The 144,179-nt window shown below is 37.7% G+C and overlaps 2 protein-coding genes across 2 annotated transcripts; one reads left to right on the top strand and one right to left on the bottom strand.

Moving 5' to 3' along the window:
• Nucleotides 1-69,725: 69,725 nt before the first annotated feature.
• Nucleotides 69,726-124,694, bottom strand: LOC149200947 (uncharacterized). Its single transcript, XM_089401130.1, has 5 exons — nt 124,545-124,694; nt 124,245-124,452; nt 72,600-73,171; nt 71,127-72,446; nt 69,726-71,042 (listed from the first exon to the last, which is right to left on the bottom strand). The coding sequence occupies exons 1-5, from the start codon at nt 124,692-124,694 to the stop codon at nt 69,726-69,728; spliced, it is 3,567 nt and encodes a 1,188-aa protein (XP_089257256.1).
• Nucleotides 124,695-136,017: 11,323 nt separating this feature from the next.
• Nucleotides 136,018-142,121, top strand: LOC149200946 (uncharacterized). The gene is made up of 3 exons (XM_089401129.1): nt 136,018-136,306; nt 136,403-136,610; nt 138,751-142,121. The coding sequence occupies exons 1-3, from the start codon at nt 136,157-136,159 to the stop codon at nt 142,119-142,121; spliced, it is 3,729 nt and encodes a 1,242-aa protein (XP_089257255.1). The 5' UTR covers nt 136,018-136,156.
• Nucleotides 142,122-144,179: the final 2,058 nt, after the last annotated feature.

The following is a 144,179-nucleotide window of genomic DNA, read 5'->3' as shown; positions in this document are numbered from 1 at the left end:
TCGGAATTGATGCAAGAGGATATCAAAAGGAACACCAGAGATGGTTCCTCATTAAATACTAATGATGAGGAAAATTGTGCCTTAGCAGGTAAGGAAAAGAAGGGGAAAGGGAAGGCATCCCATTCCAAATCAGATTCTTGCCATGGAGGTAAGAAGAAAGACATGTCGAAAGTTAATTGTTTTCATTGTCATGAGTTGGGACATTTTGCTACAAATTGTCCGCTGAAGAAGTCCAAGAAGAAGTCCTCAAGAGGAGCGGCGGCTGAGGCTTTGGCCTCTCAATTCAAAGTGGACTTTACTCTCATTGCATGCATGGTGTCATCAATGATGGGTAGTGTATGCTACCTTGACAGTGGAGCTTCATTCCACATGAATGGTGACAAGGAGTTGTTCAGTGACCTGGAGGAGAAGGATCTCGAGATGGATATCAAGATGGGTGATGACGGGTGGTATAGTGCTATAGGATTGGGCACGGTCACTTTTCGGAGGGAGAATGGTGCTCCTCTCACCTTTAGAGATGTCATGTATGTGCCCGAGTTGAAGAAGAACTTATTATCTATCGCCATGTTGGAGGATAAAGGCTATGATGTGGTATTTAGCAAAGGAAAGACATTCCTTCGACACATAGGCACGGGTCAGGTAAGGAAGATAGGGATTCGAGTTAAGAATTTCTATAAGTTGGAGGTAGAGTATTATGCTTCTTTGAGCATGAAAGTAGACATGGTGCAAAGCCGAGACGTTGGCGAGCTATGGCATGGGAAATTGGGTCACTTGCATCATGGGACTTTGAAAATCATGTAGCAGATCTCTACTGGTCTTCCCAAAGGTACGCTAGAGAAATTTGATACATGTATGGGTGTACTTTGGGAAAATAAACCAAGGCTTCCTTTCACGACAAAGACAATCGAGCAGTGGCGATTCTAGAGCGAGTCCATTCAGATGTGTATGAACCATTCTCGACATCATCCACGACAAAACAACGGTATTATGTTATATTTGTTGATGATTTTTCTCGTAAATTCTGGATCTTTTTCATGTAGAAGAAGGATCAAACTTTCAAAAAGTTCTGTCAATTTAAAGCATTGGTTGAGAAAGAGTCTGGCAAAAAGGTTAAATATCTGAGGAGTGATAATGGTAGTGAGTATGTCTCAAATGAGTTTAAGAACTTTTGTGCAGCAGAAGGGATTAAACGTGAGTTGACGTCATCACATAACCCACAACAGAATGGGGTGGATGAGAGGAAGAACAGAAGCATTGTAGGGGCATCATGAGCGATGTTTCATGATTAGGGCCTACCACTACACTTGTGGGTTGAGGCATGCAAGACAGTTGTTTATTTACATAACAGAAGCCCGCATCAGATACTGGGATGAAGAAAATAGAGGAGGCTTTATCCAGTAAGAGGCCAGATGTTGGTCACTTCAGGATTTTTGGTTCATCGGTATATTTCCATGTGACCAAAGATGCATGGAAGAAGCTTAAGATGACAACAGAGTTAGGGATATTTGTGGGGTACATTGATACACCCCACAACTATCGGGTGTACTTTCCAACCAGTAGGATGACAGTGGTTCGCAAGGATATCAGGTTCGATGAGAACAAGGCCATGCGAGTTTCCCTTGAGAGGGAGATTTAGCTACATGGGGTTGAGGAACTTTTGGTCCCTAAGGTTGAGGAGCCTCAGATTGATGTGGAGCAGCCACATGCAGAGGATCCAAGAATGGAGACATCCACTCAAGCAGAGTCTTCCAAAGATGGGAGAAAGCACACTAGAGAGGCTAACAGGTTATTGCATGATGAACGGGAGAATTTGGGAGCACCCAGATCTCAGCTCGGGAAGAGGAGGTCACCTGAGAGGTACATTGGATACATGGCTCTTATGAGCAGATGTGTTGAGACAAAGAAAACTTCCTTTGACGAGGCATTGAAACAACCAGTTTGGGTTGATGCCATGATGGAGGAGTATGACTCCATAGTTTGTAACAATGTTTGGGATGTTGTCCCAATACTGGAAGACAAGTTAGTGGTGAGCTCCCAATGGCTTTACAAGGTAAAGCAAGCTACAAATGGTAGTGTGGAGAAGCATAAGGCCAGGTTTGTGGCCCATGGATTTTCACAGGTAGAGGGGATTGACTATGAAGATACCTTTGCCCCTGTTGCAAGGTACTCATCAATCAGATCTATATTGGCACTATCAGCACAGATTAGTTGGAAGATACATCAAATGGATGTAAAGACAACATTCCTTCATGGCATGATTGAGGAAGAGGTGTACATAGAGCATCCTGAAGGTTTTGAGAACTTCGATCGTGAGTCGCATGTGTGTCGGCTCAAGAGAGCATTGTATGGGCTGAAGCAATCACCCCTTGCTTGGTACACCAGGATTAATAGCTACTTCATCGGATTGGGCTTCACCAAGAGTGAAGTGGATGCGAACCTGTACCACATAGTGATGGAAGGTAAATTGTTGATCATTATGTTATATGTCGATGATTTGATTATGATAGGTGATGATCAACTGATCAAGTCTTGCAAGGAGGATCTTGCAAGAGAGTTTGAGATGAAGGACATGGGGCTCATGCATTAATTTCCGGGCATGGAAGTATGGCACAGTGATGGGGAATTGTTTGTGTCTCAGAGAAAGTATTCCAACGAGATACTCAGGAGGTTCCACATGGAGAGCAGTAAACTCATGGTGACTCCTCTAACAGGTAACTAGAGGCAAGAGGATGCTACTTCGGGGAAAGTAGTGGAAGCTACTGTTTACAGGTAGCTTGTGGGCTCACTCATGTACTTGGTGAACACACGAACGGATATGTGCAATGCAATTAACCAACTTAGTTAAGTGATGGTTAGGCCTACCAAGCTGTATTGGAAGGCAGAAAAGCATGTGTTGAGATACCTCAAGGGCACTACTCAGTATGGATTGTGGTACAAATGGAAAAAGGGAGCGAATATTCAAGGCTTCACCGATGCAGATTGGGTAGGGAGTCCATCCAATAGGAAGAGCACATCAGGAGGGATCTTTAGTATTGGGTCAGCAGCAGTTTCTTGGTACAGCAAGAAACGGAGATCGGTTGCACTCAGTTCAGAAGAGGCAGAGTACATGGCTACAAGTTAAGCATCATGTGAGGCCATTTGGATGAGGAAGTGTTGTAGCGCCTACAACCACCCTCCAAAATTTTTCCTTCGCCTCGTTTTGGAGCCTCCCTTCCAACCTTCATATCAGCTTGCCTTGCTTTGTCAAGTTCACAAGCTTTAGTGTCTTTCTTACACAAAGGCAGTATGTCAGTCACAGCTTGATCCATTTCCCTCATAGGCTGTTCATCCGGACTTGGTCCAGCTGCAGGTTGAGCAGCTTCCCCTTGAAAATTGTGCATTTTTGGAGGGCAACCAACCTTCCCTCTAGAAATTGTGCAATCCTCGCTAGCAGCCTATTGGGCTCTAGGATTGCGCAATCCTGCCTGCAACCACTCCCAGCAGGATTTGCACAAATTTACCCACCAAGGCTGCTCAGCCTAGAATTTGCGCAAATCTGGGCAGCAGTCAGCTTCTCTGCCCAGAAATTGTGCAAGTCTCTTGGGCAGCCAGCCCAGCTCCCAGCCAGAAATGCACATTTTTCTCCAGCAGTCGAGCAGTCTCTTGCATGTGCAGCTGAGTTGACCGGTTCCCTCTGGGACTGAGAAAAATAGACTTGCATGCATGGGCTGCTTCTCCCAAGGCAGCATGCAAAGGAATCCCTTGTTTCAGGGATCTATGTTTAGCAATTAGAGGTTACATGCAAGGATCAATTCTGAAACCTCCCACCAAGTGTCGCTTCCCCTAGATTCGTGGCATGCACGTCACAACCTCGATGTTATCAAAACTCATCAACCAAATGCTGCAGAGCTCATTCCTCACATCAACATTGCAACTTTGACATCCCACATCACATATAGGAGTAGTCAGCACATTCAACTCAGCGGTTTTGGGGTAAGCCCACTTCCCATGCCTTGTGCTACATTTTTGTCGCTTTTTGTATTTTCTCTTGTGGGAGTATTGTTTGCTTTATTTCTTTGAACGCTTGTTGTCGTTTACATATATACTAGCTTATCCTAGCTTTGTTTCAGTTTTCATTGCTATCTCACTGATGTCGCATGCATGAAATTGTTTTGCACATATGTTCACCCAACTGGCAAACTGCCTCACCCACATGCATGTTAAACTGTTTGTTGAATCTTTCATTCATGTTTTGCATGCATAGTCAATCACTTTTGCTATCACTTAGTGTCACCATGCATTTACTGTCTTAGTTGCTTTAAGTTGCTCGTCGGCGAGTCGAGTCATCCTTGGCCTGGACTCTACCTTCACCAAGGTTGTATTACGCAATATGGGAAAGGAAGGCTCACCTTCCTCTCTAGATTTGTGCATTCCTGCCCAACACTGGCCTCCAAGACTGTTTTGCACATTTCTAGAGGAAAGTGGTTGCTTGGACCAAGAAATTGCACAAATATGTACCTAGGACAGTAGTCCTTCCCAACTAGAATTGTGCATTAGGAACTCCTAGCAGTAAGAAGCAAGATTGGACTGCGAATTGCGCAGTTCCAGTAGTCAACCAGTCTCCCAACAACCCATATTGTACCTCGTGTAATCTTGGCAGTCAGTCTCCCGACCTCCCTACTGAAATTGCACAACCTTCATGATCATGCACCCAGGTATGTTGCAAGTCAGTTCTCATGTTCATTTTCGTTTTTGACTGACAGATTGCTTGCCATGAGTGTTACCATGTCTCTAGGTATCTCAAGTGTTCATCTGCCTCTCAGTAGTACATGTACAATGGTTTCCAATAGAGAAGAGACGAAGACACCATTCAGAGCACACTTGGGGATGCAGTCGATCAAGTGTCTGTGGACTTGCCTACCCACAAAGACATCAAGTTGTTCATAGAAAAGGACATCAAGATATGATAGCAGCAACATCACACTGAGCAGCATCATGAACAACAGCTGAAGACATCATACCAAATACAACGAATGCAAGAGGAGGGTTGTTGACAACACAGAGGCGGAACAAGGTTGCAAGCTCAAGCAGGTCCATTGATTATGAAAGCAAATTTGGGGACTCTGGCTATGAAGTGACGGCGTGACATGAAGATCGTGTGAAGGCAGAAGATGGAACAAAGAAGGAGTTGCATGTGCTAAAGCAGCAACTCGAGAAGAACATGAAGCTGCACAGACAGACGAATGGGTTGCAATAGGAACAGGAACAATAGTGGGCGCAACATGAAATCACGGATGAAACAACGCCCATACAAGTTAAGGATCCATCCCAGCAGCTGACACAGAGCAGACATGGTGAGCAGTGTTGTTGATCACACGCAAGGGATTCAGCAGCATGCATGTCGTTGAGTGCAAGCATGTAATCCAACCCATTCAACACACTCACCAAGGCGAAGACAAGAAACAAGTCCAACTAGGGTTGAACATGTACTTCGGCAAGTTGATGCACATGACCACCAGCACACACTTAAAGATCAGCACAGGCACTATGCATCAGTGTGTTGTCGATTCAACCATACCGAAGAATACCATGCGCATGTTAGCATACAAGTTGGATGAAAGGGCCAAACCAATGCACCAGCTGCAATGGAGGAAAGAGTTCGATTAAGAAAGATGTCACCATGAGGTGCATGCACACCATCACGGACAACCAAGCTTGGCATCAGCTCACCACCTTCACCATCACAAGCATGTCAAAGAGTTGGTCTCATCGCAGTGGACCAAGTGTCATTGATGTCTTGCAAGGCTTGCTCAAGCCATGTTGTCTCACATGAGTACATATGCATTGTAATGTTGAGTCATGTCAAGTGTAAGTCAAGTGTCAATGGTTGGATGTAACAGTCATCGAGTAGGTGAAGAGTCATGAGGGTAGTTGAACTGTCACAAAGGGGAATGTCAAGGGTCACCCCACCCTTTGCTATAAATAGTCCCTCATAACTCATTATAGAGGCTTTTGGTCAGCCAAGCTTCTGATAAGACTATCTTGGATAAAGCTTGGACAGTATTGTAACGTGTCTTGGCTTCTCCACTGCACGGAGCTCGTTCATCTCTTTAGAGGAGCAAGCGGATGTGGTTGTAACGTTCCACTATTGGGGCTAGCAGGTTTACATGGTGTATTGTATGATTGTGACTTACACTTCTTTATATAATAAGAGCCAACACATTTTCATGCATATGTTGTTATTGTAGTTGGACTGCTTTGGTTGCCTTAATGATATTTGTTATTTAACTTATGTACTTGTGTATGAACTGATTTGTATGCAATTATATGAATCTTGTTGTTAATGTGTTGAATATGTTGTTAATGTTTTCATCGTCTGTGTCGATTTCTCTGTCGGACATCAGACAGACCTGTCACATGAACCTTGCTGTAACAATCGTCGCACTCGTCTCGGACTGATCCATGAGTGTTGTACGTGTTATCTTACCTTGTACGATGTGACTGCCGCATCCGAGTGGACTTCTTCATCAGAAGTTGTGCATGTCCTTTTGTGTTGTGTGTTCCTAGCCGAATTGGGACTGATCCCTTTCAACCTAGAACTTACCTTCACCTTCTTCTCCCTTCGAAGTGTTAGAACCTCTCATACACCTTCCTTGAATCACTGCATCAGTCACACCCTTGCTACTGACAGAGTTATCTTACTTGCCTCTGTGTGACATCGTTGTCAAGGAATTACCTTACGACCCACTGCTAGGACTCCTACACCAAATGGTATGAAGTCTAATTGGGACTTCTTACCGGGGAGATCCCCTTGACATGTTGGCGGGTCCAACACCGTCAACATTTCTGGCACTAGAAGGAGGGCCTGATGACAAGTTGTGTCCTCTCATCCAGTTTTGAACCTTTGCATATCTTTCATGGAGTCTTGCACTCTTCTTTCCCTGAGGTGTTTTTCGAATCGTGAATATGTCTCCATCTCAAGGAAGCTTTTCGATCTCTTGTCCACTCACACGTATGATGGTGAAGGTGAAGTGGCCTGGCCTAAGCACTTACATAACTTTCTTTCCATGATTCATGGGGAAAATGAGTTTTCTGATGAACAAGTCGGTTTGTTGTTTGCATACCCACTTTGCGAATCTCCATTTCATTGGGTGCTTAGCCTACCGGATGAAACCATGCACTCATTTGATCACTTTTGTGATCTTATTGAAGACACGTTCTATCATTTTGATCTAGACCATCTTGACCAGAAAATGTTACAGCAATGGTGGGCTCCACATGAATTCGTTATTGATTTATGGTAGCACTTCTGTGACTTGCAATTTCAAGCTCCGAGGAGCCAGATGAAATTTTCTTATCTTTGGAACCGGTTCGAGTACTACCTTAAAAAATATGCCCGTCCCAAGAGAAAATTTGAGATCAAGCCTCGCTCCACATTATTCATTGATGGAGCTACGCAATCTCATGTGGAAGCAGGCACTCCCTCAATTGACTGTCTGCCTTCCTCTTATTCAACAGCTCCACCACTGCCCAGTGATGTTGAGGATCATGCTCACACACCTATTCATCCTTCACACCCTCCCAACATCACTTCATTCAATTTTCGCATAGATTTGGTTGTGAGTCCTTCAAGTCCTCATATGCATTCTTTTCTACGACCTTCATCTTCGCACCCAGGTGTTCCTCTGGATGATGTTGTCGTGTGTTTGTCCATTCTGGACTCTTCACTTGTTGTGAATGAGGAACAACCCACTAACGGAGTTGGTGTTTCACAACCAACATGCGCTATCATTCATGAAGAGTATGAGTGGGAGCTTGAGCATCAACACTCGACGAAGGATGACTCCCATCCGTCTGAGCCCCCTATGTTATTTCCTAGCATCGTTGGTGAACCTGCCATCTATTATTTCGCGTGTGTGTCTTCATCCACGGATGCACCCATTGTTAACCTTTCGCAGGACACAATTTATGTTATCCCATCATCCAAAAACGGAGAGGACCAATCATTCACTGGAAATCCACTTGATCTTTCATTTAATTTTCCTGGAAATGCAGAGGGTGAACATCCTTCCTCCTAATCTACCCCTCTATGTGATTCATCAAACCATGAGGATGCCGACCAACATCCTGAATTTTCTGATCTTGGTTATCGTGATCTCTTCACCTCATCATCTGACCACGATGTTGATTCACTCGTTGTTAATCTGTCTAAGCCACTGGTCTATGAAGATCAATCCGTCAATGAAGTCGAAACCCCACAGACCGTCAAGGCACTTCATCTCAAGTTGATGGTTATGTCAGGCCCTCGCTGTCCTGAGGTTGGTTTTGTTTCTGATCAGGAAATTGTTCAAACATTCAAGGCTCCTCATCACTCATCCGCATGCACTCAAGATCAATCTAACACTCAGATTTTACTTCCTCCACTCGAACTACATGATCCCATTATTCATGCATTGGAGGAGTCTTACCTTGCAAGCACTCATGTGCGATGCAAGTTATATTTGTTTCTTTTGTTTTCTTGCATGTCACAGTCAAGAGTGTTCTTATGCTTCAAAGTTTCACATAGTGTCACACAGCACCATGATAAGTCTGTGGACTGCTCGTCATGCACATGAACTCAATTATGTATTGTGGGCACTTTGAATCATGAAGTGTGGTTGTCTTCAATGTTATGTCTTTCCTACTTGTTGGTTCGCACAACTGGATTGCTCACGGACAAATCCTTCACCAACATGGCTCTACCAATGTGCTTGTGGCTGCATTGGAAGTATTACTTCACGTGATCAGGCCTATGTACTGTTAGTGTAGGAGTAGGAGTGGTTGTTTCTTTCAGTTGTTTGTTGCATGCATGTTTGCTTACGTGCTTTGTTTGCTTGTTTGTTTGTTTGCTTGTTTGTTTACTTGCTTCGCTTTCATTTTTTGCTTCTGCTCTTGCTTTGCTTTGTTGATTGTTAGTCCTTTCGCTTGTTTTGTTCATAGGTTAGTTTTGCATGAAACCATGTATGACTCTTGAACCGAGATGGGTAAAGTACAGAAGGGCTTGTACAGTTATCACTACTTGGTTATCTGTCATCTTACCTCTATATGATGAGCTTGTTACTTTTAGTCCATGATACGCCGAAGGAAAATATGTATTGTTCGAAGTGAACCTTCATGTAAACACAACGCTTGTGCTCTAACTAGTGTCACCTTCTCTAGTCGATTGTTTTTGGGTTAACCCTTGTTAGCCCAGCCAAGTAGAGTAATGTAAGGGGGGAAACCTTAACAGGCACATCAGAGATAGAATAAACTACTTCTCTGTTGGAACAACCTCTTCTGCTCTCAATAAGTCGGGATCCCTCTTCCACCTCTGAAATGAATAAGTGCTATGCACAGTGAAAAATGAAAAATGAATAAGGCGAAAAAAGAGAAAGGCTTCCTGCACTGGGAGGTGATAAAAGTAACTCCACTAGGGTACTGACCAGGATCACTCACAACGGAGCCATGCTTGTGTTCCTATGTGACTCCACCGGGGTACTGTCCAAGCCTGCTGGTAGTGGAGCAACACCAGAGATGAAACTAAGACTCTAACGACTATACAGCTTGTGCACATATATACCCCTCAACCCCAATCGAAACAATGATGTTGCCTTGGCCTAGAATGTGTGTCAATCGACCAAGGGTTTGGCAGATGCAACATCTTGCAATCAAGTTAGTGTGAAACCAAGATGAGCTGAAAACTGAACAATACTTCCGGAGGTGTTAGACTTGCTTTTCACGAACAAGGTCCATTCAGAGAGTTGGAGTTCTACCAGTGTATCGCCAAGTGTTGTAGCGGCTACAACCACCCTCCAAAATTTTTCCTTAGCCTCATTTTGGAGCCTCCCTTCCAACCTTCACAGCAGCTTTCCTTGCTTCGTCATGTTCACAAGCTTCAGTTTCTTTCTTGCACAAAGGTAGCCTGTCAATCATAGCTTGATCCATTTCCCTCATAGGTTGTTCACCCGGACTTGTTCCAGCTGCAAGATGAGTAGCTTCCCCTTGAAAATTGTGCATTTCTAGAGGGCAACCAACCTTCCATCCAGAAATTGTGCAATCCTCTCTGGCAGCCTGCTGGGCTCCAGGATTGCACAATCTTGCTTGCCAATACTCCCAGCAGGATTTGTACAAATTTCCCTGGCAAGGTTGCTCAACCCAGAATTTGCACAAATCTGGGCAGCAGTCAGCTGCTCTACCCAGAAATTGCACAAATATCCTGGGAAACTAGCCCAGCTCCCAGCCAAAAATGTGCATTTTTCTCTAGCAGTCGAGTAGTCTCTTGCATGTGCAACTGAGTTGACTGGTTCCCTCCGGGACTGAGCAAAACAGACTTGCATGCATGGGCTACTTCTCCCAAGGTAACATGCAAAGGCATCCCTTATTTCAGGGATCTATGTTTAGCAGTTGGAGGTTACATGAAAGGAGCAATTCCAAAACCTCCCACCAAGTGTCGCTTCCCCTAGATTTGTGGCATGCACATCACAACCTCGATGTTATCAAAACTCATCAACTGGATGCTGCAGAGCTCATTCCTCACATCAACCTTGTAGCTCTAACATCCCACATCACATCTAGGAGCAGGCGACACATTCAACTCAACGGTTTTGTGGTAAGTCCGCTTCCCATGCCTTATGCTGCATTTCTGTCGCTTTTTGTGTTTTTTCTTGTGGGAGTATTGTTTGCTTGATTTCTTTGAATGCTTGCTGTCATTTACATATATACTAGCTTGTCCTAGCTTTGTTTCAGTTTTCGTTGCTATCTCACTGTTGTCGCATGCATGAAACTATTTTGCACGGACGTTCGCCCAACCGGCGAACTACCTCACCCACATGCATGTTGAACTGTTTGTTGAATCTTTCATTCATGTTTTGCATGCATTGTCAATCACTTCTTCTATCACTTAGTGTCACCATGCATTTACTGTCTTAGTTTCTTTCAGTTGCCCGTCGACAAGTCGGGCCAACCTTGGCCCGGACTCTGCCTTCACCAAGGCTGCATTACGTAATCTGGGGAAGGAATTCTCACCTTCCTCTCCAGATTTGTGCATTCCTGCCTAGCACTAGCCTCCAGGACTATTTTGTGCATTTCTGGAGGAAAGTGGATGCTTGGCCCAAGAAATTGTGCAAATTTTTCCCTAGGCTAGCAGTCATTCCCAGCTGGAATTGCGCATTGTGCAATCCTAGAATTCAGCAACCAGACTGGACTGTGCATTGTGCAATTCCAGCAGTCATTCAGTCTCCCAACATCCTAGACTGTGCCTTGTGCAATCTTGGCAGTCAGTCTCTCGACCTCCCGGCCGAAATTGTGCAACCTTCATGATCATGCACCTAGGTATGTTGCAAGTCAGTTCTCATGTTCATTTTTGTTTTCGACTGACAGATTTCTTGCCATGAGTGTTTCCATGTCTCCAGGTATCCCAGGTTTTCATCTACCTCTCAGTAGTATAGGTACAATGGTTTCTAGGAGAGCAGAAACGAAGACATCGTTCAGAGCACACTTGGGGATGCAGTCGATCAAGTGTCCATGGACTTGCCTACCCACGAAGACATCAAGTTGTTCGTAGACAAGGACATCAAGATATGATAACAGTAGCATCACAACAAGAAGCATCATTAACAACAGCTAAAGACAGCATACCAAATGCAATGAATGCAAGAGGAGGGTTGTTGACAACACGGAGGCGAAACAAGGTTTCAAGCTCAAGCAGGTCCATTGATGATGAAAGCAACTTTGGAGACTCTAGTTATGAAGTGACGGCGCGACATGAAGATCGCGCGAAGTCATAAGATGGAACATAGAAGGATTTGCATGTGTTGAAGTAGCAACTCATGAAGAACATGAAGCTGCACAGAAAGACGAATGGGTTGCAACAGGAATAGGAACAGTAGTGGGTGTAACATGCACTCACAGATGAAACTGCACCTGTACAAGTTAAGGATCCATCCAAGAAGCTGACATAGAGCATACATGGTGATCAGTGTTGTTGATTGCATGCAGGGATTCAGCAGCATGCATGTCATTGAGTGCAAGCATGCAATCCAACCCGGTCAACACACTCACCAAGGCGAAGACAAGAAGCAAGTCCAACTGGAGTTGAACATGTACTTCGACAAGTTGATGCACATGACCACCAACACACACTTGAAGATCAGCACGGACACTATGCATCAGTGTGTTTCCGATTCAACCTGTTCAACTGTACCCAAGAAGACCATGCGCATGTTAACAGACGAGTTGGATGAAGGGGCCGAACTAATTCACCGATTGCAACGGAGGCAAGTGTTTGCTTCAGCAAGATGTCACCATGAGGTGCATGCACACCATCACGAACGACCAAGCTTGGCATTAGCTCACCACCTTCACCATCACAAGCATGTCAAAGAGTTGGTCTCATCACAACAAATCGAGTGCTAGTGATGTCTTGCAAGGCTTGCTCAAGCCATGTTGTCTCACATGAGTACATGTGCATTGTAATGTTGAGTCATGTCAAGTGTAAGTCAAGTGTCAATGGTTGGATGTAACAGTCATAGAGTAGGTGAAGATTCATGAGGGTAGTTGAACTGTCACAAAGGGGAATGTCAAGGGTCACCCCACCCTTTGCTATAAATAGTCCCTCATAACTCATTGTAGAGGCTTTTAGTCATCCAAGCTTCTGATAAGACTATCTTAGATAAAGCTTGGACAATATTGTAATGCACCTTGGCTTCTCCACCGCACGGAGCTAGTTCATCTCTTTGGAGGAGTAGGCGGATGTGGTTGTAACATTCCACTATTGGGGCTAGCAAGTTTACATGGTGTATTGTATGATTGTGACTTACACTTCTTTATATAATAAGAGCTAGCACATTTTCATGCATATGTTGTTATTGTAGTTGGACTGCTTTGGTTGCCTTAATGATATATGTTGTTTAACTTATGTACTTGTGTATGAACTAATTTGTATGCAATTATATGAATCTTGTTGTTAATGTGTTTCATATGTTGTTAATGTGTTTCATATGTTGTTAATGTTGTCACCGTTTGTGTCAACTACTCTATCGAATATCAGACAGACATTTCACATGAACATTGTTATAACAACCATCGCACTCATCTCCGAATGATCCGTGAAAGTTGTAAGTGTTATCTTACCTTGTACGATGTGACTGTCGCATCCGAGTGGACTGCTCCGCCAAAAGCTGTGCATGTCCTTTTGTGTTGTGTGTTCCTAGCCAAGTTGGGACTGATCCCTTTCAACCTGGAACTTACCTTCACCTTCTTCTCCCTTCGAAGTGTTAGAACCTCTCATAAACCTTCCTTGACTCATTGCATCAATCACACCCTTGCTACTGACAGAGTTATCTTACTTGCCTCTATGCGACATCACGGTCAACGCATTACCTTACAACCCACTGTTGGGACTCCTACACTAAACAGTCTGAGGTCTAACTGGGACTTCTTACTGGGGAGATCCCCTTGACATGTTGGCAAGTCCAGAACCGTCAACAAGAAGATTATGGTTGGTTTGTTTGGTTAGCAGATGGATCCAACTGTGATTCATTGCAATAATCAGAGTTGTATCAAACTTCTTAAAACCTAGTTTTTCATGATCGGTCCAAGCATATAGATATATGATATCATCATCTCAAAGATTGTGTATTGAGGCGATTATGTTGTTGGAGTACGTTCCCACAGAAGAGCAAGATGCTGACATTTTGACAAAGGTGTTGTCAAGATGTAAATTTGAGTTTCACAGAGACACGATCAGGGTAGTTGATAATCCCTTTCTTGTTGGGAGGGAGTGTTGAGAAATGGAAACAAGATATTACAGTTTAATTTTTCCTTGAATTAAACTGAGAATTAAAATCAAATTCTATTCTCATAGCAACTTTTAAATAGTTAATTAAGTTTAATTGACTTAATTAGCTTAGTTGGAAGTATTTCTATATTCATGTATATGTTCTCCCTAAATTTTAGGGATCCAAGATGAGTTTATTTGAGTTGTAATTAGATAACTCGGTTTGACTGAGTTATAGACTAATAAACTAGTTCTAATTGTTTTTGGAACTAGCAGAAGATTAATAGTGAGTTGGTGCACTGATGCATCCTAATGTGCTACTCCATCTAACTGAAGATTCCCTCATGAGAAACTCATGCATGTAAATTCAGAGAAAGACCCAGTTGAGACTAGAGTGCAGGGACAATGTACTATCAGTTGTAGAATGATCTAAGTTGTACAAGTCATGCATGCAATTAGAGAAGGACCTAAGTTTGGATTGTGCAATTATGGAGGAAGGATTTCCCAATTAAATATGGGTTGATCCTCATAGGAATTGCACAAGGAAATAGGGGCTTGGTAGGTAGCAGAATTGGCTAAGTGTTGGCTAGAGTGGACTTTTGAGGCAGAGAGTTGATCATACTTGTGCAAGAATTGTTCTAGTGAGAACAAGCTTTTTATTATCACTCATATTTCTAATTAATGCAATAGATAGTCGAGGTTTTAAGTAGTGGCTTTCCCAAAGAAATTATTGTGTTATGTGCCATTGATTATCTTCCTCTTGTTGATTATTGTTTTCATCGATCTATTGGTTTCCACTATTTAAAGAGTAGAGTAGATTATTGTCTTGTGTTTTAATACATTACATGAGCTGTAAATCTATAAGGAAAATCTACAATCTCGCCCAAAACCGATATCGACATCAAAAACCAAACTAAGCTTGGATGCCTCATAATTTCTTCTTCAATACCTTGAGGAATTTTCATGTCTCCACCCTCAGGATTTACCATGTATCCCACCATTACCAATCAAGGGATTCCTAGGCCTTTGGGAATTTTCTTGAGACCACCTCACTTGGATCCCAAATCTTTCGGCAATCCAAAACTCTAACCGAGAAAAGTCCCATCACACAATGGCTATCCAGAAATGGTAAGGCGGGTCTAAAATCCACTATCTAAACCTGGGAAAATCCATTCCTATGACAGCAAAAGAACCAAATACCAACATGTACATACCATGCATGTCAAAACTGGCTAGGAAATCATGCATACAACCTGTTACCTACAAGTATTCATGTTGAAGTTTCTTGATCCAACTTTTCCTTGTTTGATCCTTGATTCCTTTTCTTTCCTTGTCCTTCCTTTCCTTGCTTGCTTTCCTTCTCCTCTTGGTGCTCTTATCCTCTCTGAGACTAATTCCAAAATTAAACTAACAAAAGGTTGTGAACTGATCCTCGGAATCCTTTTTATCATCAATTCTTCTAGTTTCTTTATTTTTCCATTATTTTCCTTCAATTTCCTCCTCACATTCAACCTGTGACCTTTCACCTTCCTTTTCTCCTAATTTCCATTATTTTCATAAATAAAATGCCAAGTCATTGCCACTTTTCAGTTCAATGCCTTTCCTAATGTCTCATCCAATTCCCTCTTAGCCATAAACACAACAAGTGATGGCCACTAGGATATTTTTCCCAACATTCAGCTTGGAATACGTGTCCCATGACCTTGGTATTCTTTTGCCTTTACTAATTTCATCACATTAATTTTTAACCCGAAGTTGTTACAAACCCATCCCCCTTAATGGAACATTGTCCTTGGTGTTCTATGACACCTACAACTAGCAAAACCATTGAAAAGCAAAAAATACTACCCATGGAGCTTTATAACTTAGCTCGTTGTAGTATTTACAATGAATAGCCTACTGAAAACATGACAATCATACCATTTACTGCAACTTTATAACACAACTCATTACGGTATTTACAATAACAACTACATATACTCATGCACATTTTCTTCAACCAGTGAATAACCATATTGTTTATGGAGCTTTATAAATCTAGCTCGATACAGTATTTATAATAATATACACATATATACATATGCACATTTTCTCAACCAGCAAATAAAATGATACGTTTCCCATATCAACAACAAGGGAATCCAGAGGCTCACACCTCCACCCTCAAATGTAATACCAGGATTCACCTCCTTCCTAGGAAGTCCAGAATCCATTTCCAAAGTCAAACCTGCATCTAATGTACAGTGTTGCAATCCTTGTGCTACCTGTTCTCTCAGTGAATAGTTAGCGACTCATTATTCCAGGGCACACTCCGAATGTGCATATGATTCCATCTGGAAATGCTAATGACAAAAACAAATCAATCCCCCGCCTTCCCTTCTCTTCTACACATTCCCTCCGAAATCTGGTCACCCCCTTCCATGTAGTCACTTACCTTCCAAGTTCCCTGACATCCCCTTTCCTGGGAGATCCATCCCTTGGCAAGGTTTCCTCGCGTCGGAAGGTCCAAAAACTAAGGCATATACCTACCTCAAAACCATCATATTGGTCATAACATGCTTATGGCAATCAATGGACACTATTGGGTACCAATGTCCCACAGTGGTCCTGTTGTTGGATGCTTTACCAGCATGCTTCTATCTGTTCCCATTCCTTTCGTTGTTGCTGCTAATTCTTGCAGTTATTTTCAACCACCCAAATTAGGCACTTCCATGATTTCATATACCAAGCACATAATTTCCATTAGACTAAAAATGAATTGAAATAAATTCAAATCATACCTCATTGGTGGCTTGTTAATAAGGTACATTTACAATTGTGTTTACTTCTTGTCACAAGTCAAACTAGCTCTCTGATAAAATCATCATGTATAAACATATCACATCCGGTTAGCTCAAAATGCAACCATCATAATCAAAATCATATATCACATGTAACCATCATAAAACAGATTTCATAAATCACGTGTATTATTAAAAACTAAAATAAAATATCGATACTTATATTTTAATGATTCTTTTCTTTTGCCTTTGTTCTTTATCCTTTCCATACACACACTGAATTACTTGCCAAACCTGGCAAGCACCCAGTGCATTCTCTTCTCGTTAAGAAACAAGGGAAATCGGAGACTAAACCACCTCAACCCTTAATATCAACAACAAGGGCATCCAGAGACTAAACCGCCTCAACCTGTAATAGAAACAAGGGTATCCTGAGGCTAAATCGTCTCAACCCTCAACAACAAGGGCATATAGAGACTAAACCACCTCAACCTTCAATATCAACAACAAGGGCATCCAGAGACTAAACCGCCTCAAACCTCAATAGCAAAATAAGGGCCCATACAATCCCATACTTGCCTATCCTATCACATTGTACAACACATACACATACATAGTGTACAACACAACACATACACCTACACCTGGTGTACAACACAACACATACATCTACACCTAGTGTACAACACCACACATACACGTACACCTTCTATACAACACGACACATACACCTACACCTGATGTACAACACAAAACATACACCTACGTCCGGTGTGCAACACAATAGATATACATACACATTGTATAATACCATGAATACACATGTCACGATACAAAGACTACACAATACCTGTAACACCATACCAAATATTCACAACACAACATGTACGACATGTACACAATACCAAAAGTACATAGTGCCACCTACACAACGTGTACACAACACCCCTTGCACAATGTATACACAATACCCAATGTACGCAGCACCACCTACACAACATGTACACAACACCACATGCACACAGCGCCACATGTACAACATGTACATAACACCACATACACACAATACCACATGTACAACATGCACACGACACCATATGTACATAGCACCACATATCCAACATGCCCACAACACTGCATATACAAAACATACACATCACCAAATGTACATAGCACTGTTATACGACACGTACATAGCACCATATGTACATAGCACCGCATACACAACATATACACAACACTATATGTACACAGTACCATATATGCAACACTGTATGTACACGGTATCGCATATGCAACATGCACACAACACTATATATGCAACATGGACACAACATCGTAGGTACATCACGTACAACAGATACACAAGAATAGTATTGCACATCCAAAAACCACGTTGTCTCTACCAAGAAACCTTAATTCTGGTGTCTTGTCCATGCTTGTCCCAGCATGCCACATATTACAATGCTTTCATTTTGTTGATGTATCCTTCAACGTTACATGTCCATAACATAAACATAGGCATAGTACAAGCACATAATACCAAATCATATCCACATGATATTGACCTCGTAAATTTGTTAGGGATACTCTTCCCACTTGATTCCTCATAAACCATAGACCTCTCCATTCCATTCACATGCATAAGAAATCATTCCTCCACGAGAATGATCCCCAACAACCCTATCAGATAATGACATACATATATAGACATCAACATAATCATAATCAAAACATAATTACTAGATATCATAAGATCAAGGTTAAGAGAACTCCCTTTATCTGTGCACAACATGCACAACATTGAGAACAACAATTCCCAATATAGCCAAGGCATCTGACACCTCAAATCCATTTACTTTGTCTTTCTTGTTACCTTTCTCATGATTTTTCTGCCACTGTACATTTACCCCAATGGACCCAACTAGTCCAATTGGCTATCATATTCTTGCCTTCAACTACCCTTATACATGCACCATACTTCATTTGAGTCTTACATTACCTGTTAGGTTTCATTCAACTCCCCCTAAGATCCATTAACATTCCTCTTTCCCAAACTAATTCCAAAGATCCTCAAAACATGAAAGGTAAGAACCAAAAACAAGCAAAAAGAAAACCATGAAACACCAATAGAAACAAGACACCACAAACAAAGTGGCAAGGCCTTACACCAGATGCAATCAAAACCCATAAATCAAGCCCAAAAGAATCACAAAATACCAAAGGCACAAAACTCCCAACAAACACCATGACTCAACCCCATGGGTTCCCAATGCCTCCAAGGGAAATTCAACCTGAGCCTTCTTCAAAATTTCATGGTAGTCTCTTTTTCCGTGCAATCCCTACATCATATTATCATAAACACATAATTGTCAGTGTATAAATAAATTTAACAATACACTGGTTAGCTTACCTTGTTGTGTCAAGAATGTTGCCTTGCAACTGAACACATCCAAATCATCTCTCAAGGGACTCTAATCCTTTGACGAATCTAGCCATAGCTCAAAACTAGCTAATATACCTGTCAAATACATGTTTATGAATATAGAACATATCTACATAATGTCAGATGAAATCAAGGTTAAGAAGACTTCTTATATGCAAAGCACTCATTCATTTGGAATTTTGGTTCACAAACATAGCCAAAGGAATTATCACCCAATTCCCTTCTTTTAACCTTTACCTTGCCACATTTGAGTCTTACTATATGCTATCACATCACCCAATTGTTAGTTATATAAACAAATCAACTGCTACCTTGTCATGCTAATATCAACCATGTTTCCCTGCAACTATTCACACATGTCAATCACATGTTCCAAGACCAATACATATTATCTATTAATTTGAAATCATCCTTTATCAAAAAAAACTAATATCCATGTCATAATCAACAGTCAACTCAGAGTCACAAATCATAATACTACAACTAACATACACTTGCACTCAAGTGTGTATCAGTTGTCTTAGTGCATATATGTGATAGTACAACCATCTTAAAACAAGATCATTTCTACATGCAATATTACAGACACATACTCATATCATGCAATTAATCAAACATTCAAGCAACATATAGATGACATAATAGACACCAAACTCTCAAACTCCAAATAGACGACATAATCAAACATTCAAACACCAAATAACTGACATAAGAAAACTCATAATTTAATGTATCTCAGGGGAGGCTATCTTGTTTGCACAATCAATCTATATTAGCACGATATAAATTCAATACACATCAACTCAAACATAACTAAAGTCATGAAATCCATAACAATAACTAGCTAACATGTTCGCATCATAAACTCATAAACAATTGTCATTCATGCATAACAATCACATATGCATAGTCAGTCTAAATTAGTATGACACAATATCACAATATATTAACTCATACATGAATGTCATAATCATAATCATCTACATATGTCAATCCAAATTAGCAAAAAACATAATAACATCAAGACCTTAGCTGCGATGACCATAATCACCAGGCATACGACCACAATGCATATAACAACAGGTTACTATCATTCATGACTATCTGACACATGTGAGTATGACTACACTGATCAACCAATATTTATCATACATGTAACCATAAAAAAAATAGAATGACAAGCATATAAGTAACCCTAATTCTTATAAAAACCATTAACCACCTACCTGCATACCAAACATATAAACCTATATGATGATTTTCTTTTACCCCGAGATCCAATGTTGCAACCTTGCTTTGATGATATGCATATCTTTCTCCATCTCATCCAACACATTAGCATCATAAAAACCAATAACATCATGATGACACAAAATACACAAAATGAGCTCAAAATGCATGTCTGACCTACTATACATGCACAACTATAACCATAACAATGCATGCATAACAACATGCATATAGCCCATCCAATCCAAGTATTTGAACCATGATCTGGTACCACCCTGTAACCGCCTCCTTCCACATTTATCCACCTTCACCGGTTTACCCGAGGTAGACGTAAGCTGAGAGTCACTACAATAAGATGCAACCTCCTATATGACATTAAGGAAATGGAGTCGACAACATGAGACCCTATTGAATTCCCTCATGTGCTACAGGACCTCTAGGAGAAACCCAACCCCTCCAAGTGTCCAACCCCTGAGATGACTCTCTTTTCACTAACCTAGAGCCCCATTCACTCCCTTTCCAAGCCCTCCAAGCGATTAAGAGCCTCCAGTCTCTCCCATGATCCTGCTAGAGTGCAACTGTAGCATTTTTCTGCCAGCGTTATGCCAACAACTGCAATATTTAAGGTTATTTTCCAGGGCTATGACCCAGTGACTGCCCAGAACTCCATGAAACTTCCAAAACTCATAAAAGACATGAAGATAATTATTTTGATAATAAGATTTATCAAGGACTTGACTGGTCCTTCCCCAACCGGAACTGAAATTTCATCAAACACTTGGTAAACATTCAACCTACAGGTCATGAATGCAAGTTTGAACATAAGGAGCTGAAAACTTATTTGAGGTTTAACAAGAAGGATCATTGCCTTCTCACATTAGTTTTCATAACATCAATTAGGTCTTGCGTTCATTATTCATTCAGTTACAAGTAAAAACATGGAAAGATCCATGACTAAGAACTGTCAAATAACCATGCTTGTAACCAAACAAATAACAATGAGAGAATAGTCATTAAAGCCACATAATAACAAGTACATTTACTCATCAAAAGCAAGAGGAACTTATCTCTTATTAAACATAGGAAAAATCCAACCATGTTCGGGACTTCCACGTACCACCCAACCATAGATTGGTTGAACCAAATATTCATTTCATCCAATCACCCCCGTGTCATATTCCAAGCATGAATGTGGGATCTCATGGGATAAACATTCAAGGGAATCTAAAGGTTAAACCATCTCCACCCTCACCATACGGTGATCTCACCTAAACCAGTACCGAGATCACAAAACCAAATCAAGCTTGGATGCCTTAGAATTTCTTCTCCAATACATTGAGGAATTTTGTTGTCTCCACCCTCAGGATTTATCGTGTATCCTGCCATTACCAGTTAAGTGATTCCTAGGCCTTTGAAACTTTTCCTGAAACCACCTCACTCGGATCCAAAATCTTCCAACAATCCAAAATTCAAACCGAGAAAAGTCACATCACACCATGGCTATCCGGAAATGGCAAGGAAAGGCTAAAATCCACTGTCGAAACCCGCCAAAATCCATGCCAATGACAACAAAAGAACCAAATACCAACATGCACATACCATGCATGTCAAAACCAACTAGGAAATCATACATGCAACCTGTTACCTGCAAGTATTCCTATTGAAGCTGCTTGATCCAACTTTTCCTTTCTTGATCATTTCCTTCCTTTGTTTTCCTTGTCCTTCCTTTGCTTTCTTACTTTCCTTCTCCTCTTGGTGCTCTTCTCATGTCTGAGACTAATTCCAAAAATGAGTTGACAAAAGGCTATGAATTGATCCTCAGAATCTTTTTTATCATTGATGTCTCTAGTTTCTTCAATTTTCCATTGTTTTCCTTCAATTCCCTCATCACATGCAACTTGTGACCTTTCACCTTTCTTTTCTCCTAATTTCCATTATTTTCATAAATAAAATGTCAAATAATTGCCACTTTGCCTTTCAATGTCTTTTCTAATGCCTTTGCCAAATTCCTCTTAGCCATAAACATAACAATTGATGCCCAGTAGGATATTTTGCCCAACAATAAGCTTGGAATACATGTCCCATGAAAAATAGGGGAATTTTGAGGTCTAAAATGGGTCCCCTAAGGAAATTATAAAATAATAGTGGAAATAATAAAATAAGATTAAATTACAGCATCAAATTTTAGAGGGAAAAAAGAAAAAACTATTTTTTCAACTCGTATTTCAACTTATCTCCCTATGGGTTAGCTCAAATTTTGAGCGAAAACACTCATTGGATGCAAAATTTGATTCCTCATCCAAGCAATACCCATGTTGCATACTTTCAATGGACCCTACTACACAAAAAAGGAGAAATACATGAAAACGTGATTGCAATCATGTTTTTTCATATATTTCCCATTTTTCGTGTAGCGGGGTCCATCTAAAGTATGTAACATGGGTAGTCATTGGATGAGGAATTAAATTTTACATCCAAAAAGTAATCTCGCTCAAAATTTGAGTAAAACCTTAGGGAGATAAGTTCAAAATACAGTTGAAAAAGTAGTTTTATTATTTTATTGTTTTTTAATCTTTTTACTTTTTTACTCCAAAAATGGTGAATCGTCCCCCATGGTTGATATCAACATCTTGAATCATATTGGTTCTTATAAAGTTTATTTTGGTTGTACATTTTACTTAGGAGGCCCATTTTAGACCTCAAATTTCTCCTAATGCTTGGTCTTATTTTGCCTTTATTAACTTTATTACAATAATTTTTACCCCGAGGTTGTTACAGAGATGTCCAAAAGAACTCCATTTATACCTGGATGTATATATGCAGACAACCATGGTACTTGAGTACCATATGATGTTTAGAATCCTTGATACCCAACTTTGTGCGTAGGGTATGGAAAATATTCATGAACTTTGGCACATCTTGGTCCATTTCCTGCTGAAGTGTGGTCCATGTTATGTACTTATCTGCATAGCTCCCAACAAGGTAATATTGTTCCTTGACAGTATCTCGGAAAGAATTCCAAGAGTGTGTGACTAAAAATAGTGAGGGTTCTTCCTCATCCCTCCACTCAGAGTAAGTTTCCCACAAGTCCTTGACATGGGGGTGGTTTCTAGGGCATCTGCATCTACCTGTCCATCAAATATAGGAATTTTAAATTTAACTTGTACCTTAAAGAGGGTGGCTCCTCCGAAGTGACTATTGGATGAAGATGCTTCGTCCACTGATACCCAATGAAGGATCTAAGAAAAATTATCCATCATCTCGTTCCTTTATCGCTCAAGGGCCTCTTCAAGCAACATTTTGAAAGGATATCCTACTCCCTCATCTTTCTTTTCTTCCACCATGGGAGGTCATCGAGGTCAGCGAGGCTAGTCTTGCAAGGTTTCAACCAGTTCAAGTCCCAACACCTTATACTCGTACCTCTTTGGGGACATGCACAAAAAAACAGAGAAAGAGAAAACCGGTATGATACCATTGATCCTAATTTATGAAGGAATGAAATGAAATAAAAATTTAAACAAGAACACAAAGGTACAAAAAAATAAAACTTCAATTAATAAATAGCAAGTGTTGAAAACTGCTTATATACATAAGAGAAACAAACTAGCTCGGGCAATGTTAGCTTATCTCTGAGAAGAGATGTGTCAGCTACATGACTTCCGAACTAAGTTATAATTAGGCTCTCAGGCCTTTTTATCATCAAGAAACAATGAAAAACCCTAACATCCAAAAACCTAACCCTGGAAATGACGCACCAAAAGCTTGTGGGCCCTACTGGGGTTAGTTGGAATGTCAACTTCCCTAGGTCGTAACTTTGGCATACGATCTCCATTTGACGCGCATGATAGCCCATTAAAAAATTCTATCTGAGGAAAACAAATTTCTACTACAAACCTTTGGCGTGGATTATAGTTTTTTTTATTTCCCCTAAAAACATCGTTTAGGGCCTCAAAATGGCTTCAGAAGTTCAGAATTCAAAAAACTACCAAAAATAGAAAACGGTTGAAATAGGAAAATGTGCTTGAAATTAGGAAACTGAAAGGAAATAATGTTGGGGGTCCAAGTGGAATAGGCGGGTGGAAAACAATATCCACCTGGATCAATTGTTCTCTGATAGCCTTGAATAGCAACATTGAATCATTCTCGACCCAAGACAATGATGGATTTACTATAGGTGAATGCAACTGCCACAACCCTAAATTAACCATTTTGCAACAGAAGTCCCAAAAGAAGAAAGGGGTGGAAACGAAGGGGCCAAACTTGAATTTATATGGGTCATTAGCATCATTAGATTCCTTGGAACTGCATGCTTCTGAACAACCACCAGATATAGAAATAAAGGACCCATTGGTCCCCCCTCTTACTCAGATCCACGTCCTTCCCCATCTGTTGTTCTATCTACTCTACCTGCTACCCCGATTTCCTCAACCCAATCTCCCCCTAAAACCTCCAATCAGCAACCTATCACCCCAATATTCATCCACAATGTGACAAAAAGGATGGATCCACTCCTAGACCAATTAGAGGATATAGACTTAGACTCTTTGATTTTACTAAAAATAACAAAGGAATGGAAAGGTGAGGACTTCTTTACTACTCCATAAACTGTCGTGGATATTCCACTAGACAGTTCATCATAACAAATCTAACAAAATTATATTTAAAATCTGGAATTCTACACTATTACAATTTTCTTAGATTTCTAGATCTGTAGATTTTACTGTTAATAGTGCATGCATGCAAATGCAAATTTACAGAAAATAGAGGATGGAAAAATGACATATCACACACATTCGACACAAGAGATGCTCTTGGAAATCCTTTTGGGAGAGAAACCAAGTTGGAAGGTGAGGTCACTCCACTCTCTTTATCTAAATAGAAATATGGCTATAAGTACAAAGAAGTATGACTTGTGGCCTGTGGGATGCTACAGTACAAAAATCATCTCTATGTACTCTACCTCCTATCCCTGTTGTCTATTTTTTCTCAGCTATGGAACAAAATGTGCTCGAAAGAATGGGATCCATTTTTCTCCTAGTGGCCCAGTTATAACACAACCCAATAGCCTAATAGTGGTTAAGTTTGACAACCTCAACTCTTAACCAGAGTTACAATATAGACTCTTCTAGAGTATTCTACATCATAATAATGTGTCTATCCAATTTTCCATGAATAATGGGGGATGGCATTGCATCCTCTCGAAATATGGTGGTGAAAAAAGAAAGGTCAACTTCTAGGTGGCATAGCTTTTACATACAGACTCTAATTGACGTGATTCTTGCGCCGTTGGATAGGTCTCTATGTGTAGAATAGAAAAAAAATGTGTCACACTAAAGCAATGAATTTTTACCCCCAAAAAAAATCATTTGATGCCTCAAAATTCTCCTAGAAGGTTTAGACCCTATTTTGTTAAACTAGGTCCCACTAGTAAAAACATTCCCATGACTTGATTCCTCCACTTTTTCCACTCTGAAAGCATTGAGATGGATGAAAAAGAATATAATGATCCAATGTGGATCATTTACCCTCCCAAACCATTTATCCTTCCTACTGGGAAAATCTTATATGAGGTACATGTATGTAGTCGCCAAGTCAAATATGGGAGCAACAGGAAGTGGACCATTGGTGGTCCAAATACACTTTCTACAATATTCAACGAAGTTGCATAGGGAGGAAAGGAAGTGAGGTCACAAGAGTAACTTACAAATGCTGGACAAGATAAGATGCACTTTGGACAATTTAGAGTGAGTTAGGGTTATCTAGGGGGCATTTTGAGGATCCAACACATCTCAGCCATGAAAATAGTCTCATGGAACATGAGGGCCTCAAAAGTAAAAGAAAACATAGGCTCCTAAAAAAAATGCTTCACAAAGCACCTATCAATAATGATAATTCAAGAAACAAAAATATTAGGTGAGGTTCTTTCTCAAGTAATTAGAAAATGGGGGAGGAATTTCCAAGTAGTAGTGATTGATGCCCAGGAATACTCAAGTGGAATGGCTATTATCTAGAATAATTAGTAAATTAGGGTTACCAATATGTTTTCTTCTTTCCACATTATGAAAATTCAATTTCAAGTAAATATCTATGGGGACTATTGTCATGTATCCAATATCTATGGCCCAATAGCCCAAATGACAAACCATAGTTTCTCAATTCTATTGTCAACACAAAAAAATTATTGTCTCCCTCTCCATGGATTATCAAAGGAGATTTTAATATTATCAAGTCACTCGAAGAGAAGAAATGAAGAATTAAGAGTTTGTTTGGAGAGGTAGCACTATTCCAAGACATAATCGATTCATCACGCCTAGTTTAAGTAGACACCAAAAAATATATATACACCTAGAACAATACAAAAGGTGGTCAACGACAAGTGGCCTCAAAACTGGATCAATTTTTAGTATTAAAAAATATTCTTAGTTGGGAATTGTTCATAGCAGCCTCAATTCTCCCCAATCATGGGTCATATCATTGGGCCATCTGCTTAAATATTGATTTGAAAAAAAAAAAACCATGAAACCATTCCTTTATAATTAATAAGTTATGAAGTCAACACCCAAAATTCCATTCTAAAATTCAACAGTGGTGGAATGAGTTAGAGGTTATAGAAGGTTTGATGATATTTAGGCTACATAAAAAGCTCAAAAACATTAAATGGAAACTGAAAGAGTGGAACAAGGGACACTTTGGAAACATCCTAGAGGAGAAAAGAAAACTAGAGAAATATATGGAAGACATCTAGTAGGAGGAAATTCTATTTGGGAGATCTGAGAGCTTAATCAAAGCGGAGGAAAAGACTTTACAAGAGTTGGAGGAGAGAAGGAAGTAAGAAGTGATTATGTGGAAGATAAATCCCACATATAGTGGCTCAAAGAAGTTAAAAATAATAAATCCTTATTTCACATGTCCATGCTCTAACATAAACACCACAACATGATTTCTTTGCTAAAGGACTCTAAAGGAAGGAAATTGGAGACCCGCTAGGAGATTTCACAAGAATTGGCCTAGTACTTCTTCCATATCATTCTATCTAAGCCCATTTTCAATAGAACAAGGGTCATCCAACACATAACTAGGTATATTCCATAGATTATCACAACATAATAGAATGAAGCTCTGCTTAGGAATATGCCTTATGAAAAGGTGGAATCTATCATCAAGGCAATGCCTCAAAACAAATATCCAAGGCCAACTCGATTCACTATTGAATTTTCCAATAATGCTAGTCAATCATTGGGGAGAAGGTATGGAAATATATTGAGGAATATAGATAGACTTGATCTATTCTCAGATATTTAGATACCAAATTCCAAATATTGGTCCCCAAGAAGGAAAAGGTGGAAACAATGTAAACTTTGAAACGAGAACTATAAACTCAAAATGGGAACTCTGGCCAAAAAACCCCGAAAAAACATCAAAAACGATGCTAAAAATGAAAAGTGTGTATACTAAAACGATGGTTTTTTTTTAGGGTCAATTTTGAACATGTTTTAAAAATGGCAGTGAAAACGAAATTTTCGTGCAAAAAACACACTGAAAATGAAAAAGTGTTGATACTGGAACGATGGTTTTTTTTTAGGGTCAATTTTCAACATTTTTAAAAAATACTAGTAAAACCGAATTTTTATGTGCAAAAAAACAGCTATTTATGAGGAAAAAAACACTAATGTTTTTGGTAGAATAACATTTTTCTTTCCTAAGTATAAATTCAACATGTTTTCAAATTTGAGGGTGTGAGGGCGGGAGATACGCAGCGACCAAGTTGACCATAGCGAGCAGGTTTCGATTCTAATGAAGGGTGGCAAGGGAGGGAGCTCAGTTCCCTCCTACAAAGACGCAGTGGCCAGCAGAAATACTTCACCGGCTGAAACTAGTAAAGGCGATATGAACAATAGTAACAAGGGCATTGAAAAAGACACAGATGGGACCAGAGCAAAAGAAAATAGCAGCACAAAGGACAAAGAGGAAGAAGACAAAAGTCTGGGCTCAAGAGACAAAACTCAGAAAGGACCTTGCAAACCAAAAGCAGAAATCACTCCTCGAGTAATATTAAATGATCCTACTCTGCAGGAGCACAGGGAACACATGGGAACCTACGCCATTATCTGTAAATTTATGGGACTATGGCCCACAGAAAAGGCTTTACAGACGTGGATCAAGTATCATTGGAAGCCCAAAGGAAGCATTGACTTACATCTAGGGTCAAAAGGATTCTTCACTGTTGTGTTCTCAAACATAGAAGATAAAGATAGAATATTTGAAGGAGGTCCCTATTTTTTTGCTGCAGCAGGTCTCTATATGAGACCTTGGAAGATGAACTTCGTCCTAGAGAGGGAGACTTTCTCGTTGGTTCCTGTGTGGGTAAGGCTCTACTCTATACCTTTTGACTACTGGAAAACTGAATTGTTCGCTGCCATTGGCAATAAACTAGGATGCTTTGTCAAAGCCTCTAAAGCCACAAGAAGAGGAAAATACACCTCCTTTGCCAGGATATGTGTGGAAATGGACCTATCAGGAGCACTTCCGGATGAAGTCATCCCAGAAGTTCACGACAAGGAGTGGGTGCAGACGGTAGACTACGAACATATCCCCTTCAGGTGCCGAAGATGCCATGAACATGGGCATTTACTAAGAGACTGCCCTCTAAGCAAAGAAGATAACAAAGAAAAACCGAATACAATGAAGGACACTGAAAGCTTCCAGAAAGTTGCTAGCAGAGGAAGGGGAGGAAAAAAGGGGCCAAAGCAACAACACATTGAGGGGCGAAAGGGTAGTCAGAATAAGCTTCAAGTGCTAGAAGAGCCCGAAGAAATCACAAGAGAGATTCAACATTTGAAGGAAGATGCTATGGAGAAAGGAAAAAAAGAGGACACAAATCTTTCTCCAAATATTGACTCTCAAAAAGAAGCCATGAGAAGTGAAACAAAAATGGAAACTGACCAGGAAATGACCCAAAGTGAAACAGATCTAGAAGATCATGAACTACAAGAAATCCTTGACATGGAAAACTTGGATCTGGAAGGATTCCTGAGTCAAGGAACCAAAGGAGGAATAGAATCTCTACCTCAAGAAGAATGCAACAGGATTCACCAGCTGTTTTTATGGAAGACTCCGGAACGAGGACTGGAGATAGGCACAAACATCCACACACAAGAGCACAGAGGGGTGAAAACAATGAAATTAAATCCAGGATTAGCCACCAGAAATCCAAGCAAGAAGAGAGGCAAAAAAAAGCAACATGAGCTCCTGATGGAGTGTGGAAAGCTAATGATAGATTCGGGTAAGATGAAAGATCTAACCAGTTACTCCTTTACAAATCTTTAATTATGAAGTTCATATCACGGAATATCAGAGGTATAGGTAGTAAAAGAAAACAGAGAATGCTAAGTAATAGAATGAAACTAGCAATGTCGGACATAATCTTCATTCAAGAAACAAAATGCTTCATTCAGAAACTAAAACAAATCCATAACAAATGGCTCAGCAACTTTGAGTTTTTAGAAGTCAAAGCAAAGAACACAACGGGAGGTATTCTCACTCTTTGGAACCCCCAAAAAGTCAGCATTGTAGATGTGGAGGTGACAAGAAACTACTTATCAGCTATCATTCAACCTACGAGAATGTCTAAGACCTTCCTGGTTACGAATGTATACGGTCCTCAGAAAATTGATGAGAAACTTAGATTTCTGAACTCCTTGACAGATCTCAAAAGTAGACATGAGCAAATCCCTTGGATCATTGGAGGAGAATTTAATATGATTAAATCTCTCTCGGAAAAAAAAAGGAGGCACCAGAATCCTCAATAGAGACTCAGTAGAATTCCATTCTTTTACAGAAGACATGAAATTGGTTGACTCTGAAATGCATAACGGTCTTTTTACTTGGAACAACAAAAGAGGAGGCAATGCTCAGGTTGCCTCCAAATTGAATAGATTTTTGATCTCCGAGAAGTTGATGCTCACAAATACAGAAATATCTTCAAGTATTCTCCCATTTGGAGGCTCTGATCACTGGCCGATTCAATTATAAATCAAGGGAATTGATGCTCCCAGAAACAGACCCTTCAGATTTGAGAATATTTGGCTCTCTCACCCAGACTTCATCAGCAACATTGAAAAATGGTGGTCCGAAGATCTTCAGGTTCAGGGCTCCAAAATGTTCCTCCTCCATAAAAGACTTAAGCACATAGAAATCAAACTCAAAGAATGGAACAAGAAGGATTTTGGTAACATTTTTTTAAACAAAAAATCAGTAGAGTTCCAACTGCGGGAACTTCACCAAGCAATGATCATAGATGGTTTTGATAAAACCAAAAGTGAGCAAGCTGAAAAACTCAACCTAGATTGGGAGAATTTATGCAAACAGGAGGAAATCTTTTGGACACAAAAGTCAAGAGTGCAATGGCTCAAATAAGGCGAGTGAAACACTAGTTTTTTCCACCGTTCCACCATTGCCAATAGAACGCACAATAGAATCTCCTCAATTTTGAATGTAGATGGAGAGCTTCAGACCTCTCACAAGAATATTGAAGGTGTGTTGGTTCATTATTTCAGAGGCATCACAAATGAAGATAATCCAGATAGAGATAAACACATTAAGGAAACTATCAAGAATATTCCCAGAATGGTGTCAAAAGAAGATAACTTTAACCTGAACAAACCAGTTACTGAAGCAGAGGTCAGTATGGTAATCAAAGACATGCAGAATGGCAAAGCTCTAGGTCCAGATGGTTTCAATGTTGATTTTTTTAAAGCTTGCTGGAATGTGGCCAAATAGGACATCTTGGATGTGGTAAAGGACTCCAGAAGAAGTAAATCCATTTTGAAAGTCCTCAACAACTCCTTCATCTCCCTGATCCCCAAACAGAACTCTGCCCTGACTCCTAATAAGTTCAGACCCATTGCTTTATGTAATGTTGTTTATAAAATTATTTCCAAAATCTTGGCCAACAGACTCAAACCTCTTCTTACTTCTTTGATTTCTGGGGAACAGTCTAGTTATGTTGAAGGTGGGCAAATCCTGGATAATATTATTCAGGCCCATGAGGTTGTTCACTCTCTCACTAGCAAAAGGCAGGCTGGTATGATCATACAACTAGACATTGCGAAAGCGTATGACAAGGTTAACTGGACTTACATCAAAAAGGTCCTTTCTGCTTTTGGTTTTGATCATAACTGGATCAGATGGGTTATGGCTTTGGTTACTTCACCTAGATTTTCAATTCTGGTGAACGGCTCGCCCTCAAGGTCTTCACTCCTTCCAGAGGCCTCAGGCAGGGTGACCCTCTCTCTCCCTTCCTCTTTATACTCATGATGGAAGGACTGGGCCGAACCATTAAAAAAGCCAAAGTCTTAGGGAAGATCAAGGGTCTCCATTTAACGGAGAACGGCCAAGCCTTGACTCATCAGCAATTTGTGGATGACACCATGCTGCAGGGCATCCCCACAGTCAAGAAAGCGATAGCATACAAGAAAATCTTAAATGACTTTGCCTCGGCTTCAGGTATGGAAGTCAATCTATCCAAATCAAAAAAAAAAATCTTAAACACTAACATTGCTATTCAAAGGAACATTTCTAGAATTATGGGCTTCCAAAGGGAGGTCCTCCCTTCTAAATATTTGGGTATCCCCCTGATGGATAAACCAATGCACAAAAGTATCTAGGAACCGATGCTCAACAAGATGCAAGACAAGATCAAAAAATGGACTTATAGAGCATTGAACCTTGCTAGCAGATTGATTTTAACAAAGGCAGTTCTTCAATCTATCCCTGTTTTCTTCTTATTAGCCCTGCCAGCTCCCAAAGGGGTCTTACAATAATTCAGGAACATTCAGAGAGACTTTCTATGGGGCAAGGAGGAAACCAGAAAGAAATGGGCCCTTGTGTCTTGGGATAAAATTTGCAAACCCAAAAGTCATGGAGGCCTTGGCTTAGATGATCCGGAGATTCTAAGTAAGGTTTTAGGAGCTAAACTATGGTGGAGATGGGTTAAGGAACCAGGCGCACAATGGGCTAATACTTGGAAAGAGAAATATGCAAGCTCCTAGCAAACGAGTGAGCTCATCAGAATGTTCGAGAACATAAAAGGCTCTCACATCTGGAATAAAGCTTGGGAAAACAGAGGCCTGGTACAAAACAACAGCTTCTGGGAAATCAGAGCAGGAGATCAGGCTCTCTTCTGGGAAGATAAATGGCAACAAGAACTGATGTTGTTAAGGGAGGACTTTCTGGGCATCAAGCAAGAAACTGATCTCCAAGGGCTAATAAAAGTTAGGGATTTCTGGAATCTTCCTCAGGACACTGAGAAATGGAGAAGCTGGAGGGAAATAAAATGCAGAGCGGACAGCCCCATAAAAGCAAAAACAGAAGAACTTATGAAAATATTGGAACAAAGGAAGATCTTGGTTACTGATGGGCAGGATCAGCTAATATGGGGTCAAAACCAAGAAGGAATCTTTAATATTAAGGAATCTAAAAGAATTTCTCTTAACCTAGAGCCCTGCGTTTTGGCTAGGTCTTGGCAAAAGCTTTGGAGTCACCAAGGATGGATGAAGATCAAACTATTTATGTGGTTAGTTCATCACAAGAAAATACTAACTTGGGATAACATTCAGAAGAGGGGGGTGATGGGGCCTGCTAGATGCCAATTATGTGAGGCTCAAGAGGAGACTATGGAGCATATTCTCAATAGCTCCACCTACACCTCCTGGTTGTGGGATTCTTTCAAAAGAATTTTTCAGCAGACAGACAGAGACAAAGGTATCATTATTAACACCCTGAACGGGTGGAGAAAAGACATTACAAAGGATGAGATCCTTAATTTGGCCTGGACCCTTACACCAAGCTTCATTATCTGGAACGCTTGGAAAGAAAGGAATAAAAGAATTTTCAACAATGAAAAAACTACCCCTCTTTGCCTGATGGAATTGATCTTAAAGCAGATAAAGGAGACTGTTTCCACCACCCTGCACAGTCATTCCTCAAACCCTCCCATGGCACTTGAATTGAGAACTCTTAAGCAGCTGGGTTTGCATGAGATCATCCTCAATGGTTTGAAGAAAAAAGAAAAAAATTTGGAAAGGGAAAAGGAGTTCTGGCATCCTCCAACTAAAGGTTATCTAAAATGCAACATTGATGGGGCTTCAAAAAACAACCCGGGGACTGCTGGCTATGGAGGTGTGTTAAGAGATGAAGATGGCAAAATTATTTTTACTTTCCACTGTCATTTAGGCCAAGCTACCAATAACATGGCTGAATTAATGGCTTTGGAACAATTTCTAGAGCTTCTTAAACTCAATCACAACTCAAATGTTCTCATCGAAGCAAACTCCAAGATTTCTATAAATGCAATCAAGAAACTCAACTATGGTACAGCTCCTGACAGAGTCTCAAAACAATGGAGACTAATACAAGTGTACCAGAGAATCCATAAACATCTCCAAAGTCTTCGAACGGTTAGCTTCAATCATGTTCGGCGGAAAGCCAACAAACTTGCAGATCTTCTGGCCAACCTAGGAGTGACTAATCCGAATTGCAGAATAGAAATGAAATGGCAGGAGATGCTTACAAGCAGGCTAAAAGCTCTCTGTGAGGCTCAAGCCGCAGAGGACAAAGAAATTTTTGATTGTTGGGCTCGAGGGACAGGCCAAAATTAAAGCTCTTTTTGCCTTTTTTTCTCTTTTCGGCAGTCTACCTCTTGATATTTGGCTTTCTTTGCTTTGGTGATAACTTCCTTTGGGGTTTGGGACCTTTTCTCCTTCGTTCCTGGAGAGGCAACACAAGGTTTCCTCTGCAGTTTCAGAATGGTTTGGCGGCCAGATTCATTGTCGGGTTCAACAGGTGGAAAGGCGGGTTGGCTCCCCCAATGATTTTCCCGCGCTTATTTTCTTTTGATGCGGAAAACCAGGCTAGTAGCGGTTTTCCTTTGATCGCAAGGCTCCTGAACGGTAAGTGGTTTTGGCTCATTGAGAGCGATTCCACTCAACTCTTTACACGTGGTAGGGGGGTGGTCTTAATACCACCCTTGATCGTGCCTTAATGACGTCGCATCTTCGCTCTCCAATATCTCTCCACGTCGTCCTTTTCTGGCAGGGGCAATCGACGATCAAATCTCATCGGGCTAGTTGGTGGGGTCGCGCGTTTGTTTATTCTTTATGAGTTTTGTACGGGAGGTGTTGTGGACTTTGACCTTGGGTCTCCTTGTTGTCGTGGGTACAGTGTGTTCATCTGTTTGGCCTTGAGTTGGTTTAGTGGGTCACTTCTTTGTTTGTTCATTCTCGTTGGTTTAGTGGGTCACACCTTTGCTTGTTCGTTCTCGTTGGTTTGTTAGACCCACAAATCGGTAGGCCTTTTGTAATTATTGTAACTATACTTTTGGTTTTTTGAAATAGAAGGAAAGTCTCTTGCTTCAGCAAAAAAAAAAAAAAAATTCAACATGTTTTCAACCATAACATTCTAGATACAAAAAAAATTGGAATTTTTTCAACCATAAAATTAAAACAACGTGACATTATGAACAAATTAATTATCATAACTAAGACATATAATCCAACAACATAAAAATGACTCATAACTTCTGATTTAACACCATATGGAAATCAAAATTTTTATTTCAAGATACGGTGCAAACATCAGTTATATAAATTGTCTTAAAAAATTATTCAAAATCACTCATATTTTCTTGCATACCATCAGAATTCACATCTTCAAACAGTTGACTAGATGCTTACGAAGATGTTCCATATTCTTATCTTTTATCAACTAGTGCCCCATCTGAGTCCATATGCATGCCCACCATTTCAGGTTTCAAAATTCTTCTAAATCTACGACTGGTTTCAGTAGACTCCCATCTCAACATTGTTCCTTCTGGTAACAACCTTTTCAGAATATCTATCGTCTTGAAGCGAAGAGTTCCTCTCTTTGTTAAATTGAAGTCATAAACAAGTATGTCAACATCCTCCAATTTTAAGAGGTCTTTGTGGCAGCGATTTATATTTGTACCCTTTCTTTTCCTCTTTCCGTCATTTTTTTTGTCAACTACCATCTCTAGTTTATGCAAACCATTGGATGGGTGTGTATTTGTGGCATACCAATGTACTTCAACACTTGTAACATCCTCCTTTTCTGTAAAGACCTTTATAACCTTAGCAACCCAGAATGGATAGCCATTGGGATCTCCATTTGCTAGCACTGCGATCATGCAACCCTCCTTAATATCCTGTACTGAATCCCTGTAAAGGTCTTCCATGGCTTCACGTTGTGCACGAGATCTTCTGAAACCATTATACATCTCCTTTACCTTTGCCCGTGAAGAATTAATAATACCTTGAGATTGTTGTTGTTCAACAATGTTTATTTCCTCATGTTCATTTGACACATTTTGTGGCCAAATAAATGGATTTTTCAAAGGTATATCTTCATTTGTTTGTTGTTGAAATGATATCACTTTGATTATTGAAAAATGACTCCCACTAAAATAAATCAGCAATGTCAAAGTACTCATGTATATCTAATACATTTTTTAATTTCTTCTAGGCAATCAGAATAATTTATATCTCTATTATGTCTGCGTGCATTATGAACTTCACCAACTGATTGTAATAACAATATTTTTGATGCAAATATTGGATGATCTGGAATGAACTTCAAAAATTCCAAACCTGATGACAGTGCCCATTCTGCAATAGTTGAATACTTCTTGCCCCATATTAGTGTTTTCCCATCAATTTTTTTGATACGAAATTGATATTGGAAGCTAATTTCATTAAGCTTTTCAATGCATTTCTCCTCACCGTGTAATCCCAAAATAAACCTTCGCATGTCAACAATTTCTTCCAACACATCAAAAGTAGGCTCTTGCATGTATGATTTCTTAATACATTCAATTAGTGATGGCAAGCTCCCAACTTCCTTCCTCCTCAATGTGACTAAAAAACGACTAAACATCTGATCAATATGGTCATGAGTGTGCCCAAAAAGAAGGAAACCAACCTTTACCTTACGAAAAAATTCAACAAGCATGTTTAGATATCCAAAAACAACCTGATTTTTGTTTTCACATCAAGTGTTGTCCAATTGTAGATACAAAACTTCAGGAAGATTACCAGACCAATGAGAAAGCACGAATTATGGTTATTGTCAGATTTGCATCATTATGAATATTTGGAGCTACGAAGTACACCCTTGGCAAAATTTTCCCATTAAAGACCATACAACCGACCAAGTGATACTGAATAAAATTTTCCTCCTATAAATTTTTGGGTGTGCAAACAAAATGTGGTAAACGTGTTTTCTTCTAGTCCATACCATCAATTATCAAACCCAAATATTTATTCAGACTATCATAACACTTCTTTCGATGCTTGTACAACTTTTTCCTTTCACTTGTTTATTGTTCGCGATGCTCCTAAAGTTCTTTGACAATTGAATCAACACAACATAAAAGAACGCCATTAAGAAATGTGTTTTCATAGTTAATGACTATACAATTTTAAAAGTTAAAATTATGAATGCTTACCTCTTTCTGGCCCTTCACATTTGTCCCTTTTTTATTTAAGAGAAGCACATGTACTACAAATCCCCATCCTTGTCTTCTTAGGAATATGGACATTGTTGAATTATTTCTTCCATACTTTCACAAAATATTGATATGTAATAAATTGACCATGTCCCTCAGCACCTTCTACATATTATTTGTATAAGTTGTAGATTTCTTGTCTTGAAAAATTATCTGGAATATGTATTGTCTCTCTATTTGGCATACACTCTCCATGCGTTGAAAAGAAATCTTTCATCCATGACATTGCAGTATTTGATAATGGCCCAAACTGTTGTTTATGACGTACTTATGTATAAAATGTGGGATATTTTTCCAAATTTTCTTGGATTCTCAAGAGACGAAAATTCCCCATTGAATGAAATATTTTGAAATCCTTTCTACAGATAAATAAAGACCCAATATGATAATCATAACCTGACAATGTAGATTGCATGCACCCAACTAAATATGAATTTTGCATGCTTTTATTCATTGATAAATATCTCTTCCTTTTCTCTAATGCAAATTTGAAATCCATATGTTTCAAGCAATATTTTTGACAACATTCACTTGAAATGAGAGCATTGATAGAACTTCTTCTCATCAGATATTCCGCTCTACCCCTTGTATAACTAGAACATCTTGCATTGATATGAAAAGGTCTGCTCCTACTCCTCGATACAATATTTCTTGGCAACATCTCCATCATTGGATCATCATTTGTATAAGCATTTTCATCATCATTATGAGGAATGTTATCCACACTATGATCAACTGTGCTTTTCAAATACTGACTTGGAGGATATTCTTCATCTTCCCCTTCTTCAATGCTACTGTCATAATCCTTAGAATTGGGACTAAATGGAAAATTTGACTCGATGTTTATTGGATATTCTTCCTCATGTGCATTGTCAGTGTTGCTCTCATAGTCCATAGAATTAGGACTACGTCGAAAATGTGACTATTTACTTACTAAAAAAGCTACATCCTGTCCTTTGTCACTGCTACTCTTATAGTCCTTAGGATTAGGACTAAGTGCTTCATCCTATCCTTCATCACTACTGTTCTCATAGTCCATAGGATTAGGACTAAGAGAACACCGTGACACTCCATTCTTTTGAAATTTTTTATCATGGTCTTCATCACTACTACTCTCATAGTCCACAGGATTAGGACTAAGTGGACACCATGACACTCCATTCTTTTTAAATTCGTCATCATGCTCTTCATCACTGCTGCTCTCATAGTCCATAGGATTAGGACTAAGTAGACACCGTGACACTCCATTCTTTTGAAATTCGTCATCATGATCTTCATCACTGCTGCTCTCATAGTCCATAGGATTAGGACTAAGAGGACACCGTGACACTCCATTTTTTTAAAAAATTTCATCATGCTCTTCATCAATGTTGCTCTCATAGTCCTTAGGATTAGGACTAAGTGGACACCATGACACTCCATTCTTTTGAAATTCGTCATCATGCTTTTCATCACTGCTACTCTCATAGTCCATAGGATTAGGACTAATTTGACACCGTGACACTCCATTCTTTTGAAATTTGTCATCATTCTCTTCATCACTGCTGCTCTCATAGTCCATAGGATTAGGACTAAGAGGACACTGTGATACTCCATTCTTTTGAAATTTTTCATCATGCTCTTCATCACTGTTGTTGTCATAGTCCTTAGGATTAGGACTAAGTGGACACCGTGACACTCCATTCTTTTGAAATTTGTCATCATGATCTTCATCACTGTTGCTCTCATAGTCCATAAGATTAGGACTAAGTGGACACCATGACACTCCATTCTTTTGAAATTTTTCATCATGCTCTTCATCACTGTTGCTCTCGTAGTCCTTAGGATTAGGACTAAGTGGACACCATGACACTCCATTCTTTTGAAATTCGTCATCATGCTCTTCATCACTGCTTCTCTCATAATCCATAGGATTGGGACTAAGTGGACACCGTGACACTCCATTCTTTTGAAATTCGTCATCATGCTCTTCATCATTGCTGCTCTCATAGTCCATAGGATTAGGACTAAGTGGACATCGTGACACTCCATTCTTTTGAAATTCTTCATCATGCGCCTCATCATTGTTGCTCTCATAATCCTTAGGATTACGACTAAGTGCAAACCGTGACTCCTTATTTATTTGAAATTCTTCATCCCCTCTTTCATCAGTGCTACTCTCATAGTCCTTAGGATTAGGATTAAGTGGAAGAATTGAGTTTCTATTCATAGTGGAAGAATCTCCGTTATATTCATCAATATGAATAGAGTTGTTACGCAACGAAGATATTGATGCTTCACAAAGTGAAACTTCACTATCAAAAGAATCCATTCATTTCAAATAGAAGAGGTTGAATGATACAAATGCAAACTCTCTTAAAGATATTATATAGCTTAGAGAATGAAATTTTCCCTCCAAAAAATTTCTCTCGAAAAATTTTCGTCAAAATATTTCCTTCCAAAAATTTCATTTCATGTATTTCCCTTCATTATTTTATTCTACAATTTATTGAAAAATTTTAACTAATTTTTTTTATGAAATAAATCTTTAAATTTAAAATTGTAAACTAAAATTTTTACCTAAATTATTTTAATAGTTAAACTATATAATATTTACTAAACACTGAGATGCGGGTGTTAACAGCGACATTTAAATGATAAGACGGACCGCCGGCGGGTTGAGTAGCCATCTGGCTTACTGCTTCGTCCTGAGAGCCCATCGTAGATGGATTAAAAACACCTTGTAGGCGACATTTATTGACTCCGAAAGCTATGACGAGCTAACCCCCTTCAATACCATGGCCCCTGCAAACCGTTTTGTTACTCCTCCCCTTCTCCATGGCATTTGTTCTCCACAAGCGGCTGAACCGTGTATCAAAACTGCTACAGGTAGTTGCTGCCTGATTCTCCCTTGGCAGAATTTTGGTAATGGTTTCCATTATACACACTCCCATCATTGTCTCCTTGATTGTGGTTCACCCACCCCTGCTCACGCTCTTCGTCGCCTTTCTTCCAACTCCTTCGTTGTCAATCTTGCTCACATCTATGCCATGGCTCGCCTCAGGCACCGCATGCGTAGTAGGCGTGGAGGATCGCGTGGTAGTTTTCACCACCTGCAAGTTTCTACCAGTGCCACCTCTGATTCCTCGAACTCTACTACTGAATTTCCCAACCCGCTCATTAACGCCACTCACAGATACCCGAATACCAGAAGCGGTAGAGGTTGGAGGGGCAATGCTATCCACACTGAGGATTTCCCACTCCCTCCTCCTTCTGCCCCCCACAACACTCAATTTCGCTTCTGTAGTTCCTTAAACAGGCCTAAAATCATAGCCACCATCACAATTTCCTTCGAGGAAGAGTCTGTGATGCAAGCTCCTCTGTCCAGTAGTGGGAACAAGCAGAACAGGGCAGAGCCTAGTAGTCATGGGATTAGCAACAGGCAACATTGAAGGTGAAAGCAGCAATGTTATGCATGGCAAAGCCAAAGCTGAGGACACTGGTAAGCGACAGATGGATGCAGAAGGCAATGTGGATGCTACACCTGCTCAAGGTCGAGGCACGTCTGAAGAGGATGATGATTGGTATCAGTTTGTCTGCCGGATTGAGGAAGAGCCAGCTCCGGAGGAACCACCAGCCTAACACGTGGCCTCATGCAAAGGTCTCCGGCTCCCAGGTGGATTCGTCTCGCTGTTTTGTGGTTTTTTGGTTTCATGCAAAGGTCTCCGGCTTCCAGGTGGATATGTTTCTACATGTCGTGGTTTTATGGTCTGGCTGTGCTATGTTTCTACGCCAAGTGTCTTGAATGCTCTGGTTAACTCTCCACTAGGTGGAATGTCACTGTGTTTCTTGGTTATGTCCATGTCTTTCTGGTTCAAGCTTTTCATTCCTCTTTGTTCATTTTAGAAAACCAAGGTCTACTTTGAAACAATTGTTTTGGTTCAATGGTTGGTTTCCCCCATAACAGGGGCAATCTTTAAAGCTTCTTGGACTGGTTTCCCCTCTGTTGGGGCATTCTATTACAAACAACTTCATTTTGTGATGATGACTGATGCTTAACATCTCTGAAATCAAGTCTCTCTGTAATTTTTTTGTATAATATTAATAGATCAATATTACTTAGAAAAAAAACAAAAAATAACAATAATATTTACTAAACAATTGAAGGTTTTTTTTTTTTTTTTTTTTTTTTTTAATACCTTCTAAAACACATTAATCCTACATTAACCGTGTCGTAAAACAATTCCATAATATTCACTTTATCATAGTTTCCTATATCGACATAACAAAATTAACATGTTAAATTTTTTTAAAAACAAATTAATCCCACATTAACCGTACGATAAAACATTTCCGTAATTTCACCTATATAATAAATTTCATTATCACTATTACTCACATCACATCAAGGTTTTCCGAGGTTCATTTAAAAACTTGGAGCGAATTTGTGGAGTAGCTACATTTCTATCAACAACATATTCAACAGAGGATTCTCGCATTTGAAAAGTTAGTTAATTTTTTTGCTTTGCAAATTTTAAAATTAAATAAGTTTAATGAAGTTTAATTTTTTTTTTAAATTAAAAATTTTTGTGAACCAAATTTACCCACTATGTTTGTAGTGGGCATGGTGGGCCCGGTAATTCTCACGGCGGTCAAATGGGCCCGTAGGTTAGGGGCGGTGGGGATGGCTACCCGGCCCCCCGCCCCACCCTAGTAGCCTGACGGCCCGTAGGGTGGCGGGGCGATTCCTCGGAATCAGGCAGAGGTGCTGCCGCCAGCCCCCCGCCCCACCCCGCGGGCCATCGAGCCGCCGGGGTGGGGCGGGGGGCTGGCAGCAGCCCCTCCACCCCACCCTGCGAGCCGCCAGGGTGGGCTAGGAGGCTGGACCCAACGGCCGGCTTGGTTGGCTGACCGATTTTCAAGGTGTGGTGGCAGGGCGATGTATTTTTTAATTTTATTTTTTTTAATTTTATTTTTTTTAATTGTTATGGTTTATAAAATTAATTACCATTTATCATTTTCGTTGTTAATTTAAGTTCTTCTGTTTTTGTGATTTACTAATTTATATGTGTTTTTTTCAGAAAAATGGTATCAAAGAAGATTTATGTGAATCTTTCTGGACCAAAGACTCTTAAAGGTGGATCTTCAAAAAACATTGGTGAACGAACCCCACCTGAGTTGATGGCTACAAATCTTTCAAGTGCCTCAAATGATAAAAACATGATTTCATACTGGAAGAAATCAAAAGAAGTGAAACTTCCATCAAATGTCTGGTATGTCAAAGAAAGAGACCCAAAATGTGCAGATATATCTATATGTTGATATACCTAATGATAATGGAATTTATGAGGTGATGGGAAAAGTCATAGACATGTGTTCGGTACCGGACAGTGAAGTTGTTTACATACTTACAAAACCTCCCAAGACACATGAAAGGATTAAATACCAGTTATCATATTCATTGTATGACACGAGAGAGGTATCTACAAAGTTGTGTAAACAAATCGTAAATGAGATGATACAAAATATCGTAAGTATTGTTATTTATATTTGTGTTTTGCGTTCTTGTAATTGTCTCACTATATTTTTATAACTTTGTTTTTATTGACATATGATATTTTGTTTGGCAGAATTTTGTTGAAAGTTGTTCAATTAGGTTGGGAGGCATTCATTTCATAGAGCATGATATTATGAAAGTTGTCAGCAGTTTCTACTCAAATTCTACTCGGAAGAAAATATGGCAAACAAGCAAAATGTAGTAATTCATCATACTACCAAACTACATCCAATGGATCAAAAAAAAAACCTTTAATGGATAAATCTAGCAAGGGTAGACAAGTTACTTTTGAAGACGGGAGGAGTTGAAACTGGCAGTGAAGAATATGTTGTCGTTACTAAGGATAACATTGGAACTTAGAAGAGCCATAAAATACCAAAAGTAACAATGCCCAAGAATAAATCTGTTACAGTTAATGATGAGAATGTTATGAAGAAGAAAAATGAAGTTGAACATTTTGAAGTAGTCATTACCAACAGTCAAGAACCTAGTGAAACTTCAAAAGAAAGCAGAGAAATCATTACAACAACAGCTGATTTAGAGGATGGCATTATCAAAACAAAACAAAATGCCATTCGACGAAACTTGACAAAGAGAAACTTAATTGAGGATGGTCATACATTTCAGCTTAATGTCAGACAAATCTATAAGGCAAGTGAAGGACAATATTAATATCAAATCAGAAATTCATACCATCTGCATGTTCACAACTTGAAAACATTGATGAGGTACAATCCATATGCTCATGTGGTTAATTATGTGCTTCTTGTTGATCCAGTTCAAGTTCCCAACACAGAAGCATTTGATAAGTCAAAATGTTTTGAATACAATTATTATGTGCTTGGGGGAAATCATTTTGTAGAAGCTCAAAGACAATTGATGGAAGAATATCCCAATAACCCACGTTTTGAAACAATGAAATGTATCATTTATGTTGGTTTATTAGATACAGAAGCAAAGTTAGTGGCATGGGATCATCATTCAGATAATGAATATATGATGTCTATGACTTTCATGCAAAGGGTTAGATTTATTCATAGTGAATTTGAAGAAAAATGTGGTGGGGATAGGATAAATGTTACTATAGATTTCCGAAAAGAATGTTGTATGGAAATAGGCTATCAAATTGAAGAGAAAATCAATTCAAAAGAAGGCAAATTTAGTGATTTATTTAGAGGTGTTGATAACATTTTCCAGTTGGCATTTAGAACTAGAGAGATATGAGAGTTTATTAATGAGATTTTTAGCATGTGGGAGAACATTGGCATTAAAAACCAGAAAGTCAAAAAGTCAAAGCCATTGATATGTAGCAACAGTAAATCAGATCCTGAAATGAAGCAGCTTCTAGAAGATATGACTATCACACCTTGGAGAGCATTACAAGGAGTGAAGGATGAAAAACTTGTCAAAACAATATTATCTCGTGTGAGATCAGGGGAATTATCATTGGAGGAAATGTCTGAGGAATTTCAAAAATAGTTTGTTGAATTATTTTTATTTATTTCTAGATTATAATTTTCTTTTAAATATAACATATTGTTCTTGATAGTATTTGTTATACATATCATTATATTAACTTTTTTTACTTTATCTATGCAGTCACAAAGTTTACATGAAAATTCAAAAACAAATGGTTAAACTGTTGAATGAAGATAGTTGGGATGATGTTGTACGCAACTATCGAGATTCAAGTTCTACATCAACATTAAAAAAAATTATCTTGCATTTAAAAAAGTATGTTGATTTATACAATCATTTTTATTCATTTGTATATTATTTTTAATTTATAAGTTACACATATATTTGTTTATTTTATAAAAGATGAAGAAGGATGAAAAATGGAGCACCAGATAGTTTCATAACCTTTATTGAAAAAATAAAGATCGAAATACTGAAGAAACAATGTCTTAAGAATGTTGAACTTGATCCAACTCTTACTCATTTCATTTGGAATGGGCTTGACACTATTCAATATCAAGTAATACAATGCAACTATGAAGACATTTTTAAACTCATACCTAGAAGGGACTATGCCTTAGTTATTGCAAATATTCCCCATGGTTTCAATATTCCAAACATTGACTATGATAGTGACCCTTATACTTATCAAGCTCTTAGTAAAGTGGTTGTGGGATTTCTAGAAGTCACGTCATCACCATTATGGAAATTTGTGACATTTCATTCAGACACACAATTGGCAATGTTATTGTTAAGCTTAAAGGAGAAAACAAATTCAAGGATGCAGCTTACATGGTAAGACATTGAAAATGTATATTTGATTAATGTTAAAAATTCATTTATGTACAAGTTAATTGAACTTTTACTATTTCATATTACAAGAAAAAATCAAATCTTCTTAACCATGAAGATCAACCATTTATACATGATTGTGAGTTCATCCATATTGATAGCTGGGAAAAAGATGATAGCTATATGTCTATTATTTTTAATCGGGTAGATGGAAAGAGTCATAGCCAAACACTGACTTATGATACTGTTGTGAGAAAACTAACATATGAAGACAAAGAAGCAAAATGAGAGATAGTTAACATTTATCAAAAACCACAGTTATTGATTAACTATCTTATATACATATGTTCAAATGAAGGAGATTGGGTTCTGAATTTATTTTCTGGCTCGGGTAAGTTTTATTATATGGAATTGAATTTCAATATGTTATTTCTTAATTTATATGTCATTTTACTAGTTTACTTCATTATTTATTTTTTGTTTGATAATTAAGTACAACACTAGCATGTTGCCTTAAAAAAGGAAGAAATTGCATTTCCATTGAAAAAGATCCAATACAGTGCAATTTTATTCAGCAAAGAATTAATGCTCTTCAATTTCTTCCAGATGCAATGCAAGAAATTGGGTTGAAGAAATGGGACTTTAGTAAATCATGTGTGGCAAAAAAGGGAAAGGAACTCCAACCACCATTACACGGAATGATTGGAAAGGCATACATTAGGAGATTCGCAAAATTCAAAGATCCATTAGAAGAGGAAAATGAGCAAAATGAAGAAAAAAATATTGTCGAAGAAGACAATGATGAAACTCTAGAGGATGAAGAGTTTGGATTAAGTGACATTGTTGATTAAATTTAACTTATGCTTGGAAATCAAGCTCATTTTTTGTAATTGTTAATTAGTTATACTTGTAATGTTTTGACTTTGACATTTTATGAGAAGAATAAGCACTCAATTAAGGTTGTTATGCATTCAATATTTGTATTATGTGATTTTCGCATTAATTTCTATGTTAATCATTATTTTTTGAAAAAAACAATGATTATTATTATTTTTTTGACATGAAATTCATTAAAAAACTATTATTTAACCATTTTTAGTTAAAATATTCCTATAAAAATTGTGATTTTGACATGTCATCTCTAACAAAAAATTACAAAAATTATCAAAACGTGTAGTTTTTTAGTTATATTTATGTTAAAAATGGTTATTTTTATGTCAATTGTTAAAAATTATTGTTTTTTAAATACAATTATTTCATGTGGATTGAAAAATTAATTAACGATGTATAAATATGTAGAATATCGAAAACTCAAAATATCGACCTTCTTCTTTAAATATGCAAGACAATAAAAACCTCACTACAAAAAAAAAAAAAAAAAAAAAAAACAAGAAAATATGAAAAAGAAGACCACTTCAGAAATTATTAAATTTAGAAAATAATTATTTACATTTCACACATTAGAAAATTTAAAGTCAAAAAATAGGTCTTTAAAAAAGGGGCTTGATGTAGAATTACCACTTTTTTAAATCAGCATGAAAATTACTACCATTCTAAAACGTAATGTACATAAAAAAAATTAAAGTGCCAAAAACTATGCTCTAAAGCAAACATGTGTGTTCTACATCACCCCTTTTCAAAATCGGGTCACTTTTTTGCTATCTCTACGAAACGGGTAACAGTATCAGTGCTTGTTTCAAAGTTTACATTGTTTGGAGGACCCCAATTGATATATACCCATTTCCCTGTGCAATGCAATTTATAAAGTAATCATAAAGATTATGGCCAATAGACTCAAGCCATTCCTTCCCAAAGTCATCTCTCCATAGCATACATGTATTGTAAAGGGGATACAAGTTATGGATGGAATCATAGTGGCACATGAACTATTCATTCTCTAAAACTCACAAAGAAGCCCAAAATGATGATCAAGTTGGATCTATCTAAAGCTTATGATAAGTTGAACTCGAAATATCTATGTAACATCCTTCATGCCTATGGTTTTGGAGAGGAATGGATCAAATGGATTTTCAATCTTATCTCCACAACTTCTTTTTTGATATATGTTATCACCATTCCTATTGATTTTGGTAGTTGAGGGTTTTAAGCATTCCTTTAAGGTAGCAACATTGGAAAACAAGTTAATTAGACTTCGACTCTATGAGGAAGATTTCTCTTTAATCCACCAATAGTTCGTAGATGATACTATGGGTATGGGAATACCTAAATTGGTTAATTAGGCTTCGACTCTATGGGGGAATATTTCTCTTTAATCCACCAATAGTTCGTAATGATTCTATGGGTATGGGAATAGCTATAGTGTAGGAATCTTGGGTGTTTAACCATATTTTATATTGATTTATTGCAAACTCAGGTATGAAGATAAATATAAACGAGTCTTGGGTTTTCTTTTTTTATATGCCTATGATTTTCTACCAAAAGGTGGCACAAGTATTGGGGATCCAAACCAGTAATATTCCTTCAAAATATCTAGGATCCCCCTTGGTGAAAATCTCTCTCAAATGGAGCTTGTGGGAGGAACTTCTTACAAAATTTCATAAGAAATTGGCGAGTTGGACCTTTCATTCTTTGAATATTGTTGGACAATTATTATTTTCTCAAGGCGGTCCTTCAAGCTCTTCTCGTATATCTGTGCTCAGAAATGATGGCACCAACATATATCCTCCGGAAATTTCAAGGAATTTAGAGATATTTTTTATGGAGAGGATCAAGGGCCTTTAGTGGCATGGGGAAACTTATGTTTCTCAAGGGCATGCTTAGAATATTGAGATTTAGAGTCATTACTCCGAGTCATTAGGTGTGTTGGGAAGCAAGCGAAGTTCTGGCATACTTAGAAACTAACAATAGAAGCAGAAGTTCCTTAGTGTAGTTTATCCCTAAAACACTTCATCAAATGCATCCCATTGACTATAAAATCAAATCCACCTCGTCAACTATGCACATGTCATGTGTAATCAAACAATAATGCAAAAGAGTGAGCTCTTTCTCTGTCACAAAACCTTGTTCATCTCACCCGTAGCCAAACCATTTCATTCCAAGATCTCCCATCATCTTTCCTGCCTTAAGGAAGAGGAGTCATTCACGTTACTTGTTGAGGTTCTTATGTGCTTCCTATCTAACCAATGAGTCCAGGATGCGTTTCATGCTTTCCTAGAGTTAGTTCGGGGACTTGCTTTATTACTTGCTATGGTATAAGTTTGGGTACTGAGTTATGCATAAGTGACTCCTTATCTGAGCTAGCTAGATTTAAGGGGCAACGATATAAGGAAGGGCTTGAGGGTTCTAAGGCTCCATTCAGCTAGGCAGGAAATAGATAGAAGGAGAATGCAAGTTTAAACAAGCCAAGAGTACTACACGAGGAAGAATGTAGAGCAACAGGCAGAGACAATACCTAGATAAAGGCACCCATCCAACCTAGCTCGAACAGAACAAGAACCCAACACCTTACTTAAACCCATAGAAAATTTCTTCAACCCACTTGTAAGTAAGTACAACCTACCCTTAAAACAAAGAAAATGTCAAATGACAGTGGGGGGTGTTGTGCATATGTTGTGCTTGTAACTGATGGTGGTGAGTGTTGCTGAGGCACTGACTAAAATGTTGACGGTGGAGAAACAAGATAAAATATTTGGTTTTAATAGTTTGGCTTATAGAACCATCTTTACTAATATTAAGCTACAAGTGTAATACATGCAGATTGGATGTTGGCCAATGTTAATCATAACTATAAAAAAAATTAATTAATTAATCAAGCGTATTATATTATTTAATTTACTAATCAACCTAATATGTCGACTTATCTATTGCCGACTTTCCCATCATGTGAGTAAACATTTGACGACTTGCAGCCGGATCTTGTTCCTCTCATCCTTCAAAGAATAACTTTGTGTTAGGCTTATATATCCATGATCACTATGAAAGCACATGCCTCGTATTGAATTATGGTACAATATGGAAGCATTTGTAGTTTTGTTCAGTTAACGATCCAGAAAGTGGTTAGATTTCCCAAGGCGCAGAGGAGACTACGGGGAAAAGTGAACCTAAGATATGTTTCAAGCTTGGAAGTAGTGCGTTGAACGCTCTAGGAGGTATGATTTTAAGCGACTTCGGCTAAAATTGAACGAGGCGTGCTAAATTTTTTTTAAGAAACATTTGATTTTATTTGGTCAGATTTTACCTACATTACAACACAATTTGCAAGATTTTATATTTTCGTTCTATGTCCAAAAAATTGTGTAGAGTTCTTTAATTTGAAGTCACTCCAGGGAAACTTGAGCCTGATATTTGTTTCTTCTTTGAAGACACATTTGATTTTTTATTTTATGGTCAAATTTTATACAAATATGTCTTGCAAGATTTTCTAATTTTATTCTATTTAATGGTCAGGAAAAGTGCAGTCTTCGAGGAACTATATGTTGTAGAAAAAATGAATTTGAGTCATGTTTTTTTAATATGTATTTGATTTTGGAGTTGTTTTTAGTGAGATTTTTTAGACTTTTCGATGCTGGAATCTGGCGGAAAATTTTGAGGTGAAATCTTGATTTGTGTTATTTAAACTGGTTTTTTGGTTGTATATATGGATTCAGCACCCTGAGCACTTGGATTGTGCAAATATTACCTATCAAATTTGTGATTTTAGAGAAATTAAACCAGAAAAAACCCACCAAAAAAATTCCAAAAAACACACTAAAAACAACTCGTTTGATTTTGTTTTAGTTGTCAGTTTCATGACACAATTTTTGAGATTTTGTGATTGTATTCTATTATAAGTCCCAAACCATGTGTAGAGTGACCTACAAGCTATATTTCTACTGATTCTAGGGACAATTCAACCTGAGACCAATTTCTTCTTTAAAGTGTTTGATTTTATTTTTATGGTCACTTTTAAATACTTTACACCCATTGTGAATGTTGTAAAAAATATTTGAATAGCTACATTGGCGTGGCATAACCCACAAAGGGCACTAAGATTCAAGAAACACCAAAATCATTTTCAAAAAGCATAGTAAAAAAGAGTACATTATGGAAAATTGAATTCTTTAAGATTGTAAAAGTTATTTCTCTCTATCACCATGTATATTTAAGAATAAGATTATGTATTTGTAATGTGGTGTGTGGAGGACTTGTGACTCCAGAGGAATATAACTTGTGAGAGCACCACCTACTAATGCAACACCTACATCAACATTGCTCGTTACTAATGCAACACCTACATCAACATTGCTCGTTCATGATAGATGAGAAACCTATTAAGAGAAGAACTAAATTCCAAAAACCATTGCACCAAGGATAATACAAATATCATTTAAAAATAACAACACAAACAATATTCATGCCTCTTGCTATAATGAATTGCTTGAAAATTCTGAAAAGCCAACTCCTTTTACATTGCATATATCTATTATGAAGTATGAAAAACAAACCAATAAGTCAACAGAGGTTAAACTAAGGAGTCATTTGGCCAACAATAGCCATATTCCTAGCACATAACTACAACATAATCCTTGGACCTTCACTAGCTTCCACTTAAACCATTTGAGCAAGAAAATCAACACAATTATACAAAGAGCAATGTACAATTGTAGGCCCATAAGAAAAAATCTAAACAGGATTGTCAAACTTCTTAAAACATTTCAACATCTAGCTAAAAACAGTTATTTTATATGCATGACAAGTTCATTGAGGCATCTGCACCCCTCAATGCAAGATTGTCAAAATTCTTAAACCATCTCAACATCAAGCTAAAATGAAAAATTTTATATGCATGACAAATTCACTGAGGGATTTGTACTCCTCTATGTAGGATTAGGGCCAAATTAAGGTAAATGGTTGACCAGGACCTTAACATATTATTGTGTTTATAAAATGTAAAGCAATGGATTCCATGCAGTGGGAGCACGTGGATTACATCCAAGCCCAAGTTCCCACCCAAATGTTCATTTAGTTCATTTTTATTTCAATTATTTACTTTTTGTTTAACCGGCTATATTCTGAAACAAACACAGTAGTGAGCATTGCATGAGGGGCACGCGTCTACATCACAAGCTTTCAAGGTATATCTAGATAATAATTTGAAAAATGGCCAACACCTTTCATGGTAATGCATGAGTTTATGATTCTACTTGTTGGAGCTTCTTCACTTGGAAGAGAGGCCATGCATATGGGTTCAGAAGTTTACCATCATTTGAAGTACTAATTTTGTCATTTGATACCTTATTCAGTAGCGTAAGAACACCCTAGGGGTTATGGAACTTGAGACCTTTTTTACCTAGATAGATCCTTAGTCATTGAACGAGACTGAGGTCTTGATGTAGTACCTTTTGAGACGCTTGTGTTTCGTGTTCCTTGTTTACGGGGGCTCTCCCTCTCTTCCTGTGAGCAAAAACGCTTGTGGTGGATTGGGGATTGTTTAATGTCATATGCACACAAGTATATGGACCTTCTTTCTTTCCTCCCATTTCAAGAACCCTTATGATATCATCATCACTCTCAATCGCTGCAAAATTGTTCATATTAGCTCAACTAATGATCTCAAAAAAGAAAGAATAAATGCACCTTAGAAAGGGTAGGTATTAGGATGGTTCATCAATTTTTAGTGTTTACATGTCTATGTGTGCAAAATTGTATGTTGAATCTAGATGGTGCATTATACATAATGGGCATTAGCAAAACCCAAGTATAAGATGAATCTCCTCCATCTTAAACAATTATATAGAGTGTATTTGGATATTACATTAGAACATATTAAATATTAAAATACTTGAGATACTTAGCCTTAACCTAGTATATCAAAAGCCAAGTATGCAACCTTAAAATTTTCAACCCAAAGTTCACATCACAAATGGGTCATTACATTGTGCATCGATGGTATTTACCATGGATATCAATAAAGACCCATCTAAACCTAGGTGTGATATGAACCTACAACGTTCAAAGATTTAGGAAACTTATTTCAAGCTCACTAAAATAACTCAAAGTATTGAAAGTTTCCAAACTTCAATACTTTGTAAATGGGTCCAAACTTCATCAACGTTGTACATTCTATTTATATGTCATTTTGACACTTAGAGAATTTGATTATTATATCATTGTTGGAACTATTATTTTACTATAATGGAGTATAGAAATATAGTTGAAGGACCAACCAACTCTATTGTGAGTGGTCCGTATTTTCATCCCATGTACACCCCCTTATCATGCAAGCATCTGTACCGAGGTTGTATGATACCATATCTCCTTTCATTTCAATAGCCGAGAAGGAAGTTGGAATTGATTCTGACTAGCAATAAGTAACAAGCTAATAGAATGTGGGTTGATTTGGACAATGGTAGCTAAGAGGTGTCCCTAGTGATATAGAGAAAGCTGGTGCAAGGGACAAAATCAATGTTGTTAGAAGTTGGATTCATTTTTTCTTTAGTTTTAGCAGCTTCATATATGAATAGATTCAACATGGAACTTCTTATTTCCTTTTTTAATCTCTTTTACCTGCAGATATAATTTTATTTACAAGGATGTTAAGTGTATTTGTTTGGAGGATTAATGGTGAATTCATAAACTATGAAATAAGCTAGTGAATATAATGATTTCCACTGATCCTATGCAATCATTTTATTTGAGATGAGCTTGCTATTATTGTTTTGCAACATGATTTTTTGTTGTCACACATTGATTTTTGCAACATATGTGATGTTGGTTCTTTAACATGTTCTTGAAAGGCTTCTCAACAAAAAAGATATTTCTAAGAAAAAATAAGATATTGTAACCATTGAACCAAGCCACACTTCTCTTACAGTTCATAAGACTAAGCTTAACATTGGTTGTTTTTATGGAAGATCACCCTACAAGTGGATTTGTCATTGACAATATTTTGCTCATGCTAAACACTTGTATTTTATTTTTTATTTGTTCTCTTCTTATTTTAATTATCTTGAATTTGATTTGTTTTAGAATGACTATATTGTATGCACTGTACTTGGATGATGTGCTTAAGTCCTATCTTGATCTTACAATGTTTCTATTGATCTCTTTAGGTCTCTTGTGAGCATATTAAAAGTTAAAAGTTCGCCTATCTCTCTCAAATGTGAAGCTTCTCAAATTTTGAAGGAAGTGTTGACTATTTGAATGCTTTGTTGTAGTTTTTTTTATCACCTTCCGCACAAGTGCTTCAAAAGATATAGAAGCCTCCTAGAGACAACCTCTGGGTTGATTGGAGACAAATGCCTAGGACATCTTAAAGAGAGGAGTGATTTTGAAGATTATCTGAGGGATTATTTTTGCACTCCATATTGTCACGTAATTGGAAAAAGATAATTCAGGGGGCTTGGTTTAATAGTCCTTCATCAAGGTAAACTCAAGAAAATACATGAATCTAAATACACAGGGGGTAAATCGGGCTAATCTCAAAGAGAAATGTCTGGTTCTAGTGGCCAACACACAACAATAGGCAGCTTTAGATTGGTGTTGTAGTAAAAATGAATAAGAGGAAAGAAAGGAGGGAATTCGATGCATAGGGTTGGATACAATACAAAATCCTAAGCAACAATGTTACAACAGAAGTATGGAATATTGAAGAGGTGAGAACGCAAAAATATTGGAGCGCTAATTAAGATCCCAAGATTTATACATCATGAATACATGTGTCACCAAATAATGTTAAGTAAATATGTGCACATTATAGGTACATAAGTAAATATGTAGTTAACACTGGTACTATTACTACTTAGCAACAAATATACAACCATGAATAAGAGTGAAACTGACAACTTCATTACACAATTTCAGAAGACTCGGAAAACATACATGAATTGAGATATACAGAGGGGGAACATAATGTGCATTTGTCTGATTGGAATCACCAAAGAGTTTCATTAATACTTCAAAATGAGTCTCTTTCACCAGTCCATTTACGTTCAACAATGTATCAAACAAGTCCCTCATGAACAAGAAAATAGAGCCAAAGTGGAACCACAGAATTTGGACCTCTCGGGTGCAAAATTATGGAACCTTTATTAAGTGTTTCTTCCCTCTTTTTATAAGGAGAGGTATTTGTAAAAAAATTACAAAAATATCTTAGCCTGAGCTCCAGTTGTTTGATCGACTAGTTGTCTCGGTGTTCAAAGGTCTTCTTCTCAAATAATTGCAATCAGATTTGATTTCATTCTTTTAAATACAAAAATTACATAAATAAAGACAAAAGGAAAATTGAATGATGGTGAGAAAAATATCTCCCTGCCACTTCCTGTGATGGCCTCTGGTCAGGTCACATCTCTGCCAAATGGTGCCTCTTTCGTTACTCGGTCGGTTCCCCTGTCGCTTTCTGCCTTAACCGCTCAAACTTCCTACTTTCTAGAGTCGGGGCGCTTAACTATGGTGGTCATGGTGGTGTCGTGGAATCACAGCTGCCGACTCATCCATCACATAATTTCTCTATATTACACTATAGGAGCCTGATATGCCCAGTAACATTTCCATAATGCATTATCGGAGTTTTGCCTCATTGGAACTTTTGTTCTTAAAAACGTTACAAAACAATGAGTTTCGGTGTTCCTTTGGCCCTCTTTGTTTTAGCCCCTTTCTGCATTTCTCGTCATATGACCAGGGGCTATGACTAGGTGCTTAGCCTTAAGGCACTAGGGTCCTTTTGTCCCTGCTCGGGGGCTATTTTACTTGGTACACTGCTTAGCGCCCAAGGTTCTCTAACGTCTTATAGACCATCCACCAGCCCAATATCAGAGCCCCTCTCATCGACAATGTTCAATTGGGGACACAACAAGGGAGTTACGACATGATTATCCTCCAATCGCCAATATCTGATTATGACATCATCATCTGCCACATGGAACCTCATGGTGGTGACACATGTCACCTTGATTTCCCCTTAGGCCCCCTCAAAATGCCATAACTGACTACCACATGTCCTGACGTGCTGCCACGTCATGCTAATGTCCGCCACATGTCCTTATCAGAGCCAATCTTGTGTCACCACACGTCCTTATCGGAGCCAATCCTATGCTGCCAGGTGTAGCTTATCAGGACCAACCAGATGTTGTCACACGTCCCGCTGGAGGAGAGAGAGAAAAGAGCCCATCCGCCCTTGGTTTTGCGGGGAAATCCTTTATAAACTTATTTTTGAGTCCCCCAACTATTTTACTCTATATCGGAACTTTATGCATTATCGCAACTTTAAAAGGTTGTCACTTGTTCATAAGTTCCGATTTCCGATTATGATGTAATATCTTGATATGTCGACGCATGCTCTGATGCATTGGATCATTGATGTGTGATCGTTGATCTGCTTGGCGTCTTTGATGTGCGATCACTGATATGCGATCATCGATGTGTTGGGTTCTATTGTGAGCAATCATCGATCCCCGATACTGCTGGACCTCCAATATGTCAGACCTTTGACATGTGATGCGCCGATATGCCATGTTGTTGGACCTCTGATATGCAATCTCTGATATCAGACCTCCAATATTCTCTTTTTCCCAAGGCTTGAATCCTTGAAACTTTAGAAGGCCATATCTTTTGATCTCGAAGTTCGTTTTTGGACTTCTATACATCGTTGGAAAGCTTGTTCAGATAATTTTCCAATGGAGAGGGTATGATTTAGACTTTGAGTCTTTTAGAGGCTTGGAATATGCCTGAAAAATTCTCTACTCTTTTACATTCTTTTGACATCATTTGGCACTATTTGAACAATTTTGCAGTAGGTGATAACTTTGGCTCCAATTGGGGACAATGCCTTGCTAGCAAGGTGCTGAGAACCTGTAGAACAGTAGCCTTCACCATTGGGCATGGAGTAAAAAATATAATGAATCTATAAAACCAGAAAATCCCCATGGAACTTTATTTGTTACGAGTCCTTTCCTCACGACATTGAAATGCAGAAATATAAACTTTAACTCCTCGAAATGAAATGCTCAGCTAGTGAGCTTATTTATATACAACTCCTATTTATGCATAGGGCTCAATTCACCCAAGTTAGGTCAGCCTTCCAATGGTACCAGGGCAGCATTTGGGTGTTGGACCTAATGCCTCCATGTTGCTGAAATTCAACAATTAAAACAAGCATGTACCACATAATATCTTTGGACAAAAATTTTGATGTGCCCCCAACTTGATTGTTGATGCTCAGTGGTTTTACTCTCCTCCATGAACCTTCTAATGGGGTTGTGTTCTTGAAAATCAGTGACTAAAGTAGGCATGCACCCCATAAGAAATTCAGACCAAATGTTTGACACATACCTTGGAATTGATGTATATTGTTGTAGGCCAAAGAAAGATGCCATGTAGTCAGCTATTGGATCATGGAACTGATGAGAAAAATTTATAGTTGTCTCCCTTCCTTGAACAGCTTCCATGGAGGGATCTTTCTACAACAGGTAGCCATAGAGATTGCTTGGCTCTTCAACTTTGGGCTCCTCCTGAAGGAGTGTCTTCTCCCCACTTGTTTGTAAGTACCCTTTGAACATCTGCAACAGTCTCATCCTCCTCTGAATCATATGAATCATAGATTGGAGAATCTTCATTAACTTGAATACTATTTTCTTGGGCTTGTTCTGCATTTAAAGGATATGAATCTTGCACTGGAGCCTCTTTGCTAACCTCCTGGTGGGCCTCCTCTCTTTTTGCATCTTCCCATGATTGGGACTGTTGTAGTCATGCATTGCTCAACATCTCATCAGAGTCATATGAATCATAAGAAGGAGAATCATACAATTCAGCAGAATAAACTCTCTGAGGGTTTATTTGAAGCTCTATGATGTCTCCTTCTTCTCTTTCTTGATCACTGGGTGATGCTTCTTGATGCGAGTAGATATCTTCTTGGAATGGAGTCCCACAAACATCTTCAGCAGGATCATTAACCTCAGAAATATTTTCAACATTAAAATATGCACAACAATCTTCAAACAGATCATTTAGTGGATATAATATTTTGCAATAATGATTAAATGCTATTTGAAAGCTCTTTAAAGAATATATACTGCCACGAGGTATTTTTATGTACCAAACTCTAAAATATTCCTCTAAAGAATACATGAACAATTTCATTTTCGCATCTTCAAAAACAATACCCTGGTGTTCCATGCATTCATGAAAATCCTTGAGGTCTTGGTCCAACCTTCTATATGTGTTTCCACTAAATCTAGGCAAATAGGTATTCCATTCATGAAATGAAGGGATATGATTGGGATAAATGGAAATAGAAGAAAAATATAGTGGGGAAAATTTGTTGGCCAAGAATGCAGGAAAGACCATTTTGAAAACCCCTCTAGGTGAGTGATCTCAAGTTCAAATGTAGGGGAAGCTTTTTGTTGTTTAGCATCAGAGCGAGTATGAGGCCTCTTGAAAGCCAGGATGATCAGATAAAGATATGGACAGTGGATTTTTCAAGTTGTTTATTATAAGATTCAGACAGTGGAGTCGCCAAGGTGAGAATCTTCAACCCACACTTCCCTTGCTCACCTGACATAGGGAATGTAAATATTTGTCGTACCTTGGAGAAAAATTCTCTAATCCATTCCCTGGAAATGGCATCAAAAATATGTTGTATATTTTTCTATCACCTTCCACACAAGTTCTTCAGAAGATATAAAAGCCTCCTAGAGACACCCTCTAGATTGATTGGAGACCAGTCCCTAGGACATCTTAAAGAGAGGAGTGATTTTGAAGATTATCTGAGGGATTATTGTTGCACTCCATATTGTCACGTAATTGGAAAAATACAATTCAAGGGGCTTGGTTCAATAGTCCTTCATCAAGGTAAACTCAAGAAAATACATGGATCTAAATACACTAGGCATAAATCAGGGTAATCTCAAAGAGAAATGTCTGGTTCTGGTCGCCGACACACAACAATAGGCAACCTTAGATTGGCGTTGTAGTAAAAAATAAGAGGAGGAAATAAATGAGAGAATTTGATGCATAGGGCTGGATACAATACAAAATCCTAAGCAACAATGTTCTGGAAAAAGTATGGAAGACTGAAGAGGTGAGAACGCATAAATAGTGGAGCACTAATTAAGATCCCAAGCTCTATACATCATGAATACATGTGTCACCAAATAACATTAAGTAAATATGTGCACATTATAGGTACATAAGTAAATTTGTAGTTAACACAGGTACTGTTACTACTTAGCAGCAAATATACAACCATGAATAAGAGTGAAACTGGTAGCTTCATTACACAATTTCAAAAGAGGGAAAACATACATGAAGTGAGATATACAGAGGGGGAAACATATTGCGCATTGCTCTGATTGGAATCACCAAAGAGTTTCATTAATCTTTCAAATGAGTCCCTTTCACCAGTCCATTTACATTCGGTAATGTATCACTCAAGTCCCTCATGAATAGGAAAATAGAACCAAAATGGAACCACATAATTTGGACCTCTCGGGTGCATAATTCTGAAACCTCTATTAAGTGTTTCTTCCCTCTTTTTATAAGGAGAGGGAAAACTTTGTAAAACAATTACAAAAATATCTTAGCCTGAGCTCCATTTGTCTGATCGACTAGTTGTCTCGGCGTGTGAAGCCCTGTTGCCCAAATCATTGCAATCAGATTTGATTCAGTTCCTTAAAATACAAAAATTACAAAAATAAAGACCAGGAAAATTGAATGATGGTGAGGAAAATATCTCCCTGCCACTTCCTGTGATGGCCTCTAGTCAGACCACGTCTCTGCCACAAGGTGCCTCTTCCATTACTCCGTTGGTTCCCCTGTCACTTTCCACCTTAACCGTTCAAACTTTCTACTTTCTAGAGCCGGGACGATTCACTATGGTGGTCGTGGTGGTGTCGTGGAATCATAGTTGTCGACTCATCCATCACATAAATTCTCTGTATTACACTATCGGAGCCTGATATGCCTAGTAACATCACCATAATGCATTATCGAATTTTTGTCTCATTGGAAATTTTGTTTTTAAAAACGTTACAAAACAACGAGTTCCAATATTCCTTTGGCCCCCCTTTGTTTTAGCCCCTTTCTGGATTTCTCATCATATGAACAGGCGCTATGACCAGGTGCTTAGCCTTAAGGCATTAGGGTCTTTTTGTTCTTGCTTAGGGGATATTTTCCTTAGTAAACTACTTAGTGCCCAAGGTTCTCTAACGGCTTATAGACCATGCGCCAGCCTGATATTGGAGCCCCTCTCATCGGCGGTTTCTAATCAGGGACACAACAGGGGAGTTGCGACATGCTCACCTTCCAATCGTCGATCTCCGATTATGATGTCGTCATCTGCCACGTGGCACCTCATGAGTGGTGACACATGTCACCCTAATTTTTCCCTTATGCCCCCTCAAAACGCCATAATTGACTGCCACGTGTCATGTTGTACTGCCACATCATGCTAACGTCAGCCACCACGTGTCCTTATCAGAGCCAATCCTATGCTGCCATGCGTCCTTATCGAAGCCAATCCTGTGCTGCCATGTGTAGCTTATCGGGACCAACCAGATGCTGCCACACGTACCACTGGAGGAGAGAGAAAAGAGCTCATCCGCCCTTGGATTTGTTGGGAAATCCTTTGTAAACTTATTTTTGAGTCCCCTGACTATTTTACTCTATATCGGAACTTTATGCATTATCGAAACTTTAAAAGGTTGTCACCTGTTCAAAGGTTTTCATTGTTGATTGCAATGCGATATCTTGATATGTTGTTGGTTGCTCTGATGCATTGGATCCCTGATGTGTGATCGCCAATATGCAATCATCGATCCGCTTGGCGTCTCTGATGTGTGATCACCGATATACGATCTCTGATGTGTTGGGTGCTATGGTGAGCAATCGCTGCTCCCCGATACTGCTGGATCTCTAATATATCAGACCTATGACATGTGATGCGCTGATATGGCATGTTGTTGGACCTCCAATATATGATCTCCAATATCAGACCTCCGATATTCCCTCTTTCCTAAGGCTTGAATCCTTGAAACTTCATAAGGCCATATCTTTTGATCCCGGAGTCCAGTTTTGGAGTTATATATATCGTTGGATAGTTTGTTCAGAACACTTTCCAATGGAGAGGGTATGATTTAGACTTTGAGTCCTTTAGAGGCTTGGAATATGCCTTCAAAATTCTCTACTCTTTTGCATTCTTTTGACATCATTTGGCACTATTTGAACAATTTTGCAGTAGGTTAAAAACTCGCCTATCTCTCTCAAATGCGAAGCTTCTCAAATTCTGAAAGAAGTGTTGACTATTTGAATGCTCAAAAATCAAAGATGAATAATTTCTATTAAAAGCGAGACATGCATTTTTACTCTGGGAATGCTATTGTATTACTCTAAATTATTCACTCCTATGATAATCTAGATGACTTTAGTTGCTTGAAGAAGGAACCTTTTGCAAGTTTCTATTTGACTGATCCTTCATATGAATAATATTCTAATTCTTTGTTGCTTGAATTTAATATTTCCTATGGTTTAAAGTAAATTCCGAAGGCATACTCTACTCCTATGTGGAAGGTCAAGATTTATTTGGCTTGAAATGTGCTTTTATTTCTAATAACTACAAAAAAGTATATTGTAGGTGGACTTGACTATATATGTTAAGAAACATGAATTTGTTTTTGATGCAGTGTTAGATGACCAAGTGTTATATGGAATTTGTATCTACGGATAAACACATTTTCCCTAAGTGGGTAGCTACACTTAGAACAACAGAATTAAAGAGTTTAACCTTTTCCTATGATAGATAGATAAGACAAGGGACCTACTTGTTATCTTTCGCTTCCCTTTGTCTCCTTTGAATTTCTCTCATCGCTCCTTCTCAAACTAAATCCGCTCGATCAGTACCTGCAATCATAAATAGAGGACAAAAACCAATCAAAGCAAACGATCTATATACTATAAGCAAATGGAATCGAAAGCATTTACACATATAATCATCATACATAAAGACAAGAGTATGGGAAAAGGTGTAAACAACTTTATTAAAAGTAGAAGGAAGAGTTACAACCAAAGAAGTCTGATCCCATGTCACTCATCCAACTTGAGTTCCATCCTTCATCACACCAAAAGCACACCAATCCAGTAGCATAACAATACTTGATTATGATCTCAAAACCTCAAACCAACAATATTTCCTTACAATCTTCAAACTCCAACCCCTTGATCACTATGATTAGTGCTCAATTTATAGGGAAATGGAGGTGGTTTTGTCATAAATTGGGCATTGAATGGCTTTCCAAACTTAGAGTTAGTTTCCATGGAGGAAGGGATGAGAAGATAGGAGGTTAATTGATTCATTCCCTATCCAATTTCAAGCTCATAGGAGGGGATAAGAGGTGGAAATATTCTAGAATGATCTAGAATGGAGGAATATTCCTAGAACCCTATGTAAATTTCGCTCAATCTCGCCCAGCACAGGTCAAAGTGGGTCTAAGTGCTCTACAAAGTAGGCTTGAATGGGCCTAAGTGCTCTGCAGCGCAGTTACCCCTAACCAAGGCTACGCTGGTCTCCTAATGAGGCATTTCAGGAGGGCTTCAAGCCAGGAAACTTTCAAGAATGAAAGCATTCAATGTGATGACTTGTCTAGGGCATGTAGCAACTGAATTAGGGTTTGATGAGCCCTAATTGAACTGATCTGAATGTCGGGAGTGATGTGCCCAAATAGACCTATAATAGCTACCCCCTAAAGCATGAAGTCGAAATGATAATTTCGAGTGATATGCTTTACGATGTGATGAGGAAGAACTGAAGCGAATGGTGACCTGCATCAATTACAATATAATATCATGATATTTTGAATTTTTCATGAATCGTTGAGGGAAGGCATACCCATGCTCAGCATATAAATTTTTCATTACATGTACATAAATCAGATATTCGTCTATAGATATAGACCCATGATAGGATGACCATATGTGTAAAGCCATCGTATAGATGATTTAGTACTCTCTTGAAATCGCAAGCTAAATGGATGAAACTAGATTCGGAGCCTTCTATCTCATTCAATCGTTCGCTCAAGTATGATTCTAACCATGTGAATATGTGATCTGAAGTCGAACATGGGAAAACACCGTCTGATTACCAGCCAATGATGTAAGTTGTTAACATACATGAGAGAAATCACCGATAATGATAATGATCTTCAAGGTACTGCAATACATTTTGCATGGTGTGAATAGATGTTTTGATGTCGAACACCATACAAAGTTTTTCGGTCAAAGGCCAGTGATGTCAACCTGTCGTCAGAAGCGAGAAACTTTCCATTGATGCATGCAAGCCTCAAGGCACTGGAAGGGTGTTCCTAATTCAACTTCTTGGATAATGTGTTGATGTCGACAAGAAGCGACTCGTCGCAGGAGAGCCTTGATGTATCCCACATCAACGACATGAAACGAGTGTAATGATTTTTGGAGACAGAATGTGACTGACGACACAAGGTTCAGGAATGGAAATCATAAAAATGAAGGTTTATGAGTACTGCAAAGAATGAATTTTACTTAGTGACTTCTCTTGAACATGTTGGCGACATTGAATGAATTGGCAGCATTGACCCAAAACCAAAGTGACGGATGGTGTGATAGACCATAGGTATGATAACTATCAAGCAGAGAACCCAACCCAAGTAGTCACAGAGATGAAGTGAAAGTGTCATGTTCAAGAGCGACTTGCTACCATAAAGTGGTTTACCCTTTTCCCATTTTCCCAAGTCATTGTTGACCAGAGCCTCTTTATTTTTTATCAATTTTGAGGAGGATAACATATGCTGCTTGTATAATTCCACCCTTCAGGTGAATCCATCGGTATGTGATGTTTTAACGAGTTTAGCAAAGATGAAACTCAGTCTTGTCATGATGGACAAGTTTGCTGCTATTTGATGTTTTAACGAGTTTAACAACAATGAGAACTTGGTCATTTTCATGTTTAGAGAGTTTGAAAAGGGACAAAGAAAACTCCACAAGTTCTTTTTTGTAAATTTGTCTCTCAAGTCCGAAAAAGCATAAAATAATACAAGAGATAACCTATTGACCATGTTCGATCAACATATTCCTTTTTCGTAAGTAATCTATCTTAGTCCGGAAAAAGGTTACACTTATACTAAGTAGATGTCATTTCCAATCCATTAACGAGCTGAAAATGACAAGTGCTTGGCAATCTTTTCATATTTCGAGAGTCTAAAAAGAGCTTAAAGAGGACTCCACTTAGAGGAACGAGTAGTGTCTAGGATAGCCACTGGTTCCAGTGATGTTGGAACTTCTCAAAACATGTTGATTTATATGAAGAGGCTGGCGAATAAGACCACTCATTGCAACTATTCCTCTAAAAAGGTAAAACAAACAATTGAAAACGTATGATCGGCCAAGTAGATAGTGACAATGGAAGGAGAAAAACCAAGGCTCATCTGATGGAAGAGGCTGATAGAATGGCAATCACGAGGGTTAAAATGGAAATGGATTCATTTTTACACAAGATTGAACCATATGGAAATATGCTTGGATTCAGTTTCATGTTTACACAAGCTTGAAATGAAAAACTATGCTTGGATTAAGTTTACATGCCCCCAGCGTGATGACTCGATTCTAGGTGCATGTCCCCCAAGCTTCATTGCATCCACATAAGTAGACTACTCATGGCTATCAAGTGGATGGAATGAAGGTTCATTTACGAGATCAAGTGAAAGACTCGGCTGGGATTTTACGAGATCTACTCAAAGACTCGAATTGGAACTTTGCTCCAGGGGACCTTGTTCCATTTTTTAATGAGCTTGACACAAGACAAAGAACTCTACTCAGATTCCTTGTTTCATTTTTTAACGATATTGACACAAGACAAGGAACTATGCTCTAGGACCTGTTTCATTTTTTAATGAGGTTGACACAGTAAAAGAACTATCCTCATATTCCTTGTTTTATTTTTTAACAAGGTTGACACAAGACAAGGAACTATCCTCAGAGTCCTTGATCACAACCCATAAGAGATCATGACCTCCAAGAGGTTCTCGTCAAATGGGAGAAAAATGCACTGGAAAAGATCCGTAGAAAGGAACCTGTTAGAGAGATCTAGTTCCAATGCCCCCAGTACATAATGCACAACATCACGGAATTGTTCGTCAGTTGATGTAGGCATGGAACGGGTTGCCACATAATTGACCCATGGCGGGGAAGATACCATTGGGATAAAAGGACCATTTAGAGAAGGTTGATTGGAAGCCATATTTCGACCGGGAAATGAACGCTGGTGAACGGTGACAATTCTGGCTTCATGTGGGAAACACATCACTCGAAAGAGTGTTGAAACAATAGCTCCCATGTCATAAACATAGTCGCGCCCAAAAAGTAAAGTGTAATCTAAAGGGCTTGGGATTACCATCACATTGAGATAAATAATTTTCCCTCCCAAAGTGATAGGCAACTGAGGAAGAATCCCTAATGGTTGATTGGTTCCTCTATTAAAAGACAACAGATTCTGGATAACAGGCACAAGTAGCGGCGAACCAAGTGCTTGCCAAGCAGTGGAAGAAATGATACTCACAAATGCACCTTCATCTATAATAGTGTCAAGTACCATCATATTACAAACCTGTACTATGATCTGGAAAGGCACATAATAAGGAAGACGACATCCTGCCAGTCGATTCCAATCAAAGGAAGTGACCAAAGTACTTGGCGAGGGTACCGTAGAAACAGGTGTATTATCCCCTTGAGTTACGAGAGCAGGAGGATTTTCTCCCTGTCTTGTTGGAACAGGAGGATTGCCCCCAAGCTCATTGGAATCTGAAGAAATGAAAAGAACCTGAGTGGTATCATACTCACTCTCTACGGAAAAGGTACGATTAACTGAAGGTAAAATTGGGTCAACTATTTCCTCGACCCGTGATGGGTCAGGGATAGACTCATGGGATTCACATTCAGAAGGAAATACAAATTGATTTCAGAACTTCAACAATCATTGATCTTTCAATGAACAAAATCAGAAGGAAGTTTGGAAAAAACCAAGCCAAAGGTGGGATTTTTGGCTTAAGGAGGATCAACGCAACCCTGAATGGGAGACAGTGCACTTCAATGCATTGTCCCTAAGCCAAGGGTGTTCTGCAACGCATTGTGTCAAGACCAAGCCTGTGTTGGTGCCAGAGAGGCCAATCAAGAGACATTCAAGCACAATTTTTGACAAAAAACACTTCAGAAAGACTGAAATAAGATCAATGAAAACAAGTCTACTAGGGTGTACTATGATGAGGATAAACTACCAGGAATGATGGTCATTCCCTAGCGGAGTTGCCAATTTGTTATATGGAATTTGTATCTACGGATAAACACATTTTCCCTAAGTGGGTAGCTACACTTAGAACAACAGAATTAAAGAGTTTAACCTTTTCCTATGATAGATAGATAAGAGAAGGGACCTACTTGTTATCTTTCGCTTCCCTTTGTCTCCTTTGAATTTCTCTCGTCGCTCCTTCTCGAACTGAATCTGCTCAATCGGTACCTGCAATCATAAACAAAGGACAAAAACCAATCAAATAAAATGATCTATCTACTATAAGAAAATGGAATCAAACACATTTACACATATAATCATCATACATAAAGACAAGAATATGGGAAAAGGTGTAAACAACTTTATTAAAAGTAGAAGGAAGAGTTACAACCAAGGAATTCTGATCCCATGTCACTCATCCAGCTTGAGTTCCATCCTTCATCACACCAAAAGCACACCAATCCAGCAGCATAACAATACCTGATTATGATCTCAAACCTCAAACCAACAGTGTTTCCTTACAATCTTCAAAGTCCAACCCCTTGATCACTATGATGAATGCTCAATTTATAGGGAAATGGAGGTGGTTTTGTCATAAATTGGGCATTTTATGGCTTTCCAAACTTAGAGTTAGTTTCCATGGAGGAAGGGATGAGAGGATAGGAGGTTAATTGATTCATTCCCTATCCAATTTTGAGCTCATAGGAGAGGATAAAAGGTGGGAATCTTCTAGAATGGAGGAATATTCCCATAACCCTATGCAAATTTCACTCAATCTCACCCAACGCATGTCAAAGTGGGCCTAAGTGCTCTGCAGCACAGTTACCCTTGACCAAGGTTGCGCTGGTCTCCCAAAGAGGCATTTCAAGAAGGCTTCAAGCCAAGAAACTTTCAAGAATGAAGGCATTCAATGTGATGACTTGTCTAGGGCATGTAGCAACTGAATTAGGGTTTGATGAGCCCTAATTGTACTAATCTGAATGTTGGAAGTGATGTGCCCAAATAGACTTAACACCAAGTGTCTAACAGTGAGGTGAGCTCACACCCCCAAGTTATCTACTTTTATTATATTCTATACATTTTGCATACACTGCTAGTTGGGGACTACAATATGTTCGCATTGACATTGACATATGTAATAACTTCCCATACTTCTATGCTGGTTTTTGAGGTGTACAGAGTGACTATTGAGCCCATTGTTCTGGCAATATTTCAATGGACTAAAGCAACATGCTTTGCATATGGGAAAACAAGCAAGTATTTCTCTTGTATTCTATTTCTTGTGATTTTATCAATGTTAAAGTGCCCATGTATAGTAAATACAAGCTACTATACAACCTAAACATTAACCCTGACCCTCACATGTTCACTATAACATATATTCTCTCATCTCTATTTTGGATTGCAATGCAATAATTATTTTGATTTAAAGTATGTTTCACAAGTCATACTAACAGATAAAAGTGAAGTTTTCCAACAATGGTCATTGCATACTACAATGGATATGTGATTGTTGTATGTATGGACATTTTTTATAGGGAGAGGCACATCCATCATTGTTGAGCCGAGAGACTCATTCTACAATCCAGTATGAGAGCGATGTGTAATTCCCTCCCTGCTCAATTTGGAGTTTACATGTGTCCTTCAAAAAATATTTCAAATGAAGAAATTGTAGGCTATAATAAAAACATAATTGATTATACATATTTGGTTAGTTTTAATTAAAAGCATTATAAAACATTGATAATCACATTCTCATTATGGTCGCTTGATTACTTGATATTGCACTTTCACTCTTCCAGTTATAAATAAATTATTTCTATGTCTATGTTAAATAATAAAATTTTATATTAGTCTATAAAGATAAAGTAATTAAAATTTACATAACACTTTTATTTCTGTTTACATATTTTACTATACAACTTAAATAAAGTGTTTGAATATCCATATTAACATATATCTATGTTTGTCTTAATGTTTACCCTAGTAAAATATTTCAATGCTCAAAAGAAAAAAGTAATTAAAGGTAAAATAATTTACTTACTTTTAAAAAAATATATATAACTTGTTCTATTTTTAATATAAAATAATAATCATAATAATAATCATAATAATAATAGTAAATTATTAAAAAAATACAATTTAAATAATGAAAAATTACACATGGTCTACATAGGAAAAAACAAAAAACTCATGTATCGAACACTAAATTAAAATAAATCTTTTAACCAGTAAATATTTTTTCAAATTTTACATTTTAAAAAAATATTATATATAATGACATTTGATACATCCATAATTAAAAGGAGTTGTCTATAATGCGACTTTTTGGAGATTCCGGTGACGGAATCCGGCGGAAGAAATTGAGGTTAAATCTTGATTTGTTGCAGTTAAAATGGTTTTTTAACTGCATATTTGGATTCAGCACCCTGAAAAACCCCTGGGACGCTTTCATTGTGCAAAAACTAGCTATCAAACTTGCGATTCCAATAAATTCCTGCCGGATTTCGACCGGAAAAACCCACCAAAAAGACTTTCAAAAAATCGCGTTATAGACAACTGCTAATTAAAATACATCTATAGATCAAATAATAATAAGTTTAGAACATATGTCTGAAACAACCAAAAAAAAAAAAAAAAAGAAGAAAGAAGATGACATATCAACCACAACCAAAAAAAGAACATATCAACAAAGAGGTATGTACTTATCTTTAATTTTAAAAGGTATTTCTTAAATTTATATGTTATATGAGAAAAACAATATCAATGATTCCTGCTTGGTGATTTGCACTAGGGAAGAGGGCATTCGGACCCACTCTTATACAAACTTTCCTGTGCATAGCATTAAAATTCCAAGGTTTCAGTCAGGGGACGAAATTTTTATTACATTAAGACTTAAGTTTGTATAGCTAACTCAGCGTTATTCGTTTGAGTTGTGGAACCACCCATTAGAGCTGCATCAATTTTGTGTCAGCAGCTCACACGTGGGGGAAAGAATTCATAAACAAATCGATTCTAGGAGAAGACTCTTATTCATGGATATGGATTCTGGTTATTGTATCTGAGCAATCTGTGTATGATAGTAGCATTTTGTTTTTTTGGGTATTGCTGTGGAATTTGTACTAAATTTGTAAAGTTTATATGCAGTTGTGCCATGCTATCTTTTAAGAGTATGTTCCCTGGTTATGATGTTCCGCTGTAACTTATTTGTTGTTGAAGTCTTGAAGCTGACGCTTCATATCAGTGTGGCATGAAGCATTCTTTTATGTTGGATATGTTTATGCTTAGTGCTAAGCTCTCAATTTTCAAATAAAATTAATTTATGATTTGATGGATTTTTGCAATTCCAGGCCTATCCCATATTTGGAGCCACTGGTGTAGCTGTTACCATGTGTTGCTTCCAATTGAGTCGAATTTTATTCACAAATCCCAAAGTGAGGTATGTAGGCTCCGAATTTTGGATTTTAGGTTCATGTATATTCATTTTCATCTAATTTTATTTTGTTTTTATTTCTGTAGCTTAGTGAAATTCCTATACAAGCTCCTTTATTCTAATCTCAAGTGGCACTCTCGCAAGTTCTATTCCTCTGGAGTCACACGTCCTTCACACACCACATTACCAAAGCCCTAATCTTATTGTTAAATATACCCGGTAACAGAGAGCAATAACTTCTACAATCTTAAAGAATTCAATTTTCCAGTGTACTCTTTTTTACTATACTTTTCCAAAATGCTTTTGCTGTTTCCTAGTGCCCTCTGTGAATTAGGCCACAACATTCACAAAGGGTGTAAAGTATTTCCATTTTGTTATGCCTCTCTGTGCTGGACAGCTTGTTAGTTTGTTGTTGACTGCAAAAAAAATTAACAAAGTCATTGTTTTCGTGCATGTACTAGCCTCTGAAGTATTTGCCTGCTCTAATTCGTTTTGGCTCTACTCTCAGGATTGTTCTCTGCTTACATTGCACCGGCTTGCCTTCATTGAGTCAATGTCCCTGTTATTCTGTCACAAAGGAACAAGAACCATACTGATATAGGTTTAGAACATCTGCCTCGATCAACCAAAAAGGAGAACATATCAACCGAAAAGTATGGACTTATTTTTAATTTTAAAAAAATATTTCGTCACAATATCTAAATAACAAAATCTTGTCACATAATGCAAGATTTTTAGTAATTATCTAAAGAGGCAGAAATAGCAGCTTCGCAGCTATCCACCTTGTTCTAATGATAGCTCAAATTCAATAACATGAAATTGACACGGAAAGTACCCACACACACATACATATATGGCTCTTCTTAACATTGCACACTGTTATAAAAATTTGAAGTATCGCTTCCATGAATGTAACATGTATAAAAGATCCATGGTTTCCCTTTTCTTTTTTCCATGGAAAAAGAAAACTGGATCATACTCTGTTTCACAATCAATTCAAAAAACGATGACTACATATGATGACACAATTTTCACTCGAAGCTCAATGAAGATGCTGGGAATGCTACCATATGTCATCGACATGAAAAAAAAAGAAAAACCATTTTGTACAATATTTTGCAGAGGTAAATAATATGCTACACCGTTATATATCAAAAGAGTCTTCGATTATATCGAAAGCAAATATTACAACTATTCTGGTTCCTTCAACGATAGCAGAGTCAAGATACCTAATTCGAATGACTAACCTGCTTTCAGGGAGCATACTAATATTCTTGCTGGCGCTGCCACGCCTTAAACCTATAATGCTAAATAGTACAGCAATATATCAAAATAGAAAATGAGAATTATGGGAATACCCTCCTTACAAAACATTTCTCAAGATATCTTGCACTCGGGCATCTCTTGTGATTTGCAATTTTATATCTGTAATGGCACAACCCAACTAGGATCACACTAGACCTTTGCAACACTAGCCCAATGGCTGGAATAGAAAGAAAGGAAGCGGTTGTCCTCAGTAAACAACTGAAGGTTTCTGCTCCGCAGCATGCAATCCACTGGTTGCAAATCGAAGTCAAAAGCGCATCCTAATTTAATCATCTCACATAGACCTCCAACCAGATCTGGAAATTCTGCTAACAAACCCTGTGAGATTACCTCAGCAAAATCACTGACAAACAACATCTTTGCCTTCTGATCGTCTCGATCAGGTGTTAGTAGCAAGAGCCGCTTGGGGTCTTTCTCCCATCTTACCATAGTTTCTGTTTTTACTTTAATGTTTTGTACCACTAATAGAGAGTATTCCATCCTGAGTGGCTCTGCCACTCTATAGACAGGGCAATTTATGAGAGCCTTGACAACCTGATGTCTCTTATCAGCTGGAATTTTGAAGGAAGGCTTTGCAAGATATGCAATAAGCATTTTGTACAATCCCATCCCCAATATCCCCTCCCCTGGCTGAAGCTTCTGCAAAGACATCATCTGTGGCATAGAGATTTCAGTTTTCTTCACAGCACGGGATATATTCCGAACCCCCAGATCGTTATAAATTGAGAACAAAGAGTCCAAAGGTATTTGAGTTTCAGAAGGGTCCGGGTGCCAGGTAAAATTTACCAATGATGAGCCTCCTTGGAATAAATCCTTCAGCTGCAAGTCATCCGGGACATATGCTTGGTCTGGGCTACTAACACGGATATCTCCATTATTTGTGATAACTGGGACTTTACAACTGCTTCCAAGACATTGTTTTATGAGAAACCTGGAACTCGACCAGTTTTCTACAATATGTTTCCAAACCAAACAACATTCTGATTCACTTATTCCATGATGATAATTTCCTGTTTGATCCCGCCAGAGCATGCAGTAGTCTTCAATTCGTGGATGGCTCGGCACACCAAGAGAATTTGAAAAGAAGTTGAGCAAATCTTCATCGTAGCAGCCTTCCAGGACCTTTAACCTCGATTTGAAAAGCCTATCTACGTCATGAATTACACAGGATTTTGCCAACATCCATTTTAGCTCATCTGGAATCCAAATTGGTAACACCATAGTTGCATGAGGCTTCCATTTTGAGGCGTGAAGATACTTATACAACCTGTCTATGGTTTTAAAATCTTTGTGCATTTGAATATGGTGATCAACAATAACATCGCATCCTTGTCCAACCTCTGTGACAACCCCTACCAGTTTAAGAGCATCTTTGTATCCATAAATGGCATTTCCATAGAACGCCTCGTCAATACATGGAACGTCGTCCTCTTCTAATTGGCTTGCCTAGCTCCGATTAAAATCAAACCAAAAAGATTTAGCGGGAGATTCAAAACCCCTGCTTGTTTTTAGCCATTTTCCTAGTGATACACTTTGCTTAAAAGAATGAAGCTGCGACCAGTTCGTGGACAGCTTATGCTGATACTGGTACCACTCCAGCAGAAGAAATGCAGTCTCCTTAGCCAAAGGACCAAAAGTAATATTGACATTTGGAGGCATTAGCTGTGGAATATCTAATGCACCAAACTGCTTTTCAATGAATGAAACCAAATCTTTACCTGCGCCTGGCAGACCCCGTGCACAAGGAGGTACTACAAGATAATCTTCAGAAAGTGCAAAAAAAATCTGCCTAGACCACGAATAAGTACACTGATTATTTTCCGTTAACTTGGCCCAATTACTTATTGATGCAGGGAGGAGATTATTTACAAATCTACGCTGTCTGATAATACCAAGCTCATCCACGACAGGAATGGTCGAGCAAAGATCGAACAAATCTCGCTCATCGATGTACCCACTTACAGATGAAAAATGGAAAAAATGTGCAGCATTGATAACAAGCTTACTATTTGTTGAAGCTTTTACAACCTCCTGGAGTTGCTTCGCGAAGCTTCGGATAGAAAGTTGTGTAATTTTAGCAAACTGTTCCAGCCACTGACGCAGTTTCTCACCTTTGTTACTATCCAAATCCATAATGGCTTTGTGAGTAGATTCGGGCATGAAATGGTGTTGGGCAGCATTTTGAAGCTCTCCAGACCATGCTGTCAGCCACGCTATGTGTGACTGCTGTGAAGAAAAATATATTCTAATACTGGCTTCCTCCTTTGGTACACATGCAAAAGCTGTGTTGCTGGCAGAATTATTTAAAACGGCTGTATCAGCAGAAATATTTACAAGCTTCAAGAACGGAGTATTTTGCAGGTGCCTTGAAAGTCCATGATTCCAGTTTTCAGATATAAAACAAAGAAGTTCCACATATAAATTTTCAGGCAGCCCTTCCAGCCAACCAGATGACTGAATGCAACCAGCATACCAATCAAATGACACATTTACCACGTTCAAGAACTCCAAGATCTTAAGGAACTCTGGCTCATCAAGGCAAGCATGGACTACTTTGACTTCACCAGCCAAGAAAGCATCCATGCCGCTTTCCCGACCTTCTTGTCTCGCTCTGCCCAAAATGCTCCTAAAACATGGCAGTATTTTCCGAGTTTCTGTTGGCCTACCGAAATCTTTATTTACAAAGCTGGAGTCGCATAAAATTATTTCCTCCGTTCTTAACTGGGCCTGAATGCCATTTCTAACCTGTGCCAGATGCTGGTAATAAGGAACACCAAGGGGAATATATTTATAAAAATGAGATTTTGATGAAGGTGGGGAATCAGAGTGGACAAAAAACGAAATGCTGAACTGAAAGCCAAGGGAATACAATGGAATATTCCATGGTTCCATTTGTTGTCAAAAATGATACTTTCCCTAGTTCCATTTGTTGTCAAAAATGATACTTTCTCTCGAAGAAACCAGTAAGAAATCTGCTTGTATCACAAATGGAAAACCAGTTACCATTTCTGTTGGAAGAAAAGCATAAATGCCAGGAGCTCCCATTTTTCCTCTTGTAATGCGTTTATCAAAGGGGAAAGCCAGTGTAATCGCCCATTTTTCCAAGTCTTTCCTCTGATCAACCTTGTACTCTTTTTTCACAGGAAAACGTTGCCTCCACATGTAATAGCTGGATTCCCCCATGGAACGTTTATTCTCTTCACATGACAATTGCAGGGTGAAAAATTCACTGTCTTCGCTCTCGAAACTTCGAAAGTTGGTCTCCTGTGAAACTGAGATTGCATTTGTTTTGTTAAGACGAGCATCTTCATGGACCTCACGAACAGAAAGCTTTTTGATCTTACACATAAACAACAGAACTTCAGGATGAATACTGGAGAGCTCTTTCTTCACAGCTTCTACCTTCTCTGGGCGCAAAGGCAGAACTATAACAGTAGTGGGAAGCTGAGACCCATAAATTTCTTCAAGCTGACCAATACTCGGTCTGCTTTCAACGTCGCTGAATCTTATATTATATCCATTGCTAAAAATGCAAGGCTGACTTGTGATTACAAACACGCTTTTAAACCCAATACCTGCCATGAAAACAAAATAAAGTAAATATGTGTATAATTTTGCAATAACTAATTATAAATAATATTCTCGTAGTTTATTGGAAATGGGGTGTCACAGGTTATTTTCATACAGTATTTCGCCATTATATTGTTGATTAGTTAGTTTTTTTTTCAATCAGAGAAAACACTTTCTATTAAAAATAAAGGTAGTACAGAAAACATTCAGACCAAAGGATCCCTGGGCTGAAACTTAGTGCAAGTTCAAAATAGGAAAAGAACGTCACTGCTTATAAAAACACTTCAATAAGCCATACAAAAAGTAGAAATGAATCATCCTGCGAACCAAAAGACCAAGGGCTATGTAAAGAGCCGTGTAGACAGAGATGAAAAAGACATCCAGCCATACTAAAAAGTGGAAAGAAAATCATCCAGCAATCCAGAAGTTTGAGGGCTATGTTGACGCAGTGAGCCCTGCATACTGATATGAAGAAGACATCCAGCAATCAAAACAGTCCAAAGGCTAGGAAACAGAGAGCGCAGACCAATATATGTCTGTTGGAATATTAATTCCAACTGCAGGTTGCTGACGCCGAGAGTTGGACAGTGAAGGCAGCACGAAACCGCTCCTTCAAACCACCAGAGCACCAGAGCATATCGGACCGCCTTTGATCATAAAGTAGTTTCCGTATAATCAAGCCCGCTACAATTATACTCAGCCACGTGGTCTTCTATATACGTTAGTAGGACTGACATTTCGGAGCTTAAAGTTTGGCAGCAAAAGGCCTCCCGATATTCATTCCAGCCATCCGATCGCCTTCGTCATTCTCCGCCGTCCATCAGTCAAACCTGCATACGAGCCAGCATTTAAAACCTTGCGTGGAGTGAATTGAAATTTCAGTTTGACCGCCATAAAAGCATTCAATGCTTATTTATTGTGGCTCGTAAGTTTTGGCAGAACATTAAATTTCAATTACACGGAGGTATGGGCAAGTCAACATATATTTAAAATGATTTTGTATATGTTTTGTAAAAATGTTTTATATATATAATGAGCCAAACGAAACGTGCTCTGTGTGTTGACCATTTTGTGTAATGAAAACATAACGAATGAAAAAAAACGAGAAAGGTGAGCTCGCTGCAGCAAAAGAGAACAGAGAGAAACTAAAGTGTGCACAGCAGTGCAAGAGAGAAAAAGCGTTAATGAAATAGAGTGAAGACCAGTGTGAAGCAAGCTCGCGGCAGCGAAAGAAAACAGGGGAGCACACCAGTGAATATGAAATTCATTTTTATGTAAGCAATGTAAAAGGATATGAATGCACAGCAGTGCGAATAGACAAAACGAGGAGGAAGCATGAAAATCGTATGGTGTGAGTAAGGATTTCATTTTGTGAATGTAATGTAAAATTTTACTGCATATGTAAAATTATTTTACAGCAGTATGTGTAAAATGTTTTTCACAGCAGTGAATGTAAAAAGGGTTTTACAGCAGTAAATGAAGAAGGGATTTTTACACACCAGCAGTGTAAAATAAATCTCAGAAGGAGACAGAGTTTTGTTTTTGTTGGCTAAATGTATTTTTTTTGGTAAATCCCTCTGAGTGAAAGAGGATGAATATGTATCAGGCATTATGTTTTTAATGAATACAAATCATTTTCTGGGTATGTAATACTCTGTTGTGAGTCCTTTTTTTTAAAAAAGCTTCCCTGTGCAAAAGATCCTGTGGCAAAGAAACAGAGCATTGTCTCTGTGTGTGTTAAGTTTCTTTGTTTTTGGGATTTTACCAGAAAAATCCCCAACAGTGGTATCAGAGCTAATCCGGGCTCTTTGAAGGTGTTAAAGAAGCTGAAGGAAAGATTCTTGTTGCAGTAGAGAAAGCTTCTCCAGCAGAGTGAAGTCTCAGGCAAAAGGATTTAGGTATTTCTCATATTAATTTTCTGTGTTGCTGTTGAAGAAATAGTGAGTCATTTTAAAAACACAGTCAGGGATTTTAAACATAGTTAAGAATGGCAAGGTCAAAGAAAAAGGTCTCCAAACCTCCTAAGGTTGTGTCTCCCTCCTTTACTAAAATAGAAGACAATTTATTTGAAAGCATTCTATTTGAGGCTCCAAGGTTCGATGGGAACTTTGATATATGGGAAATAAAAATGAGGGCTTTCTTAAAGTCTGAAGGGATTGAAATTTGGGAATCAGTGATTGATGATAGCAAGAAGGATAAAGAATCCAAGGAGTATAATGCACAAGCAGCAAAAATAATCTTGGATGGGCTGCCTGATTCTGTGAAGAAGAATCTAGGAAAATATTCATCAGCAAAGGAGATATGGGACAGACTTCATGACCTTCATGCAAAGGGAGCACTGACCATGACCATCAGTGAAGAAGAAAATTCTGAACCCATCATAGAAGCTGAAAATGAGAAGGTTGACCTCATCAAGCTTCAAGTAAAAGAAAGGGATGAAGAGCTCGTCAAGCTTAAGAAAGAGCTTGATCAATGCAAGAGGAAATATCATGAAGAAGTCATATCCATGACAAATCAGTTGAATAGAGCAAAGAAGCAGGAAGACGCCTTGTCAAGTCAACTTGAACAAACGCACAAGAGAGTGAACAAGCTTGTAGAAGAAATTGGACAATACAAGGCAGAGGTCTCCTCCCTTAAGTCTGAATTACAAGAAGCTAGGAAGCAGGCACAAGGAGCTGAAAAGAAAATGGAGAGCAGTCAAACAGAAATCTCCAAAATGAAGTCAGATAACATTGCCCTTAAAATAGCAGCAGCTGAAGCTACTTGTAGCAAGGAAGAAACCGAGGAACAACTTGCAAAGAAGAATAATGAGTGTGAAAGATTAGAAGAAGAGATTGTCCTCCTCAGAAAAAAGGTTGAAGGGATGAAAAAAATCATGAAGAGCTCTCAAGCCTTGGGTGACATGCTCAGCTATCACAGATCTCCATCTGTTAAATCAGGACTTGGGTATGTAGGTGAACCTTCAAACAAGAATGAAAATGCTTTAAGCAAAGGAGATGTGAAGAAGCCGGAAAGAAATTGTGATGCTCCTAGTTCCAGCAAAGGCAAGGAGAAAGATCATGGGTAAAATAGAAGAAATCCTACTCCAAGCAGAAAACCAGCTCCAAGAAGAAATGTAGCTGATGTCAAAGAAGCAAGATGCAATGGTTATCATCAAAGGATCTCAAGGTAGCAAGGCTTCAGAAGTACATCAAGGAAACGTCCATCTCCCAGGTACCAAAGTTCATTTTATGGTTATTGTTATTATTGCTCAAACTTTGGTCATATGGCAAAAGACTGTAGAGCATTTCATAGAGATAGATGTTATGGTCCCCGACAACCTCCAAGAAACAATTTTACAAGAAGAAATCATGAAATCTTATTCATGAACAATGTTGAATGCTACAAGTGTCATAACATTGGGCATATGGCACGTGATTGTAACTTAACATGGGCTCTTACACAAGCTAGACCCATGCAAAAGAAGAAAGTTACACAAGTATGGAGAAGGAAGGAAATACAGTCTGAAAGCCCTTTGAGCTCCCGAGTTGATCTAAGTTTTTTTTGAGAAAACTTTGCTGAAAGATGATGCATACAGTTAAGGGGTGCCTGTAATTATTGATCATTATTGCTGAACTGTTTTAACAGTCATTCTTTGATGAAGATCTTCTTATAGGGGAGAGATATGGAATTAAATCTGCCATAAAAGCAGAAGAAAAGTCTGCAGGGCATGGAGATTGCGTGGAGGATGTATTGCAGCGCAGCACAGCGCAAATGAAATCTTTTTGTTAATCTCTCTGAAATGTAATATGCAGCGATGTTGAAAAATGTAATGTTTTTGCTTTGTTTTTTATCACATATGCAATGCAATATGCATAGAAGTGTGGAGAAGAAAAAGGGGCAGCGTTGAAATGTGAAGTGCAGCAGCGCGATAAGAAAAATGCAAAGCAAGGAGAAGCACAGCAGTGCGAAGAAAATGAAACCAGAGCTAAGAGAGAAAGAAGAAATGTGTTTTTACACAGCAGTGAAAAGGGCAATCATGAAGAGCAAGAGAGGTGCAGCAGCGCGTATGTACTAAATGAATGTAAGAGACAAATTGAAGTGCCTCTGAAGAAGGCATGTTGGAGAATCCCTCTGTTAAAGAGGAAGATGCTTTTCAATATAGTGTGGTGAATCCCTCTGTCAAGAGGAAGGTGCTCTTCAGCACAATCTTAGGTGAATCCCTCTGTCAAGAGGAAGATGCTTGTTAGTATAAACTGGTGAAACCCTCTGTCAAGAGGAAGGTGCTCTTCAGCACAGTCTTAGGTGAATCCCTCTGTTAAGAGGAAGAATATTTTGATTGGGTTGTGGAACTGCATCAGAAGCAGTGTTGGTGAATCCCTCTATGTGAGGAAGATATTTTTGTAACAGCAGTTGGTGAATCCCTCTATGTGAGGAAGATATCTTTGTAACAGCAGTGTTGGTGAATCCCTCTATGTGAGGAAGTGTTTGGGTATGATTGAATGCCCAACAGTTGAAATTAAAGGGGAGTGTTGGAATATTAATTCCAACTGCAGGTTGCGGACGCCGAGAGTTGGACAGCGAAGGCAGCACGAAACCGCTCCTCCAAACCACTAGAGCATATCGGACCGCCTTTGATCATAAAGTAGTTTCCGTATAATCGAGCCCGATACAATTATACTCAGCCACGTGGTCCTCTATATACGTCAGCAGGACTGACATTTCGGAGCCTAAAGTTCAGCAGCAAAAGGCCTCCCGATATTCATTCCAGCCGTCCGATCGCCTTCGTCATTCTCCGCCGTCCATCAGTCAAACCTGCATACGAGCCAGCATTTAAAACCTTGCGTGGAGTGAATTGAAATTTCAGTTTGACCGCCGTAAAAGCATTCAATGCTTATTTATTGTGGCTCGTAAGTTTTGGCAGAACATTAAATTTCAATTACACGGAGGTATGGGCAAGTCAACATATATTTAAAATGATTTTGTATATGTTTTGTAAAAATGTTTTATATATATAATGAGCCAAAATGTGCTCTGTGTTGACCATTTTGTGTAATGAAAACATAACGAATGAAAAAAAACGAGAAAGGTGAGCTCGTTGCAGCAAAAGAGAACAGAGAGAAACTAAAGTGTGCACAGCAGTGCAAGAGAGAAAAAGCGTTAATGAAATATAGTGAAGACCAGTGTGAAGCAAGCTCGCGGCAGCGAAAGAAAATAGGGGAGCACACCAGTGAATATGAAATTCATTTTTATGTAAGAAATGTAAAAGGATATGAATGCACAGCAGTGCGAATAGACAAAACGAGGAGGAAGCATGAAAATCGTATGGTGTGAGTAAGGATTTCATTTTGTGAATGTAATGTAAAATTTTACTGCATATGTAAAATTATTTTACAGCAGTATGTGTAAAATGTTTTTCACAGCAGTGAATGTAAGAAGGGTTTTACAGCAGTAAATGAAGAAGGGATTTTTACACACCAGCAGTGTAAAATCTCAGAAGGAGACAGAGTTTTGTTTTTGTTGGCTAAATGTATTTTTTTTGGTAAATCCCTCTGAGTGAAAGAGGATGAATATGTATCAGGCATTATGTTTTTAATGAATACAAATCATTTTCTGGATATGTAATACTCTGTTGTCAGTGATTTTTTTAAAAAAAGCTTCCCTGTGCAAAAGATCTTGTGGCAAAGAAACAGAGAATTGTCTCTGTGTGTGTTAAGTTTCTTTGTTTTTGGGATTTTACCAGAAAAATCCCCAACAATGTCATGTTGGAAATAAATACTCCTGACAACGCACTGCCACATTGTACACCACATCACCTTCACTGCCATGACCTGCTCAGATTTGAAGGGGCGCGGCGCCATACTTGTTGAGTTTTGAAGAACCATCACCGCCTTAACCTTATTAACTTGAAAGGCCAATCAACCGACTTAGTTTTTCTGTATAAATTGAGATGAGGCATAGCAGAAATGCATATAGTCGAAGTTGTACGCAGCTGTAGCTGCATGCTCTTGTAGCAGTAGTTTGTGGTAGTCATGCTGAGTCCGGACGCACAGTCCGAGCAGTTGTAATGCAGCTGTAGCTGCTTGACCTGCTGTAAATTCATGTGTGGTCTTATGTTTTAATTGAACAGCCGTAGTTGTGTTGTGTTTTGAGTGTGTTGCTTTTGTGTTATTGTTATGCTCAGCTGTGTTGTACTCTGATCAGACTTTCAATTGGTATTAGAGCTTGGTATAGTTTGGTGCCAGCAGGATTGAGAGAATTTGTAAATTTCTCTGTAAGGAGTTTGAAGAGCTCTGTTGTGCAATGAACCGTGGCTGTGGCTGTTATCTGCTTCCGTGGACTAATTTAATTATCCCTCTGTGCATGGAGAGAGCCCTGTAGCCTGAAACCCAGTATTGCAGCGAGTAACTGTAGTAAAGTCGTGGTGGTGGATTGAGCCAAGGGTGAGCAAAGCATATCCGAGCCAGAAAGCTCAAGAAACTGCTCTACATTCATTTGTCTAATCAGAAAGGATTGATTTTACCTTAGCTTTCCTTCGACGGCCACTTGCTTGCTATCAACTTTCCCACGTAGATTATCAACTTTCCCACTTAGATCACCAACTATACGTCTTTGAGTTCTTCAGTTCAATGATTTATTGATGTTGTAGCATACTGCATACTAGATTATAGTTGTATCATGCAAACGACAAAGTTGACCACTGAAGTTATAATAGTGTGTTCACAGCTGAAAAAATTAAAAAGGTGTTGTGTACGGGGTGAACTTTGTAGCAATTCTTATTGTAGTTTTGTTACAGCCGAACAGCTTCTCAGAGTTGGGAAACCCGTTCCAATGGTTCCTAGAGAGCTTTGGAATTGTATGGGAACGTTTTCTTTTCCGCAGGAGCTCCAATGGGAGCTTGAGAACGTTCCTAGAGCTTTAAAGGCTGTTTTTTTTGGAGTTCCAGCCTTCCCTAGGGTTGGGGAAAACAAAGCCTGTAGAGAAATATACTGAACTGCCCACAAAATATGAGCCTAAGTTGAAGCCTTCACAGGAAGAAAGGCCAAAGACATCTTTTACACAGATATCCTTAATTGAGAAACTAAAGCAATCTCTTGATGGGTTAAGGAAGTGTGTGGCACCTTGAAGAAAGGGCGATATCTGGAATGTCATGCTGATGAGTATTTCTTTTGTTGTTTATGTAAATATATCGCAAAAGATTGTGTGTGCATATTGATTGTGACAGTCAATGCTTAAACATTAGATTTGCTTTACTTTTTCTCTTAAGAATAACTAGATAAACATATGTAAAACTGTTCCTTTGTATTTTTAAGCAAGATTGTTTGAAAGAATCACCATTTGTCATAATTAACTTTTTAATATTCTATATATATAAAAGGGAGAGACTGGGGGAGAGACACCCAAAAATATATTTATATATAAGAGAGATTATATGTTTATTATTTATATATTTAAATTGATTTTAATATTTGAATATTTTGATTGAATATTAATTTTGATTATTATATAAATTATATAATTAAATATTTTTATATTTTTGTATTTTTATTATATTGTATTACTGCTACCTATTATTTCTTGTAAATTTTGAAGAAATTTCTAACCATCTCCAACACCCATACCAAAGTTCCCAATATTCACAGGTTCCAGAAACTCGTACACCATAATATTATACTCTCGCCTTCACAACCAGGCAGAAGTCCTTGCTATCTGAAAGTGTGTGTTGTTCTCTGTTTTCTGAAAGTGTGTTGTAGTGTACTCCAAGCATCGTGACTTGTCAGTGGAGCTGGAGCAGCCAAGAAAGTGTGAGAAGCAGCCAGCGTCAGAGTTTTACCGGCTTAAGAGTTGGAGCGCATTTCCTGAGGTGTCAACTAGTGAACTGTGCTACGTAGAGCTGGCCGCATGAAGTGAGTCCAGAAGAGAAGAGCAAGGTTGATTTCGAGAGACTGCGTTGTGAAGAAGAACGCAGCAGGACAAGAAATTTAGAGTCCGTTTGGAAATGGAAGTAAAGACCGGGTAAAGAGCGTTGAACCTGTACTGTTCAACTCATTTGTACTGTTCAACTCATTTGTGAAGTAGCCAGCATCAAAGTTTTGCCAACTAGAGATCGGTGGTGTGGTAGAGTTGCAAGCCTGAGGTGCAAGCGGCCCGTGTGAGAAGAAGCGGCCTGGAGAACTGGTAGGCATTGTGAACAGCGTGGAGTTGCCTGGACCAGTGCTGGATCCACCTGGCATGAGAAGGCCCATTGAAGAATGTGTTGAGTGTTGTGTGACGGAGAGGTTGTGCAGAGTGACCGACGTGTTGGAAACTACCGAAAAAGTCGTCATTGAAGAAAGGCCGTAACTTGGTATTGCACTGTTGTCAAATCACTGTGTTCATTGTTGTGTGAAATGGAGTTGTCTATAATGCAATTTTTTGGAGATTTCGGTGACGGAATCCGGTAGAAGAAATTGAGGTTAAATCTTGATTTGTTGCAGTGAAAATGGTTTTTTAACTGCATATTTGGATTCAGCACCCTGAAAAACCCCTGGGACGCTTTGATTGTGCAGAAACTAGCTATCAAACTTGCGATTCCAATAAATTGCTGCCGGATTTTGACCGGAAAAACCCACTGGAAAGGCTTCCACAAAGTCGCAATAGACAACTGCGTTTGAAATTGTTGGGAAAAAACGTGTGTGTTGAGATTTCGTGATGGAGACCTCTTGTGCTTGTGTTGGGCATTGATCCGAGGTGAAAAGACTTTGTGTGTGTTAAGCGTTGAAGCTGACTCGAGTTCAGTGGGTATGAATTTGTGAAATAGGTGAGGCAGAGTTTGAAGCCGTAAATCAGCGTTGGAAAGCGTTGGAGTTCGTGTTGCGTGGAGAACTCATGGATGAAAGAATTGAAGAACTAAAAGTGATATATGATGATGAAAACCTTTCAAGTGAAGATTGGTTCCAAATGTTGCAGGAAAAGAAACTCATAGATAAACTACTCAATGGAGCAGTAGTCCAGGTTGAAGATCAAGTTGGTGAGCCAACTGAGTATAAAGATTTGGCAGAGAAAGATGAAAGAAAAAAAGCTCTTTTGGCAGAGCAAGATGGAAAGAATCAATATGGTTTTTTTTAATGATCTTTAATATAAATCCAACATTACTTTTAAGGCGGCAGATATTGACAGCCAAGAAAAAGAAATAAAAGAAGAAATTGCAAGCAATAAGGACAAATACAAGTCCCAAAACCTGCTGCAATATTGAATACAAAGAATGTTAATCTACAATCAAGAAATGAGAAGATCCATCACTATCTTATAGCAAGAAAGGTGAAGATGAAACTGCACCAGCAAATGAACAAGCATGGACCCTTTAGCAAAAAGGCAAAGATGAAACTATTCAGAGGATACACGATCTGGAAGAAAAGGAAAGAAAATCAAGCAAAAGAGTTGATGTCAAAGTTTTGAGTCATTGTACGCCTAGCTGAGACTTAGACCAGCAAGCATGTTTTAGTTAAGTCATAGTTAAGTTTTCGGTCGTAATTAAGGGGGAGTGTTGGTGATAATTACGCCCTACTGACAGTAATTATTTCATCAGCGAAAACTGCCTCAGAACACCGCCTCACCGCCATGACTTTTCCAGCGTCGAAGAAGTGCCACCGCCATGATCTCTTCAACTTTCGAAGAGCCATCACTACCTCAACCTATTCAGCGTCGAAAGGGCAAATAACCGACATAGTTTTTGTATAGATGTAGACGAGGCATAGTCCGGATGCATGGAGTCCGAATTGTATGCAGTTGTAGCTGCTTTACCTTCTGTAAATTAATGTTTGGCCTTATGTGTTATTTAACAGCCATAGTTGTGTTCTTCTCTTCTTGTTGTGTTTCCGTTGTTTACTCTAAATCCTTTCCTGTCAGATCTTAAATCGGGATATGTCCTTTGATGCCATTGTCAAAAGAATGGAAGGAGATCCAGTCAGTCGCCGAAGAACCGCCAACCTTTGATAAATGATCTGATTCGTTGTTTTGAATTCAATAGATGTGGGAGATAGAAAAACTATGGAATTCAGAGATCGGGGCCCTAAATCTTAGTTTCCAGGGCTCGAGAGTAGAGAGTTTAGAGAGCCTCTCACATTTGCCCAATCAATGATGTACTTGGAGTCTCCAAAAACAATGAGCTCCCGTAGTCCAAGCCAGGTAGCACAATGAAGGATCCCCCAAAGAGCCAGTAACTCAGCATGGGTGTTGGAGCCAAAGCCACAGTGCTAATGAAATTTGTAGTAGTGCATTGGCCCTAAGTGAACGACCATGTCATATCCACAGAGACCAAAAAGATGAAGCATCATAAAAAAAAACGACAAGGAAAACTGACCAAATGTCATGAGGAGGGGGGCATTTCGGATTAGAAGGCGAGGATGATGAAAATTCTAGATAATACAAAATTATTTTGCAACTGGTCCACCAGATGTCCAGTCTCACTTGTTCAAAAATAAGGGCATTCCTTGACCTCCAAATTCCCCAAATGATGAAGAATACCAAAGACCGGTGGGGTGTATGATCCGATGTCCATCTACCAAGGCAAGAGACAATGTCAGAACGGTCCCAATCTATTAGAGAGCCAAGATGATGAAGCACCGAAGTCCAAACCGATGTGGCAAAAGGGCAATGGATGAAAAGATGGTTGATGTCCTCTCCGAATGATAGACAATGACCACATCTACCCAGGCCCTCGAAGCCCCTTTTGCACTAGATTTCCCAAGTGAGATCTGGTTATGTACCATCAGCCAAGCAAAGCATTTAAGTTTAAGAGGGAAATTCCATGTCCATGCGTGGGCCAACCAAGAGAAAACCTTAACTTGTCTAGAGCGCTGGAAGATTGGCTGATATGCCTCATTGACAATAACCTTTCCTTGCTGAGTGCCTCCAAACCATGTCAAATTGTCTTCTTTAGGAGAGAGGATTATCCCAGAGAGTTTTAGGATGGATATATAAGATTTCTATTCTACAATCAATAGATCTGACATCTCAAGCTCATTTGCGTCTTTCCAATGAGTATATAAAGGAGAAGAAAGAGAAACGTTTACAATATCTTTGATCACAAAAATGCCCTAATTATGAAGAGAGCTAATGAGAGTAGGAGATAGTAAATGAGGGCCAATCATACCTAGGAGGAGCGAATCCAAGGCAATCTGAGGAATAGAGCTCGAGCCAACATCCCATCTGAGGTTCCCAAAAAACCAAGGCTTTCTCTTGAGAAGACTACACCAAGATTGTGAGATGTTTGGATGATCTGGAGCACCATCACGCAACCAACTAATAAGTTCCATGTTCTGTAAGTATTTAGCCCCGACGATATGATGCCAAAGACCATTACCACAAACAACCCTCCAAATATTTTTTATAGGAGAAGTGCCATATTGAAGGAAGCCTAATCTTTTAGGCCCCAACCGCCAAGAGTGACCGGTAGATTGAGCATCTCTAGACTAGCAAGATGGATTTTTCAGTCTTTTTGTGTACCTACCCAGAGAAAATGGGAAACCATGGAATTGATTTTGCAAACTAGACCCATTCAAATTTTGTAAATATGCATCCAGAAAATTGGAATTTTGAGGAGAACTGATTTTATGAGGATTAGGAAACCACCCATTGTTATCCATTTGTGAGTCCAATGATTAAGCCACTTGTCAATTTTAATAAGTATCCAAGCCCAATCCTTATTATTGTAGCCATTTGGCTCAGAAAAAACCCCAGATACTTAAAGCCCCCATCCAAATGTTTGATCTCTACATCAAAGATGTTCGCTATCTCCAGAATCCGTGGCGCCTCAGGCTCATTTTGAAATCAGTATGGTCTTATTGTGGTTTATGTAGAGGCCCGAACCAAGTCCGAAGTCATGTAAGATATCAAATATCCCCTGCCATTCTGAGGGTTTGAATTTTCCAGTCTCCACCAGATCATCGGCAAAGTTTAGGTGGGATATGGGAACTCGATCTGCAATCCAGCAACCTGATAGGATCCCACGGCGTCGAACATCTAAGAATTTTCTGTTGAGGACGTCGATGATGATAAGAAACAGAAGCGATGACATGGCACAACCCTGTCGAAGTCCTTGAGAGGCCGAAAAGAAATCTGTTGGGATGTCGTTGACCAGGATGGAAAAAGAGGCAAACTTAATACAATATTTGATCCATTTAATCATTAGGTTTCCAAGACCAATTTTTTTGTAGAATCATCCATAATAATTCCCAATCTACAAAATCAAAAGCTTTAGTTAGATCGATCTTCATGAGATAGGCATCGAGATGTCCAGTCTTGATGGAGTGCATACATTTTGAGCCATAGCTACCGCGTAATGAATTTGTCGATGTTCTAAGAAGTAGATGTCCAGTCTTGATGGAGTGCATACATTTTGAGCCATAGCTACCGCGTAATGAATTTGTCGATGTTCTAAGAAGTAAAATTTCTCAGCAGATATATTTTTGAATAAGAAGGGTTTGAGGTGATTTTCTATGGTTTTCGATATCAATTTGTAAATGGTATTACACAAAGATATTGGTCGAAAATCTAGAAAAGAAGTTGGTTTAGAAACCTTCGGAATGAGGGAAATAAAAGTAGCATTTGTTGCACCAGAGACCCATCCAAGGCATCTGGACTCTTCAACCATCTCGGTGAGCTCATCAATCATTATGTCCTGGAAATGAATAAAACGTTCCATGGTTCCTCTCGGCAATTCTTTTAGTACGAGGAGAACATCATCCTTGGTGGCAGGGTGTTCCATTTGGAGGTTTTCCTCCACTCCAGATAAAGCAAGAAAGAGATCACGTATGTCCATTTGTTTGCTGAAAGGGACCTGTTCCCTGGAATGATATAAATTGCTAAAGTATTGCATTGCCTCCCCTGCAATGTCCTTTTGTGAAGATAGATTTTCCCCAGAATTGGATTCAATACTCCAAATAGAGTTTTTTTGCCGCCACATATTAACGTGGTTGTGGAAAAATTTGTTATTTTTATCCCCCGCTACAACCCACATATTTTGTTTCTTTTGTTGCAGTTCTTCAGCCTGTTGAAGTAATATTTGGGATCTTCGAAGTTCTAGGTTAAGTATTTCATATTTGTATGATTGTGAGAAATGTTCCGGGTCACTATGATCCAAACTTCTATTCGTTTAAGTATCGCTCAACTTCGATTACCAACCCATGCAACTGTTGAGCCACTTTTATTACCTTTTGCTTACAATGCTTTTGAGCAGGGGGACCCACATTGTCGAGAGGATTGGGCAAGAAAATATTCTCACGTGCCAAAACAACATCCATTGTTTTTGCTCAGGTGTATTGGTCCTCTTGCTATACAGTTACTTCGATCATCTGCTCAACCTCCAGGGAGGGAGGCAGAGTTAGAAATTCGTCCCTCGGGCCTGAGTTCATTGTCGAACCAACCAATCAGGGTTTTGCTTGTGAATTGTTTGATCAATCAAAAGTGGTAAATTGTCCCTGTTGTGATTTTAACTCTGTTCAAAGTGTGGTTCATGCGAAAGTCAAGTCAAACGACAACTTTGTTGGCAAAGACATTCCATCCAATCAAGTTTTGCTCAAATGGTTAGGTGGACCTAACGGACCTGTAGAGATCCTCGTTGTCGCTAGGAATTGAGTTGATACATATCATTCAAGAGTAGGGGTTTGTTGTGTAACACCTCAGTGCAAGGTGTGGACCCATTAACCACTATAGTTGGGGCTACAGATCAAAATTGATGTGGCAATCTATTCAAGAACCCTTGGATGAAACGCTGACAAATAGTTGTTTTCAAATTTTAATGACAAGATCCATACCAGAGAGATCTCAAACCAATATATGTCAGATCTTAAATCTGGATATGTCCTTCGATGCCATTGTCAAAAAGACTGGAAGGAGATCGAGTCAGTGGCCAAAGAGCAGCCAATGTTTGATAAACGATATGCTTTGTTGTTTTGAATTCGATACATGTGGGAGATAGAAAAATTGTGGAATTCAAAGATCAGGGCCCTAATTTTTAGATTCCAGGGCTCGAGAGCAAGGTATTTTAGAGAGCCTCTCACATTTTCCCAATCAATGACGGAGTCTCCAAAAACATTGAGCTCCCGGAGTCCAAGCCAGGTAGCACAATGAAGGATCACCCAGAGAGCCAGTAACTCAACACAAGTGTGGAGCCAAAGCCACAGTGCCAATGATATTTGTAGGAGTGCTTTGGCCCTAAGTGAATGGCCACACCACATCCATAGATACCAAAAGACAAGGCACCATCAAAAAAACCGACGAGAAAACTAACCAAATTTCATGAGAAGGAGGGGGCATTTCGGATTAGAAGACGAGGATGAGAAAAATTCCAGATAATACGAAATTATTTTGTAGCTCGTCTGCCAAATGTTCAGTCTCACTTTTTCAAAAATAAAGGCATTCCTTGACCTCCAAATTCCCCAGATGATGAGGAATACCAAAGACCCATGACAATGCCAAAACCATCTAAATTTGTTGAAGAGACAAGCTGATGAAGCACCGAAGTCCAAACCAATGTGGCAAAAGGACAATGGATAAAAAGATGGTTGGCGTCCTCTCTAAAGCACAACCAAACCAACGTGGCAAAAGGGCAATGGATGAAAAGATGGTTGACGTCCTCTCTGAAGCACAAATAATGACCACATATACCCAAGCCTCGGGACTCCCTTTTGCACAGGATTTCCCAAGTGAGAATCCGATTATGTACCACCAACCAGGAAAAGCATTTAAGTTTAACAGGGAAATTCTATTTCCATGCGCGAGCCAGCCAAGAGAAAACTTGAACCTGTCTAGAGGGATGCAAGATTAGCTAATATGACTCCTTGACAATAACCTTTCCTTGTTGAGTGCCTCCAAACCATGTCATTTTGTCTTCTTTAGGAGAGAGGATTATCCCAAGCTCATTTGCATTTTTCGAATAAGTATAGAAAGGAAAAGAGAGAGAAACATTTACAATATCTTTGATCACAAAAACGCCCTGATTATGTAGAAAGTCAATGAGAGCAGGAGATAGTAAATGAGGGCCATTCATACCTGAGAGCGATTACAAGCCAATACGAGGAATAGAGCCAGAGCCAACATCCCCTCTGAGGTTCCCAAAAAACCAATGCTTGGTCTTGAGAAGACTACATCAAGATTGTGAGATGTTTGGAGGATCCAGAGCACCATCATGCAACCAACAACCAACTAATAAGGTACCATTACTGCAAACAACCCTCCAAATTTTTTTAGGAGAAATTCCATATTGAAGGAAGCCAAATATTTTAGGCCCCAACCGCCACGAGTGACCAGCAGATTGAGCATCTCCAGACTAGCAAGATGGATTTTGCGTTCCTTTTATGTACCTTCCCACAAAAAATGGGAAACCATGGAATTGATTTTGCAAACACCCATTTGAATTTTGTAAATATGCATCCAAAAAATTGGAATGTTGTGGAGAACTAATTTTATGAGGATTAAGAGACCATCCATCGTTATCCATTTGTGAGTCCATTGATTAAGTCACTTGTCAATTTTATTAAGTATTCATGCCCAATCCTTATTATTGTAGCCATTTGACTTTAAAAAAAACCCAAATAGTTAAATCCCCCATCCAAATGTTTGATCTCTACATCAAAGATGTTCACTATCTCTAGAATCAGTGGCACCTCAAGCTCATTTTGAGATCAATATGGTCTTATTCTCGTTTATGAAGAGGCCCGAAGGAAGTCCGAAGTCATGTAAGATATCAAATATTGCTTGCCATTCTGAGGGTTTGGATGTTCCGATTACCAACAGATCATCAACAAAAATTAGGTGGGATACATTAGGGGAATTTTGAGGTCTAAAATGGGCCTCCTAAGAAAAATGTACAACAAAAATAAACTTTATAAGAACCAATAGGATTCAAGATGATGATGTCAACCATGGGGGATGATTCACCATTTTTGAAGTAAAAAAGTAAAAATAATAAAAAATAATAAAATAATAAAACTACTTTTTCAACTCGTATTTTCAACTTATCTCCCTAAGGTTTTACTCTAATTTCAGGCGGGAGTACTCGTTGGATGCAAAATTTAATTCCTCATCCAAAGAGTACCTATGTTTCATACTTTCGATGGACCCTGCTACACGAAAAATGAGAAAAACATGAAAAAATGTGATTGCAATCACATTTTTCATGTATTTCTCATTTTTCGTGTAGTAGGGTCCATCGAAAGTATATAACATGGGTACTCCTTGGATGAGGAATAAAATTATGCATCCAACGAGTGTTTACGCTCAAAATTTGAGTAAACCCATAGGGAGATAAGTTGAAATTACGAGTTGAAAAAATAGTTCTCTTTTTTCCCTCTAAAATTTGATGATGTCATCTAATCTTATTTTATTATTTCCACTATTATTTTATAATTTCCTTAGGAGGCCCATTTTAGACCTCAAAAATCCCCTAATGGGGGAACCCGATTTGCAATCCAGCAACCTGATAAGATCCCATGAGATCGAGCATCTAAGAATTCTCTGCTGATATCGTCGATGATGATAAGAAACAGAAGCGGTGACATGACGCAACCCTGTCGAAGTCCTTAGGAGACCGAAAAGAAATATGTGGGGATGTTGTTGACCAGGATGGAAAAAGAGGCAGACTTATACAAGATTTGATCCATTTAATCATTAGGTTTCCAAGACCAATTTTCTGCATAATCATCCATAATAAATCTATGCAATCAAGAGCTTTAGTTAGATCAATCTTCATGAGACAGGCATCCAAATGGTCAGTATTGATGGAGTGCAAACATTCCTAAGCGAAAGCTACTGCATCATGAATCTGTCGATGTTCTAAGAATTGAAATTTCTCAACAAATATATGTTTAGATAAGAAGGGTTTGAGGTGATTTTCTATGGTTTTCAATATCAATTTGTAAATGGTATTATACAAATATATTGGTCGGAAATCTAGAAAAGAAGTAGGTTTAGAAACCTTTAGAATGAGGGAGATAAAAGTAGCATTTGTTGCATCAAAGACCCATCCAAGGCATGTGGACTCTTCAACCATCTAGATGAGCTCATCAATCATTATGTCCCAGAAATGAATAAAAATTTCCATGGTCCATCCATCTGGGCCAAGACTTTTTCCTTTGGCCAATACTTTTAATACGAGGAGAACTTCGTCCTTGGTGACAAGGCATTCCATTTGGAGGTTGTCCTCCACTCCAAATAAAGCGGGAAAGAGATCACATGTCCATTTGTTTGCTGAAAAGGATATGTTCCCTGGAACGATAAAAATTGCTAAAGTATTGCATTGCCTCCCCTACGATGTCCTTTTGTGAAAATAGATTTTCCCCAAAAATTCGGATTTAATACTCCAAATAGAGTTTTTTTACCGCCACATATTAACTTGGTTGTGGAAAAATCTTCTATTTTTATTGTTGGGAAATCCAAGGAGTTGGCAGTTAAAACAATTTCCCTTATTATGACATTAACTTATGATGTTTTCATTATCAGTATTAGATTTCTTAATTATCTTTTCTTACCATCAAGATTAATACCAAACAACAAAATAAAAGAACACAAGATATAGGCACACTGCTAGGGAAAACCCCCCTTGAGGGGAAAACCCAATCACAAATTCTTTCTTCAGTAGATTCAAGATGAGATGACCAATACCATTACAATTTTGACTCGAGACTACCTCCACCCTCCATCAAGTCATCCTCCTTTTACTGAGTTTGCATATCAAGATTTATGTCAAACTGTAATATGACACTAAAACTTCATTTCTATGGCGGCACCTTAAAACTGCAAACCTTCTACCAGTTGAGATAGCAAATTCTTATCACAAAGGTTACACCGAGATAGAGTTTTCACTTGAGACTATGCTATGTAGCAATACCGAGCACCTTACTGTGATAGCATCTTTTTCATTATCTTACTATAACAGCCCAGAGAATTTCCCTAAACCCTGTCCGAGTTTCTCACTGTTTTAACAACAAGATCTATCCTACTTCTATGCATGTACCAAGAGTATCCTGTGGCATCCAAACATCATTACCAAAAATTCTCTGAAATGTGAGTTCTTCTTCTGTGATAACCAAACCTTTTACAGATATAAAGTGCGAGCTTGTTATCTGAACTAAGGAGTGGTGCATCCTCCTATTTATACTTGTTTGTCCATAAATGAGCCGACATGATATTTGAGGAGCAATGTCATTGTTTTGAGCCGACATGAGTTCCTTTGAGGGTAGCAAACTTGATGACGATTCTTTTGAAGCCGACAACAAGGACACCTTGATGGAGGAGTCTTTAAACAAAAAATTGACTTTGACAATTTACCTAAGGCCTTCAATGGAGGCTTGACCTAAGACATTTGACCCAAGCATGAAACCCATGCTTTAATAAGTCAATTTCAATAATAATAAAATTCTTTTAAAAATATATTACATTTTTACTTCAAGTAAAATTATGAAAACTGGACCTAGTTACATTTTCCAACACTCCCTCTTAACTAGGGAGGTATTCATATTTACATATAAACAAAGAGGTACAAGGAAGATCTCAAACCACATCATCTATGAATAATTTTAGGCACCACAATATCATGGACTAGATTCTTGACCAAGGCAATCTATCCATTGGTCTCTCAACAATTTAGGCACCACAATTCCACAGACTAGATTCTTGACCAAGGCAATCTATCTGGGTGGGAATAAGATGGAATCAAGCTTTCAACCTCTCTAGGTATCATCAGGCTTACTTTCTAACCATCAACCCAGAAAACCAAGTGCATGTCAGAGATCAATGACCAACGCCACCCTTCCAACTTCGGGACCTAAACATCAACACAGTGTCTATCAAATGTCAAATTTTTTTTTGAAAAATATATTACATTTTGACTTCAGTACAATTATGAAGACCGAACGTAGTTACATTTTCCAACACTCCCTCTTAACTAGATAGGTATTCACACTTACATATAACCAAAGAGATGCACGGAAGATCTCAAACCACATCATCTATGAATAAGTTTAGGCACCGCAATGCCATGGAATAGATTCCTGACCAGGGCAATTTATGGTCTCTTAACAATTTAAGCACTGCAATGCCACAGACTATATTCTTAACCAGGGAAATCTATCTGGTAGGAATGAGATGGACTCAAGCTTCCAGCCTCTCTAGGTATCATCAGGCTTACTTGCTAACTATCAACCCAAAAATCCATGTGTGTGTCAGATCTCAATGACTAACGCCACCCTTCCAACTTCGGGACCTAGACATCAACACAAAGTGTCATCCATATGTCCTCCCAGACAATGCTTCACTCACAAAGCCTCAACACCCTTTGATCTAGCAGATCAAGGATAACCAATCTCTCTCAATCAAACTGATTGGTAACCACCATGTTATAAAAAACTTCGAGAGATTCACCTGTACAAACAAAACCCCAATCAATAATACTTTCATATACATAATTAAGTACAAACCTCTGAGGTCTTCTAAATAACTTGATGTTCCTTCTCAACTTTCCATGGTAGGACTATCAACTAAATCTTTGATAGAATATTCCTCAATCATACATTTTTCTTTCCAACCTCATATGAAGCAACATATTCTTCAATCGAGTCGTCCTTTCCTTCTTTCAGTAGCACCTCAAAATACATTTTCCAATTTCCTTCTCTCACTCATGGCCTTCACTAAAACTTAACGACTATTGGTCCTGGTCTAATGCATCACACATGAAGTAGAAAATCATATCTGTCACTCCCTCTTAAACAAAGAAGATCTAATAATTCCTATTCAAGGAATATTCTCAATAATCCTCTTATCCTAGAGAGATTTCATCCAGGCTCCCTCTTAACCTAGGGAGTTCTACTTCTTTACGACATCGGAGAATCTTTCATGGCTTACATCCTTTTTATCAAAGTCATTCATATATCATGCTTATCATCTTTACTTTACAATCATCTTCTCCAACTTGAAGATGATGTACCTACACAACTTAGATAGCAAGTACAACCAAAATAGAAGGATGAAGTTAGCCATATCAAAAACTTATAACAGCGAAAGCATTTACAAACATAATCAGCAAGAGACTATACTTCAATACTTCAATTTCTTGCCCAAACCCTAACTCACATCCATAGCTCATCAAGATATTAATGCTCATTATATCTAGGGTTTCAATACTCTTTCAACGACAAGTTCCTTCATATATAAAACCCTAGAAGCAAATCAAATCAATGAATATAACAACTTTCAGAATTCATATGTTAGACTCTTCACTAAGACTTCATACATATCTTAGATTTCATACATGAGCTTCAACAATCAAAACTAATCACAGCTTAATCGACATCATGATTGGAGTTTGATGTAAACCCTAGATTTCTATTTACAAATTCTCAGCAATCACTATATAAATTTATAGATTCTAGATTGTCATACATACCAGATAATTTAACTACTAATAGGGTTTAGCTGCAAAATCCTAGATTTACCAAATATGATCATCCTAAAACATCAAACCTTGACTAGGGCTTGTTTCCAAGCCATAGGACTCGTGACCATTAACACTTAAGTCAACACATATCTAGGAATTCATCAACACATCATATGTCAAGAAATGTTAGACATATATCGTCCTAGACCAAGCTAGGGTTTTAACAAGGGATTCATTCTTAGGACTCTAAATACATAACAAAGGTTTTGCGTATAGACCTAAGCAAACCATAACGATAACGGGTTTCATAACAAAGCAAACCCTACTATTCCAAAATTTCGAGATCTCAAACAAACATCATTCAACCATAACAAGTTAAGATTTTATGATCATACCGAAATCCCAAACATGACACCATCAACAAAAACTTCAAATAGAATTTCACAATAACCCTAAGAAGGCTAGGGTTTCACACATTGTCAGCATACCCTTAGGTTAGGGTTTTCCAAAGAACAAATCCAAGGTTCTTTAAAGTCAATTAATAATATGAGCGGGTGTAGATTTATCGAGAGATGAATCACCCTAAACAAGAATCTCTATGATTCAAGATAGCTAGACGTAACAATGTTAGTACTTACAAGAATAACATGTGATACCAAGGACATGATCTAACTTCTCAAGTTAGATCTTCTACATAATCATGGAGGATGGAATCCTATGATAAGTTGTTCATATTTTCAATCATTAGTAGGATCTTTTACTTGACATCCTAGTTTATTTGTAAACTCTAGAGAACAAGTATTAAGGTTCTAATATGAGGTTTTTCATATGATATCTAGGGAGTACTATCCTTATTCAACCATTTAAGATAATAGAAATTTAAACACATATGTACCTTGAGAATTACATACCTCTGACTTTAAGTGTATCTTAGTACTTACTTGATTTTTTCTTGAGTTGGTACATTGCGCTTCAAACTTATCCAATCAAATCTTCAAGATTGTAGTGTCATCCCTATCTTCGTCATCATAGAGATGGTAACCCAATCCTTGTTGTAGATATAACCCAAGCAATGACTATCCATATTTAGTCCCGTGTTTTCTTCACTGTGATAACACCGATCTCTTAACTATGGTGAATCCTTCACACTGTGGTAGCACCGAATACTTCATAAAAGTCCTCACTGTAATTCCGAGTTTGAATTTCACTATAGTGACATTAAAACATCATTTCTAAGCTCCTATACAGATAATGAGACCTTCTCTCTATATACCGAACTCCTCACTGTGGTGCCACCGAAATTGTCCAAAGAAACAAGCCTTCACTGTTCTTGGGTGTGGAGCCTAATTATCTTCTTTATCCAAAGGTATCACCACATTGGACCCCAGTTTGTAATGTGGTGGCAACGCCGCCCGTAATATTTGCATTGCAAGGGGGGTCTGGGGGGGCGACAATGATCTTTAGGAACCCCCCTGGCGAGGGATCAGGGGCAGCGCCCCTGAAGCTAAAAATAGATGTAAAATTGCCTTGTAAAATGTTGTAATTTCGTAGTCAATTTGGGTCATTCATTAGGCGAAATCTGACGATAGAAGTTATGTTTAATTTAGGGTTTTTTTCCCTAGAAAGCAACCTCTCACTATATATGAAAGAATTGTATTGCGTCTATGTAGAACTGTATTCTAAGCGAGAGAGAGGATATTGTGGGAGAGAAAAGAGGGAATTACAGCGGGTTTGTTGTAGGTTGTATCTCTTCAGTTTGCTAGATAATATAAAAGCAAGGACTGGTTGTTTCTTTGTGGACGTAGCCCAAATTGGGTGAACCACATATATCTGTGTTTCTCATGTTTTATGTGTTCTCTGTGCTTATATTTCTGCAATATATTTTATGTGTTCCATTGCTCTGTAATATATAATTTTCTAACAACTGTTGTGACAGGGAATCCTTCTCATCTTGTAATATCCGAACTTTTGTTATATTGGTTACACAAATTTATCACTGGAGTTTATCCAAAACAGAGATTGCATCTAGACCTGTGATAGGTACCGAGACCTTCTTATACCCTGTCTGAGCTCTTGTAATATCTTTTTTTGATTTTTTTTTCCGAACCTCGTTACAACAATAACATCAAAACTTCCTTTTGGAGTTGGCACCAAACCCTCATCACTGTAATTACACCAAGATAGTGGTTGCACCGTGATTGTGGTATGGTAACATTGAAAATGTGGTAGACTAACCCCAATCCACATTCCCTAGCTGTGAGAGTATGTCTTTTTGTTATATAAAGCAAAGTTGTATCTTCACCAAAAATATCAAGACTATGCCATTACCGAAAATGTCAAAAAGATCCAAACTTGTTATATCACCAAAACGTTTACAAGCTCATTCTTTGGAATGATCCAACTTCTTTCTCCTTCATTCTAGGTGTCTTTAATATGCTCACTGTAATCTTCAAACTTCCTTTGACCATAGCCATAGCTCTATTACCATGTTGGGAAATCCAAGGAGTTGGCAATTAAAACGATTTCCCATATTATGACATTAACTTGTGATGTTTTCATTACTAGTATTAGATTTCTTAATTATATTTTCTTATCATCAAGATTAATGCCAAACAACAAAAGAAGAGAACACAAGATATAAGCACGATGCCAGAGAAAAACCCCCCTCGAGAGGAAAACCCAGTCACAAATTCTTCCTTCAGTAGATTCAACATGAGACGACCAATACCATTACAATTTTGACTCAAAACTACCTCCATCCTCCATCAAGTCATCCTCCTTTTACTGAGTTTGCATATCAAGATTTATGTCACACTGTAATATGACACTGAAACTTCATTTCTATGGTGGGACCTTCTAACTGCAAACCTTCTCACTATTGAGATATTGAATTCTTATCACAGAGGTTACACCGAGACAGAGTTTGCACTTGACACTGTGTTATGTAGCAACACCGAGCACCTCACTGTGATAACATCATTTTCATTATCTTACTGTAACAACCCCAAGAATTTGCTTGAACCCTATCCTAGTTTCTCACTGTAATAACAACAAGATCTATCCAACTTCTTTGTTTGTACCAAGAGTATCCTATGGCATCCGAACATCATTACCGAAACTTCTCTGAAATGTGAGTTCTTCTTCTGTGATAACTGAATCTTTTTCAAATATAAAGTGCGAGATTGTTAACCAAATTGAGGAGTGGTGCACCCTCCTATTTATATATGTTTGTCCATAAATGAGTCGACATGATATTTGAGGAGAAATGTCATTGTTTTGAGCCGACATTAATTTCTTCAAGGGTAACAGACTTGATGAGGATTCTTTTGAAGCTGACAACAAGTAGACCTTGATGGAGGAGTCTTTAAACAAAAATTTGACTTTGACAATTTACCTAAGGCCTTCAATGGAGGCTTGACCTAAGACATTTGACCCAAGCATGAAACCCATGCTTTAATAAGTCAATTTCAATAATAATAATAAAATTCTTTTGACAAATATATTACATTTTGACTTCAAGTACAATTATGAAGACCGAACCTAGTTACATTTTCCAACATTTATCCCCTACTACAACCCACATATTTCAACTCTTTTGTTGCATTTCTTCAACCTGTCGAAGTAAGATTTTGAATCCGCGAAGTTCCAAGTTAAGGATTTCAGACTTGGATGATTTAAAGAAATATTCTGGGTCACTAGGATCCTCCAATTTTTGGACCCTTTTTTCAATCGTGATTAATTCTTTAATCAAATCCTACTTCTTTTCCATAGCCCAACTTCTTACCTTTTTCTTGAGTGCTCTCAATTTACAGTTAATTTTATCCATCATCCGAGTAGCAGAGTCACCAAAAGGTGTCTTCCAAAATGAGTGAACAAGCTCAATGAAATCTGGCTCCTTTAGCCAGAAGTGGTTGAATTTGAAGGGTGAAGCCTTATGAAGTTGTACCCCAGTCAATTTCATCAAGATAGGAAAGTGATCTGAGATTTTATTTGGGAGGATCCACGAGTGCAAGTCCTTTAGATTATTTGTTGTGGATTCTTTTACATACAAACGATCTAGTCATTTTTCTATGCCTTGCAAGCCCAGTCGACCATTTCTCCATGTAGGACCCATGGGATCAAGGTTAATATCTTGGAAGCCTTTTTGCTTGGAAAGATCCTTAAAGAAATTACCCAACTGATCTAGGCAACAGAGGGAGCCCCAATTGTCCGAGGAGTCAATACAGAAGTTGAAATCTCCACCCAATATCAAGTTATGAAGGTCTAGAAAACCACTATGATCAACCTTTTCCTAGAAATTCCTCTTGTTTATGTAGTGGTCATAAACATTGATGATAAAGAGGCACGATTTGGTATCCCCCCCCCGACCACCAGAGATTATTACTCCAACCAATGTATTATATGCTTTGAATTTGTATATTTATGGGTTCCACATCATAGCCAGCCCCCTAGATAATCCATTTGCACTGATTGCACATACATGCCAGTTCAGAAAAATTTGAAGCATATATCCCTACTCCTTTTCCTTGCTTGTCATTGTTTCTTGTAGTAGTACTATCCCTTGATTTTAGATCCCGGTGATGCTTTTCAAGGATAGTCTTTTGAGGGTCGATCCTAGACCCCAAACGTTAAGGGAATTATGGTCATTAGGGAAGGTCAAATTTGGTAGGCTCTACTCTCCAAGAGGCCAACCCCATGGGTGGTAGGTACAATAATCGAGATGTCTGGAGTTTCTTAGAATGTTCGTACAGATTTGATGCAACCAGGGAGCAATTTGAGATTTTTTTATATTTGATCCCTTTCTTCTTTTTGGTGGTGAAATTCTTGCGAGAGACATGACTGGGGATAATATCATTATCATCAGAAAATGATTTTTTGATTGTCAGTGGCTCCATAGTGTTTTGAGTTTCCCTGGCGAGTACCTCCATCTCCACATCTTCTGAAAATGGGGAAAAGGTTAGATCAAATGGAGCCCCATATTTAATAGGGAAGGTGAAATATGGATCAACAAGAGGTTGGGTCGCAAGGGGGGCAAAAGACATAGAGTCTTGTTTTGTGTGAGACTATAGAGGCTTGGGAGGAGTAGGGGACTTTGTATTTTGATTTAGTATGGTCGACAATGCTTTGGTAATTTTAAGGGTGGATGATTTAATTATCGAATTAAGTCGTCAAGTTGATATGGGTGGGCAAGGTGCCAAATAGATTGTGGCCAGGCCCTGAGAGGGGGGAAATTTTGCTGAGGGGAATTGGAATGGTTAGGGGTCGAGGTGGATTGTGAGACAAAGGTTTTATTATGAGATGGAGAAAGGGAGGATAGAATACCTGGCCTGGCGTGGAGTTTAGTTAAGTGGGCCTGCAAAGACGATATTTTTCAAGCTGCATAGGAGGTATATGAGCGTCGAGTGGATCTGTTGTGTCTCTCAAGACAACCGCTCATAAGGTGTCTCGCCTCATGGCAACAAAGACATCTAAAAGGAACTACCCAATAGTCTACTATTTGTTTACGCAAGTAAGGTCCCCAACAAAGATCAATAATTGCTAGGAGACCCCCTGAAAGCATTCTTTCAACCAGAACCCAAGTGATGTGTTTGGCCATCCTCTGGAGTTTGACCCAAAGGATGTTTCTCTGTGGTAAGTCAATGGTTGGATCGAGGCCAAAAGACCGACGTTGCAGGGATAAGAATCCATGCCCTTTGACCCAAGGACTAGCTGCAATGAGTTCTGCATCCTCGATTGAAAGGAAATGGAAGGCATACCAACCATTTTGAGAAGCACTGATGCAAGGATGATATTTGAGAAGTGGAAGCCACCCGTGTCCGTCCATTTTTTCATTTGAGCTGCATCTAATCTGCAGAAAACCCAACGTCCAACTAGAGCTTGTTTTTTTAGTTTTATGGATTCGTCCTAGGATCCCTCAGCTTCGATTACCAAACCATGCGTCTGTTGAGCCAATTCCATTTCCTTTTGCCTACAATGCTTTTGAGCAGGGTGAGCCACATTGTCGAGAGGACCAAGCAAGAAAATCTTTTTGCGCACCAAAACAACATCCGTTGTTTCTTCTCGGGTGTATTGGTCCTCTTCATGTACAGTTACTTCGATCATCTGCTCAACTATGTTACCAGAAACGAGAAACGGGAAACGGAACGGGAAACGAGAACGGTACGAGAAACGAAGTTTGGAGGTTTCGCATATAAGAAACGAGGAGAGAGAAAAACACCATATTAAAGGTGAACAATATAAACAAAGCATTAATCATAAACCTGCAATGTTTTTTGCTCATGAAATTGTAAATTGCAAAATGCCAACTACAAAAAGGTTGAAACTGAGGCTGAATTGATACATTCCAAAAATCTGATGAATGATTTGAAAGGGAAAATATGTCATATGCATGATGAAATGTGCAGAGTCTCGCATCACCTGTTTCAGGCTTCCATATACTTTTATCCAGGAACATATTAAAACCATTTCCACTGACCAGCAAGTACTGGTTATATCAGTATAAGCCATGAAGCCCCAATGTCAGAGGCAAAACAATATATAGAATTTTCACACATATAGATTGCCATTCAATTTAGGTGAAAAAACAAAGGAACCAGATATTTTCATAGAGATCAAGGAAGCAGTAGCAGAATTACAATACTGCCTCATGAATCATGTCTATTTACATCAATGGATTGTCATAGCAAAGCAAAGGGAAGTGGCATATCAACAAGAACACGCCTACATTTGAATAGGCAGCAGTGAAAAACATTCATATACTGCTGCATCAAAAATCTTCCCTGATTGCTACCAAGCCTTTGGAATGCATATGAAAGTACACCATGAATTTTGGCACAATTAGTTAAATTTCTGTCTGCATAGATGGAACACAGACTGCATCTTATTGGTCACGGGAAAAAAGAATGATTCTTGGACTATATTGCGAAGAATTCCAAGTTACACTGCAAATTCATTTAAGTGTAAAGAGGAATTCATTGAGGAATAATTAAAACGCACAGATTTACCTAAACCAATAAGATACTCATAAATTTCCCTTTAACACTCTCCTGGGCAATTGTTTTTTTTCACAAATGCAACCCGGAAAGGGATTTGCATACAAGTACTCGACAGTTTTAGGAAATTCTCCAGGTTGTCGACTTGCTGGAGCTCCTGTTCTGTGGGCATGGATTTCTGTCACCTGTTGTTGAAATATTTCCCACTGCAGACTAAGGGCCGAAAAGAGTGATATGATCAAGCAGAATATATTGCTTAAGCAAGCAGCAGAAGCTAAAGACCAGGTTATTCTAAACATCCGGAATGAGGCAGCTGACTTGTGGCACAGGGTACAGGTTTTAGAAGATGAATTCATGGAGAAAGAAGGTCAAATTTCTATATTAAAGGGAACGAGCATTCATAAAAGAAAGCCAGAGATTGAAGTGTGTAGGTAGTACCTTTTGACAATGCTGTTGAAGATGCGGGCGTGAAGCTGCTTGGCTCTGAATTGTGCCTGGCTTGCATGTGAGTAGTGATGGGTTTGCTCTATTCTTCTGCTTAAATCCTTGAAAGAACATGAGCAACTGGAGTGGCAACTGGTGTTTTTCTTTAGCAACGCTCTCACAATACCCTGCGTTCTCAACTAGTTAGCTCACAAATACTCTGGACTCTGGAGTTCTTATGTTTAATTTCCAGAAACTAACAGTCCAGCTCAGAAACTAACAGTCCAGCGCAGCAGACTAACAGTGAACTGCCAATTAAACTCTCTGTATGTGTAATCAATTGCTAATTAAACTTGATTTAACCCACGTTTAAAAAAATTAAATTTAATCTGAGTCTGAAAAAATAAATTTAACTGCACGTCTATCCGGAAACAGCCAGAAGAAACTGCAAGTCTATCCTGAAACGGCCAGAAGAAACTGTTTCGTTTCGCGGGAAACCGTTTCTTGCCAGTGAAAACGAAAATGGCCGTTGCAGACGCGTTTCTAGTATGGTCCGGTTTCTCTTGAAGGTTTCTGCCAGAAACGGGGGACATCAGCAGGGTGAGCCACATTGTCGAGAGGACCAAGCAAGAAAATATTTTTGCGCACCAAAACAACATCCGTTGTTTCTTCTCGGGTGTATTGGTCCTCTTCATGTACAGTTACTTCGATCATCTGCTCAACCTCTAGGGAAGGAGGCAAAGTTAGAAAGTCATCCCTCGGGCCTGAGGTCATTGTCAAACTAACCAATCAAGGTTTTGCTTGTGAATTGTTGGATCAATCAAAAGTGGTAAATTGTCCCCGTTGTGACTTTGACTCTATTTAAAGTGTGGTTCATGCGAGAGTCAAGACGAACGACAACTTTGTTGGCAAAGACATTCCATCCAATTAAGCTTTGCTCGAATTCTTAGGTGGACCTACCTGACCTATAGAGATCCCCGTTGTCACTGGGAATTGGGTTAATACATATCATTCAAGAGTAGGGGTCTGTTGTGTAACACCTCAGTGCCAGGTGTGGACCCATTGGCCACTGTAGTTGGGGCCACAGATCAAAACTAACCTGGCAATCTAGTCAAGAAACCCTGGAGGAAACACTGACATATAGTCGCTTTCAAATCTTAATGACAAGATCCATAAGAAGATTTGATTGGGGAATATAATATCGGCAGAGCGTTGATAGGGGAATCAATGAAGATGTGTTATTCATGAAGAAGTGTTATCAATCATTAATGAAGAAGTGTTATTAATCATCATCTTTTAGTACTAGTGTGAACATGCATTGAATCATATGTGACATTGTTTTGTAAATTAATGCAGTAAAGACCATTAGACAAAATACCATTCCCAACATAATCAGATTTATAGAATAGACTGAAAGATTTTTCTGAAAAGTTTAAGGAATATCCAAAAGGTACAAGCCTTGAAACTGAGATCAAGTTTCTAGAAAACTTGGAACATAAAGAGGTCTTTTCTAACTCCAAAACAAAACCACTACTTAAATTTAAATAACATGTTCCTATAGCTTCCACATGCGAGCCCATCTTGTTTCCTGATAAGATGCTTTGCTCACTTCCCACTAGCTTCCTTTGGTTTTGCAAATCTTTGCAAGGAATTCGAAATGTGAATTGTTGATCCAGAATCAATCCACCATGTGTTAATATTAACATTAACCATATCAGATTCACAACAACCAAACGAGATTACTTCCTCAAGTTCGGGAATGTCAGAACGAATTTCAGAGAAATTTGCAGGTTGTACTACTGCATCAAAATAAAGAATCACATGCTTATGTTGAGGCTTAGTAAACTTTCATGTTTTACCAATGTAAAACATGGTAAAAAGAATTGAATCAAATGACATGAAAATTGCTTGTGGGCTAAATTTTCAATTCAAGCAGATTCAATAAAACTTTATGAACTTTCACGTTTTACCAATGTAAAACATGCTAAAAGGAATTGAATCAAATGACATGAAAATTGCCTATGGGCTAAATTTAGCTAAGCTTTTCGAAGTCTTACTAAATTCTATGCACTTTTTAAAGTTCTGCTATTTTAAGATTCTTTATCCACTGGGAACAGAGGGTCGTTTTACTGTACACATTTAAAAGATCAAAATTAACTTCAGTAAACAGTTTTGATCATTACGTCACGGTGAAGATCTTAGGTCTATTTTAGGTCTATTTATTAATTTGATCTGGTTGGTGAACAATCACGGCTCACAATTAATAATATTAATCTGATCTTCGTATCATATGCATATTTGGGAATTTTTTTTTTTTTTTGCAAATGATTGCGTTAAGTCCATTAGTCATGTTTACATATGGTTCGGTAAGCATGCTTTAAAATTTCTTTGAATTACATGATGGGCATACGATTGGAGCCTATGCCTTCCGCCATGTCTTTGGCTGCATGATCCTATTCCAGATTACAGAAATAAAATTCTCATTTGTCACGTTCCCTATGGGTAAATGAGATGATGTTCTACTCAGTCAAAATGAGACAAAAGAAGAAACATATTGGAAATATAGTATAGTATTTTGTGTCTTTGTTTTTTATTAAAGTGAGTATTGAACCACATCTTTTCATGGCATTACTCTTTTGAAAGACATTGTTAAGCAACATGCGAAGAAACTAAACGATGCATCATGTCTAAGAGTTTAGGGATGACCTAACTCTGTTCGTATAATTTTTATATTTTATCTGTTTTCATGCCCTATAATAGTGTCCACAATCATTTTTAATTTTTATGCTTCAACCGACATATATGTAAAGAAGTCGGAGTTTTGATAGCACATGATTGTTGTTCAAAGGGTGTGTATTTTGCATGTAGGAATTTTGTGCCATAGTTATAATATCGCGCAAATATCAAAATGTCACTGTTTTTGGCATTTTCTTTAATGAATTTCAGTTTTATGATGCTGTAAATTTATTCCAATTTGGAAAGCTTGTTTACTGGTTTATTTTTGTTTGTTTAATAATGGAGTTGGTTATATATATAACCAACCTTATATTTAGACCACGATTAAACTCCGTTTCATACAATCAAGAGTCCCGAACTTAATTAAAAAGGGTATTTTACTTGATTGCAATATATAGGAGCATTGCTAATTTTGCATTAACAAATGGGTTTATGTTAGCATATTTTGGAATTTGATTATTTTGCAGAGTGTTTTCTTTGGTTTTATATTTACACTGATTGCAAAATAAAGTTGCTTTGCAACTCTTCATTAGCAAAAGGTTTATGTTTGCAAATTAAAGGAAATAGTTTATGCATTCTTAAATATTTGAATATTTCACTATTTGAACAGTTGAAATAGTTTAGTCTTTGAATTTGCAGTTTGTTTGCAAATTGTTTAGAGCCCATTTTGTAATTAATTTAAGAATTAGTCTTAAATAAATTATGGGACAGTGAGACTAAGGAATGTAAATTTGATTTTAATTCCATTTATCTTGTGAGCAAAATAGCTTGTTTGCTGGTCTATTTGGTTGTTTTATAAACTTAAGGACGGAGCTTGAAGACAAGCCAGCTAGTCTTCGAACTGCATTTGCTATGCAAATGCAAAGTAGATCAAAGCTGATTCAGTCAATCTCCGGGTTAAGTTTATAAATTGAACAATCAATTTGTAGTCATACTGACTGCTTTAACCTGCTTTTGAATTTGCTGGAGAATTATTACAGTTATATGGAGTTTATTAAAATGTCATTTTGACTTACTCCTTTCAGTAAACATTATTTTTCTCTCTGGTTAAGTTTTGTTTATGCAACAAAATTAATGTCTAGTGATCCATGTAATTTTAATTAATTAGAGAGTAGCCACAGCATCTTTAATTAAATAAAATTATATATTGATTGGCAAGATCACATAAAGATTATTTAGACATTAAATTGTAATTAATTACACTGAATATAATAAATTTTATCCCACAAGAATTTTTATTATATTTATGTGATTAATTAGGATAAAATTTCATAACCTACCCACAGGAGTTATGAATTAATAAGTTTTATCATAAAGTTTTATTGAATCAGCTTGAATTGAAAATTTAACCCACAGGCAATTTTCATGTCATTTGATTCAATTCTTTTTTAGCATGTTTTACATTGATAAAACATGAAAGTTCATAAAAGTTTTATTGAATCTGCTTGAATTGAAAATTTAGCCCACAAGCAATTTTCATGTCATTTGATTCAATTCTTTTTAGCATGTTTTACATTGGTAAAACATGAAAGTTTATAAAGTTTTATTGAATCTGTTTGAATTGAAAATTTAGCCCACAGGCAATTTTCATGTCATTTGATTCAATTCCTTTTAGCATGTTTTACATTGGTAAAACGTGAAAGTTCATAAAGTTTTATTGAATCTGCTTGAATTGAAAATTTAGCCCACAGGCAATTTTCATGTCATTTGATTCAATTCTTTTTACCATGTTTTACATTGGTAAAACATGAAAGTTTATTAAGCCTCAACATAAGCATGTGATTCTTTATTTTGATGCAGTAGTACAACCTGCAAATTTCTCTGAAATTCGTTCTGACATTCCCGAACTTGAGGAAGTAATCTCGTTTGGTTGTTGTGAATCTGATATGGTTAATGTTAATATTAACACATGGTGGATTGATTCTGGATCAACAATTCACATTTCGAATTCCTTGCAAAGGTTTGCAAAACCAAAGGAAGCTAGTGGGAAGTGAGCAAAGCATCTTATCAGGAAACAAGATGGGCTCGCATGTGGAAGCTATAGGAACATGTTATTTAACTTTAAGTAGTGGTTTTGTTTTGGAGTTAGAAAAGACCTTTTATGTTCCAAGTTTTCTAGAAACTTGATCTCAGTTTCAAGGCTTGTACCTTTTGGATATTCCTTAAACTTTTCAGAAAAATCTTTCAGTCTATTCTATAAATCTGATTATGTTGGGAATGGTATTTTGTCTAATGGTCTTTACTGCATTAATTTACAAAACAATGTCACATATGATTCAATGCATGTTCACACTGGTACTAAAAGATGATGATTAATAACACTTCTTCATTAATGATTGATGACACTTCTTCATGAATAACACATCTTCATTGATTCCCCTCTAGTCATGGTGAGCAATTGGTTTGCAAGCTCAAGAAGTCATTGTATGGTTTAAAACAAGCATCCCGCCAATGGTATTTGAAATTCCATAGTGTAATTTCTTCTTTTGGTTTTGTAGAAAACATTATGGATCAATGTATATACCTGAAGGTTAGTGGGAGTAAAATTTGTTTTCTTGTTTTATATGTGGATGACCTTTTGCTAGCAACCAATGATAAGGATTTGCTACATGAGGTGAGACAATTCCTCTCTAAAAGTTTTGATATGAATGATATGGGTGAGGCATCTTATGTCATTGGCATTAAGATCCATAGAGACAGATTTCGAGGCAACTTGGGTCTGTCACAGGGAACCTATATTAATAAAATTTTAGAGAGATTCAGGATGAAGGATTGTTCACCAAGTGTAGCTCCCATTGGGAATGTTGGGACGATGTCAGAGTGATCCAGGTTTAGACCACTGGAGAGCTGCAAAGAAAGTAATGAGGTACCTTTAAGGAACCAAAGACTACATGCTTATGTATATCCTGTTTGAGGCTGCTTTACATGGTGTATGGCTTAAGAATTTCATTTCTGGGCTTAGAATTATGGATTCTATATCTAAGCCATTGAGAATATATTGTGATAATTCAGTTGCTGGTTTTATGGCTAAAAAGTGGGAGTCGAAATATACACATCGACATTAAGTTTTTAGCTATAAGGGAACGTGTTAAAGAAAATAAAGTGGTCATTGAGCACGTCAGCACTGAATTAATGATCAATGATCCTTTGATTAAGGGCATGCCACAGTTAATTTCAAGGATCATGTATTGAATATGGGACTTGGTTCCATTATGCAGTTTTTTCATTGTATGGACAATGTTAATGAAATTCTTAATTATTGTGATGTTTTTTCTCATATTATGTGCACCTTAAGTTGATTTGAAAAAATTCATTTAAGAAGGACCAAGAATAAACATAGGGTTTATTCATTAAGAAATTGTTGCCACATAAATTATAATAAGAATAAATGCATAGTAATACATGGAAGGTAATACTCGTCATTAGAGGACTTATCGCCATGATTCATGTATCTATTACTTAATACAGATTATCAATGGTTTTTAAGTTGAGACATTAAGTTTGGAAGTATGGACCAAGTGGGAGAATGTTAAGCTCCATTAATTTAACACAAAAGCTACCTTGATTTATGGAGTTGCAGCTTTTCTTAACTTATGGAAACCAACTGCAGTAGTTTCCTTAAGTTAAGAAAATCAACTGCAATTACTAAATTAATAATTGGGAGCTACTAAAGTGGTCCATTACTTTGATCTCATCTCTACCTTGATTTGTGGTTTTTCTAACACATAGCATTTAGAAGCTTGATGGAAGCTTCGCTATATGTTCATCTGTTTGGTCCCCAAGCTCCGATCTCAACCCCCTTCAGTTCTACACCATCTAGCTGAGATAGCAGAGCTCGGAAGTGCCTTCAGAATTTTGTGTTCTTTTGTTTGGACAGAAGCTGGAGTGCTGAAGGAGAAGCTTGTGGACTGTGGCCTGCATCAATACATCACCAATGGCTGGAGGTAACTCGTATCCCTGGGCAATAAGGTTTAATGATTCTTTGAGTTTATTCCGCATGCAGAATCATTATTAAAATTGTAGAATGTCTAACAAATCTATCAGGTTGTCAAACACTATGATCCAAAAACATTCTTCAGAGGAGTCTGTGGAGGAAATGTTTGAACACATCTGTTGGGACCAATCCCAAGACACTCCACTTTTGAACTGAATCTGGGATAATTGAGGTTGGTTCATACATGTTGAGGCAACAATGTGAGAGAAGAAAATCTCTGGCAACATCAACCAAATCCCAAGATTATTCGTTGGTTGTTATTCAATCCTTTCAGGTTTTTGCTGCATTATACCCTAAGTACAGGTAGGTAGTTGAAATTCTTCTCCAAATTTACTAACCTCCAACAATCCAATTAATGCATGATAATTTGAATTTTGAAGGCATGTCCCAACCAATACATATTCAACACAGACGACAGTTCCAACCAATACTTTCTTTTATACTTTCTTCATGGTTGTTGGGCAACTCCTCCCCCCATGTGCAAAACATTTTGACATTGCATTCACTTTGATGTGTAAATAATACTATCTAGTTATCCTACGAGCTTGCATTTTGTGTGCTTTGGAGATTTCCATAATGAGATTTAATAGAATTGAGAATACAACAATGATAATCCCCACAGCCAACATATAATCTATATTAAAAAATAAATCCATATTGTAATTCCTCTGTTACTAATGTTACTAATCCTCTAAAGGAAGTTCAGTAAAGACCCAAAACCAATACTTATCATGTTTACACTTCCGCTGTGAATGACAGATTTGAAAGTCAGCTTAATCATCTGATGTGTAGATGAATAGTTGGAGATGGAAATCACACACATCACTCTACAGAGAACTCTTGTTTTGCCCTCACGCGGGCTACCAAGGCTACCACCCACTATACGAGGACTTCCTCATCGCAACTCCAGATTGAGCAAATGACTGGAGTCAACAATCTCACCACCTAAAGATTTTAAACAGTCAATGTGTAAACGCCATTCCCAGCACTTTCCATGAGCACTCTTCAATCGACACTACCCTGTTGATCTTGGTGGTTACAGTGAGATGCAAAAATATTCAATTAAATACTTTAGTCTGAATTTCAATTAAATATTTTAAATTAATAATTTTAAAGTATATAAGTTTTAAATATATATTAAATGAACTACTTAATAATTTTAGTATTATATTGTAATTTGTAATTATATAAAGATTATTTCTGGTGGTTGGGAATAGCTATTATCTTTCTCATTTAAATTCACTGCTAGAAAATGATTATTATTGTAATGGCTTTTTGCTCATAAATATTATTGTGTTAACTTCACTTTGATCATTAATTTAAAAAAATAAATCTGATTTTTTAAGAAATAAAAATAAAAATTAAATAATATTAATTAATTTTATTTAATTCAAAATATATAAAATTAATGTTAAAAATATAAAATCTAAAAACTATTCCATAACCGCCGTCTCATGACTATACGACTATTCCGGAGTCAATATTAATAAGCTAATTACACTAGATACTCTGCTATACCGCATTTAGATAACGGTATCTGATTGCTCACGCATGACGTCATTGGCTTGACGGAGTTATTTGTGCATTAAATCACTTTTTTTTAAATGATAATGGGAAGTAATTTAACCATGGAGAATTATTGTCGTAATCTTCTTCCTCTATGTTTTGGTTGTGGTTTTTTGCCTCGTGAATTTTATTTGGAATTCTACATAAATTTGTTAAAATTCATTAAGTAGTGTAATTTATACAATTATATGGTTTTTCAAAGCACAAAATTTATTTATGTATTTAAATTTAAATAACAAAAAATTACAATTATATTTTTATTCAAAATTGTATTATTAAATTTCAACAATAAAATTAAAAAGTAGAAGAGAAAATATTTTATGAACAATTGGAAAATAATGTAGTCATGGTAAATTTCTCACTCATCACTCTTATATTAGAAGTAATGCTTCCATGTGTTGTTATGAGTTGTCATTGAGAGTTCCCAAGTGCCAATCTAGAAGTTGTTGTCTCCTATGTATGAGTTGTAGTCATTATCTAGAAGCGTGGAAATCATAGATTTATGTCCTATATATGTATAACTATTGCGATCAATAAACATAACAAAGTGTGATTTGTGTGTGTGCAATCTCTCTCTACTCTCTCAATTTTTCTAACATGGTATCAAAGCCTGTTTTGTCTTGATTCCCTTATGGGAAGGCCAAGAAGATGTGAGAGTTGTGAGAATAATTGATTAGATCAGTGTAGTTTAATATGTGAGATTTTTGTTGTGTGCAACCATTGTCTCTGGCTCTCTTCAAATTTCTATCATGTTATCGGAGCAGGTTCATCCCCGACTCTCTCAAGAGAGGAGTTGTGATCATGGATTTTTAGAAACATGGGTATCGTCGTCATTTAATGCAGGGCTATGGAGCATCATATCGTTGAACATTAGATAGTCGCGGCTGGAATATGACAAGTTTGAATAGCCATAGCCACATGAATTGGCCATATTTCTTAGTTTGAAATCTGAAAACGTTATTTAGTTTTGAACCTTATACTGTTATTTTAATATTGGTTTGTGTGTGGGAGGAGTTCTATAAATAAAAAAAGGAGGAAAAAAAATTGTGATTAGAAATTTTAATGTTAAAAGAGAGTTGTGTGTAAAAAAAAAAACAGAAAAAAAAGGTGTGAGAGATTGTGTTGGTGATTGTGTTTTTTTATTGGTTATAAAAAGGGTTGGTGATTCTTAAAATGGAAGCCCCAATGACCGAAACATCAATTCTTGTGTGTTAGTAAGGTCTTGTTGTTTGATCAACTTTTGAACACATTCACTATCCAAACCTCCATCCTCGTAACTCACAAATAGCCGAAAGAGAAACATCTGATAGATGGTGGTTAGTCTATAGGATGGTTCATTACTTGACGACTCTTATCACGGAAGCCCCGATGAGCCGAGGTGTCTATATTGTTGATCTTGCAATGCTCATCAACGATGGTCAAAGGAAATAACATTTTAAATGGAGGTCAAGTGACAACTCGAAGATGTGGTGGAAGGGTGGTGTTTGCAAGATTCCAGAGTGGATGTGAGTGTTGATGAAGACTAGTCAGACATAGATCATCCTTGTTGTAATATGTGTTTTCAATTTTTTCCATGTAAGAATTAAGGGAGGGTATTGGAAATAATGCTTCCATGTATTGTCATGAGTTGTCATTAAGAGTTCCCAAGCGTCAATCTAGAAGTTTTTGTTTCCTATGTATGAGTTGTAGTCATGATCTGGAAGTGTGGAAATCAGAGATTTATGTCCTATATATGTGTAACTATTGTGATCAATAAAGATAACGAAGTGTGATTTGTGTGTGTGGAGTCTCTTTTTTCTCTCTCATTTTTTCTAACATCCCATAATTTAAAGACATTTAGTGGCCAAACAAGGGAATTGAATCTACAAGGCTTAGGAAAGGTGGTGGAAGATGGTCAATTATGTTCCATAATGCTCAACCTGGGAGCAAAACCGACCTCTAGGACCTCTTACCTTCAAGGTGGTTGCAGACTTGATCACTATTATGGCTCATTAGACCATTGCTAATAAGGATTATGCACAATTTTGTTATGATGGAGCATCACTTCAAAATGTGCATGGACGATTGATGAACCCAGTCTCTAGGTTAGATAGGAGGGTATATTATGACCTATTGGTTTGTTGAATATCATGGATCTTAGTCCTTTCATCTTGGTTTAAGCTTCTCCTTTGTAGTGATTTGTGATTGTAGTAACCTTGTTAGATTTTTTTATTTTTTTGTTGTTCCAACCCCAATGTTATACTCGGCCTTGTCCATTCCTCCTCCTTTCCTCTTTCTTCAATTCTAGTCCATTTTGTCCCTACTAGCTTCGATCTCATCTCTCAGGGTGACTCTTCCTAGCCCTCTCCACCTTAAGACTCTTTGGTATCTCTTGTAAGTTAGTTCCTCTAAACTAGCCTTTTAATTCCATTCTTGCTAAGTGTTACTAGTTTAGTCAACACTACTCTTTGAAGTCTATATCTAGTGCTTTCTAGAGGAAAGTCTATCTCTATAAGGCTTTAACTAAACATGCCAATAGGTCAATGAAGCCAAAGAGGGAGGGCACAAAGGGAGAAAAAGCCCTTATCTACTTTTTAGTGAGGCAACCAATAGTTATTCGAAGCAAGTCCCCCTTAGATCAGAGAAAAATTTTCCATTGCCAAAGGGGAAATAGGACTCCCTGCACTTCCATGCATGATTGGGAGGTCAATTTTGAGATAGATATATGGGTATGGAATATAGGCCATCCCAAGGTTGCTGACACTAAGCACTAGAACATAGTTCAACTTTATTGGTAAATTATTTAGGACAAGAATGAAGCCCATGAATAAGTCCTTCTACAATTGGACAAGGTTATGCTTCATGTTAAGCAGAGTTGTATTGGTATATTCTTTAGGACAAGAATGAAGCCCATGAAGAAGTCCTTTTACAATTGGACGAGATTATGATTCATGCTAAGCAAATTAAGTAGGCTGCATTCTCACTCTCCTTAAGATCCAGTACCCTTAATTGCAAATGGTTGATATACACAAGAAAATCATGGCCTTTTAGGTTTCAAACTAATCTAAGACCAATAGATATTTTCTTTTTAGGTTTCAAACTATTCTAGGACCAATAAATATTTTTTTTGCTTTTTTTTTTTTATTCAGTAAAGTCTATAAGCTTTACAAAGATAAATCAACATAAGAACAAATGTTTATTAGATATTGTTAAGATGTATATCTAAAACTTAGATCACACTACTTGGATTGGCAAAAATTTTAGCTAACATTACTTGTATTATCAACTAATCTTTTTACCATTAATTAAATTTTTTTGATTATCCAACCAATTGACAACTTATAATAAATCTTTTAAATTTCCATAATAATACAATAAAAAAATAAAAAATAAAAAAATTGATTAGCCAACCAATTGACGACTTTTAATAAATATTTTAAATTTCCATAATATAATAGAAAATAATCCATGATACAATAGAAAATAAAAGGTTTTTTTGATTAGCCAACCAATTGACAACTTTTAATAAATATTTTAAATTTCCATAATACAATAGAAAATAAATCTAGACTTGAAGAAAAAATTGATATATATTTAAAAATATTAAATATAATTTTATTTTATTTTTAAAAATTTATATATCGTAAATTTATAAAAATAAGTGATTGTTAAAAATTTAAGAGTGATTTATATAAATGATAGATTCTTTTTAATTTTTTAGATCACATATAAATTATGTTAAATATTTAAGTTTTGTTCATTTACAATGACATTATTAAACTAATATGATGAAACAATTTTTACTTCAACGAACCGAAGCGTAAATTATTAATAATAAAAACTACGTAACTGGATTAATATAGTTTTTCCTTTAATTTAATAGAAAACAAGTTCTGTTTTTTCAGATTTATTTATATAGGTGAATTTAATATTTTAATTTTAATGTGGGATGAAAAAATTATTTATTTTTTGAATTTGAAATTGGATAGAAATATCATAATTAAAAATATGAATTATTATTATTTAAATTTATTTTGATATATATATATATATAAAATGTTTGTTTGAAATTTTATTAAATATGATTAATAGAATAAAATTAATTTATTATTTCATTGGTTTAAAATAAATTTATATTATGCTTCATCTTTATCACTTTTTTTTATTGAACTTTCTATTTAATGTTTGATTACAATATTTCTTTTCAGACTAAATTGTAAATCACCTCTTGGTATAATAATTAAAAAAATATTAATAAAAGAACCTCATAAAATTGATTTTGTATTTCTTATTTCTAATATCTTATATATGATGATGATCATTATCATTAATGTCCACTAAGACCAATATGGTCTACATGACCTTAAAAAGGTAAGAGATTAATAGAAATTCTTCAACATGTTATTTCCATGTTAGAAGAGAGATATGAGAGAAGCGTTTCATACCATCATAGTTTTGTTGCCTTAACACGTCAAGAAGCTTGGTAGTGTGAGAAAGATTTAAAAAAATTGAATGGATTTGAATATAACTTGAGCAATATAAGAGAGAGTGTTTTTCATCTTCAACCCTCTTAGTATAGCATTAGTGAAACTCTTTCTTCCCATGGCATTTTAGTAAGAAACCAAAGGCAGTTTTACTATGAAGCTCATGAGAATTAATTCTTAACACTTGTGAATATAGACAAGTAATTTTGATTTTTGAAATTGAGCCTCTTTATAATATCTTAGTTTCTTTATGGCCCCACAACTTCTCTTTAAATTTTGGAAGTAACAATATTTTTAATATATTTAATAAATTAATTAAAAAATATTAAATAGTAAAAAGACTTCCACACACACACACACACACACACACACACACACATATATATATATATATATAATTTTTAATGCATGCATCTTCGATCAAGGTGTTGGAATTCTAGATGTTGGAGGAGGGGGAGCCCACCACCCCATCGCCTCTTATTGCATTTAAAAGGTGATGGCATGGCCAACCCACCCCATGCAACACATGCAAATAATTATCACCAAATTTCAATCTCATGAAAAATTCTCTCTACTCTAGTGCTATGGGATGAGAGACCTTGCTCTCCATTTTTTTCTAGTATCCCTAGGTTATACCTTTGTGCAAGTGGGACAATTCCTTTGAGTGACATGCAATGAGGGGCTCACATTTGCTAGTAAAGACACAAGGTTGTGGCAAAATTTGTGGGTTTCCTCTCTGGTACAGGAGATGACTTTTTCCTATGGTCATGGCTCAACATGCACCGATACTCTGAGAGACTTAGATTCTGGGTTCGTGGTTCCCAACTCATGTATTGGACGCTAATAAACAACAAAGGGATAAGCCTAAGACTAGCAGTGGAGGTATCACCTGGGGTGCAAATGAAGACCAAGAGGACAGACATTTCAAGATCAAGAGACATCAACCCTCATCCAACTTTCACAACTACATAGGTTCAGGTATGATGGGTCGGTCAACATTGGGTAATTATCTATTTGTCCAATTCCTTGGGTTTTGACAACATCTTCACTAGTTTTGTTTCTATTTTGTGGGTTCTAGCATGTAATTCTCTGAGCTTAGCAAGGGTGAGCAGTGGTTTTGTTGTTGTTGCCTCTCAATGGTTATTGGACCTTGTCTGGAATACTTTATCTATTCCCCCTTCAAAAGCCAAATTTCTTTATAAGTCATCAGAGACTTCCCTAGCAATCCATGCCACCCTAGATTTTACTTTTATTTGGTCTTCTCATCTTAAATTCCTTTAGTTTTTTGGGTGTTTTGGGGAAGAACTCTATCCTAGCCCTTAATTATTTGGTAAAATATGCCCCTAAAACAAATGCACTACCTCCATGGATCTTGGGACAAGGGTCCTCAAGGTCGACCACCAACCCAAGCCCAAGCCCAAGATGCCAATTTCATTTTCCACACGACTGCTCCATAAATTCCAGAGGAAATCCATAAACTTGAAGCCTTGACCATTAGTGATAGCCAAGACTACTTTGACTCAGAAATTCAAGCTAAGGTAGCCAATTGGGTTCCAAATCCTAGACACACCAAGGGAAGACAAATGTTAGACACACATGGAATCTGAAGAGACATGAATGATAGACCAATTAATTTCCTTTACTATAAACATAGATGTATATTTATAATACATTCTTGTGACAGTTGGATTCATCTTCCAACGTCTCTTGGACTCCTTTGACCGTTCATCTCCCACACCTTAACCCTTGACGAGTGAGGTGTCCAACTTCATAGCTAATACTCGAGCTCCATCATATAGAAATTTTGAATAATAAACACATATTCAATGGAGATTATCCTGATCATGTACTATTGCGGAATACAACACAATACATAAGCTCCTCTATGTTGATCATCAATTTAGCAGCATCAATAACAATAAAACATCAATAGCATGCACACATTAACATAGTATGTAACCCGGGGAAAGATTACTGTTGAAAACCCCAAACTATTTGTATATTAATGATTGAGAACATGTAACATTACATAGTCAATACTCCTCACAAGTATCCAGCACTATCTCCACCTGTTACACACAAACCAGCTCAGACTCAAACAAGTCACAAGTTCAAATCTTGTCCACTGCTTTGCCTGCCTCTATTGCATAAACCTGCTGAGAATCACTCACAATGGAAATCACATGAGCACAGGCTATTCTACTGGGAAAATCAACGCAATACTCATTGGCATACTCAATACATTGCTTGTGCAAATCATCATGCACAACTATAGTCACAACTGATAGCAATCTCATCCTCTAACACCTGTCCCTGTTGAACTGTACATGCACTGACATGCAACTGAGTTAACTGATGTATTCTTTAGTTGCTTTATGAGTTAATAATTAGTTTAACAACTCATCATTAGTCTATTTGCAGTGAGACTAATTACAACTAGTTTAACCAAGTCAAACAGAACACAACACCATGAACTCCACAATCAACTCCACCAAACTCAACTGCTTGAGTTCTAACTGAAGTCATGAATGCAACAACTCAACTGACCCACAAAGAAAGTGTATTTCCTTCTGACAGCTGCATGTGCCACATCTGTAGCTCAAACTGAAGTGCTCCAAGAGAATAAGATAAAGTTTATAGTCTAAATATTATTATGAGACAATAATATTTGACTTTTCTATTTTTGACTAGCAGTCTAAAAATAGACTCTGATCACTCCTACTGTGATCCAAAAATAGACTTTGCGCCATAATTGGCCTGCGGGCCCACTTAGTGAAGGTGACTCCTTTCCACTAAGCTCCATCATCTTGTTGCATTCTCAACACTCCCTCTCAACAAGATATGGATTATCAACAACCCCTATCCTACCTCGGTGGTATTCGAATTTGCTCCTGGTGAGCGCCTTCGTCAAGATATCAGCATCCTGATCCTCCGTTGGAATGTATGAAAGTAACATGATTCTCCGTTGCACACAATCTCTGATATGATGGTACCTGATGTCAATATGCTTAGATCTATCATGAAATACAGGATTAGCCGAGAGTTTAATGCAACTCTGGTTATCACAGTAAATCACAGTAGGATCCAAGTGAGAACCGAACAAACTGACCAGAATCTTCCTCATCCATATAGCCTCGCATGCAGCCAAACTTGCTGCCATATACTCGGCCTCTGTTGAACTGAGTGCCACGGATCTCTGCTTCCTGCTATACTAAGAAACTACTGTCGACTTGATACTAAAGACTCCTCCTGATGTGCTCTTTTTGTCCGTTGGGCTCCCTGCCCAATCTGCATCCGTGAAGCCACATAGCTTCACCTCATCCTCCTGTCTGTACCACAATCCATATCCCGATGTGCCTCTCAAATAACACAATACATGCTTGCCCGCCTTCCAGAAGAGCTTGGTAGGCTTAACCATAGCTTGTGAAAGCTGGTTAACTGCATAGCATATATCGGGTCGTGTATTGACCAGATACATAAGCGACCCCACCAACTGTCGATAAACAGTGGCATCCATTTCTTCTGCCGAAGTGGCATCCTCCTTCCTCCAACCTCCAGGAAGAGGAGTATCAACAGGCTTGCAGCGATGCATGTTGAACTTCTCCAGTATCTCCCGAGCATACTTACCCTGAGAAACAAACAGTCCACCACTGCGCTACCAAATTTCTAATCCCAGGAAATAATGAAGGAGGCCCAAGTCCTTCATCTCAAACTCCTTAGCAAGATCATCCTTGCATGAAAGTATCAACAGCTCATCACATGTTAGAATCAAATCATCTACATACAGTACAATGATAAGAAACTTACTCTCCACCACAATCTGGTATAGGTTAGGATTCGCCTCGCTCTTGGAGAATCCAAGTCCAGTGAAATAGCTATCTATCCGTGTGTACCAAGCATGTGGTGCTTGTTTCAACCCATACAACGCTCTCTTGAGCCTGCACACATGCGACTCGCTTCTGAAGATCTCAAAACCTTCGAGCTGCTCAATGTACACCTCCTCCTCAATGACTTCGTTGAGGAACGCAGTCTTCACATCCATCTGATGAATGTGCCATCCCATCTGCGCTGAGAGAGCAAGAATCATTCGTATGGAAGAATACCTTGCGACAGGTGCAAAGGTCTCCTCATAATCAATCCCCTCTATCTGTGAAAAACCTCTAGCAACAAATCTTGCCTTGTACTTCTCCACACTCCCGTCAGCTGCCTGCTTAACTTTGTAGATCCATCTCGAACCCACCACTGATTTCCCTTCCGGTCTAGGAACAATCTCCCATGCACTGTTTCTGACAATAGAATCATACTCTTCCACCATGGCGTCTACCCATGTGGGATCCTCCACAGCTTCCTCGAAAGAAGATGGCTTAGTCACAACACACTTGCTCATAAGAGCCATGTATCCAGTGTACCAATCAGGTAACTGTCTCTGCCTGCGTTGCGCTGTAGGTGGTCCTACAACTTTCTCTGCATCTTGAGCCAGTCGCTCAGCTTCTGTCAAGCGCTTTCGCCCTCTGATGGTTGGTGCTGCATGAGTGGTCTCTTCCACTCCATGAACCTTGTCCTGTGGCTGATCCACGTCCTGAAGCTCATCCTTAGGAACTAATAGCTCCTCATCTGCATACAAGTGTAGCTCCCTCTCAAGCGAACACTTCATGGCTTTCTCCTCCTGAAATTTTATATCCCGTCGCACAACAGTTTTACCACTATCTGGCAAATACACACGATAGTTGTGGGGCGTATCAGTGTACCCCACAAATATCCCAACCTCTGCGGTCGGCTCCAACTTCTTCTTGGCATCCTTTGTCACATGCATGTAAACGTTAGCACCAAAAATCCTCAAATGAAAAAGATCAGGCTTCTTACCAAAATAAGCCTCCTCGGGTGTACTCATGCCAAGTATCCTGTGAGGACAACAGTTTTGCACATAAACTGCTGTATTGCATGCTTCCGCCCACAAGTGAAGGGGTAGGCCCTGATCATGCAACATCGCCCATGCAGCACCCACGATCGTTCTGTTCTTCCGCTCAGCAATCCCGTTCTGCTGTGTGTTATGGGGAGCTATGAGCTCTCTTTGAATCCCTTCTGCCTTGCAGAAATCCTTGAACTCGTCAGAGATGTATTCACCACCATTATCGCTCCTAAGAGCCTTCACCTTCTTCCCCGACTCCTTCTCGACCAGTGCTTTGAATTCACAAAACTTTGAATATGTCTCGCTCTTCTTCTACATGAATAAGATCCAGCACTTACGAGAGAAATCATCAACAAAAATCACATAATACCTGTGTTTTGCTGTCGAAGCAACTGAAAAAGGTCCACACACATCTGTGTGAATTCTCTCAAGGATCGTCGTGGCGCGACTATCCTTCTCGTGAAAGGTGGCTTTCACAAACTTTCCCAAAGTACACCCCTTGCACTGATCTGACTGCGCAAGAGTGCCTTTAGGAAGCCCTGTAGTGATCTGTTACAGTATCTTCAAGGCTCCATGGTGAAGGTGACCCAATCCCTTGTGCCACAACTCGCCATCATCCCGGCTCACTAATCCTTCTGCCTTGCATGCCATTGTTGCGCATCCATCTACATGTAACTGATAAATCTTCCTCACTCGAACCCCTATCTTTCAGGTTTCACTAGTTGCTTGCTGCGCAGGAAAGCCTTTCCCTCGCTGAAAACAACATCATACCACTTGTCTTATAACATCGCCACAGAGATAAGATTCTTCTTCAATCCTGGAACATGCATCACTTCCTTCAATACGAAGGGTTTACCAGACTCCCTCTCAAAGGAAATGGTACTGATACCGGTCGCATTGTATCCACCATCATCGCCCATCTCAATGTGCACTCCAAGATCTTTGTCCTCCAGATGAAAAAACAAATCTCGATCTCCTGTCATGTGAAAAGACGCACCACTGTCCAAGAACCACACCGATCCCATCACACTTGAAACCAAGCATGCGATCAATGAAAAATCAAGCTCAAACTGCGAGGCTAGAGCCTCTCCTGCTGCAGATCCAGCAGCTTGCTTGTTCTTCTTCTTCTGCGGACAATTAGTGGCATAGTGTCCGTGCTAGTGACAGTGAAAACACTTCACCTTGGACATGTCCTGCTTCTTGCCTTTCACACCAGACTGAGAAGCTTTCTTGCTCTTCCCCTTCTTTGCTTTGGCATCGAAAGCGCAATTTTCTTCATCAGCTCCCTTTGATGAAGATCCGTCCGTGGTACTCCGCCTGATCTCCTCCTGCATAAGGTCTGACCACAGCCTTTCCCATCCTGGCAATTTCTCCCGACCATTGACAGAGTCCTGATAGGAATGCCAACTCTTAGGAAGACCAAGGAGAGCCAAGCTCACCAAGTCCTCATCATCGACAGTAACCCCCACACTTCCCAGCTCATCTTGACACTGAGTGAACTTCGTGAGATACTTGGGCATTCTATCACCCTTCTCGCATTTGATGTTTCTGAGTTTATCTTTGAGCGCCAGCTTCCTCTGATCGCTTTTACTTTGGAATAGATCTGTTAAAGCCTTCCACATCAAGTATGGAGAAGTCTTTCGATGCAGGGTAGACACAATGTGATCCTTCACGCCCTCCAACCGAATCCTTCGACACTTTGCTGTCTTCTTTTGCCAAGCATCAGCTTGAGTAGCATCAGTGGGCTTTGGGACATCAGTCTCTATGAACTCCTTCAGCCCGTTATCATCCAATACTGCCCCCATCCTGCCCTTCCATGCAATATAGTTTGAGCTGCCCTCAAGAGAATACTCCAATCGCAATCCATTGAAAGACATTGCTTCTTTGACACCAAGAAAACACTGCTGCAAATTCGAATTCCACCAGCTCCAAACTCAAACGCATCGGATCTAAGATTCGTGAGAACAAAATATTTCTCGTACATAGATTGACTGTATGGGTGTTTACCGAATATCTCACCTTCCAAAGGAAGGATGAATCCAAAGGCTACCTAGCCCGATTACAGACTCTGCCTGAAGAAATAGAATGTAAACACTTCCTGAATAGTAGATCTGATGATCAACAGCTCCGATACCATATAGAAATTTTGAATAACATATTCAATGGAGATTATCCTGATCATGTACTATTGAGGAATACATACACAATACATAAGCTCCTCTATGTTGATCATCAATTTAGTAACATCAATAACAATAAAACATCAATAGCATGCACACATTAACATAGTATGTAACCCGGGGAAAGCTTATTGCTGAAAACCCCACACTATCTGTATATTAATGATTGAGAACATGTAACATTACATAGTCAATACTCCTCACAAGTATCCAGCACTATCTCCACCTGTTACACACAAAACAGCTCAAACTCAAACAAGTCACAAGTTCAAATCTTGTCCACTGCTTTGCCTGCCTCTATTGCATAAACCTGCTGGGAATCACTCACACTGGAAATCACGTGAGCACAGGCTATTCTACTGGTCAAATCAAAGCAATACTCATTAGCATACTCAATACATTGCTTGTGCAAATCCTCATGCACAACTATAGTCACAACTGATAGCATCTCATCCTCTAACACCTGTCCCTGTTGAACTGTACATGCACTAACATGCAACTGAGTTAACTGATGTATTCTTTAGTTGCTTTATGAGTTAATAATTAGTTTAACAACTCATCATTAGTCTATTTGCAGTTAGACTAATTACAACTAGTTTAACCAAGTCAAACTGAACACCACTCCATCAACTCCACAATCAACTCCACCAAACTCAACTGCTTGAGTTCTAACTGAAGTCATGCATGCAACAACTCCACTGACCCACAAAGAAAGCGTATTTCCTTCTGACAGCTACATGTGCCACATCTGTAGCTCAAACTGAAGTGCTCCAAGAGAATAAGATAAAGTTTATAGTCTAAATATTATTATGAAACAATAATATTTGACTTTTCTATTTTTGACTAGCATTCTAAAAATAGACTCTGATCACTCCTGCTATGAGCCAAAAATAGACTTTGCGCCATAATTGGCCTGTGGGCCCACTTAATGAAAGCGACTCCTTTCCACTAAGCTCCATCATCTTGTTGCATTCTCAATACATCACCCTCCATTAGCAAATGAAAACACTCTTGCACAATGTCTTGAAGGAGAAGCTTAAAGATCACAATGATATAATCTCTTCCTTGAATAAAATAAAGCATGTGCAACATTACAAACACTCATGTCTTGTTAGTTTGGATGCTCGATTTTCTCACCTAGAAAGCCATCTAGAATGTGATATGAAACCTCCTACCCCAGGTGGAACCAACACTCGAAATCTACTCTAAATTACTTCATGTGACTCTTGATATTATATTTAGTCACTTGGAATTTGCCTTTTACTTTTTGTATCTCTATCTTTATTGATTGTCATAGTTATAGTTGTTATCATTTTGCATTATCTATAAGCTTATCCATGATCACTATATCTAAGTCCTCTTGAAAAAAAAATGTAATAGAACATAACATGAACAATGATATCATTTATTGTTATATAATTTTTTTTGAAACAATAAAAAAAAAAAAATATATATATATATATATATATATATATTAATATTTTAATATAGTTTTTAAAATTTTTTAAAATTTTAATTAACAATATATTTATGATAATAAAATTTGTATTTTTGAAAATAAATTTTATTAATCATATATATCATTTTGATGATTACAAACATGCTTGTCATTGTGCTTGAACTTGAAATTAAGTTTGATTTTGCCACAAATATTTTGTTTCTTCAAAATGCAAATAGGGGTTATATCTATTCTATGTGATTAATTTTTGTTAGAAGGAAAGAAAATTCTTTCTTTTATTATAACAAATTTATGTTTGATTAAGTTGCTCTTCTTGGATTAGCGATTTTTATTAAACAGATTTCATTATTTTAAAATTATTAATACTATTAATTAATTTAATTATAATATAAATAGTAATAAAATAATTTAAAATTAAAATATTAGATTATATAATTAAATTTGTATAAATTAAAAAAATATAATATAACAGATTAAAAAATAATGTGCTATTTTTATGAAATATAATTATAATTAAATAAAATATTCAAATAATACAAAATTCTATTATTAATGACCAAAATATATTTAATTTCTACTTTCTATTTTGAAATATTTATTCTTAATGAAAAAATTCTATCTTTTCTTTTAACTTTATAACGCCTATAAGTATAAGAGAGTTTATCGTCAATTTCAATTCTAGATATAGAGATATGATGTGCAAGGACTAAGATCACTTTATTATCAGAAATCAAATACAACAAGGTAAATTTTATATAAAGATTATATACATTTTTTTAATTACAAAATAAAAATAATATGATAATAAAATACTTGAATTAAATAAATTAAATAATATTATAATCAAGGAAAAATCATAATATTTTTATGTTTAGTTATATTTAATAAATTAGATAAATTAGTTTAGTTTATTTTAAGTTCATTATCAATTAATATTTTAAGTAAAAAAATTTACGATTAATTTTATAGATTAATTTTTTTTTTTTAATAAAATGAAAAGTAATTTGATTCCTCTCCATTCTAATGAAACTCGAGTTATAATAAATTTATACTAATATTTCTCTTTTAAATAAATTATTTTCCACATAAATACCAATCATAAATACCATAAATCCATAAATTATTTCTATTTTAAAATATAACTATTTGTATTCTTTTATTATTTTTATTTACATAACGTGACTGTACGAGCCTCTCCCAGCAATTTGATGATATTTCTAATTGATAAGAGGCTATTTAAATTTAGTAAATTAAATGTTAGGGCTTAGCTGTCCATACCACTCGCCTACCCTCTCCTTCCAAGTTACCGTCAAAGCTCCTTCAGTGCACCTCCAAACTATTTTCCATACGCAACTTTGGCATATATTAATTTAAGGACCTCCAAACTATTTTCCATACGCAACTTTGGCATATATTAATTTTAATCATTAGAAATATTATTACAGATATGGAAAGGATTTCGGTCCATGGCAGAACAAAAATTCGAAACAAGCGGTCAGCGAGGGTTCGAATCCAGCAACCCGACGAGCACTATATCTTCGATGGACAGGGTTTTCCATGGAACTGGGACGGGGGAGTGGAGTTTCTACAGTCTCTGAATACGCTAGCCATCTGCGACCAGAAATACAACGGATGCCTGCTCGGTAATGGAATATTTCATCCGTTAAGTTTTATATTTAAGCCAAGTCAATTTAATTCAGTTTGAATTTTGAGTGAGATTAATTATGAAAAATACGCTTTTCCGTCACGGGCTTGAATTATAAAATCCAAATAATAAGCTTGAATTTTGAGTGAATTAAATTATTAAAAATATACGTTTCAGTCACAGGCTTGAGTTCTAAGTTCTAAAATACAAGGTAAATACACATAAAATTAGTACGTAAACCAAAATCTAGAATTCATGCCTAGGGTTACAGAGATGCATAGGGTTACAGTCATATTAGAGTATCAGTAAAAATTCATACCTTTTTCTCCGATATAAACTCCTTCCCTTCTCTTCTTTGTGGAGCGTCCAACGCTGCATATAGAATCGATATTATGTTTCTGAAATCCAATCTCATTGTTGAACAACAACAGTGTAAAAGTTGCACCCACTTCACAGATATCTTTGCTCGTAATTACAAATTCCAACGAAGGTTTAACACCAGATGCATAGTTGTTATCCTCTGCATTCTGCAGTCAAACCACCATTTTTTAAGTATTGCACACCAAAAAAGATAAAACCTATTTGATAATTTGAAGCAGGTTAATTGACTAGGAAATACCTGGATGAGCTCCATAAGAAAATGAACATCCTTGCTATATAACTCAGCAGAGAGATGTCTAACCGCTTGGTGCAAATCTTCTGCGAGCGGTTTATCGGCAGAAAGCTTGGTCTTCCGAATGTGTTCAATGTGATCCCTAGGCGTCGCCATACCCGCTTGTGCAGTGATGCAAAGCAACCCACTAACAACTGGCAGCTATTGAACTGTGGGTGAATGAATAGAGTGGATAATCTCAGAGGTGGATTCGCGTTACTATGCTTCTGAAACTATATAATCTCACAGGCGAATTGGCGTTAGTATGCTTCTGAAAGTGTATATATGCTTACCAACCCTGTACTTGAAAGCATATTTTATTCGGAAGCGTCGAGCGGAAGATTTATAATAATAATAAAAAGAAAAAAAACATCGAGTCAGATCTGTACTGAAAAGTGATAAATTAATTGAAGCATGTTAATAATAATAAAAGTAAATCTAATAAATTAATTGAAGCATATTAATAATAATAAAAGTAAGCATAAATATTTCTTAGTAAATCTAATAAATTAATTGAAGCATATTAATAATAATAAAAGTAAGCATAAATATTTCTTAATGGGTTTTTGGACGTGTTTAATTACTGTACAAAGCATTAAATACTTTTCAATGGAAGATTAAGTTTAGGCGACCAGGCTAACCAGCGTGCTATCGGGCATTTAATGCACCCGATATCGGCTTCACCATACATACATGCCATGTAATAACGTGACAGCGCTCCGGCCGGGAAAGGTCTCGTGGCCAGGCCGGTTTACATCAATCCATCGTTCCCAAGGTCTGACAACGAACCTAACCAGCCGTCACTGACTTAATTAAACCACTTTATTTAATGTAGTTTAAGAATATCTATATTCTTAAACTACATTAAATAAAGTGGTTTAATTAAGTCAGTGACGGCTGGTTAGGTTCGTTGTCAGACCTTGGGAACGATGGATGTAAACCGGCGTGGCCACGAGTTCAATGGAGTTAGACTTACGCACTTTTAATAAATGTATTTAAGAGATTTTCTGAAAAGTTTCAGACAAGTTGAAGCGACAGTGATCCATTTGGAATCTTGCATATTTGTAAATTTCGAAGAAAGAGCCATCTCAAGCGCATAAAATTAAAGTAAATAGTATACCTCGTAAAGCAGATTGCCTGCGACAGAGACTAGGGGAGGGTCGCCAATACATGTGCGCTCTCCCCGCCACGTCAGTTTACCACGCGTCAACCCACATGGCTCCGGTACGACACCTGTCCACCGTGGAGCTGGCCGTGTGGGCTATCACCTCGCGTCTTAAAACACCTCCTTCGCGCCATTTACTAGGTTGGTCTGGGCTCATTTCTGCGATGTTCCATTTTCCCTTTGTCTTTCTGCTCGGGGCCGGTTGTTGGGCGAAGCCCCCCGCCGAAGATGGCGCGGGACGGCCCTATAACCTGCGCGCATGGTGGTTAGAACGTGTGTTGGGGGAATGCTGTGTTCGGTCGACAGGGTTTGTATTGTTGCGCGCAGAGTCGTTTATTCGTGTGCTGGTGCGAAGGTTTGATGGAGTTTTTGGGTTTCTGGCTGGGACAGCGGTTCTGATTTTCTTGTGCTTTTCCGCCTGGATTTCTTGGTCGTTCTGGAATGCAAGTTGTTTAACATGGAATGCCGGTTGTTTAGCATTTCTTTGGTGGTGGTCTTATTCAGCGATTTTGTTGTTTGGGGAGGAGTCGGTCGCCATTCTACTGAGCTTGAGGTAACATAGGATTTTTCTGTTTTGCTCTGTTGTTTTTGTTGTTTTTCTGATCTCTAATGGCTTCTAATGGCTTTTTTCTTCCTGTTGCAGGTGTTGCAGGTGTGGAAAAGGACGTTGCAGGTGTGGAGAAGGTCTGGCGAGCTGTGGGGAAGGTGGGGGAGGTCGGCGACCATCCATGGCCTGTAACCAGTAGGATTTTTAATCCTACCAGCTTTACTCTGTGTTTTTCAACACAAGCATCTCTAACAGGATATTTTGTGAACTTTCTATGGCATTTTATGGCAGTATTTTGAGCATTTTTTTGAGGATTTAGGGTTTTAGGCATTCTATGGCATTTTTGCTGTTTTAGGCATTCTATGGCATTCTGTTTTTGCTGTTTTGCTGTTTTAGCCTGTTTTAGCCCTCAAAACGCTCTGTAGCTGCTCTCCCCTGACTTGCATAGCCGGCCCCGAGCAGAAAGACAAAGGGAAAATGGAACATCGCAGAAATGAGCCCAGACCAACTTTCGAAACTCTCTGTAGCTGCTCTCAATTGCCTTGTTACTGTGTTTGCTTTATAGATAAAAACGCTGCATTTTTATTGTCCCTGCTATTGTATCTTTTTCATTTGGCATATGAGGGTTTCTCTTTTCTTTCATAGTGTTCTGAGTGCTCTGCTTCGTGCTATTGTTTGTTTTATATTCGACTGCTCGGAGGGGAAGGCTCTTCTAAAGCCTCACTAAACCCTTACGAAGCTTCTTCGCAGACTTGCTACTCAGGTTGCTCTCTGGGCTACAGTGTTGTAGTTATGTATTTCTAGCCAAGAGCCTGGTAATTTCCTTGTCGGTAAATTATTGGTATTTTTAATCTCCTTTCTGGAAGTGAGACTTGTCAAGCGGCCTCGGCCCTTGTAGACATTCTGTATAAGTTATATGTTTTTTTTTTTTTTCTTCTAATGGACTTTGTATGGAAGCCATGGACATTTTACAACCTTATTTATGGTTTCTTGAAGTCATAACTGTTATCTTGTTTCCTTCTATGAAAGTCTTATTCCGAATTTTACACACAAGTTGCATTCTCTATTATTTAAATTGACTTATAAGCATTTCTCCGGATACTGTTTGAACGCTACTATTCTTGATTTACTCATTGTAGAATATTATGATTTCCTTATGCTGTAAAACCTTGCATACTGCTAAGTTTTTGAGATCGTTTTCACTTGTGACGATGCATCTCTATTTGAAGGTTATTTTGTTTTTACAGCTGATGAGTTTATAAGTTAAGAAATGGGTAGGGTTTACTGTTTTATGAACAAAGCTTCTACTCTTTTATTTCCTCTTAATATCGCTCAGCTTTTACTAGCAAACTTTATAGGATTAAATCCTTGTCAGGGTTTTGTTAGAGTTTTGTCAGGGTTTTGTTAGAGTTTCCTTGTCAGGGTTTTGTTAGAGTTGAAATGCCCGATAATGCATGCAGAGAGATTGACCGTTCTTCATGAAGAAATAGGTTCGATATCTGCTTGAGTCGGAGTGTTGGTGTTTTCAACCTGTAACTCCTGTGTCTCTCAGTAGTTATGTCTTCGGTGAGGTCTTGAGTGGGCATATCAATTTGGAACAATTTCTGTTTTTTACACCTATGACTTGGAGCATATTTTTCATCACAATTATAGGAGAGTCCATTTCTTTGGTGGTCTGCCATTTGTGTTGGAGACAACCTTTGTACTTCCAAGGGATGTGTAGGAATTGTGCTAAGTTGGAATATTTGATTCTGCAAACAGATTTCTATGCACTTTTGAAACTTTTCTTCCTAGTTGCTTGGGGAACAGGGATATAAGGAGTGCAGAGCTATCGGGAGAGGAGAATGTGTTGATAATAGTGATATATTTGTAGGGTGCTGGTGTCCATTGTAGCTATTGAATTGTCTAGATTGTGTACCTCTGAATGTAAATTTCTTGTAATATGTGAAAAGAATATTGAATCAAAACCCTCCTTGACCCGTATATAGCACATGACCTACTGAAATTTTAAATTTATGGAGTCGGTATAATCTCTATTCCAAAAAACATAATTATTGTTGCTTAGTTGCCATGCATTAGATACTGTGAACACTCTTATCAAGAGCCAATTCAATCCCTTTAAGAATGGCATGTGCTTCTGCCTGATTGTTGATCTTTCCTAAGGTTCATTCAAATTTTAAACTTTATTTATCTCCAGCGTTGATGACAAGACCCACAATTGCAGTTACCCTGGATTTCCTTTCGGTACACTGATTTCCTTTGAATCTCTCTTATTTTTGCAATGCCTAGTTTTGTGCAGGGAAGTTTAAATTACAGGAAAGCTTAACATGCTGTAGATTTTGAGCTCTGAAGCAATTTTGTGGGATTTTTGTATACCTACTGCTTTGGAATTTCCTTCTTACATGTATTAGAGGCAATTCATAATTTTTCTGTACCGTAATACACTGTTATAGATCAATATTAACTCCAGAACTCATAAGTGTAAAAAGGGATCTAAAGAAACAGAGACATGATTCTCTTGATGCTTAAAAGATCCCATCTTAAGATGGGTCTACGCTGGTTTATATTTTGTAGATTTATAAATTATTGTAATTTTATTTTTATTTAGTTTTTATAATAATTTAGCTATTTTTAATTTTCCATTTTTACTCCAATTCTTTTTTCCCCCTCTAAGAAGGCTGTTGTAACTTTGCGTCAATTATAACAATTCATTAGTTAACCAAACAATTGTCATATGTGAATCACTCATATTGTCAAACAATTGATCTACTCATGAAGGAAAATGAAAAAGGTGAATAGGTGCTTAGAAAAAAATTAATGACTAAGCCACAATTCGTCATATAGCTGATTAGGTTACTGTGCACCCAAATTTCTCTATCTTTTGGAAAGTTGATGTAACAAGATGGAACAATATGATTCTCATAGTTGTTCATCAACTGATTTGATTAATTTAGATACTTCCATCATTTTTACTGACACATATAAAAACACATGCTCTCTATAAGTTGGGCATACTCCACGGTGGACAGGTGTCGTACCGGAGCCATGTGGGTTGACGCGTGGTAAACTGACGTGGCGGGGAGGGCGCACATGTATTGGCGACCCTCCCCTAGGTGATTGATAAAAATCATAACTATGTTCTTTATTGTATTTCTAGTTTCCAGCAATGTAAAGTTCTTATTCATTCTAATTCAATCAATAACATGCTAAGTATAGAGTTCCTTACTACTAGTGCCTCGTACATTAGAAGCGAGCAGGAGGTGTTTCTAATTGTGAGTGTAGACTTCTATTCAGTGTTAAGTGATTGTAAACTTGCCCAGCACTGTCATCACATTATAACGGTCCACTTATTGGAGCCATAAGTGAGTTTAGAGCTTTGTACAGTGCGCACAGAATAACTTATAGAAATAGTTTTATCATAATTAATATTTTACAGAAAGACATATTCCATTGAAAATTTCTTATCAACACACAGTTAGGTTGCCACAAGAAATCACTACTAGGTTGTAAGCCAAAATGTTGCTGTGCCAAGAAAAAGACACAATCCATCCAAAATCCACATCATAATGTGGTTAGAACCGAAAACATATGACACCCCTATTCTTTATGGCCCTGAGAATCTTGAGTGCCAAAACTCCCCGAGTTACCTTCTTGAGCCAGGTAGGTTGGCCTACCAGGCTGATTAGGAAATGGTTGATTGTTGCCATATGATTGATTCCAATTTGCAGCTTCCAACCATGGAGGTATTGAGTACCCATACCTCACATTTGCACTACTGACCCCTGCATTAAGTGGAGGTGTGTAATGAGCATACAGAGAATTGACACCAGCTCTGGTAGGAACAAGGCAAGTGGGTAAACCCTCGGTTTGATAGTGGGGCACTTGAATGTTTATGAGATCTTGGAATAATGGTGTATTATCTGCAATGGAGTCCAATGAGTTTGAAATAATCCTAGTTTCATCAGCTATTCTTGTATCGTTGATCATCCCTTGTTCCTTTTCAAGCATTTGTTGTGCCTTTCGTTTCGCCTTTTCCTGTCTTGCCATTTGCTTTTATTGGTCCTTAACTTGCCTTGCTTTATCTCTTTCAATCCTTTCTTCTGCTCGCTGTTGTGCTGCAACAATCCTTGCTGCCTTCTTCTCCTTGACCATATCCTTCTTTTTCTGTTTTAATTCTTGCATTTCAAGTTTCTTTTTTTCTGACTCAACTAACAGGTTTATATAGTCCTCTGAGGTGAGTAGCTGTGAGCTTCGGCCCAGACGAAGACTACCTGGTGCACCTTGCATTTTTCTCATTGATACTCTCTCTACTGGTAGCTTTAGGAACCATCCAAGTGTCTTCTCCACCCCTTCCACCTGCATGTCATTGCTTGGTACTTCCCTTTCAATATCTGTTGGAACTGATTGAACCATATCATTATCTTCATTTGATGCCTCATTATGTCCTTCATCTTCTTCCATTGATCTATTGTCCACAAAAAAATGAACAATTTCACTGTTCAATTCTGCTGGTTGTGAGGGCATGTTCATGCTTTCTTCATTGGTTGCTGAGACACTATGTGCATTCAAATTGATCATTGCTTCTGCTAGCCATGAAGGTGGGGTTACTTGGCTTGGAAATGTCAATTGGTCATTGTCAACTGCATGTTCAACAATATCATTAGCAATATCAGCAACAGGAATTTGATGTTCTTGAGTTGGTGGAACAATCTCCATGTTACTAGGAATTTGTTCATTGTTATATTGTGTTTCACATACAGTTTCATCATCTTCAGCATATAACTGCCCTTGAGACAGGGAAATCATATTACCAGCTGCAACAACATCATCTTGGTCATCTTCTTCTTGCACTTCAACACATGTTTGGACATTCCCTTCTTCCTGACCATCCACATGAAACGCTTGGCTACAACCAGTATCATGCATAAGAGCATCATAGTTCAGTGGCCAGATTCTTGTCCTCCTAAAGCCAGCCTTGATATTTGATGGTGTCAAAGCCCTTTTAAAAGCTTTACTTGCAAGCTCTGCTAGCTCAAACCTTTTCACCTCAACCCCTGGATTCTTTGCCATCCATGCAGCACGCTCCGACCTGAAATAGTTCTTGAAAGGGCCAAACACACTAACATCAAGGGGTTGCAGCCTATGAGTGGTATGAGCGGGCAATGTCAACAGGTCGATGCCTAAATTGTTTGCTTCCTCAATTGTTTGTACAGCCATGTGGCTCCCATGGCCATCTAATATCAAAAGGTGTCTGTTATTAGGCGAGACGCCACCTGGTACCGATGCAGCAAAGTGAAAAAGCCAACTTAGAAACAATTCTTTAGTCATCCATGCATGGGGATGTGCAGCCATGCATGCACCTGGTTCATAGTTCTGTATATAGTTTTTCAGTTGATTTTTACCTTTGAATAGATAAAATCTTGGGATTGAAGTACCAATTGCATTAACACAACATAAAATAGTTATCCACTCCCTGCTCTTGGGCAAAATCTTTGGCACATTTCGGCTCCCTCTCTTGGCAATTACCCGCATGCCACAATTCCTCCCTGCCTGTAAACCTGTTTCATCACAGTTCCATATATGGTCTGCTCCATAAGAATGTTTATCATAAGCACTAGAAAGTGTGTCATAGAATTTTTGCACAACTGCAGGGCGCAAATTTAATGCTCTGTCTCTGTCAAGGCCCTCAGCAGTACGCAATACAAGTTCTGGATGCCTTTTTTTAAACCCAAACCACCATGATTTACCAGGAAACCCATCTTTGAATGGGTTTGGCCTCCCTTGACAGATTTGAGCAACTGTTGATTTGAGTTGTATCAACTCTAGCCCATGTCCCAGTTGGGCCATCTCTTTACACCACTCAACCACCTCGACCTCCTCATCGTCAGTCATAACTGTAAGAGGCCCTCTACATTTTGTATGAGTCAGTCCATTTATCCAATAATGTATTGACGAGGGAGGAATACCATGTTTTTTTGCAGATGCCCGAACTGAGTATCCATTAAACTCTATGTCGTCAATTGCAACTAACATTTGTTCTTTTGTCCATCCTCTTATAGCACTGATCTTTTTAGTTGAGCTTGCCCCTTGGACTGTTGTTGATGGTGGTTTTGTGGCTGATGGTGTGTTAACATCAGCGGCTGTCACATGGTCATCTTCAACAATGTTCCCTGGTGCATTGCTGGCACCGACATCAGCTGGCCTGTCATCATCAGACGATGTGCATCGCAGCTGCGCACCCCTTGTCACTCTCCTGCCACTTCTCCTTGTACGAGCAGAGTAACTTCCTTTTGCCATAGATGCAACAACCTGTAAAATTATTGCATGCATTTAGACATTAGAATATATGTTAAATTATGCTTTATTACTTCTGCAAAAATTACTTTTCCTCTATTACAGGAAATTATCAAAACATTTTGGATACAGAGCTTGTTACAGGAAATTATCAAATGTGAAGGAGATACGTGCTACTAAAATAGTTACACTTCCTCCATACAAATATGTTATTTTCCATTTTTATTAGGCTAAAAAGAAGTGTGGGTGGGGAACTGATTGTCAGTTTGCTCACTCAGAAGAAGAACTTCAAAAGGGTCAGCAAGTATTTTCTGTTTTTGGTCAGAAACTAGAAACAATTTATGGCAATGCAATAAGTTCCAACATTTATGACGAGGTAAATAATTATAAAATCAAGTTGTCCATGCATTATGAGAAAAATGGAACCTATTCAAATGGGTTGAAGTGCAAATTTTCCCATGGACACAATGAGCTTAGGCCTTTAGGTCAAAGATTCATGCAACAATTTGTCCTAACAGAGCATTTTTTTTCAACGTTGTCAAAGAAAGACTCAGTTTGTTGATTTTGTCCTAACAGAGCATTTGTTTTCAACTGTCAAAGAAAGACTCAGTTTTTTGATTTTTTGCAGGGATCGAATTTGTAACTTTTTTGGCCATGAATATTTCACTGAGATTGTGTGTTGAATTTCAATTTGATAAGAGATGTAATATTTCAGAACAAATATTATTCTATAGTTGCTAACAATTTGAGGATATTTAATGCTACTCCTAATTAGTTCTACATTTTTGGAATTAAAAAATCTTGGTCTTTGATTCCTTCTACTTGTTTACCCATGATCAAATTCTATTACCAATTGAAAATTATGTTACCCACATTTTTCATTTTTTCAGTAAGGACAAAACATTTTGGATACAGAGCTTGTTACATTATGATTCTATGGTCTCCCAGGTGTCATAGACAATTGGTTTTACTTCAGTTTAATTGAGTTTCATTGCAGTCATTTATTTTTTATATTTTTTCATATAATTTATTTACTTATTTTGAATATTGTGAAGAACAATCTCTGCTCCAAGATTTCTCTCCATTATCTGTGACTTAATTTACAGTGCTGAATTATGTAAATCCCCATTCCTTTGGTCCAACTTTTACAACTCCGTATGGCTCGGGCTCTCCATACCCTAAGGTCTCGAGCTCAACGAGGTGAAAAGATATGAAGGCCAATAAGACTGTCATCTGCTATGTTACTTATAATTGTGTTTTCTCATTATCTAAAATCTTACAGTCATCTAATCCAATAAAGAGAAATGGTCATCTGCTCGGGCTTCCATTCTAAGAAACCATTCCCCAGTTCTATGGTCCATTCATCAGTAGTATAAACTCACTTATTTGCAGTCTTTCGACTCAATATCAAAATGTTTGCTTTCTCAATAGCTTCATGCTTCTGAAAATATGTGAAAAATATGTGAAAAATTACTAAGTTTATCAGAGTCATTAAAGTTACAATTCGTTTTTGTTCTATGTTTTAACTCATCCATGTTCACTCGGATCTTGTCACTTCTGAATTGCCCAAAATTGGATGGTTCACACTAGGAGTACAGTTTGACATCGGCTAGCATTCTTTCTTTTACAATAACCTTTCCTTCTTTCTGACAGGAGGTCTTATAATAATATAGTTGTTGACCAGTAAAGTAAGTCAAGCAAGCCAGTTCCGTAGCTGTCCAACGGGCAAAGGCTTCTTTCTTTAGAGTGCTGCCCGCCCCCTTCTTCATTCATTCATTTAGGCCCGACTAGGAGTGGATCCAGGGAACCTGGCTCGGGAACAGCTTCTTACTAGTAGGGGCTAATCACAATAAGAGAGTCCAATCTCTGAAATAGAGCTTAGTCTCTCCCCATAGTAGTATACTAGTAAAAGGCGTAGATTGTGACTTGATCCAATAGAGTCAGAACACCTTTATATCTAAAAGAAATGGTGCTCGATGAAACGATCCAGATTCCACACTATGCTGTGGGCTGGGGGGGAGAGCTGCTCTGCGAAGCTAGGCGTTCAGTGTTCTTATGGAGGAACCATAGAACCCAAGCCATAATAATCGCTCAATTCCTGTAAGCTAAGGTTCAAGGTTCAATTCCTGTTAGGTAAACAAGCTATCGCTCAATTCCTGTAAGCTAAGGTTCAAGGTTCAATTCCTGTTAGGTAAACAAGCTATGAATACAGTACTAGCACGACATACGTAACATTTGGACATACGTAACATTTGTGATATGTAAGTTGTAATCCCTATGAAGTTGATGATCAAATAATTCATGTAAGCTAGCCTTCAATTCCTGTAAGGTAAGCAACCTGTGACATTGATTAGATGGATACGACTGTATTCGATAGCTTAACTCTATAAGCTAGAACACATACATAAACTCTGTATAAAAAAGGTTAACTGTAACTGTATAGGTTAACTGTCACCACCCTATGGACAGAACTGTAATGTAAGAAATCTGATAAATGAATGGAAAGAACTGTAATGTAAGAAATCTGATAAATGAAAACAATGAAAACAGAAAACAATGAAAACAGAACTGTAAGAAGAATGAGTTGTAATTCATATAACTGACTTGAATATATTGGCTACTGTTTTGTGATGTTGTCTTGAAGTTTGCTGAATAGTTTGAAAGCATAAGATGCAACTTCAACAGTGGGTGGACTTATTTTATAGTTTTGGGGACTTGATTTTAATTGGTGGACATGGATGCACATGGATTGCAATGGCTTCATTTTGAATGTGTGGTATGGATTTAATTTGCTGTGATCTAATGGTTGGGAATTGTTTATTTGTTGATCCATGTGCTTTGATCTGTTTTAATGAGAAATAGAGTGAGTTGGGTGTCATTTATTGCAGTTATTGGGTCTGGGTGTCATTTATTGAACAAAGTGGATTTAATTGTTATTGGGTTGGGTGTCATTTATTGAACAAATTGGATTTAATTGTTATTGGGTTGGGTGTCATTTATTGAACATAGGGTGTTTAGTTGTTGAAAAACACAGTAGTTATGGCTGACATACATTCCTTTTGTTATGTGTAGGTAGGCATATTTATTTGGGATGCAAAGTTGCAGTTCTGATGAGTGGGGGTTGAAGTGACTGCTGTTTTGTACTTCTGGAATAGACCAGTTTGGAAGCCTTTATGGCTCTAGCTGTTTTCTACTTGGGTCAATATGTTTTGCAATATTAAATAGTTAAATACTATTTATGGACAGTTGTGGGCCCAGTCAATATATGGGTGATTTTTGGACATAATTTAAAACTTATTTATACATAATGTTATTTATTTCTGTTTAAATTTTGGTTTCAAAAGTCTTAATCACTGGTGGTTTGGTGGGACCAGTATTATATCAACTACTGGTCCCTGCACAATATTAGGAATCTCTCCCCTACCACCCTTGCATCCGTCGATGGCACACATCAATACAATGCAGTGAAGGGCTTAAGTTTGCCCCAGAGATTTGAGTGAGATAGGCACATTGCTACTGGATTTGGTTTGCATTATCACAGTGGTGTTGTTGGAGTTCCCTGCATATGCAGTTATGGCGACACAGAGAATGCACGTTCAACACATTCGGAAGACCAAGTTTTCTCCTGATAATCCCCTTGCAGAAGATTTGCACCAAGCGGTGAAACATCTCTCTGCTGAATTATACAGCAAGGATGTGCATTTTCTTATGGAACTCATCCAGGTAATTCCTAGGCAACCTACTTCAAATTATCTAATAGGTTTAACTGTACTTTTACATTTTTGTTTTCAGTACCTTAAAAACGGTGTTTTACTGCAGAATGCAGAGGATAACAAGTATGCATCTGAGGTCGAACCTTCTTTGGAATTTGTAATTACCAGTAAGGATATATGTGAAGTGGGTGCTACAGATACACTCTTGGTGTTTAACAATGAGATTGGATTTCAAAAACATAACATTGATTCTATATGTAGCGTTGGAAGATCTACCAAGAAGAAAAGGGAAGGAGGTTACATTGGAGAAAAAGGTATGGGTTGGTGCTCTGTTTTTGGTTAGAGTTTATAAAAGTCTCTATATTCTAGTTTTTTTTGGTTAACCTATGATTTTTTAGGGAGGAAAAACATATTATTAATTATTAGTTTTACACAAATCATATAATTCACCATATACACTCTACACTCTGTAACTAAATTTCATTACACCCATCTCTAAGGAAGGAAAATCATATATTTCACCATATACACTCTACACTCTGGTAACTAAATTTCACCACACCCATCTCTAAAGAAGGCAAGGAAAGGAGGTTACTTTCGAGAAAAAGTTATGGGTTAGTTTTCTGCCTCATCTATGAGTCTATAGAAGTGTATATACTCTTATGGGTTAGTTTTCTGCCTCATGTCTGAGTCTAGACATGTATATACTCCAGTCTCCTATGGATTTTAACCTGTAATTTTTTAGGAGGAAATACATATTCTTAACTACTAGGCTTACATAAACTATATACCTCACTACATACACTTCTAGTAACTGTATTTCACCACACCCATCTCTAAAAAATGTAAGGGAATGAGGTTACATTGGAGAAAAAAGTATGGGTTACTGTTCTGCCTCTTTTTAGAGTCTATAAAAGTGTATATATTCTAGTTTCCTATGGATTTTAACCTGCAACTTCTTAGGAAGAAATACATACTTATTAGGAGGAAATACATATTCTTAATTGTTAGGCTTACACAAACTATATACCTTACCACATACACTTTTGAACTGTATTTCACCACAACCATTTCTAAAGAAGGTAAGGGAAGGAGGTTGCATTGGACAAAAATGTATAGGTTAGTGTTCTGTCTCTAGAGTCTGTAAAACTGTACACACCCATCTCTAAAAAATGTAAGGGAATGAGGTTACATCGGAGAAAAAAGTATGGGTTAGTGTTCTGCCTCTTTTTAGAGTCTATAAAAGTGTATATATTCTAGTTTCCTATGGATTTTAACCTGCAACTTCTTAGGAAGAAATATATATTCTTAATTGTTAGGCTTACACAAACTATATACCTTACCACATACACTTTTGAACTGTATTTCACCACAACCATTTCTAAAGAAGGTAAGGGAAGGAGGTTGCATTGGAGAAACATGTATAGGTTAGTGTTCTGTCTCTAGAGTCTGTAAAAGTGTACATACTCTAGTTCCCTTTGGATTTTAACCTTTGACTTCTTAGGAGGAAATACATATTCTTAACCACCAGCATAGATCCATCTTAAGCATGGATCTAACATGAGCCGAGATATCAAATTTCTTTAAGCATGGATCTAACATGAGCCGAGATATCAAATTTCTTTACGGGCAAACATATTTTAGAATGCAAAAAAAATGCCTAATTTTTTATCCTTTAAATTGTATTTTTGAATGTTATATAGAGATTACATAACATGTGTATTGAGCCATTTTATAGAATATTTTTGAAAAACATAAGGTCTAAACATTTTATAGAATATTTTTGAAAAACATAAGGTCTAAACATTTTACTCGTATTTTTTTTAATTACTAATGACTTTACATGAAATTACAAACAATAGTTCATATGGACAACTAATTAAATTAAATATGCATACAATATATTTTTTTCTTTTTTATTACAGTTGCATTACTTTTCTATTTAGAGAATATTTTATTTTATTTAGAGAATATTTTATTTTATTTTAAGAGAGACAGATATACTTACACATTGCTTTCTGCACTGATTTGTATACTTTTGGTCACCATATATCACCACACCCATCTTTAAAGAAAGTACCCATCTTTTATCACCACACCCATCTCTAAAAAAATATCATTTTTTGGAAAATGCTGATAATAACCCATCTCTAAAGAAAGTACCCATCTTTTGAAAAAATTGCTGATAATAGAGTAATATGAAGTAATATGGAATAACATGGGTATAACTTTTAAATATATTTAATTTTTTTTATCAATTTGATACTAATTTTTTTCCTTTTCAATTCGTCCATCATTTAAACTTGGAAACTTTGAATCTGAATTTGAATTTCTATATAATACTTAATAACATTACACATTACTGTGCCGATTAAAGTGCTCTTGGCACTGGACTAAATATCTGATTGAATTATGTTATTTTTAACTTATCTAATTATATTTTTTTGGTTGAAGGTATTGGATTTAAGAGCGTATTTTTAGTCACAAACCAGCCCTGTATTTTCAGCAATGGCTATAAGATAAGATTCAACGATGTCCCTCCTCGTGATGCCAACATTGGATATATCGTCCCAGAATGGATTGAAAGAAAACCCAGCCTTGCTGAGATTGAAGAAATTTATGGGTGCCGGCTTCCTAATACTGTTATAGTTCTACCTTTGCGTCCTGAGAAGGTTGAAGCTGTGAAGCAAGAGCTCTCCAATATTCATCCTGAAGTTATTTTGTTCATGTCTAAGATAAAAAAGCTTTCAGTTCGTGAATTTCATGTGGATCCCAGCCTGAACAAAATTAATTCAATCTCCGTTTCACGGGAGACGGAATTTCAGAGTTCTAAGAGTGATGACAGTGAATCTTTCACTCTGCATTTGTCAGGTGAAGAGAATAAACATTCCATGGGGAAATCCAGCTATTACATGTGGAGGCAACGTTTCCCTGTAAAAGAAAAGTACAAGGTTGAGCAGAGGAAAGACCTGGAAACATTGGCGATTACTCTGGCTTTCCCCTTTGATAAACGCCTTACAAGAGAAAACATGTCAGCTCCCAGCATTTATGCTTTTCTTCCAACAGAAATGGTCACCTGTTTTCCGTTTCTAATACAAGCAGATTTCTTACTGGTTTCTTCCAGAGAGAGTATTATTTTTGACAACAAATGGAACCAGGGAATACTAGACTGTATTCCGGTAGCTTTTCGTTCAGCATTTCATATTCTCGTCCACTCTGATTCGCCCCCTTCATCAAAATCTCAATTTTATAAATACATCCCTGTTGAAGCCCCTCATTACCCGCAGCTGGAACAAGTAAGAACTGGCATTCAGGCCCAGTTAAGGATGGACGAAATAATTTTATGCGATTCCAGCTTTGTTGACAAAGATTTCGGTAGGCCAACAGAAACTCGGACAGTACTGTCAGCATTTAGAAGCATTCTGGAGAAAGCAAGAAAACAAGGTCGGCAGAGCAGCCTGGACGCTTTCGTGGCTGGAGAAGACAAAATAGTCCATTCCTGCCTTGATAAGCCTGAGTTTTCTAATATCTTGAAGTTCTTGAATGTGGAGAATGTTTCATATCATTGGTATGCTGGTTGCATTAAGTCATCTGGTTGGGTGAATGGTCTGTCGGAAAACTTATATGTGGAACTTCTTTGTTTCATTGCTGAACATTGGAAGTCTGAATTTTCAAGTCACCTACAAAATACTCCCTTCCTGAAGTATGTAAAGTCTGCCAACAACACAGCTTTGGCAAAGGTATCAAATAATCAACCGGGCACAAGAATATATTTTTCTTCACAGCGGTCGCACATAGCGTGGCTGGCACAATGGTCTGGAGAGCTTCAAAGTGCTGCCCGACACTATTTTATGCCTGAACCTATTCAGAAGGCCATAGTAGAGTTGCCTGGGAACAAAGGTGAGAAACTGCGTAAGTGGCTTGAAGAGTATCCTAAAATTACAGAGCTTTCAATCTCAAGTTTCGCCAAGCAGCTCCAGGACGTTGTAAAATCTTCAACAGATAGTAAGCTTGTTATCAATGTTGCACATTTTTTCCATTTTTCATCTGTAAATAGGTACATCGAAGATCGAGATTTGTTCGATCTTTGCTCGACTATTCCTATCGTGGATGGGTGGGGTACTGTCAGACAACATGGTTCTGTAAATATCCTCCTTCCTGCATCAATAAGTAAGTGGGCCAAGTTAATGAGAAGTCAACAATGGACTGGGCAAAACTTTGTTGAACTCTCAGAATATTATCTTACATTACCTCGTTGCGCACGGGGTTTTACAGAAGCAGGTAAAGATTTAGTTTCATTCGTTAAGCAACAGCTTGGTGCATTAGATATTCCACAGCTAATCCCTCCAAATGCCCATTTTCCCTTCAATCATTTGGATAAGGAGAGTGCATTTGTTCTGCTGGATTGGATAAGTTCCCAGAAGCTACGTCCCTCTTTTAAACAGAGTGTATCAGATTGCAAATGGCTGAAAACGGGCAGGGGTTTCGAATCTCCTGCTAAGTCCTTTTTGTTTGATTCGAAAATGAGGCTTGCTCAGCATTTGGAAGAGGATGATCTTCCTTGTATTGACGAGGCATTCTATGGGTATGCTATTCATAATTTCAAAGATGCTCTTGAAAAGATAGGAGTGGTCACTGAGGAAGGAGGAGGATGCGATGTTATTGTTGATCATCATATTCAGATGCATACAGATTTCAAAACCATAAAAAGGCTATATAGTTATCTCCAGGTTTCAGAGTGGGAGCCTTCTGTATTTAGCGTTTTACCAATTTGGATTCCAAATGAGCAAAAATGGACGCCGACAGAATCCTGTGTGATTCATGACGTAAATGGGCTTTTCAAATCGAGGTTGAAGATCCTGGAAAACTGGTACGATGAAGAATTGCTTAATTTCTTTTCAAAGTCTCTTCGCGTACCCAACTATCCACAAATTGAAGACTACTGCTTGCTGTGGCGGGATTGGGGAGAAAATGGTAACCATGGAATAACTGAATCAGTGTGTTGTCTGGTATGGAAACGTATTGTGCATAAGTGGTCGAGTTCCTCCTCTCTCACAAAACAATATCTTGGAAGCGGCTGTAAAGTCCCTGTCTGCACAAATAATGGAGATATCCGTGTTAGTAGTGCAACCCAAGCATATATCCCAGACGACTTGCAGCTTAAAGAATTATTCAAAGGACGTTCACCAATGGTAAATTTTACTTGGCACCCGAACCCTTCTGATCCTGAAATACCTTTGGACTCTTTGTTCTCCATTTATAACCATCTGGGCGTTTGTAATATATCTCAAGCTGTAACCAAAACTGAGATTTCTATGCAACAGAGGATCTCTTGGCAGAAGCTTAAGTTTGGGGAGGGGATATTGGGGATGGGGTTATGCAGAGTATGTGTTGCATATCTAGCGAAGCCTTCTTTCAATTTGCACTCTCAAAAGAGACATCAACTTGTCAAGCCTCTCATGGAGTGTCCTGTGTATGGAGTGGTAGAACCACTCAGTGTAGAATATTCTCTATTATCAGGACAGAATATTAAAGTAAACACAACAGCTATGGTAAGATGGGAGAAAAGCCCCAAGAGGCTTTTGATGCAGATTCCTGATAGAAACAACCAAAAGGCAAAGATGATGTTTGTCACTAATTTTGCTGAGGTAATCTCACAAGGTCTGTTAGCAGAATTTCCAGATTTGGTTGGAGGACTATGTGAGTTAATTAAATTGGGATGTGCTTTTGACTTTAACTCAGAAGCAGTGGATTTCATGCTTCAGAGCAAAAATCTTCAGTTGTTCGTAGAGGATGAGGGCTTTCTGTCTTCCTATCCTAGCTAAAACATGTAAAATAAGACAGGTTCCTGAAGGAGTGTAGGCTCATGTTGTATTTACTTAGTAGTATTATAGATATCGTTAAAATTTGTAAGTGTTTAGGGCTTAGATATAGATTGGAACACTGCAAGCATCTTCATATCCTCTATGAAGTTGGTCGGTGTTTTAATAGGTAGAAGGTAGACTTGTAGATGTTAAATGAAGGGCTTAGATATAGATTGGAACACTAGCAAGCATCTTTATATCCTCCTCTATGAAGGTATGAAGGTAGGTAGGTGTTTCAAATTAGGTTTCTTTTCTATTAAGTAGAAGGTAGACTTGAAGATCTTAAATGAACTTAAATATTTGTATTTCAAAATATGTATGTTTTTATAGAGCAATTAAACTTTTTTAAATTAAAAGGTTAATACGTTGATTTTTACTTTAATCTTACTTTTTACACATGCTCCATGTTATAAAGGGATGGAATTAGTTTTTTTCTTTTTTTTTCTTTTTTTGCAAGTTTTTTAAGTTCTGGTCAATAGATATGCTGTAATTTAGTAGTAAATTTAAGTTTGATTAAATAATTTTTTTGAATATAAAATACAGTATAGAATATTTAAAAATTATTATAATTTATAGAATATTAATTAGAATAATTAACAATTTCAAAATTTAAAATGAGAAATTTGTATTTATATAAATAATTTAATTTTGGATCCATTAACTATCAATTTTTTTTAGTATCTCAATTCTTAATGCATCCTGTACTAACTGAAAACAAAATACATGTTTTTAAATGTTGAATCTTTTATAGACATTGGGAAAGTGTTTTTATATACAATGGGGAAGTGGTTTAACTTCTTATGGGCAATGAGGAAGCGGTTTAACTTCTTATTGGCAATGAGGAAGCGGTTTAACTTCTTCTTGGCAATGAGGAAGCTGAGATTCATATTGACTGCACTTTATGAATGATCATCAATTCTTCCTTTTGGACACTTTATGAATGATCATCAATTCTTCCTTTTGGAAAATCTGTTGATTAAAGTGATATTCTTCATTTACACATCGATATTGATGGCAGCAAACCATGCCATCAATTGTGCCTTTGTTGTTTCCCATTTTTTTATTATAAAAAATTGACTCAAGTTATCAAGGATTTGACAAAAGCTTAGGTTTAACAATAATGGTAATCTCAGACCATTTAGGTATTTCATTTACTATTCATAAAATCAGTTATTTCTATTTTGTGTTATGAAATTGTACAAGGAAAAAATTCAAAAGGGTGTTTTGAGATATTCAATGCATATTTGTATCATACATTAAATTTGAGTGAGTTTTTTTTCGAGCTTAAAATTTGTTTACATATGGAGATGGAGATTCACATTGATTACATTTAATCAGTAAATTGTCATCAATTCTTTCTGTTGGAAAATCTGTTAATTAAAGTGTTGTTCTTCATTTACACAACTGTATTGATTGCAACAAACCATATCATCAATTTTTTTTTTTGTTTTCCATTTTTCCTATAGAAAATCTACTCAAATTATTGAAGATTTGACAAAAGCCTAAGTTTAATAATAATTGTAATCTCAAACCATTTAGGTATTTTATTCATTATTCATAAAATCGTTTTCTTCTATTTTGTCTTATTAATTTGCAAAATATATAAATTTAAAAAGAGGTTTTGAAATATTCAATGCCTATTTTTATAATACATTAAATTTAAATGAATAAATTCATTTATTTATCTTAAATTCTTTTATAAATTTAAAAGATTTTTCAAGTTATACTAAATATTTTAATTATAAAATAATTTTACAACTTATAAGCAATTTTTAAAACAACTTATTAAAGATTTTTATAAAACAATTTTATTTAAAAATTTAAATAGCTAAGTAATATGGAACAATTTCCATATACAAAACAACATAATATTGTTCACTAGGATTTATTAATTACTAAATTGAGAATTTAGTCATTGTAAATATATTAATATATAAAATCAAAATTAATTTTTTTAATAGGAAATTAAATTTTTGAATTTTACCAATTACATTTAACATGTGATGGAGAAAAAATGAT

This window comes from Pinus tabuliformis, chromosome 2_1 (assembly GCF_031772625.1).
Source record: "Pinus tabuliformis cultivar Carrire ecotype Pingquan chromosome 2_1, CPIR1, whole genome shotgun sequence".
Taxonomy (NCBI): domain Eukaryota; kingdom Viridiplantae; phylum Streptophyta; class Pinopsida; order Pinales; family Pinaceae; genus Pinus; species Pinus tabuliformis.
The sequence above is the reverse complement of the archived record's forward strand: the minus strand, read 5'-3'. Positions and strand labels throughout refer to the sequence as shown.

Bases quoted from the DNA above. Each gene is read 5' to 3' on its own strand.
- LOC149200947 (XM_089401130.1), bottom strand. From the start codon at position 124,694: ATGGCGACGCCTAGGGATCACATTGAACACATTCGGAAGACCAAGCTT. The intron at 73,172-124,244 runs GTATGAATTTTT...TTTTCATGGCAG, and splicing joins AGTTTATATCGGAGAAAAAG to GTATTGGGTTTAAAAGCGTG. The intron at 71,043-71,126 runs GTATCACTAGGA...AATCGGAGCTAG, and splicing joins TTCATTCTTTTAAGCAAAGT to GCAAGCCAATTAGAAGAGGA.
- LOC149200946 (XM_089401129.1), top strand. From the start codon at position 136,157: ATGGCGACACAGAGAATGCACGTTCAACACATTCGGAAGACCAAGTTT. The intron at 136,307-136,402 runs GTAATTCCTAGG...GTTTTACTGCAG, and splicing joins TTCTTATGGAACTCATCCAG to AATGCAGAGGATAACAAGTA. The intron at 136,611-138,750 runs GTATGGGTTGGT...TTTTGGTTGAAG, and splicing joins AGGTTACATTGGAGAAAAAG to GTATTGGATTTAAGAGCGTA.